The 119,463-nt window shown below is 42.7% G+C and overlaps 1 protein-coding gene and 1 pseudogene across 2 annotated transcripts; both read left to right on the top strand.

Moving 5' to 3' along the window:
- Positions 1 to 10,472: 10,472 nt before the first annotated feature.
- LOC148039874 (uncharacterized) lies at positions 10,473 to 113,439 on the top strand. 2 transcript variants are annotated; one of them, XM_087694901.1, is made up of 13 exons: positions 10,473 to 10,914; positions 11,876 to 12,057; positions 58,734 to 58,886; positions 59,005 to 59,115; positions 59,227 to 59,439; positions 60,611 to 60,672; positions 60,912 to 60,963; positions 62,006 to 62,065; positions 63,000 to 63,074; positions 63,305 to 63,391; positions 88,536 to 88,610; positions 112,145 to 112,348; positions 112,796 to 113,439. In XM_087694901.1, exons 1-13 carry the CDS (start codon positions 10,590 to 10,592, stop codon positions 112,991 to 112,993), a joined length of 1,797 nt encoding a protein of 598 aa, XP_087551027.1. In that variant the 5' UTR covers positions 10,473 to 10,589; the 3' UTR covers positions 112,994 to 113,439. The 2 variants fall into 2 exon arrangements, with proteins under 2 accessions (XP_087551027.1, XP_087551035.1); XM_087694909.1 differs by having other exon boundaries at positions 10,781 to 10,914; positions 11,872 to 12,057.
- Positions 90,279 to 92,981, top strand: LOC148039875 (uncharacterized; annotated as a pseudogene).
- Positions 113,440 to 119,463: the final 6,024 nt, after the last annotated feature.

The following is a 119,463-nucleotide window of genomic DNA, read 5'->3' as shown; positions in this document are numbered from 1 at the left end:
AATGGCACCTCTTCTGGTACCATACATAGATGATATACCTCATCTACTCCCCTTCTATACAAGACACCTACTATTAGAGTAAATAAGATTACTTACTATTTAATTTTTCTATTTTCTAACTTGGATAATTCCCCACTCAGTTGCTTGTAGATAGATAATGCATGATGAAGGTATAGCATGATACGATTGAGGCAAAATCAACCCTCTAGAAATCCTCACAATCACTAAGATCGACCCACTCCTCTTTAGACTTACCACCAACATCCACAAGTCATTTAAGAATGCCTTGGAAGTTCAGGGGCTTTCTACAAATCTCATAGTAGAATCCTTAAAGATAAACCGGCCATTTGGCCAAATGGTCAACGGGTGGAAGCTTATTGAGTAGTAAGCGTAAACCCTCAACCTTTGTAAATAATACCACCTTTTCATATAGGATGTAATGCCTAAACTTTTTGGTGTTGAATATTGTGGCCAAGCAAACCTTTTCTAGGTAACTATAATGGAGCTTAGAAGTCCCCATTTTCCAATTGCAAAGTAATTCGGTGATAAAATGTGCCTCCCAAATTTGAGAGAGGTAATAACTTATGTTGTATTATTGCAATTGTGAAAATATGAAAGACTTGTCCTCTTTTCGGTGCCTTTAGACTAGCCTTTTAGATAGTTACATGGCTACATCCATTCAAATGCATGGTTGTGGGACAAATGTTTTATCAATTGCTCAATTGATGCATTAATGAATCTTTGATAACAACTAATCGACAAAATAAAGTTGTGAACCTCTTTGGGATTAGTGGATGGGCCTTTGTCGAGAATTATTATCCCAAAGATGGGATTAGTGGTCTTTAGATGACCTTGGGGATGCTTAAATTCATACTCCATATTCATAGTATTTTTATGAAAATGTTTTGAACATTTTTGTAAGTACTGTATCACTCTCTAAATCCACAAAAATGTGCCCTTCAAGTGCCATATGGTTTATTATTTGGACATGTTGCAAGTGCAAGGGGGCCTTTGTCAAGCATTCTTATCCCAACGAGTTCTATTGATGCTTAAGGAAGTTCATATCCAACACAATTTGATGGTATTGTTTTATGATCATATCATTGTAGTACTTCATCATATCCTTAACTTTTTCTATAGTTTATGATGTAGAAAACTCATATCCAACTACTTCAACTACTACTAACAACCCCATTTTACGTTCAACAACTTGAAAAGGGACAATCATTTGTGCCAACACTTGACATATAAGGGACTTCTACATTACTCATAGGAGTTGACTATTTTTTATCAAAACTAGACGATACAAGTGTAGGCAAATTGTGGCAACCCTTGATTTAAGGTTGTCTAAACTTCTTCAATGGAGCTATTTAGCATCAAGTGCAAAAGGTAATAGCCCGTGGGTTATAACCCCTCAACACCATGTTTGGCATAAATCCAAGAATGGAGAGTGCCTAACCTCTTGCTACATAGGCTGCTTGAATCCTAGACTCAACTTCTTTTGCAGTAGTGACCGTATTCTCTAAATCAATAAGATTTGCATTACTAAGGTGCAATTGGATTATGAAATTCAATCTACTCAAGGGGAACTGCAAGTTAACTACATTAAGCATTAAAAAACCTCTCTGTGCTTCTTTGAATAAGCTCTCACCCTTCATTAAGGTCTTGTCAAGTTTCATTCAAGACACACAACCAATATTGTCCACCCTTTTTAGGAGAGAACTGCCTGTGAAAAGAAGCATAGAACTCATGCATAGTAGTTAAATCTAAGCAAGTCAGTAATACCGCATAGTTGCATTCCCTTTCAAGGTCATAAAAAGAAGATCGTGCAATGTACTTCTTCAACTTGATAGTTGAACGTAAGTTTTTGAAAGTTCAAGATGTGCATTTCAACATCTTCATAGGAAAGTGTCCATGATTAATCCTCTAAATGTATGTATACATTACAAGGACCAATTGAGAGCCCAATAAAGGGGTAGGGTGCTTATCTTTTGGGGGGAAACCCTGAAATTTGAGGCCATATATAAAATTTTGAAAATTAGATAGAAAATGTTATTCTTGTGTGTGTCAACTTTGAGTCCTCTTCTCCGTGCCTCTACCTTATCCATTAAAGTGCTGAGAGAGAGAGAGAGAGAGAGAGAGAGAGAGAGAGAGAGAGAGAGAGAGAGAGAGAGAGAGAGAGAGAGAGAGAGAGAGAGAGAGAGAGAGAGAGTGTGTGTGTGTGTGTGTGTGTGTGTGGGGGGGGGGGGGGGGGGGTGCGTGTGTGCATGTGTGTGAGTTAATGAGTGAATGAGAGAGAGGGGGGAGGGGAGGGAGAGTAAGGGACCATTAGAGAAGAACTTCCTCTTCTTATTCTTCTCTTCATTCGCAATCGCTTGGAGTATACATGGACCGAGTTAGAGCTATGGAATAGCAAATCAAGAGGCATCCCACTTGAATTGTGGAGCCACTTGCAAGCCATCAAACAACGAGAATAACAATGAGATAGATAAATGGGCAAGCTCTCTACAACTCACATCTAGACTTGCATAAATTTTCTTTCTGGATTGATGAGTATTAGATCTGATAGAGAAGGGGTGTTCACAGTTAGGTGTGAGATAGTGTTCCCAATGTGGTTGACTCTCAAATCAATAAGAATTTTGCTAATATCACATCATTGAGTGAACATCCCAATACTATCCTCATGAACATATGAATGAGTATAATCTCCTTAACCATGGCTAACATATGCTACGAGTTATCCCATAGGCTCATGCATACATGCGATCTAACAATTCATCACATTATGATCATGCAAAGTCAAATCAAAGTTACCAAAAACATTAGTATAATTGTAGCATAGTATTCTTGCAAATTCAAACCACCCTCATCAAACACACAAATAAGCACGGTCTCTTTGGCCATGGCTAACATACATATGTTGTGAGTTCTCCATCAAATTCTAGTCCTAAAAATCCAAACCAAAATTACAAGTGACATGGATATAGTTGTATTCTTAACGATTTAGATTACCCTTGTTGAACACATGAATAAGTGTGCTCTCCTTGACCATGGTAAATATATGCCGCAAGTTTTGCATAGCAACACACATGCATCCTATCTAGCAACCCATCAAATTCTAGTTTTGCTTCATAGCACCTTGACCATAGTACACAAATGCTACAAATACACAAACACAACTGTAGAGTAGTAATCCTATGAATTTAAGCTATGCTTGTCGAGCACATGAATGAGCATCGTTTTCTTGACCATGACTAACATATGCTCCAAGTATTAAATAAGGACACATATACATCTTATCCAACAACCTAGCAAATTCTCACTTGCAATTTCAAACCACAATTGCATGCATAGTAATATATCTAAAAATTGAAACCACCCTTGTTGAACACACAAGTGAGTGTGGTCTCCTTGATCATGGCTAATATATGCTATGAATACTACATCGAATTTTGATCCTACAAGTTTAAACCAAAACGATCAAACACACAAATATAGCTAGAGTGTTAATCTTGCAAATTCAAAACACCCTTGTTGAATGCATGAATTCAAGCGGTCTCCTTGACCATGGCAAGTATATGCTACAAGTATTGCATACCAATGCACATTCATATGAACTAACAACCCATCAAATTCAAGTTTTGCTTTGTATTTCCTTAAGTATGGTAAACAAATGTTGCAAGTATTGCAACCAACACACACATATTTGGTCCAATAATGTATCAATTATAGATTTTGTGACATTGCTCAAGCTAGGGAACCATAAATTTGATGAAAGATTGAAATGTTGCTACATGAGACCTTCAACATCATTTAAAATACTTAAAACCTTTATAATGACTTTCCTCCATGAACATGATCAACTATATGTATACAACATTCCATTCCATGGCACCAATCGCAAGCTAGAAACCCATCAAAGTGCATTTTTCACTTATTTATCTAGAGTGAAACTTGTACTATAATGCTCCCACAATATGTCTAATCAATAATTTGGCTAGTTGTCTTCCATATACCTATTTTCACATAGAAGTATAATATTAAACCCATCAACTTCATGAGGGATTTCACTATCATGCACATCATAAAACCTTTGCAATCCACAAGTGTTGCAATGTAATGTGCTATTGAAAGAGGAGAGGGCAATGTTACTAGCATTATTCTTCTAAGATTACCTCACATGATATGCCAATGTATGCTTCTCTTCTTGCAGAAACTTAAACACCATCAAGGTCAATATCTTTCCTAGATAAAAGAGAGCTCAAAAGTTACTTTCAATTTATCTTATTATTACCAAGTCCATATTGTGGATTTAGTATCCCCTGTTGCTTTCAAGTTGGAAACATCAAATAGCTATTGAAAGAAACACAAATCGTTCATTGAGATACATATATTGCTATGATTATTCACCAAAATGTAGTGCCACTCTAAAGGACTACCGTAGATGCAAGGCTAGCCTTCATAGTTGCATATATTGCTATGATTATTCACCAAAATGTAGTGCCACTCTAAAGGACTACCGTAGATGCAAGGCTAGCCTTCATAGTTGCATATGCAAAACTCTAAACATTAAACACAATCATTCAAAAACCCGATAAATAAACATCTCTACAACTACATTTACACCATTCCATGATAAAACATTGAAAAATTGCAACCTATTAATTTGTTTTATGTGATTGTATAATTTTGAGACAAATTTTCACCATGAAAGAATGGAGAATAGTAAAAATGAATGGTTCAAAACAAGGTCCTATTTAAGTGCATCTCCTGCACATAGCTCTCAATTTTTGGTGTACAAGACTCTAATCAAAAGGAGGAAACAAGTTGCTCTTATTATCTCTAGGACAACATTGATTGAAACAAGTAGTCATTCAATGTTTGCAAAAATAGCATCTTATACTATATAAAAATAGGAATATGTACATCAATTGAATGGTTTTCACAAAAATGAAACCAATATTTCTAAACAAATATCGATTTCCTTAAAATATCTCAACAAGCCACCTAATAGCACTCACTACATCCTTTGTGGACAAAGTTATAGTATCAATAGCTTGTAATGTTGTTTGAACATACTCTCAATATGATAGAGTGGTTCTTTGCTAGCTCCATGTCTTTGGGAAGATCAACATTGGTTGATTTTGGGCCCATGCCAACGTTATATACACTTTTCTTAGTCTTTCTTAGGACATTTTTCAAGGATATCAAAAGAGACTTCCCTTACGCATTTGAATTGAAGGGTGCCAATGGCACCCTCTGACCTTCTTGGGTGCCTATTATGAAAATGAATATTTAATCATTCCAAAACTTTACATATTGCAAAGCCAAAAAACAAAAAGCCATATGCATGTACAAACTCTATTAAAAAAAGTACCAAAGAGTGTTGGGTCAAATGAGTCCATGATGCCAGGAGGCATATTCCATGGTGGATTCCGTGAGGTTTTGCGGTGGATTTCGTAAAATTTTATTACCGAGGCTCATACACAAAGTGGATTCTTTGTGCGAGAAGTCAATGGCGACGCCTATCCTTTTCGGGCGTTTTGTTAATTTAATGTGTAAGTGGGTGATTCCACAAAATACATATTTAAATTAATAAACGTTTATGAGTTTTGAGTGCGCACTCATAATAAATTAAGGTTAGGATTGATTTCTAACCAATTTATTTTTATAGCTGAAGACTGCTAGGTATTCACTTTTGTCGGTTTAATTGTATTATTTTTCTAACAATTGTGAATGCTTCAGTTGATGTGTAGAGCAAGCAGCGGTGGCAGTGGGAAGCATTGGAGGATAGCATGTATTCAAATTATCATCAATTTTTTATGGGCACGTATCTTAGACATGGCGCCTATATTTTGTCGCGCTTATTTATTAAAGCACTTGACATTTATTTATTATTTTTGTATGCGCATGGGCGTACGATTTAAATATTTGTATTGGACATTGTATTTGGGTACCACCTGACTTTTTGGGCGCCCAATAGCTTTAATTCTTTAGTGGCACAAAAGCTAAAGCATGCTATTTTGTAAATTGGGCTATTTCTTGAGCTTGAAGATGAATAATATATAAAATACATGCTCTGTGGAGCGCTCACACAAGGCATGGGGGGAGATTGCACCCAATTGGTCTCTTCTTCATGTCGTGCAAGCTTTCTTCATTGGTTTTTGTGTAAAAAGTAGAGTTCTTTTGTTCTTGGGGACCTTCTGACGCTCACTACGCGCGCATACGACGACCAATCTGTGCACCAGTCCACCAAATGTACTATAAGATTCATGTATCACTTCCTCACAAAATAATAATGCAAAACATCATAGATCTCACATTCGAAAGCAATAGACCTAACATTTTTTTCCTTTTGTTGCAAGGTGGTCATAGAGAAGTAATGCACCACCCCTGATTGTTAATTTGTTGATAACTAGGCCACATTCTTGTCCATTTCAAGCAAGCTTAATTAGTGACTAGAAGGTGTCTAGTTGTACACGTCTTTGCAATATTTTTTTGTTGTCTCCCTTTGGTTTTGACAAACTTCATCTACCCACCATCCAACCTACCTTCAACATATGCTTTTATTCATCCAACCAAGATCTAATGGATCAAAGGTCTGGATGAGCCCTTCTTGAAGCATTCGAGGGAGGATTATTGAAATTATGTGTGATGCCCTCAATAGGTAGATGGTTACTTCCATTTGTGTTTGACGGATGATTCATGCCAAGATGGTTCTTATGATTGGGTGTAGGTCCTCATTAGAAACAAGACTACTTCCATCATTCCTCCTATGCTGTGATGATGGAGTTAGTGGAATAATTATCTCATGCATAGGAGAGGGACCCACAGAGGCCTATTCATGCACATAATAACAACTTGGGAAAGGCCATTGTGTTGTCTTGGTAGCATGGTGAGAGAAGTAGGGATTTGGATGGATCTTCGATAAGGCTAAATGATTGTGGTTGCTTGCAATCATAAAAAGAAGATTTAAAAACTTGTGTTAGATGTAAAGTGCAATATTGCTTTGGAGAAGAGCATTAACAATACAAAGTCGAGTCCAATTAAGAGTGTTTAATTGACAACTACTGATGACATCCACATCATTGACATCTAGTTGGTAGATAGAACAAATCATATCAATAGAGCATAAGTGATGTTCAACGATGATAGGGTAGATGAGATGAAGAAAGACATGATCTACTCAAATAACAATAAGAATGCGAACATATGCATTGTCATAAAAAACAATTGAATGGCCATGTACAAAAAATGAAAACATTCCTCCAATTAATGATGTTAGAGGAAAATGTTTTGAGTAACCATTTATGTAGTAGTGTATCAATATGATGTTTTTTTCACCTAGAGAATGATATTGGAGGACAATGTTTTGAGTAACCATTTATGTAGTAGTTCATTGATGCACTAGTTTTGGAATGAAACAGTAATACATCTTAGCTTGCTTGAGTATTAAGCTCTAAATATTTTATATTTTGAGAGAGAGAGAGAGAGAGAGAGAGAGAGAGAGAGAGAGAGAGAGAGAGAGAGAGAGAGAGAGAGAGAGAGAGAGAGAGAGAGAGAGAGAGAGAGAGAGTGTGTGTGTGTGTGTGTGTGTGTGTGTGCGTGCGTGCTCTTGATTCGATCCTTTACATGTTGTAACCTTTAAATTTCCAATTTATCCATTTTGGACATTAGGCTTACAACACATATGAGCTAAACTCTAGATGAAACTTCCTATATCGAAGTTTGATTGTATTGCTAGTGCCAGTCGAATCATCATTTTCCCATGGCATGCATGCCATTAATGCATAACTAACATAGTCACCACTATGACAAGATCACTTTAGATTAGTAGTTCCACCTTGTAGACATGGTACTGTTGCATGAGAATGATATTCAATATTGGTGCATAATTGGATGACATACATAGCAAAGAATCAAGAAAGCCATTATGGGGTTTAGAAGTCTTACTCTATAAGTCAATCCATAAGATGGTCATTCTATTTCTTCTAAGCCCTCTTTCATACATGTGCCCTACAACTTTTGCATATCTCTAACAAAATCTTATTGTGAGTGCTCTGTATACAATGAATAATTTCCTATGATGCTGTGTATGGAACATGGAGGTGTATCATAGGAGGAAGCTCTAAGGTAGCGCATGGAGCTTAGTAGGTATAGACCCTTTTGTGTTTCTTTCTATGCTAAGCATCATGATGTTCATCCCTTTTTGCTTCTTTTTATGGTTGTATGTGCTCTATCGGTTCATAATGATTGCTTTGCTACCTTGCAACTAGCTAGATGTAGTGGGACAAATGTTTATGTTGCATGTTGTTATTTTGCCTGCAAACATAGGCTCTTGTTGCTCATTGCAACTCCATCTAACATCAAAGATTGTTTTAGCCATGCATCCCACTGTTAGACCATCAAACACTATTATTTGTATGTGCTTGCTACACACAAATGACCTTTGATGTTGCTCCAATCTCTTTGGTACTACTACAAGGCTCCAAATGTAGCTATATCACATATGTTTACTACTCCTCGTACCCATGCAATTGTCCCAACTTGCATCACTATTGTTCCTACTTGCCAAACAACTATTTGCATTAGCAAACACTACATTTGCACTACCTTGGATGCATATTAAGTTAAAAGTCTAATTTTGCATGTAGTTGTAATAACTATTTGAGTGACAAACACTCTACTTTGTTGTTCATGGTCAACTTTACATTTAGCTTTGCACATATTGGAACACCTACTAGAGTGTTTGTGGCCCTTTTGCCCCTCCCTTTCCTCTGAACCTTCACCCTTGTTTTAGCTTCTTCAATAGTTGGCACATGCCCTACTCTTCCATTGTCATTACTTCTATACTAACGGTCACTTGTTATTCGAGGAGTTCATATTCTTTCTACACTTTGTTGCCCTTTTGTCTTTACATAGCATGAGAGGCAAGTGCCCTTAATACTCAAGCTACGATAACTCCTACAAGAGCTTGGTCTTCTCTTAGCCTTCTTCCATCATGGTTTTTGTAATCTTCTTCATTGAAGTGATCTTCATCAATAGAGCTATTGTTACCATTGGATGATATTTCTATCCATCCAAACTAGGAGGGAGTGTTACAGGCAAATGGCATGCATCACATTGATTCATCAAAGAAATATTCTCACCATTATGATTAGATAGCTATAGATCTCTAGTTCCACCTTGTAGACATGTCACGTTTGAATTAGAATCACATTAAACATGTCAAAGCATCAAGAAAGCTAATTTGGGTTTTTGAAGTTATTGCAATAGGAAGCCTCTCCTTCCCAATGATTTTTTTTTGTAACCCCATTGTTGCTTTGGGCTCCTATTTGTTGTCAAGAAACCATTTTTTCCTTTGTGGTTCATAAGAAGTGGATGAACATAAAGTAATTTACCTAAAGTAGCAATAATTGACTAGGTGTTGGACTCAATGATCTAGTGCAAGCTTGAGAAGGAGACCTAGAACAAGTGTTCACAAAACAATACATCATTTGAGAAACTAGTTGTCCAAAAGGAAGAGTGTACACTAAGTCTTCTAAAGGCCAATTATAAATTTAGATAGGAACTAGATATGTACTCCTTCCACTGGGATTAAACTTTGTAAGCAAGAGACATGAGAACGTGGGCAAGCTAGATGTTTTCCATCATTTGGGCCTTTCGAAATGAAGTTGTTTACGGTTAAGTGCACAATGCATGTGGGGTTTTACCTAATCATCGTTTTGCTCTCTTTGTTAATGCTTGTTTGTTGATCAAGTGCTTAGCTAAGAAAGACCTAGCTCTCAAGCCTATTTGGAGGCTTTTGAAAATAAATTAATTGTCCAAGGAAGGCATTTTTACCCAAGCTAGGAGATGCAGATATTTACTCTTTTAATACAATGACCGCACAATTAAAAATCATTTCAAGGCTAACAAGGTTTTTAAACATAGCTTTTGAAAGTTAAGCAGATGGAAGGTCACAAATCATGGGAAATGAAGGGTCATGATAAAGGAAAAGCCACATGTTAGGAAAATAAAGTGTCAAAATCAATAGCTCAAATGTGAGGATAATGAAAGGTCAAGGGTTGTCATAAGTAAAGGTCACAATTACCCCTATAAGCGCGGTTTTAAAGAATCTTGCAAGGGTTAAGATTCATACACATGAGATAAGAAAGAACATTTATATATAAGCATGCCCTCCTTTTTATATAAGTTTAAATGGAAAGGATATCAACACATATGAAACAAAAGATTTTGCAAGTTTCTAAATATTTATCCATAGGAGTTTTATTTGCAGGATTATGAATAAATGTAATGCCACTTCCCTTGAAAGGTTGAGAAGGCAATAGATCATGAAGAGTAGCACGTAAGAGGATGCATTAGATAGAATTAGAAGATGAGAAGGCATTAAGATATATGCATTGGATAATGAAGTAAGTAAGAGAGGATGCGCTAGATAAGATTAGTAGTTAGGCAGAAAAGGCACGAGCATATATAATTTTGTGTGGGTAAGGGGCATGCATGGGAATCCCTTGTTGGTGACCATGTCCTCGTATAGGCTCTCACATATCTAGACGTTCAGAGCTTGTGTCACAGGAAAGAGCAAGATGGCTGCCTTTGTGAAGTTCCACTGTCTCCTATCCACGCCTTTCGTGCACCGCAGGGCCATAGAGAAGGATGCATTGTGCAGCCTCGCAAGCTTCCGACTTCGGGAGAGGCAGCCATGGCTTCAATGCATGGTGCCTCTATTGGCCGGACAAGGTGGAGGAAGAGGAAGAGGAAAGGGAGAAGCTGCGTTAGGCCGCCTTAGCAGCAGCAATGCCCCTGTGATGCAGCTCGAGGAGCAATGGGGACTGGACCAAATTCTGAATCAAATGAGACTTGCCCTGGGGATCGTAGATTGTTCGCCAGACGCACACTACACAGTAACAGGTGATCCCTGTATGCTTTCAAGTTTAGATGACGAGTGTTTCCTTTCCGCATGCACGCACAGACACACATGCGCTTGCGCGCGTGCACACACACACATATTTGGTCAAGTATATCATATCTATGTACAAAGGTAGCTATGATCAGTGTTACTACAGCCAGAGTAAAAAGCCTTGAGAAAAGAGAGAGCACTGTTCCACACACCTGCGTGCATGTGCATAGGCACGCACAGAGGCCATTATACAAGGGACATTCTAGGATGACCTGCATCCACCTCGACTCCTTGCTCTCCATGTTCAAGCATTCGTTAAGGGACATTACAGGATGGCATTCAACTGATAACAGGGACTTTCTAGGATGACCTCCATCCACCTCGACACCTTACTCTTCCTGTTCAAGCATTCGATAAGGGACATTACAGGATGGCATTCATCCGATAGCAGAGCAGCATTCCTCTGGTAGTTGTATCCCTCGATAGCCAAAGGCCTTTACTTCCATTTTCATTCCGTATTACTGGTCATATTGGGGTTTTGAAGATGCTAATGTTGATCTCTCTCTCTCTCTCTCTCTCTCTCTCTCTCTCTCTCTCTCTCTGTATTTGCAAATGAGAAACCTTTATCCATGGCATCCTCTTGGTCAATTCCCCTAAGGCTTAGGCTTTTGATTTGGTCCAGAGTGCATCATAATTTATTATTTGTCAGCATGATTTTCTTGATTGCTGCTGTGGAGGGCATACAGTAAATGACCTCGTTCTGGTCTAAGAGGTCTTCTTATTGATTCATGTTCAATAGACAATGTTTTATGGGGCATGTGTTGAATTATGAGTTGTGTCAAACTCATTTCACTTATCTTTAGATATGTGTTCGTCGTTGCCAAGTACATACATGATGAGACTTTTTGCAGCCATTAATTTCTAGAGCAGGACACTTGTGCAGATTGTTAATGAACTACTTTTTGCAGGCAGGCAGGCAAATCTGTTTTGAATTAGAAGGGGATTGGCAGCTGACATGGTGCCTAGAAGGGCAATTTTACGAGCATTATATCTGCAGTGAAATGGAGCTAGAGCATGGTTATGATGGACAGCACAGTCCTTGGCATGCTGATGTTGCTGGTCGTGTCTCTGAACTGGAGCTTGATCATGAAGAGGTATTGTAGAGGATGTTGAAATTTTGTGAAACTGATAGATCTTTAATACAGCCATGTTGTTGATAATATTGCAACATAATTGATAGGTGTGCAACCTGACCTCCTCCTACCTTTTTGGGTTGGCTGTGAAATAGGTGCATATGTGTGTAATTTCTATTTAGGTGACTATTGAAGGCCAGCCTCTAAGGAGACCACCAAAGTATCCTTGCTGTCCCATGCTTGCGTGTGCATAATTGCCTTGCTGCCCATGTTTCCATGGGTTGGCACTACCAAGTTGGCCATGCATTTGCACTTGCTGCCCCACGGATACCAACTGTTTGTGCTCATCAGGCATTTTGGGCTCTTGTAAAGAAGGCCTAGGTATTTCCTTCGGTTCTTGTGGCTGTTCTGAAGCTATAGAAGGTGTCTTCTTCTCTTTGCCTTTTGCTGTCTTTCTTTGGGGCATTCAAGAATCAAGTAAACTGGGGATCCTTTGCCAATTCAGCAAAAAGATTTGTTGCTGTACGCATTCAATCCTTGAAGCTATTATCAAATTCTTCAGCTCCTTGCTGGTCATCAGCCTCTTTTTGCATTGAAGTGACAACATTTGGGACATTTCCCACATTTTCAGCATACTGTCCATGCTGAGAACCATGCCCAACATTAGTCATTGCATTTTCCCCTTCACCATGTGATTGACCAAGGAGTGATGCATAGTTGCACTCGTACGTAGTATGAACTGGTTTGTACTATATGGTTCATACCGTACTATACCGTACGAATTCATACAAAAAAACAAGCACTTTTTTTGGTTTTTTTGGTTTTTTTTTTTTGTTTGGGCGTGGTTGTTGTTGTTGGCGATGGTTTGGGTTGTTGACTGCTGTTGTTGTGGTGGTGGTGGTGATTTTGTAGCCTTGATCGATCAACCAAGAAAGGGGGTGGAAGCTTGATTAGACTCCTCATACATGTTTTGTTATGATTTATCCTAGAGCCAAAGGCCATACATAAGGTTGTTAGACAGTCATTTCTTGGACAGTTGGCAGACAGCAGGTTTCACGCCAGTAGATTGGTGGACAGCAGGCTCCACGTCAGCAGTACGGCAAGGCATTGGTACAGTTGGCCAGATTTACTGGTACAGTCGGCCAGATTTACTGCAGTCGGCTGCATTTAATGTAGCCGACCTGCTCTAATTATTTCCTATTTTATGGCTATTTATAGCCGGTTTTGTGGCTTACTCCAGTATTCATTATTCAGATTCTAATCTTGAGATCTGTTGGCTGAGACAGACTATGCTTGGGCTGAGGGAGATCGAGGTCATTAAGTCGGAGACATACGCAGATATTTCCTCTGTCCCCTTGTGTATTTCTGCACTCTTATACAGCATACTACACCGCAGATTTTCTGTGTTTACACTGTCTCCTTTTCTCTCTCTCTCTTCTCTCTGTGTTTACTCTCTCTCAGTCTTTGTTCTACGCTTCGGCATTGCTGCACTCTGACACGGTATCAGAGTGGTGAAGATGGACTGGCTGAGGGCTGAACCTATCTGAAGAGGAGATTTTAGTGCGACACAAGGCTGTGTTTCCAGGTTTCGAGGGCGAGCGGGAGGGCTGCGCATCAGATCAGGGTTGAAGCGAGCGTGGGCGTGCGGGAAAGGAGTCTAATCAGTGAATTTGTTGCAGGTTATTGCTGTTTGAAGGGGAGGAAGGCTGCGTTTAAGGCCTTCCATTGCAGATTTTACCTTTTCATCGCCTCCGGCGGGTGAAGAAGGTTTGGGCAGCGGAGGAATCAGTCCTAGAAGGTTGCGTTTTCACATATGGAGGGGGTTGCTTTTGCGTTTGTGTAGGTATTGCAGGTTAACATGTCTTCAGAGACTGATTTGGAGTTCCAGGCGATTATGGACAGGAAGGTGCCTGTCCTACCGGTTCTTCCAACGGATCAAAAGCTTGATGGTGACAATTATCGCATCTGGCGGGTGATGATGTTGGCCATTTTAGAGTCTTATGATTTATCGAAACTGGTGATGGAGAAGATCAACAGGCCCTTGGTGAGGGATGAGTTCAAACTCTCTTCCAATGCTCGTGCAGAGTTGACCAAGACCCAATCTCATTGGGATAAATTGAATGCCAGGATTCTATCTTTTCTGTTTTTGTCTTACGCCATAGCCATGATAGCTCATATCGAGCACTTGACGGTGGCTTGTGAGATATGACTGGAGCTCGACCAGATGTATAACCGGATGACCCTGATGAAGAGGGTTTCTTTGGAGGTGCAGATGTAGACTTTGTCCGTGAATAAGTCTTCTTTGCTTCGGGAACACATCAACAAGCTTTGGTAGCTTTAGATGCAGGTTGAAAATGCGGGGAAGCCTATTTCCTCCGAAGACATGGCGATCACCTTACTATTCTAGTTGCCGCCACCATTCGGTACTACTCAGCAGAGGTACATTCAGGAGCTCTTGGTGACTTTTGAGGAGACTTGTTGGCCCATTACTACTCCTATGGATCCGAATTGGAAGGCCACTTCACACTCAGATTCTCCTGTGATGGATGCTTCATGCTACCGTCAGTTGATTGGATCCTTGATTTGGCTTCTCCTTTGAAGATTGTTGGAGGAGCTTGGCTACCCCCAGACTCATCCTACTCTTCTGTGGTGCGACAATGAGAGTTGCATTGCCTTGGTACAGAATCCAGTATTCCATGCCTGGACGAAGCACATTGAGATCCAGTATCACTTCATTCGGGAGAAGCTTCTGGATGGGACCATTGATGTGGAGTATTGCAAGATGGAGGATAATCTTGCAGATTTGTTTACGAAGGCGCTTCCCCAGGTTCTTCTTCGGCAACATTCCAGATCCCTCAGTCTTTTGATCCGTCCAGGATCTGAGAGGAGGTGTTAGACAGTCATTTCCTGGATAGTTGGCAAATAGCAGGTTCCACATCAGCAGGTTGGTGGACAGCAGGCTCCACATCAATAGTATGGCAGTCCACGTCAACAGTACGGCAGGGCACTGGTACAGTTGGCCATATTAATTCCTATTTTATGGCTATTTATAGCCGGTTTCGTGGCTCACTCCAGTATTCATTATTCAGATTCTGATCTTGAGATCTGTTGGCTGAGATAGACTGTGCTTGGGCTGACGGAGATCAAGGTCATCAAGTCAAAGACATACGCAGATATTTCCTCTGCCCCCTTGTGTATTTTTGCACTCTTATACAGCATACTACACTTCAGATTTTCTGCGTTTACAGTCTCCTCTCTCTCTCTCTCTCTCTCTCTCTCTCTCTTCTCTCTGTGTTCACTCTCTCTCAATCTTTGTCCTACGCTTCTGTATCGCTGCACTTTGACACAGGTATTCAAGCAGTTCCAAACGTTTCTAATTGATGTCCCATCATTTTTCACAATATGTTAGTGTCATCAATAAATAAATTCAGCACCATTTGAGAATCATCAAGTAGCTTAATTCTCTTGATTTTACCTTTGTTCACAGCTCATTTTGCACCATCCAATCCAAAGCATTAGTACACATTGCTAATAAAACTAGGCCAGAGGATAGCTTGGCCTAATATACCTTCTGAGAGTACACGAATTAGTAAATGTACCATCGGTAGCTACTTTAGCCTTAGCAATGCCAAACAAAACCATAACAAAATTCATAAATCTTTTCCCAAAACCTTTGGTGGTTTGTTTGGTAACTGTTGGTCTCACAGGTCATTTTGGCCTCTTGTAGACGTTAATAAAGCATCTCATGTCATTTCATCTCTCTCTCTCTCTCTCTCTCTCTCTCTCTCTCTCTCTCTCTCTCGCCTCTCCCTCTCTCTCAACCTTCTCTCTCTCAAGCATACATGCCTCTTATTTGTATGATAATTCATGTATGATGTATCCACTCCTATGTATGTACTTGTAAGTTGTAGCGCATGTTGCGCATGCGGCAATATGCCATAGAGGTTTTGGCGTGTTACCCTCAAGTATTCATCTTATATACTCCAATAGCATTGCTATTTAGACTTCAAACATTTGTTCTATCATCTATAGTTCAAAATAATGAAGTTAATTTTTTTTCGTACTAATATCGTACCGTACCTTATAAAATCTTAAGGTACCATTTAGTACCGTATTTTATCGTACTGTACCGTATCGTACTTTTCATACCTGACAACTATGGAGTGATGCATCCTCTCCACCTGAACCCGTATCACCATGTGAAGATATGCTTGCTGTAATTCACTGCCGAGAACAATTTCAGCAATAATGCAATAGTCCTAAGTTGCAATCAAGTACCACAGGCCCACCAATTCAAAGGATTTGATGGTATCTCAGCAATGGAACCATGTAACTGTTAGCAGAGTATTTGTCAGCTCATGTGTGAGTCTGAGCTTGATCTGGGTTGGGCATTTTTATTAGGTATTTTAGGTATTTTTCTGGTGTGGCATTTTATGCACCAGTCGGCCAGCATTAATGCTGGCCGACCAGCATTTATTGCTTCCCACTTTTCAGCCTATTTATACTTAGTGGCTCCTCCTCAGTCAGTATTATCATCATCATCATCATCTTCATCATCTGCAGACTCTGTGGAGAGAGGAGCCAGTGCCAGTACCAGTGCCCACACAGCCAGTGACTCACTGTTGTATGCGACTGTCTCGCGTTCAGATATATGGATTCCATTTCCCGTGCGTACATCTGAGTTCTCATCTGTATCGTGTTCTTTCTTTCTTTTCTTTTTGTCTCGTGTTTCAGCAGTTTATTTCAGCACATGTTTATGCTTCCACTACTGCTCCACTTCTGACATGGTATCAGTTTTCAGGATTTGTGTTTCTGTTGTGTTTTATTGCTGATTTCAAGACTGTTTTTCCCTTTTTTGTCAGGTGGCTGTTGCTCAATACAGGCGACCTGTTTGACCTGCGTTTTTTGCAGTTTTACCATCACCTGCTGCCTCCGCACCCTCAGCTGCCTGCGTTTTTCATCTGCAGCTGGTGGCGACAGTTTTCTACCTGTTTTTCTGCAGTTTACAGCCTGCGTTTTTGCTGATTCAGCATCTCTCGTGGCTGGGTGACTGTTAATTCAGGCCGTTTTTGCTGTTTTTGACTGTTTTTTTTTGACTTTCTGCCGCAGATTTTGTCTTCTATTGATCACATTTTGGGTTATATTGCATGTGAACTCTCATTTTCTGCAGTTTGTGCTTGTGTTTTGGCCGTGTTTCCTCTCTAAATTCCATCTCTTCTTTACTTCTCTTCTTATCCTCTCCATATGGCTCCTCCGTGCACTTCCACTGATGATAAGTTACATGGACCTGATTATCTCACATGGAGTGCTGTCATGAAAGCTTGGTTTGTGCAGAAGCGGTTATGGTACATCGTCTGTGGAGCTATTCCTCGACCTCTCCATCCTTTTCCTCTTCCTGAAGACTTTGATGAGGACAACCATGAGGAAGCGGTGCTCACATGGGACTCGGACGATGCCCGTGCTTACTCAGCGTTGCTTCGGTGTATTTCTAAAGCGGTCTTACCGGTGGTTACCTCCTGTAGGACATCTCCTGAAGTATGGCAGAAGTTGCAGCAGATGTATGAGGCACCTTCCATCATGCGCGCCGTCACACTTTATGGCCAGCTCCAGCAGATGAAGTTTGAGCCGAAAGATACTATTCAGTCTTTTCTCCTTCGTGTTACGCAGGTACAGGACCAGCTTCGGTACATGCAATCTGCTCTTCCCGAGGCGCATCTCATCAGGACGGTCCTCTACAAGCTCCCCCCGGAGTTTGATGGAGTGGCCAATGCTTTGCGGGCGCAGACATCATCGACTTTTGTCAGTTTTACACATATGACCTCGATGCTTCTTGAGCATGAGACATCCTTGAGATTACAGGGGCGGCTTCCGGCACATTATGGAGGCGAGGCTTATGTAGCTTTAGAGAGGGGTGACGGGAAGAAGAAGTCGAAGGCCCAGTGTTACCACTGTGGCAAGAAGGGACATTTGCGGAAGGACTGCAAGACGTTAGCGGCTTCCAAGAAGCAGGAGCAGAAGTCGAAGCGGGCTGGTGACTCTACCGATGAGTTCTCTCCTTCATCAGACTCCGACTCAGATCCTCCGACCAAGGTGAAGTCCAAGGCGTGGAAGGGATCCTCTTCTTCGGATCGCGGGAAGGGCTTGGTGGCCCCTTCCTCAGCTGCTTTCTAGTGGTGGTGATGAGGTCATCCCTCACGACTCTCTTGTGCCAGAGGGAGTGTGAGCGGGTGTTCAGATGGGGCAGCTACGCCTCATCTATACTTTTATACAGGTGCACAGGTTCCAGAGAGGGACGTCCCTAACGCATCGACTTCAGTCTGGCGGAATCAAATCCTAGAGCTGGGATTGACATCCAGGTTCAAGATGAGTTGGTTATCTGATAGAGAGCGGGAGGCTTTCGTCTGGAGCTCACATGAGGGGACACTTTGGCGGTTTGGCCAAAGGCGGGGAATCCATGGTCACCTATGTTTAGGGGCATTTTTGACAGGATGGTTTTGTATGCTACTGCGAGACATTGGTGATGGACACAGAGACATGCTATGATCTTCTCTATTTTCAGGTATTTGGTACGATCGACATCAACATCAAGTTCTCTCCGAGGCATCTTGGTGGTGGCTTGATCACCCACTGCTTGGGTATCCATGGTTCTACTTGGTGGTTCTATGTTGTATAGTTTCTGATCCCTTTTCATTGTACTATTGTATTGTATTCGATACCCATGATCTGAGAGAGGGTGTTAGCAGAGTATTTGTCAGCTCATGTGTGAGTTTGAGCTTGATCTGGGCTGGGCATTTTTATTAGGTATTTTAGGTATTTTTCTGGTGTGGCATTTTATGCCAGTGGAGCATTTTATGCACCAGTCAGCCAGCATTAATGCTGACCGACTAGCATTTATTGCTTTCCACTTTTCAGCCTATTTATACTCAGTGGCTCCTCCTTAGTTAGTATTATCATCATCATCATCGTCTTCACCATTTGCAGACTCTGTGGAGAGAGGAGCCAATGCCAATACCAGTGCCCACACAGCCAGTGACTCACTGTTGTATGCGACTGTCTCGTGTTCAGATATATGGATTCCATTTCCCGTGCATATATCTGAGTTCTCATCTGTATCCGTGTTCTTTCTTTCTTTTCTTTTTGTCTCGTGTTTCAGCAGTTTATTTCAGCACATGTTTATGCTTCCATCGCTGCTCCACTTCTGACAGTAACCAGCCTTCCTCCTCGGATAGGGTGGTAAATCCCTGATTACAACTTAACTACAACAGCAAACAATTAATGCAAATTTGAAAATACAAATTTACCTAATGATCTTGGACAATGCACACCCGATTGGTTCCAAACTTGGCGCCCCTTTCGATATTTCTTTAGCTTTATTGAAGAAGAAGTTGATTTACAATGGGATTCTCCTGATCCCCTTTGCAATCCAAACTCCCCTTGTTGTCCAAAGTGACGAGCAAGTCTTCAATCTATTTTGCCCCTTGATTCGAGCACTTAATTGGCCTTCACCCACTTCATAGATGATGGAAATGCCTCGAATTCAATGGTTGGCTAGTCCTCCACCTGAATTTAGCTGAAATTCAGCTTCAGCCCTGAAAAATCCAAATCTTGGAGCTTCCAATTTTTGGCATGCTTCCTAAGGCTATTGCTAAACTCTAATTTCTGTTGTAAATTAGGGTTTACAGTAGAGAAATTTGCAATTTCTCAGCCTCCAAGGGTCCAAATGCTGAGATCTTCGGAGCAAGGCTATGAAATGGTTGAGAGATGAAGAGAAAGATATAGAGAGAGAAAATTTAGAGTTTTGTCGTAAAGAATGACTGAAAATTAGTCAAATGCAAATGCTTGCCGGCCACAATAGCTTGTAGATGCAAAATCTAAAGAAAATCAGTCATTTACTGATGTTGCTCTGTCTCAACAGCGCGTAGATGGTGTCACCTGTTGTTGATTGGTCTTCTCTTGCCCCTGGTTGCCTTAGAAGGTCCTCCAATGGCTGCAAATCAGACCAACAACATCTCCTCCCTCTCTCTTACAGGCTGAATACTAAAAATGCCTCTCCAGTCTCTAAAGACGTTTTTCAATCTTGCATGGGCATTTTTGACAAGTGACAGCCTTTCCAAATGGTTTTTTCAGCATTATCCATAATTGAATATTAATTTTCGATCTTTAAATATTAAAAATTAATCTAATACATATTTCGATGTCCTAAAAAATAATTTGATTAGCCAATAATTAAATTGACTAAGCAACTTTCATTTCCGAGTGTCTCTATGTCAACTTTGACTATCAGATGGGTGTTAGGTACCATTAAACGCCACTTCTCTAGTATCTCCAATTGACACTTATGGCCAAATGAATGACTCAGGTTAATAACTGGCACCAGATACCACCAAGTACCGCTGCAACATAACTTATAGTGATTTTTGCCTTTGACATCTTGTGATTTTCTTGGGTCGTGGGCTCTTAAATTTACTCTAATCCCAGTTACACCTTACATTTACTTAACCATGTGATTAAAAATTAATCCACATGTTAAGTGAGGTTTCAAAAATACATGTCCTCATGACGCCAGTTCTAACATTGAGAGTATGCGACTCTTCTTTGGGAGGAGTTAGTCTTGCTTGTCTTGGAGCATGATGAGTATCTTAAAGAGACAGGAGCCTATGGAACCAACTCTACTAAAGCTTTTACTATAGGCATAAGGGGGGGAAACAAGAAGGAAAATGAGAAGGTAAATAACAACAAGAAATAGGATGATAAGAAGGATGAGAAGACATCCAAACCAAGTGCTCGCATTGTGGAAAGGGTATTTATCTCAGGAAGTGGTGGCAGAAGTATTCCCATTTGAAGCCAAGGGATGGTTCGAAGAACTCAAAGGCTACGTCTGTTACTATGGAGTTTATTTTTGTATATCTATTTGTTAGATTTGCTCAATGCTCCACCCTCGTAAGATGCTACTAATGATCCATGGTTCTCTAAGTTGTAAGACTCCCATTATGAAGAGAAGCCATGTGTGAGCACAGACATTGGTTGGGTCTTGACTTGTATATCAGATGAGGTCTATGTGATCAGATGGTAAAAAAGTGACCATTGCGGATCTAGCCTTTGGGTTAGATAGAGCACTTATGCTTGTAACAACTCTAGGCACAATGTATCGAACAATAGAGAAAATATTCATTCGAATATTCCCTAGACGACTAGGGAAGGTTCATAATATGGTCAAGCATGTCGACTAGACTAGCTTCCTAGGCTTTAAATGGAAGACCCTTTGAAAGCTGTTGTCAATCTATCTTTCACCCAGTTAGAGTTGTTCTAGCTAGCCTTAAGTTATTCACCATCATCTATTTGGATTGCTATCTAAGCTTCATAGTGGAAGCACATGGGTGGACAAAGCCATCTTTGTATTAGTTTGTTTGAAATTAAAGCAGTTTTGTTATGCTTATATTTGCTATGTATTCTCTACTCCTTGCTCAGATTTTGTTCTTGTTGCACCGGGTAATTTCTACATATTATTAAAGCCCAAGGGGCTTTTGGGAATAAAGAGTACGCGAGAGACAAGGGCTTCAACAATGAAGAGGAGAAATGTTATTTGTTGCATTAAGTAGCAGTGTTGGCGCATCAAGTGGTGGTACTATTGTACCGACAATTCAAACAATGAGGATTCGTCCACCAACCTTCAGCAAAGGCAAGTTAGATGGTACAAACTACACTTGGTGGAAGCTTAAAATTATATATCCTTGATTCTTATGAGATTTTGGAGATGGTTTTGGGGACCGACCCAGAATCACAACCCACCTTCGACCCCATCAAATTGAGTGTTATGATTTCTCCAAATGCAAATATTCTATGAGCTTGGAAACAAAGGAACGTGCATTGTGTGCCTTGGTTACAAGCTGTTCTGGCTGTGTTTTGACCTTGATTCAGCATACAACCAAGGCATTAGAGGCTTGGAATGTTTTGAGGAGTTAGTAAAAATTGTGAAATTAAACAAGGATTTAGAACTTGGAGAATCAACTAGTAGCAAAGAAGTTTGCTGAAGGAGAGATAGCTTTTGTCACTCGGATCAAGAATTTGCGTGACCAGATGGTTGGTGTTGAGATACAGAAGACTAGTGAGAAGCTAGCTTGGAGATGTCTTCAGATTTATCCACCAGAGTTTTATGGATTGATAACTGCCCTAAATACTCAAGTGAGACCCCTAGTTTTGACGTTTAAGGAATTTTGTGCACTACTAATGGAGGAGTTGCAGCTTAAAGCTCGAGAAGATAGCAATAGTGGGGATGTTGCATTCTTCGCCAATGCAAAAGGAAAAGGTGGTTTTTCTACTAACTGTGGCAAAAAGAAGAATGATAATAAGAAAAAGTTTTAAGGAGAGTGCTTCTATTGCAAGAAGAAAGGACATGCAATTGTAAATTGTCATATTAAGAAGGCAAATGAAAGGAATGGCACCGCGAAGACTAAAGGAAAGGAGACAACCAATATGGCTGAAGTAGAGCTGGAGTTATTCATGGCGACCATTGAGGAAGTGTGTTCCTCAGCACAAGAAATATCTACCATTGACTCATGGGTATTGGATACTGACCTCCCATCACATGACTAACAAGAAAGGTCTATATAGTTCTATGAAGCCTTCGTAAGAATCCATTGTTGTGATTGTTGGGAATTATGCAAAATGCCTTGCTAAGGGCACAAATACTATTTTCTTTGTTGCTGCAAATGGTGAACTAAGAAAAATTTCAAGTGTGTTATATGTTCCAGAATTAAGAGAAATTTGCTATCAATTGCTTCTATAATTGATCTTGGCCATGAGGTGAGGTTCACTAAGACAAGTGTAGAAATCATTGACAGTGCTAGCAAAGTTGTTGGCAAAGGAGAAAGAAGGAACAACTTGTATGAGCTAAGTGCTCTTACAGTCACTGTTGGTGTGGGTACAAATAAAATTTGGCATGAAAGATTTGGTCACATTGGTTTTGCAGTGTTAAAGGAGATGCATAAGTAAGGTATGATTGCTCGCCTACTTGTACTAATTGAAATGAAGGAACCATGTGAAGTTTGCACAATGGGCAACCAATGGAGAAATGTATTTCCACAAGAAGACAAGAATAGAGTGAAGGCTTCTTTAGAGTTGATGCATGCTGACTTGTGCAGTAAAATGTCTACACAAGCCTTGGGAGGATCTTATTTTATGTTGATCAACGATGTCTCTACACCTCAGTAGAATGGCATCGTTGAACCTCGAAATTGCACCATTGTGGAAGTGGCAAGGTGTATGCTTAAGGACAAGGGATTTTCTAACCAATTTTGGATGGAAGCTATTAATATTGTAGTCTATATTCTCAATTGGAGTTACACAAAGGCTCTTAAGGGTAAAACTCCTTATGAGGCCTATTCTAGTAAGAAACCATTTGTCTCACACTTTAGAACTTTTGGATGTGAATGTTATGCATATGTTTCAAAGGATAAGAGAAACAAGTTAAACCGAAAAAGCACAAAATGCATTTTCTTGGACTATAGTGATGAGCAAAAGGCTTACAAATTATATCACTAAGAAGCAAAGAAGATCATAGCAAGCCGTGACATGGTATTCAAGGAACAACCATATACAGTGGAGGAGAAGAATATAAGTTTCTTGACTTTATCATCTAGTGAAGTAGTAGTCCACTATGAACCTATCCCAAGAGTTGTTTCTACTCTCAAGGAGAAGATAGCATCATCTTCAAATGATGAGGCAAAAATTCACCAACTTGCAATCATGCCACCAGATAAGCCATTGCTGCGATTGGTGAAGCGGCTCTATGGTTGTAGTAATCCTATGCCTACCATAGTTGAGAAAAATGTAGATGGACCAAGGAGGTCTCTAAAAATAGAGAAGCAAAGAAAGGCTTCTACTCACATAGTTAATATGACATCGATAGTTGAGATTATGAGAGAAGTAAAGGAGCCAAGAGACTTGGAAAAAGCACTCACTAATCTAGCATGGAGAGCAGCTACGCAAGTTGAATATGACAGCATAATGAAGAATTATACTTGGGAGCTGGTGGATTGGGCAGAAAAGAGGAAGATTATTGGCACCAAGTGGATATGGAAGGTAAAGTACAAGGCTGATGGTAGCTTAGAAAAGTACAAAGGCATATTAGTTGACATGGATTTTCATAGGTTGAAAGATTTGATTTTCAAGAATCATTTGCTCCAACTTCTAGAATGATCACTATTCACACAGTACTTGTAGTTACTGCCCATAAGAAGTGGCCAATTTACCAATTGGATGTTAAATCAGGGTTCTTGAATGGTGACCTCAAGGAGGAGGTGTACATGGCTCAGCCATCGGGGTTTGAGGTCTCCCATTCTAAGAACAAAGTTTGTAAGCTAAAGAAGGTATGGTATGGGCTTAAACAAGTCCTTAGAGCTGGTACTAGCTAATAGATAAATTCTTTTTAGGTTTGAATTTCAAAAGATGTGCCTCATATGCTAACTTGTATGTTATAGGGATGGCGAAAAGTCTACAGTGATTGTCCTATAGGTGGACGACCGTTTTATTACAAGTGATTACGAAGATGCGATTCATTGGACTCGAAAGGCTTTGAGCTTTGAATTTGAAATGATAGACTTGGGCTTGTTGCACTATTTTTTTGGGATTGAAGTTAAGCAAGTGCTTGGCAAACCTCTCAAAAGAAGTATGCATGGGAGATCTTGAAAGCATTTGGCATGACCGAGTATAAGGAGATAGCTATGCCTATGGAGGTCAATATGAAGTTATCCGTTGAGGATACATCAATACTAGTAGACATTGGGAGGTACAGGAGGTTGATTGGCAAACTCATTACTTGTGTAACACTAGGCAAGATATCAGTATCGCTATTCATGTTTTGAGTAGGTTATTAAATGGTAAAAGCTCTGGTTCAGCCACCACCCCAAAGAACAATTGCACAGAAGGCTTGGAACGGCTTGGGAGGGTAGAATGGATTGCCACTTATTGCGTTGTTAGTTCAGTGGTCTATAATTTCACACATCCAGTCTACTGCTACTTCACGAGTAGCATGGCTTACACTTGAGCATATGTTTGCTGGAAAAAATGATACACACATTTCTTTCTTAAAGAAGGAGCTTGAAAATGTGAAGATGGAAGAAGGTGATGCTATGCAGGATAATCTTAATAAAATTCAGGATTTGCCAAGCAGTTGATGAATGTAGATGAGTATTATTATGATGCTTAGATGATCTCTACCACTTTGAATTCTCTGCGACCTTCTTATTTGGCCTTTCATACGGCATTGAATCTTACAATGCGATTTTTTATGCAGCCACTTACCTTTCTTCAGTTGGTTAGTTTGCTGTTGGAAAAGAGCAAACAAGAAGAATAGTGGGGTGGATGTTGTAGCTTTTGAATAGGCTTTTGTGGCAAGATAGAAGAGCAAGGGCAGTCAACAGTCCAGGAATGCTCCGCAGAGTTTTGGAAGTTCAAGAACTTCACAGAATAACAAGAAGTAGGGGAGCACACAAGCCAAGAAGGGCAAGTGCCATTATTGTAAAAAACTAGGTCATTACATCATAGAATGCAAGAAACGCATTGCAAAGGACAACAAGGAGTCTGGGATGTTAGTTTCAGATGCACCTTCTACTGCTACTACTACAGAGTTCGCGTTGTTCGTTGTTGATCATTACTACTGTCTTTCCACTTGCAGTTATGATTCTTCTTGGGCAGATACAACATTTAGCTCTACAGAGGATGCTAGCACTTGGTTCTTTGACAGTGGTGCTTCTAAGCACATTACTTCTCGCAAGGATCTGTTTACCTTTGTTGTTGCAGCTCCTATTGGCAATTTAGTGCAATGTGCCAACAATGTATCTTATCCTGTTAAAGATGTTGGAGAGATTATCTTGAAAGCCATTAATGACCCTACTCTTTGTTTGCAGGATGCTTTATGTGTGCCAGGGATAAGGAAGAATTTGCTATCCATTTCTTCTTTAGCAAAATGTGGAATGAAAGTCACATTTAATGATGATAAATGCATGGTCAGGAATAAGGAATCTTTGACTTTGGTACTCATTGGGACATTATGTCATGGACTTTATGAGTTAGATGCTCATTTGGTTGATCAATCAATTTATTTGGTATCTACTATTTATCTTGCTATGTCATAGGCAGAGTTATAGCATGCTCGCATGGGCCATGTAAACTATGGCAGTTTGATGCTTATGCAACGTATTTAGATGTTGGAAGGCCTATCTCTCTTGGAGAGGCCTCCTAAGCACATTTGTAAGGAATACATTTTGGGAAAAATGTATCACTTTTCTTTTCCTTGTGATATTACTTTTAAAGCTACGCCTAGGTTGCAGATTGTGCATTGGATGCATGTGGATCCATGCAGACAAAGTCGTTGGTTGGATGCTATTATTTCGTCACCTTTATTGATGACTTTACTCGTTTTTGTTGGGTTTATTCATTGGTGAAAAAGTCAAAAGTGTACGATGCATTTTTGGCTTTTACTGCACTTGTGGAAAATCAGTCAGTTGTCAGATTAAGACTCTCCATTCGGACCGAGGGGGGAAATACATGTCTTCCTTGCTGAATTTTTTTGAAGCAAAAAGGCATTGCCTATCAGTGTAGTACTGCATATACTCCATAGCAGAATGGGGTTGCAGAAAGGAAGAATCGGTCACTCATGGAGATGGCTAGATGTATGCTGAAAGCTAAAAAATTGCCACATGGATTTTGGATGGAAGTAGTAATGTGTGCTTGTCACATTTTGAATAGGTGCCCTACTAAGTCATTGAAAAATATAACACCTTTTGAGGCTTGGAACAATTGAAAACCTTCAGCTAGTCACTCTCGTACTTTTGGGTGTCTTGCATATGCTAATATTCCCAAAGTATTGAGAAAAAAGTTGGACAATAAGATTGTCAAGTGCATGTTTGTGGGGTACATTAGTGAAAGAAAAGGGTACAAAATGTATGATCCTGTTTCCAAGAAAGTTTTCGTCAGTAGAGAGATGATTTTTGATGAAAAATCAGAATTATCTCTTGTTGCTTATGACACATATCAGGCTGCAAATGATGTCTTTGAAGGGCTATTGCCTATTTATTTTGGTGATACAATTGGAGCTTCATTAAATGAACAAAATGTTCAGCTAGTTGCTCCATTAAATAATGCACAAATTCAGCCTAGGGCTGACCTGAATATTCAGCAAAATGCTAAACTTGAGGTTCATCAAGAGCATGTATATAATCGGGAGGCTAGACAAAACCTAGATGGTACTTGCAGACTCTACAAGATAGTCATTTGGATGCTTCTCTTGTTGGTCGTACTCCAAGACAAACACGTTTGCATGATCATGCTAATGCTATGGAGTTTGTTATGGCAACAAACACACTTGATGATAATGAGCCTGATTCTTATCCAATGCAACTTGAATTTGATTATATCATGAAGAATCAAACTTGGGATTTAGTTACATTGCCTGTTGGAAAGAAAGCCATTGGTACTAAATGGGTCTATAAGCTGAAACGAAAAGCAGATAGATCCATTGATAAGTACAAGGCCAGGTTTGTGGCAAAAGGCTATGTGCAAAAGAAAGGTATTGATTATGAGGAGACATTTGCTGCTATATCCCGTATGACTACTATGAAGTGCATGGTTACATTGGCTGTCCAGTATGGTTGGATTCTGCACCAGCTCGATATTAAAACTGCATTTTTACATGGGGAACTTTAGGAAGAAGTGTATGTTCAACAACCCATGGTTTTTGTAGTTGAAGGATCCAAACACTTGATATGCAAGCTGAAAAAGGCTTTGTATGTTTTGAAGCAAGCTCCACGAGCATGGTATGCCAAAATTGATACCTTCTTACTCAGCCAAGGATTCATTAAAAGCCCATTAGAGTCTACTCTTTACGTATGCAAAGAGGGGGAATCCTTGCTGGTCATTTGTCTTTATGTGGGTGACCTTCTGCTCACAGGAACACATGCTGGTCAGATTTCAGTATTTAGGAAAACATTTGCAGCAAACTTTTAAAATGTTAGATTTGGAGCCTTTGCATTACTGTTTGAGCATTCGGTTTATTCGTGATACTAGAGGCATTGGATTGTCACAATCCAGATATATTGGTAAACTCCTTGAGAGATTTGGCTTTTAGGATTGCAAGCCAGTAAGTACATTGATGGAGATTGGACCTAAGCTATCTTTGCATGATGATTGTGACATGTTTGAGATTCATACATATGCTCTAACAGTTGGATGTCTCATTTATTTATGCAACACAAGGCAATATATTCAGTTTGCAGTTTCTGTCTTGAGTAGATATATACATAGCCTATGCATATCACCTTGGCAAGTTGTGAAGCGCGCTTTTTGTTACTTGCAGGGCACTAGGACTCTTTGATTGCTTTATGCCAAGGGGAGGTTATTGCAGTTACATACTTATAGTGATTTCGATTGCTGGAGATTTTGATTCTTATTACTCAAAAAGTGGAAATTGTTTCTTTCTTGGCTCATCTTGCATTGCTTGGCTTAGCAAAAAACAATCCATTGTTGCCACATCGTCTTGTGAAGCTGAATACAAGGCAGCTTTCACTACTACAATTGAATGCGTATGGCTGAGACGTTTGTTGGTTGATCTTGATGTATCTGTCATAGAGCCTACTTCTTTGTTTACTGACACTCAGAGTGCCATTGCAATGGCATGGAACCGAATGTTTCATGCATGTATGAAATACATAAAGATCCACTGTCACTTTGTTACAGAGAGGCTATATGCAAGAGATATCAGTCTTATCTTCTGTCCTACCATTAGCAATGTGGCAGACATCTTCACCAAAGCTTTTTCTCGTGACAAATTTGAAGCATTCCGCAATGTTTTAAATTTGATCTCCTTTGGTGGATGATCCTTGTAAGTGCAGGGAAGAAGATGAGAATTACAATACTTTGAACTTAACCAACTTGATCAATTATCACCATGAAAATTAGGAGAGAGAGAGAGAGAGAGAGAGAGAGAGAGAGAGAGAGAGAGAGAGAGAGAGAGAGAGAGAGAGAGAGAGAGAGAGAGGAGTCAACAGAGGGGAATCAGCCCCTCCCCCTTTATATGATTTTATCGAAACAAAACCATGGGCACCAAGTGCTTGAACCACATACAAAAAGGCTAATTTGCTGCAATTTTAAAAATTAGGGTTTTAAAACCCTAATTTCTGCAAACTCGGGCATGAAGCTGATTTTTTTCTTTAGTGCTTGGATTAGATCAAACTAAGTGAAAAGTGATTCCCTATCACCCATGAAGGATTGTGGTAACCCATAATACTTAAAAGATTTGTTAAATAAATATTATAGCCATATGTTGAGACTTGATAGTCTTCTTGATTGAAATAAAATGAGCTTGTTTGCTAAACTTGTCAATAATAGTTCGTATGCCATCATTGCCGTTTTCTGATTTTGGCAAGCCAAAAATAAAATTCATAGCAATGCTTTCTCAAGGTTGACTCAGAATTGGTAATGATTGCAAATGTTATGCAGGCTTTTGGCAATCAAACTTAATTTTTTGGCACACAAGACATTCTTTGATAAATTGTTCAGTATCTTTTTAAAGACTTGGCCAAAAGAAATACATCTCAAGTGCCTTGGTTGTGGCAAAAATACCATGATGAGCCATGTAAGAAGCTGCATGACATTCTTCCATGACTTTAGGCATGAAATCTTTAGTAACACAACTTATTCTCATTAAAAGAAGTCTATCTTTGATAACATAAGAGTTTACTTTTTTATCAAGTTGTAAACTTTGCCAAATGATTTTAAAATCTTGATTAGAAGCATACATGTCGCTCATACTAGTGAAATCTATACGATGAATCATGGACATTAGATGGATTTGAGGTCTTCTAAACAAGACATTAGCTACCTTGTTTTGCTTCCCAGGAATATACTGTATTTGAAAGCTAAATTGAGCTAAATAATTGGTGCATTGAATATGCTTTTTAGAAATCTTTGGTTAGTTGAGAAAATATCTTAAATTATCATGTTCTGTCTTGATGAGAAATTCTCCATCCAAAATATAGTGTCTCTAATCTTTTAAAGCTTGAATGATGGCTATTCAATGCCAACATTTCACCTTTATCTCTAAGATAACTCCTTTTCATAGATTGTAATATTCCTTATTGCATTTTGCAACCTTTTGCTTGCATAAGCAATTGCATGCCCTTCATGGTTTAAGACTGCACCAATGCAGTCTCTTGAAGCATTACATTCCACAAAGAAAGGTTTTGACAAATTAGGTACAATCAAAATAGGTCCTTTGCTGATATAGAACTTTAGAGATCCAAAAGCTTCCTTCTCTAGTTTGGTCCATTAGAATGTCATTGTCTCCTTGGTTAAATCATGCAATGGTCCAGCAACCACTGCAAATCATGTAATGAATATCTTGTAATTGTTGGGATAAAGGCCTGTTTGACCTCCGTATAAAGTACACATACATTATTTAGCTGTACTTGCGAATGCACCCTTATGTGGCCTAAGTATAAATACATTTTATTCTTTGTGTACCAACACATTTATTGGTACACTAAAATCTAATCATACTTTCACTCTCCCTCTCTAACTCTCTCCAGCCATCACTCTCACTCCTCGAATTGCTGCACATCCATAGTTGAGCTCCAACAATAGGTATCAGAGCACAGAATGCACGCTTCCCGAGATCTGATGGGATCAGTTGATGACCAGCAGACAGTTGCTGTTCTTGGCGACCAGTGTGTCGGGCAATGACAGGTGAACAGATTGGGCGGCAGATCTAGTGTGATGCAGGCCTAGTGAGATGGTAGGGGACCACACGGTGCAACGCACAGCAGTCGGGCGATAGGGCAGTCGCATAATGGGGCAGACGACTGGCAAACGTGACCAGTGCGGGGCTGATGCAGTGCATAACTTATGGGCACAGCAGCTGATGGAAGCCACGAGGTAGAATAGGCGCCACCAGTCTTGACAGGTCAACGGACCAGTCATTCCGTTTTTTTAAAAATATATCAAAAACCATTGTTTTCTTTAAAATCCCTTTGAAATTCCTTCCTCTAACAAGGGTGTTAACCCCAACACGAAGAAAGCAAAAGGAAGTGGAAAAGACGCAGGGCAAAGGCGGAAAAAAGGTAGCTCAACTGAAGAAAGAAAAGGAGAAAAGGCCAAAAGCGCAAGGGCAACCTTAAAAGTCCAAGGCAAAGGCAAAAGGGGAAAGACGCATTTTAAAAATAAAAAGGCGCACCCTGAAATCTTGTAAAAGAGCGTCGGGCTCTCATCCGTGCAATTTGTAAATGTAGACGGGCGGTGGACAGGAAGCTTGGAAGATAGAAGGACAATGGGAAAAAGGGCTTAGGCTATGGCCGGCCATGTAAAAAGGGGAAAAGGGGATGACCACCCAAAAGGGATTTAGGGTTTTGTATATAAAGTTGAAAAGTGAATGAGAAGCTCATTCTTGTGTGTGGCCAAAAGTAGCTCTCCTCTTTTTCTTCTTCTTCTTGTTCTTGCTTGCTTGAGCTCATGCTTGAGAGAGGGAGTGTGAGAGAGTGAGGGAGTGAGTGTGTGAGGGTGAGGGACCGAGGAGGAGAAGCTCTCCATCTTCTCCTCTCTTCTTCTCTTCTCTTCTCTTCTCTTGTCTTGCTCGCGGCAATGGAGCTTGGAGCGTGGAGTTTGAGGATGGAGCTTGCTTGAAGCTTGCACTTGGATCATGGAGCTACCGGAGTGTGCGGGAGAGGAGGTAACTTGAACGGCATCAAGGTAAGCTTACTACATCCATAGATATGGATGGCGCGTCGGCTATGTGAGAGGTAGCCCATTAGTGCTCGGCTTGGAACGCTTGAAACAATAAGCGGTCCGTGGGTCTTGGCGGTTGAGTGAAAGCTCCCACATTTTGGTTCCATTGCCGGGACCAACGGATTCAAGCCTTGAGCGCTTGCGCGCTTCGAATCGAGCATTGGAGTGGGGTTTTCCCCGAACCGGTGCTTCAGGTAGATAGGTAGGAAGCGAGGGGGTTGAAGAGGGTATTCGATCTCCTTGGCAAGTAGGTTTTTTGCTTTCTTGAGATTTATGTTGTGGAATGGAGTAGTATAGGTGTTTATTTTGTGATTTGGATGCATTTAGGATAGGAAAAAAACAAAGAAAAAACAAGCAAACAGTAGGGTTTTCTATTGCTGTATAACAGGCTAAAACAAGGAAACAGGGGACCAGATTCAAGTTTCTGGGTGAGACATGGACAGGGAACCAACTGTAAGGTTCTGCAGTGCTGGGAAAGGACCTTAAGAGGCGTGGGAGGCCAGGACAGACCTCATTTCCTTGGTTGGCCTTGTGTGTGAGAGAGAGAGAGAGAGAGAGAGAGAGAGCTTCTGGTTCACAGGACGAGGAAGTGCTACCCCGATTTCTAGGCGACAGCGATTCGTGCTGCTCCAGGTGAGTCTGGTGCTTCCCAATAAGTGCTCTAATCAGATCTAGGAAGTCTATGGTGATTGTGTGCAGCAGACAGTAAGGAGGGGTTAAACGCGGGGGAATCGCACCCGCCACCGATGCAGTCGGACTGACTCGTAGTGGTCCGATTCCCAGAATCGGACCACCTGAGTTCGGAAGTTAGACCGTCCGACTCCCAGAATCGGACCGTCCGATTGAGAGTGAGTCGGACCAGTCTGGTCCGATTCCTAGAATCGGACTGGCCCGATCGGATGTGCCACGTGGCACTCGGACCACTCTGATTCGGACCAACCCGTCCGACTCGGACACTCGAACCACTCGGATCAACCCGTCCGATTTTGCGAATCGGATGCTCGGACCAACCTGTCCGACTTAGACACTCGGACACTCGGACCAATCCATAATCGGACCACTCAGAATCGGACCAGGCCATCCGAGTCCCAGAATCGGACCAGCTCAGAATCGGACCTGCCAGAATCGGACCACCTTGTCCGATCCGATTCCCAGAATCGGACCACTTTGAAAATCAGACCACTTTTTGATCCGACTCCCAGAATTGGACGTGACCAAAATCGGACCACTAGGCCGATCGAACCAACCCAAAATCGGACGTCCGATTCTGATAATCGGACTCCTGAAAATCGGACATCTGAGAATCGGACAGAAAACTGTCAAAATCGGACAGGTATCTAGAACATAAATTTTGACACATCTAAATCTCGAGATTGACCCCAAAGGCTACGTAGAGCTAAAGGCACATCACAGATCCATCACTGGGCTAAAATTTAGAGCACATAGTTCAAAATTTGGCTATAAACGGTCCTCCAAATTGTGTATGGATTTTACCGTAATGGCCCTGCGGGCCGGGGGGGACTGCCCCCCCCCCCCGACCCCCGCAGAGAGGGCTGCCCCCTCCGCACCTCCCCCGAGTAGGTTGGAGAGAAAACGCGCGCAGTGACAGGTCTTCCAAATTGGGCCCTAGTGAAGTGATGGCTCTACATCAGCATGGAGTCTCACTTGCAATAGAGCAACCAAAAGACCATACCCGAACAGAGAGAAACAGAGACCCTAGAACATCAATGGGCCAATCTAGCCATCAAGGGCAAAAAGGCCACACCACGAGAACACAAAGACATTGTGTTCAAACCGTGTCTAGTCAAAGCAAAATGCAACTTCAGCAAGCTACAAATACGAAGATGACTAGACATGATACTCTTGAGGAGAGATGTACCTTGAATAGCACTGCACTGACGATCCAAGACAGCAGTGGAGAATCCACATCTGGTCGTGCGATCGAGAACTCAAGGGCATTTGTCAGAAGGCTTAAATTTACAAGCCGAGATCCGTAAGATGAAGACATAGTACCACCTGCTTATCTTAGGGTCAAACTCACCGCGAAAAGAGAGCATACTATTGATGCTCTAATTGATGAAGGAGCAGATTTTAATATCTTGACATATGAATCATGGACCCTACTGGGCCAACCAGAGCTCACACCGACTAGTGCAACTCTTAGCCCTTATGGGGGACACCCACAAGCACTCATAGGGAAGTGCAACATCCTTGCGACAATTGAAACGGAAAGCTTGCCTATCCTATTTCATGTTCCTCCAAAAAGTGCTAGCTGCAGGAAAGAAACCCTCCTAGGAAGACCCTTCAAAAGGGCGACCAAATGTGAGACTGACTATGTAGCACAGAGGATACACCTGACACTACCGGGTGTGAGGATAGTCACCACCTTTAGCAAGGGTGACCTCATCGAACCTCAAGGGAAAGGCAAGGAAGGTGATGCCATAACAGTCAAGCCTGCAAACGAGGGCAAGGACTTGTTGGAAGAGTTGATACAAGCACAGGTCGAACAACGAGAACCAATGAGTGAGGCCATGCCGGAAACAAGAAGGTCAAGAGACAAGGCCAAGGACAGGGTTTGAACTCACAAATATCGTACAAGACCATGAAAGAAGCCCAAGCCTTATAGGCGAAGGCATCAATGGAGAGCTAGCACAACGCCGCGGTGGATATCCAAAGCGTTGCTTCGTGCTCAAGGGTATTATGCAGGCAACCAATGGATTTGGGTACCAAAACCTCCTGCTAAACCACCTCTATCAGCTGAAGGCCAGAGTGCATCAAAAGCATGGCACAGGAGGAAATCTAAGAGAAACTCTAGGTCTCAAGGCAAGAAACTAGACATGATTGTTCGAAGGAAAGAGCCTCAGCCTAGCATGCTAAATAGACAGAGGTCATACGTAGCCGTTGAGCAGGCACAAAAATTGTTAGTGCCCAAGGTGCCTTTGATTTCCCAAGGGGAGAACAAGCATCATAGGCATAACATTGCTCAAGGCAAGGCTGATCGCTCAACAAAGCAAATGGCACAATCGTCTAATAGCCTCGAGCAAGTCATTCAGCGAGTGCCAAGTCCACCTAAGAGTCCTAGATCTCCTACATCCTCTTTTTCCAAACGGGCACAGGAAGCACAACAGCGGTTGTCAAGGGAAATTGCTCAATTCCAATCTCTATCTCCGTCTAAGCTTCAAAATGTCCAAGAGGTGGGATATGGCTCCATCTGTGGCCCTCAACCCAAGGATATGGATGAGCAACCTAATGTGACCAGATCAACTCATGCTCGATCTACACAGATGAGTGCTCAAAGGACAACAAAAGACACAACCACTTCTGATCACCCTAGGGACTTGACACCGCAATCCACCAAGGGTAGCCAGCCCACTAAACTAGCTGCTACTACTTCCAATCAGGGACCACAGCAGTCACATCCCTTGGCTGTGACAATGCCCCTTGTGGAACGTGTCCTTAGTAGTTTACCCGTGGAGGAGGTGTCGCAACCAAATCCCTCGACACCTTCAGCACTTTCAAAGTGCCTAAAGCCTAGGATGGAGGAGTTAAACGCAAGGGAGTTGGTTGAAAAGCTAGACCCTTCGAAAAGAGCGGCAGTTGTGCCCTCACAACCGGGCAAGGCTATTCAGCAAACCACGGCTATGTCCCATAAGGACACACTAGAGAAGGGAAATGCTGAGGCCCGACCAAGCACATCAACGGTTGATATAGCCCAGGGTCCTGAGTCATTGAGAGAGGCACCTTCATTGACCAAGAAAAAGAGGAGAAAGCAGAGAAAACAGCAACAGATGCAGGTGGTTGTGGACCCCAAGAACATTGAGACGAAGGGCGCTGGAGAGCAGATGAATAAAGCATCGAGTCCATCCACCAATGAACCCACTGATGCCTCTCCTAATAGCGGTGAAACCTCAGACACATCTGTCTGCTCTGACAAACCAAAGCAACAGTTGCCATCAACAGTTGCTTGCAACACTCTATCCACTGACAATAGAACTCGCATTGATCAATCAAGAGTGGATACAACGCTGTGACAACAGGGTGACAAATCTATACCAGTCACATTCGAGAAGAACCATGACGAAATAGCAGCAAAACCTCAGGAGAAACGTGAGAACTCCAAGAGCATAAGAAATCCTAGCGTTGACCAATCTTGCTCATCTAGGCCTGAGCCCCCAGCCATGCTAAAGCCTAAGAAAACTCTTAGAACTTTGCATGAGATAGCAACCGAGCAAGCCCTCGTTGAACATAAAAGTGTCGTAGAATGCTTAACTGAGTTGGAGGCTAAGCTCAAAGTGGTCGCGTGTGTCTACGTCCTTGCGGACAGGGCACGATCCCCAAGGAGCAACTTGGAGATTACTTGACCTTTTCTCTATCATGGGAAGAACAAGAACATCTTAACGGGCACTACGACAGGCTCCTGCATGAACATATGCGACTCATCCCTGACGAGGAGGCTAACGAACTGCGCTTAACCGTCATGTTCAATGAAGTGCTGTGCCGACCGAATCTCGTAAACATAGAACTACTAAAGTGACTGTCAGCAGGCCAGAGTCAATTTGAGCAGCGTTGGTGCGAAAGCCGCGTTGTAATGTCCGAACTAGGGGCTCAGATCATGACGGTCTCAGAAGAGCGATTGGCCAAATGGCGGTCTCAAAGAGACCCATCCTACGTGGCACCAACTTCCCTTCGAGTGCTCACTGACATTCGGGGTACGGACTTAGCTGGGACTAGGCTACAGGGCCCTTTGATTGATAAGGTTCTCATTGAGGAGGAGTTACATATTGCCAGTAGACTCTGTCAAGGTTCCATGCTACTCGACGTGGCAAAATATCTATCAGTATTAAGTCAGCTGCCACGAATACTAGATGCGTGTGTCACGCTCCGGTACAACCCCGAGTTCTACACTTGGTTCTTATCCTCGTGAAGTGACATGGATTCATGAATATGTATATAAATAAACACTGATTCTTGTGTCACCTTGTATAAACAATATCAACACACGCAAGCAATGATAGTCAAGCGCAGGCAGAAGAGTTGGGTCTGACAGGCTAAGCTCCTCAAGTCCTCTTCTCATCGCACATTTAAAAGCTGTGTGACCATTCCCACCCCCAAGTGAAGGGCATGCAACCCACATTACCGCCATAGGAGGCCTTGACCAACAACACTGATGTTGTAGACAGGGTGCAGTCCCTTTCTATACACCTTCTTCCCGTTTTGGTCTACCCTTCCGAGGATGTGCCCTATCCCACTCCATGACAACCAGTACACGCCACTTAGCATAAACTAATATCCGCTAATGACTGGGGGCAACGCAAACATCAGCATGGGGGCCATTGCTCTACAACAAACACCGCATGCCTCACCCCTTTCCTCCTTGTCATATGCGCTTCATGAACCACACTAAAATCCCTTCCATGCAAACTGTTGTATTCTATATCCAGGTCTAACCCTTGGATTGCGTTTTGCAGGTTTCCTTTTGCGGCGGAACGCATGGAGAATCATAAAGATCTAGCATGCAAAGACGCTCTTTGCAGAAGGCGGGAGCATGTGGCACGCGCCCCTCCACCGGAGCGCTATGTGCCTACCATCAAGAGGTATGCCAAGAAGCGAGGCCCTAAGCGACACTGCCCAGGGCGAAGGCCGAAGAATCCTCGAGTCAAGAAAGTCGAGACTCGAAACGCGCAACAGGTGGCAGCACTAGTGGCACGAACTCCCAGCTTTCGCTTGGGCCCCAGATGCTCAAAGACAGAAAGGGCAGCTCGGGAAAGAGAAGAATTTAATGAATTATTTAAAGACATTCTGGAGACGGTAGCGGGCCGGGATTATAGCATTCATGTCCCGATCGACATGTTCCCTGCTCACCCCCACGGGAGCCCCACACCAGCAGAGCCCCAATCACCCGGCCACCCAGACTCGCCCCGCCTCGTACAAATCGAGTAGCCCATGATGCATAAAGGGCTTATCAAATGATAACTGGTCATAACTTTTTGTTTTTAAATGGTTAAGTGTTCCCGACTTGTTAAGTGTTGACATGTTCCCGACTTGTATGAACTTTTCATGTCTGCGTTTAATATATTCCACGCCTTTAGCAAAAGAAAAAGCTAATCAAGCGCAGGTGATAAAATATCTAAGTCAACACCATAGAATTCCGATAAGTGATGTCTCCTTGCATTGCACTAGTTTATTATAGTTGCGGCATATACAATGCATGTACTTTCATGAAGCGACAAGTGGATGCAGGATAATACAGGTCCTTGTGCGAAAATATTCAATGCCCAATTACCGCAACACCAACAACCCCACAACGAGCCGCGGCAAAGCCACGCTGCCGAAAGCACCCTTGCCAACCGCCCACGTCGCATGGCCCAAAACACATTCCTGGGCCACGCCCCCTTTCTGGGTCAAGCTCTATGGTTGGCTCACGGCAGTCGTTACCTCAATTGTACCCACATCGCATGTGCCACAAGGAGGGTTGCAATATCTCAAGTGTATCTCCCCCTTTCGTCAACTGCTTCTCTAACAACGAGGCTAGGGCACAATCATCATTGTCCTATCCATTTCTGAGCCTTCGAAGCTTGACATTTTCCAACCCATTGAAAGGCTGATAGCCTCAACATATTGTAATGGTTGTACTCGGGCAAATCAAAAAAAAAAAGAGAAAAGAAAAGAAAAGAAAAGCAGAGAAAAGAGGAACAGAAAAGAAAAAGAAATGAATGGAAAGATAAGAAGCACCCACGATCACAGCACGACACCTAGGGGTCCTCAAATTAGGTACGTCTGGTGACCAACCGGCTTCGTCCCTAGTCCCCTAGCCCCTTACAATCACCCACAATTGTTTAGGGCACATCAAGGGTAGGACATACCTGGGGAGCTTGTTTGACCTGTCACCCTGACCCACTTGCACAACTTTCTTTTGCACTCTGCCTTAGTACCATTGCAAGTAGTGGTGATAAGCACCCCACGATTGGCCATGAAAAAGTACACTGTACTCATCACGCAAGTCCAATAGTTTCCAGCTACTGAAAGTGTGGTGTTCTTGTATTCAATTATGCTACATTGTGCAGTCACAATGCAAAGGATGTCTCATATACCTTCACGTGTACTCCTTCTCCACACGGACAACTTTGCTTCATCCACGCATTGTTATGAGAAACTAGCCTACGGTCTCCTAACTATGTAATATCTAAGTATGCACGAGCACTCACATAATATCTGCATCGAAGTATATCCACAGTTTGGGTCCTCAAGTGCAGGACAATACTCTAAGCTTGCTTAGAGTTCGACCTGTCTCCCAAATTAATCAAAATATGTCTTGTGCACGATGAGAAGCCTAGCACTACCCCTTAAGGAGAGACCACATGTGAGGTTTTCCAATTGCAGGTAAAAGGTGTTGTTTGCTTTTCATCAACACTCAACTTTGAATGCTTGTCCCTTACTATCCGACAAGCCCGCAAAGAATCGTCATGTGCAGAATCCCCAACAAACCAACACTTGTGCTGGCTATCAATGCAATCCCCAACACAGCATAGCCCTACCACCAACTCCAACAACCTTCCACCAGCCACCTTGGCCACCAACAGGCCCCCAGGACCTTCTGCCACACCACCACCAACACTTCTCCACGAAAACCACAGGCGTCCTTGTCACCCACGTCTTTCGTGCATGCTACAGCCTGCTACCTACGACGGTGAGTGCCATGGGACTGGTACTCGTCTAGGAGGGGGTAATGTTAACCCCAACACGAAGAAAGCAAAAGGAAGTGGAAAAGACGCAGGGCAAAGGCGGAAAAAAGGTAGCCCGACTGATGAAAGAAAAGGAGAAAAGGCCAAAAGCGCAAGGGCAATCTTAAAAGTCCAAGGCAAAGGCAAAAGGGAAAAGACGCATTTTAAAAATAAAAAGGCGCACCCTGAAATCTTGTAAAAGAGCGCCGGGCTCTCACCCGTGCAATTTGTAAATGTAGACGGGCGGTGGACAGGAAGCTAGGAAGATAGAAGGACAATGGGAAAAATGGCCTAGGCTATGGCCGGCCATGTAAAAAGGGGAAAAGGGGATGACCGCCCAAAAGGGATTTAGGGTTTTGTATATAAAGTTGAAAAGTGAATGAGAAGCTCATTCTTGTGTGTGGCCAAAAGTAGCTCTCCTCTTCTTCTTCTTCTTCTTGTTCTTGCTTGCTTGAGCTCATGCTTGAGAGAGGGAGTGTGAGAGAGTGAGGGAGTGAGTGTGTGAGGGTGAGGGACCGAGGAGGAGAAGCTCTCCATCTTCTCCTCTCTTCTTCTCTTCTCTTCTCTTGTCTTGTCTTGCTCGCGGCAATGGAGCTTGGAGCGTGGAGTTTGAGGATGGAACTTGCTTGAAGCTTGCACTTGGATCGTAGAGCTACCGGAGTGTGCGGGAGAGGAGGTAACTTGAACGGCATCAAGGTAAGCTTACTACACCCATCGATATGGATGGCGCGTCGGCTATGTGAGAGGTAGCCATTAGTGCTCGGCTTGGAACGCTTGAAACAATAAGCGGTCCGTGGGTCTTGGTGGTTGAGTGAAAGCTCCCACAAAGGGTCCACGCACTAGAGGCACAGATCTCAGATTTGTGCAAATTTGAGCTTGGAAATTTGGGGCTTTTCTCGGATTTTATCTCATCCATGCTTGGCAGTGACATTCAGGTCAGAATTTCAAGACATTGCGTGTGGTGATCTCAATTAAATTGGGGATTTTATCAAATTTGTCAAAATTTTGCTCTTTTGAGTAAAATTTCTTGACATTGCATCCCGGAAATTTGGGCCTTTTCATGTATCGGTAAAATTTTGCTCAGCTGGGTTAGATTGGCTGATATTTATGTACTTTTAGACCTGAAATTTTGGGGGTTTGTGCAGAATTTGGTAAATTTCTGCATTTTTGTCCGTGTGGTGGTTGGTTCATGTACAAATAGCAGAGATTTATTGCTGGTCGAGGAAGAACAATAGTGTGTTTGCTGGTTCAGCTTGTGCTTTTGCAGTTTGGGGGCATTTACTCTTGTGTTTGTGATAAAATTGTTGCAACTTCTTCCAGTTTAGACATCGAGAGTTTGATGGAAATCAAACGGTTTGATGGTCATGGCTTTGACCTTTGGAAAGACCGTATGTAGGGCATATTGTTCCTTAAGGATTGTTAGGATGCTTTGCAAGAAGATAAACTCGTACTAATGTCTGATGTAGATTGGACGAGAGTCAACAAAAAGGTTGTGGCGTACATTTAGATGGGTGTCACTGATGACATCTTGACAAACATTAAGGGTTTAGATATAGGTTATGCAATATGGGAGAAGCTGAAAACTACCTATGAGATCACCACACCTGTTAATCAGGTGCATTTAATGCACAAGTTGGTGAATATGTGACTGGATGAGTCAAAGTTTGCAGTTGAGTACTTGAGTGCATTTGCAGGCATTTTAAATCAGCTCAAGGATGCCAATTTGGATTTTGATGGTAAGTTGAGAGCGATCTTTTTGATCATGACATTGCCTGACTCTTGGGAGACCTTGGTACCTTGGTGGTTTCTCTCAGCAATAACCCCAATCTCTCATATGATAGGGTGAGAGGCTCAATCTCGAATGAAGAAATTAGACGTATGTCTAGTGGAGAAGGCAACAACTCAGCTTATAATGTAAGAGTCAAGGCTGAAAAGAAAAATGCAAATGCAGGATAGAGAAACATGAGCAAGAGCAAAGGAAAGGAAAAGAGTGACATTACTTGCTATCACTGTGGTTGGAAGGGCCATTAGAAACCTGATTGCAAGTATTACAAGAAGGAACAAGAGAGAAAGAAGAAAGAGATAAAAAGGAGGAGGATAAGACAGATGCATCTGAGGCAACCAAAGGCAAGGAAAAGGCCAATGTGGCCTCTAGTATAGTCATAGAGGAGCTTTTGGATACAGAGGCTGATGTATTATGTGCAGTTGATTATGATGCCCTTGTATGTCACATGTAGGATATGCAAATTACCAAGGCTGATGTGATTGATGCACTTTTGCCAGTTGATGATGGTGTCACTCAGACTTGGATTGTAGACTCTCTTACCAAGGCTGATGTGATTGATGCACTTTTGCCAGTTGATGATAGTGTCACTCAGACTTGGATTGTAGACTCTAGTACCTCTTTCCATGTAAGTCCTTGCTTGGGGTGTTTTGCTATGTTTAATGCAGGCAGTTATGGAAAGGTGTATCTTGGAAGTAACCATGCTTGCAACATTGATGGGATTGGCAATGTACACTTGTCTTTAGATAATGGGCAAGTGCTTGTGTTGAAAGATGTTAGATATGTGCCTGGCATTAAAAAGAGTTTACTATCTGTTGGTCAGCTTGACTTGCATGGTTACACTACATTGTTTGGTGGTGGATTGTGGAAAGTGAAAAAGGGTTCCATGTTGATTGCAAAAGGAACCAAGAAGGGCACTTTGTAATTGTTTGCACTATAAAGCTTTGAATGGCAAGTTTCTTGCAGTTGCTGAAATTTGCAGTCACTTGGAGTTATGGCATAAGAGATTAGGCCATACGAGCTAGAAAGGACTTGATGTTCTTACCTCTTTGAAGAGGGTTGATGGAAAAGGCTCTAAACTTGACTTTTGTAATGAGTGTCAATCTGGAAAGCAAATTAAAAATTTCCTTTTACTTTGGTGTCTCTTGTAAGTCCAATGTCTTGGACTTAGTGCATTCTGATGTACGTAGTATGTCCGTGAAATCGTTGGGTGGTGCTGCATATTTTATCTCCTTTATTGATGACTGTTCCAAAAAGATTTGGGTATACTTATTGAGAAAGAAAAGTGAAGTGTTTACTGTTTTTAAAACTTTTCATGCATTTGTGACCACTTAGACAAGTAGAAAGCTAAAGTGCTTGAGAACTGATAATGGGGGCAAGTTCACATCTACTGAATTCAAGTCTTTTTGTGACTTGCATGGTATTAAGAGGGAGCTTACAGCTCCTTAGAGTCCTTCTTTGAATGGGGTGGCTGGAAGATATAATAAGGCTTTATGTTAAAGAGTGCGGTGCATGTTGTCCACTGCTGATCTCTCTCGTGAATTTTGGGGAGAGGCACTCAAAACTGCGGTTCACATTTGCAACCGTTCTCCAAACTAGTCCTTAAATAATGGCATCGCTGAGGAGGTTTGGTCTGGCAAATCGGCCTCAAAGGACCATTTATGCATATTTGGTTGTGATGCTTTTGTGTATGTTAGAGATGAGCTGAGGAACAAACTTGACCTAAAATCTACCAAAGGCATTTTCATGGGCTATGGTGATAAGGGTGAATTTGGCTACAGAGTATGGTTACCTCAGCCCAAGAAAATTATTCGCAGATGTAATGTTGTGTTTAATGAGGCGTACTTTAGCCTCTAATGAAGATATGAATAAGGTCAAATTTCAGAGTTTGCAGCCACCTGTTACTTTAGAAAATTAGCCTCATGGTGCTGTACCACAGGCTGAAATTGATGATTAGCTGGTTATTTTTGAGCCAGATGATGATGGACAGCAAATAGGAGCACAAGGAGGTCATGGACAGCAAGATAGACTTGCTGATTATGGAAATGTAGGTGCTGGTAATGAAAATGAAGGTGTTGTACAGCATGAACAGCATGCTAAAATTAGCTTACAGCAGCCAATAAATGCTGAAAATAATTTACCTCCAGATGTAGACCCAATTCTTGAAAATGTTGATCATTGGGTATGCAGGTCTACACGCGTAAGAAGGCAACCACATAGGTTTGACCCCTCCTTGCATTATGTGATGCTTACAGATGAGGGTGAGCCTCTTACATACAAAGAGGCCAAGTCGTGCGAAGTCGGCAGTAAGCGGGAGCTAGCTACGCAAGAAGAGATTAAATCTCTATATGCAAATGATACTTGGAATCTTGTGTCGTTGCCCAAAGGAAGGAAGCCTCTTCCAAACAAATGGGTGTACAAAGTAAATACAGTTGATGGGAAACCCAAGTACAAGGCAAGATTGGTCACCAAAGGGTATGCACAAAAGGAAGGAATTGAATTCCAAGAGGTCTTTTCACATGTTGTGAAGAGGACCACTCTACTTGTGTTTTTTGCTCTCACTGCTGTATTGGACTTAGAGCTGTACCAAATGGATGTAAAAACAACTTTCTTGCATGGTGACATTGATGAGGAAATCTACATGAAACAACCCGAGGGTTTTATAGTTCCTAGAAAAGAGCAGATGGTGTGTAAACTAAAAGGTAGCCTGTATGGGTTGAAGCAAGCACCACGGTAGTGGTACAAAAAGTTTGACACTTTTATGCTATCTCACGGGTTTACACGCAGCCATGCAGATCATTGTTTGTATATGAAAAAGGATATAGATGGCTGTCCCATCATACTTGTTTTGTATGTGGATGATATGTTGCCAACTGGGAAAATAAAGACCAGCTTGGATGCTCTAAAAAATCAGCTGAAATCATCTTTTTCCATGAAAGATTTGGGAAATGCAGAGCATATTTTGGGCATGAGGATTCGCAGAGATAGAATACAGAAGTTGCTGTTTTTATCTCAAGAAAAGTACATTGAAAAGGTATGAAAAGGTGTTGGACAGATTTAACATGGCTGAAGCTAAGCCTTTTGGGATACCCTTATCTCCCTATCTTAAGCTTAGTAAAGCTAACAGCCCAAAAGATAACGTGGAAGCAAATGCTATGAAGGGAGTTTCCTATGCATTAGCTTGTGGCTCTCTTACGTATGCTATGGTTGGTACTCGTCCAAACATTGCTCATGCACACAAGAGAGTGTATTTGCTATGGGTAGGGTGCACTTAGTTTGTAGGGTTATTGTGATGCAGACATGGCAGGTGAGTTGGACACTCGGAGGTTCACCAGCAGGTATATCTTTACAATTGCTAGTGGGGCTGTTTCTTGGTGTTCCAGGTTGTAGAACATCGTTGCACTGAGTACCACTTAAGTTGAATATATATTAGCTACTGAAGCTTCTAAGGAAGCTATATGGTTGAGCAGACTTGCAGAGGAACTCGGCATGTCTATGGGTACTGTAGTTTTGAGATGCGATAGCCAGAGTGCTGTGTATCTTGCTAAAAATGCCATGTATTATTCACGCACAAAGCATATAGATGTGCGATATCACTTCATTAGACAGATTCTGGAAGATGCTCAAATCACATTGACCAAGGTCAAAACACAAGACAACCCTACAGATGTTCTCACTAAAATTCTAAGCATAGCTTAGCACGAGCATTGCATACGACTAGTGGGAGTTGATTAGAGGTTCACTTCGAACCTTTAAGTGGGAGGTTGTTAGGATAAAAGCCCGTTGAACCTTCCGTGTATAGTACATGTACATTATTTAGCTGTACATGTGAATGCACCCTTACGTGCCCTAAGTATAAATACATTTTATTCTTTGTGTACCAACATATCATTGGCACACTGATATTGGATAGTACTTTTACTCTACTCTCTCTCTCTCACCAGCTGTCACACTCTTACGCTCACTCCTCCTTGAACTTCTGCACATCTACAATTGAGCTCCAACATCATAATGACCAAGATCAAAACATAGGACAATCCTGCAGATGTTCTCACTAAAAGTCTAATCAAAGCTCAGCATGAACATTGCATACGACTAGTGGGAGTTGGTTAGAGGTTCACTTTGGACCTTTAAGTGGGAGGTTGTTGGGATAAAGGCCTGTTTGACCTCCGTGTAAAGTACTTACATATTATTTAGCTGTATATGTGAATACACCCTTATGTGCCCTAAGTATAAATACATTTTATTCTTTGTGTACCAATGCATTTATTGGTACACTAAAATCTAATCATACTTTAACTCTCCCTCTCCGACTCTCTTCAGCTGTCACTCTCACTCCTCAAACTGCTGTACATCCATCGTTGAGCTCCAACAGTAATAAGAGCATAATCCCAAGAAACTTCGAGCTTTATGAACACTATTCAATTCTCGCCATTCTAGAATAGCCTTGACTTTTTTTGGATCCATCCGAATCTCATCTTTGGATACAATATGATCCAAGTAATGAATCTCTTCTAGAAAAAAATCACTCTTTTTGCCATTCACATAAAGTTTGTGTTTGCGGAGTTTTTGAAATACTATTTTCAAGTATTGCTTATGCTTTTCTTCATCCTTTGAATGAACCAAAATATCATCAAAGAAAGTACTTGTAAACTTTCGACGTGCTCTAAAGATTCTTTCCATCATTCTATTAAGTTGTAGGAGCAATGGTGAGACCAAATGGTAGCACAAGAAGCTCATACAAACCAAAAAGTTGTCTTGAATGCTGTTTTATGAATATCTTGAGGAGCAATTATTATCTGATGATAGCCACTCTTCTTGTCAATCCGGCTTAATATTTCGGATCCATCTAGTCTATCCAAGATATCATCAAATCTTGAAATGGGAGATCTATTCTGAATCGTAATTTTGTTGAGGACCTTTTAGTCCTTATGTATGTACCAAGATCAATCTTTCTTCTACACTAAAGAGGACCGGAGAGCAAAAAGGTGAGGAATTGGGTCTTATTACACCCTTCTCCAAGAGCTCATTCACTTGCTTCGTAATCTCCTTTTATTTTGTTGGTCTCACATGATAGGGTGGCCTATTTGGAGGTGAGTTTCCAAGAATGAGATCAATATGATGATCTTTTAGTCTCTCTAGTGGTAACTTGTCAAGTAAAGTATTTGCAAAATAATCTTCATACTTCTTTAAGAAACTCATTGAGTTCTCATTCATATTTGAGATGGACTCTTAAATTCTAGGCTCTTTGTTAGAATCTTTGACAAAAATCAAGTTTGAGGAAATAGACTTTTTCATTGCTTTACAAATTTGTACATGGAATAAGATGGGAATAGAGTTTTCCTTCACTTTCATGTCAAAAGATACATTTTAACTCTTACAAGTGAATCTAAACTTATTTTGATTTCAATCAATGGTTGAATCTATTTTTCTTTACCAAGGTATTTCTAATGTAACATCACACTGACCAAGATCTCCCATGACAAAACTCTCATGATCTGCATAATCTCCTATCTCAATTTGTAGTTTCCCAAGAATGGGAGTAACTTCAGACTCCATTCCTTGAAAAGCAGCACTTGACATTTTGGGTGTTTCAAGCCTCTCCTTTGGTAGATGTAAAGCTTCAACAATTTGAGGATGGATATAATGATATGTAGCCCTTGTATCAAAATGAGTGAGAACAACTTGATTAGCAATCTTACCCTAAGCCATAAAAAGCTTTATTTTCTCTGACAGAGTTTCATCTTGTTGCAAGGATTCCTTAGGTAGAACATTTGCTTGAGGTGTCTTTTGAGGCTGGTTTTTCTTCTTTGTCTTATTAGGACATTGACCAGCCATGTGTTCTTTTTCTCCACAAGAGAAATATAGTTTTTTTCTTGTATATTATGCTAAGTATCGATACGTTAGTTTCTTTTTGGATGGCAAAGGTAATCTACCTCCATTCTTATGCTTTGGTTCTTGTTTATCTAACTTCTTTTGGTCAAACATCTTAGTCTCCTTCCTCTGTGGTTTTTCTTTTGAGGCTTTACTAAGCATCCATGGCATATATAGTCCTTTAGCTTTTATGCCGCATCTTGGGTTTCTTCCAAAGTATCGGGCTTTGCTATCTTGATAGCTCACCGTACTGTCGGATATAATCCATGGATAAACTTTCTCATCTCCATATTGGAAGGAACTTCATTAAGAGATGTAAATTTAAGAGAAACAATTGCAAACGTGATGATATATGTTTCAATATTGTCTTTATGGCTTTGCTCTAGTTGATCCCATTCTTATTGCATATCGGCTTCAAAGGATGAAGGAAGAAACTTCTTGTCGAATATCTCCTTAAACTCATTTTCAAGACTTAGATTTCTTTCCCTCTTGAACAACTTTAAGCCACCAATTTAAAGCAACATTGTTTAAATGCAATTTGATCATGCTAATTTTTGATTTTTTTGGTATATTTTCACCACAAAAGCAACATCAAATTGTCTAGTAAAAGACACAGTTGTTTGAGAAACTGTCTTACCATAGAAAACATCAAACTTGACACTCTTCTCTCCAAGCTTGAAGTCTTCTTTAGCATTGTTTTTCTTTGCTAAAAACATCTTTGGATATTCAGCTACCATGGAAGTAGCTGGTTCTTTGACATTCTCTCCTTGGCCTTCTCCATGGAGAGATTCTTGGGACAAGAGGAGGCATCTTGTGTATAATGAGACTTTGAAGTCATTGCTTGGATAAATCCTCGAATGATAGGTGATATGTTACATTTCATAGACTTAGTTGCATCAATAACTTTGATACCTTTCAAGCTAAGATAGGCCTTCGTAGTCGCAATACCATTTGTCTTAAGAGCCTTCTCGGTAAGGACTTCAGCGCGTGCTTTAGCCCTTCTTTTCATCAAAGCTTAAATTTCTAGATCGACTTTCAACTCCTTGTATCTTTGTATCTTTTCATAATCAAAGAAGTATACACATACAACGTTTCGGGAGCCTTGTGGTTGTTCATCAAAATTCTTCTCTTTGCCTCTTGACATGGTAAGAAAGTTAGGTCCAAAGATCTTGTCACCTAGAAAAGTTCTTGCAAAGAAGAAGTCCTTGCTTTGATATCCATGTAAGCACGGGAAAGAACGTGAATGATAATACTTTGAACTTAATCAACTTGAACAATTATCACCATGAAAATTGAGAGAGAGAGAGAGAGAGAGAGAGAGAGAGAGAGAGAGAGAGAGAGAGAGTCAACACTACGTTGAGAGAACCGGCCCCTCCCTCTTTACAGGAATTTATTGAAATAAAACCACATACACTAAGTGCATGAGTCATATATAAACTGTTGATTTGCTGCAATTCTGAAAATTAGGGTTTTGAAATCTTAATTTTTGGAAACTCAGGTAGCAAGTCAATTTTCTTTTTTAGTGTTTGGATTAGATTAAACTAAGTAAAAAGTGCTTCTTGGATGAGATATATATAGGAGAATACAAAGTATGTGGTTGAAATTTTAGCATGAGAGCTTATTCCAAATGAAGAGAAACATCTCTAATATATAGGTGTGGGCTTGAGTGCTCAAAAGTGAAAAGTAGAGGCTACAAGAACACTTGTCTCTTCAAAATGGCACATGTCCTATTTTAGATGCCACATGTCACTTTTCTAAAGAAAGAAACTTTCAAACCTTCTACTTAAAAATCTCTACAATGGTTAAGAATTTGAGATAGCTATTCAAGATAAAATTGTTCTTTGTGAAATTCCAGAGCCTTTGATATGAATAAAATTTCCATTTCAACAACTCCAAAAAATAGTAATCTCGTAAATTTTAAGAGTCGCCAAATTTAGCTTATAGAGAGCTTCATTATATAGATTCACTAGTTTATAGTTTGTTTCTTTGATCATAGGCATTTGGTTTCGCCTTGTGAAACCACTGATTATATGGGCTTCCAATCAATGCGACTATTTGAGTGTAAAAGTCTTAGTCGTTTGAGCTTTTTGGTTAGTCTTACTACTCAACTAAATTTTTAATTTCTCTTGGGCAGCTCATCAATGACAACCCAAGTATAATTATAGGGTGTTTTAGCTATTGACCATCCTTAAATAGAAAGATATATATTTAATTATATTTTAAAACACTTAAATAATACAGATCGTCTTTCAAAGTACATGAGCATCAAATTAGTTTGAAATCATTGAGCCAATATGTCTTGGTAACAATTGATATACAAAAGGTTAGTTATAATCCTTGTATGTTGATCACTTTTCACTCCAGGGGGGTTTTTAGGGATTGACTCGCCTACGCTCACAGAGGAGTATCGGCGATCCACAATAGGACATTGGGGCTCTTTCTACTCTTCCTACGAGAGGTTTTTATCTGAAGTCACATTATTCTCTATATTGTGTGTTTATGTTATATAGTTCGGTCCCTTACCATACTTTATACCTTTCGAGTGTGAACGCGCTTTAACAACCCTAATGTCTAAGGGTTGTACTTTGTACTTTCACTTACACACTCGGGTATTGCATCATGTGTAGAGCTATGTCTTCACTCTCACTCTCTCTATTGTCTATTGTGTACTTTCATTTTAGAGCTGTCATCTCCCTTCTCAACAGACAGATGTGTTTAGCAGTGTGAGCTAAGGGATGGTAGGCGGTAGTCTAGACGGGCAAAATTGGAGACATTTTTTTTTCTTCTTTCTCTTCTCTCTCTCCTTTTTACCTAGCATGGAGCAAGGAACCAAAGTCAACGGTGATGACACTGTGCAGGTAGATAGGGATAGATTGACTAGCCAACAAACGAGACAAGTAGATGGAAACTATAGGTTGTGTCAAGGTGGAGCAGACTACTACGTTGGTGCACTTCTTCAACTTCTCTTTCTTCTTGATCTTCAACTATTTTTTCTTTTCCTTGTTGGCTTGGGGTGGAGGTGTGGGCTTCAATGAGGCGACTCTTCCATTTCAAGGGAGTTGTGGCAATGACTGATTGAGGTGTAGTCGAATTCAGCTCTGATATCACCATTGGATATGGAGCTTATGTGTGACCAATAGGTTTTGGCTTATAGAACTTTGAGAGAGAGAGAGAGAGAGAGAGAGAGAGAGAGAGAGAGAGAGAGAGAGAGAGAGTCTTGCAAGTACAGAAACTGAATAGATAGATTGATAATATTAAGTGAGAAATGTGGCTTGAAAGTACAAGTGATAGAATGTAAATATGTAGAGAAAGGTGGTTTAGCAAGTGAGAGATGTGGCTTGAAAGTATAAATGATAGGTTTTGAATTTATTGGGAAAGCTGTTAGGTAACCTTTTGACCTTTATTTAATCCTAAGTGGTGCAAAAGGTATTCCAATCTAAACACATACTTTTACACACAATAAATGTGTGTTTACACATGAGGATAAATAAAGCTAATAGTTCTCTTTGCAATGTTCCTCTATTGTTGTGTTGTCTCTCCTCGCTTGTGTTGTGCAGTCTATTACAATAGTCTTGTACACTTCCATCGATGCACCCACTTCTGACAATGTGTGTAGGATATTGGTATAGAGGTCTTGTCATAGAGACTGCCATAGGAGTTGTCGTGAATAGGGTGGATCCATAATTGATGAGCTAATTAATTTGCTAACACTCTCTCTTAGATCATGGGTGATGTGATACAATATAATGATACCATTGCGACCGATACATGATGCATCATATAAGCCCAGAATGAATAGTTCGTTCTATCCAGCTTATCTTCACAACATCTAACATATGGAATACATCATTGTTTCCAACCATGGCCATTGGCTGTTCTTGATGCAGAAGTTACCTGTATAGAGGAAAACATGCACAAAACCAAGCTGTGCTATGTAATAGAGTATAAATGAAGATTGTAAGGACTCTTATTTGCACTATTGTCACTATTGTGTAGTTATGTAGTAGTGCAAATAGAGGCTAAAACGAACATGAATTAAAAATTTGATGATGCCAAGCCTTTGCGGGTTTGCCCCTCAGTTTATATCCACCTTTGAATGCTCGTAAAATCTCATCACAATTAGACAAAGTCAAGTGGAGGGTGTTGACAACTTTGCCCAAGAGGTTGAAGCTTGCTTTGATACCAATTGTTGGATTTAGGATTGGAGGGATGAAAGTACATAACTTGGAGAATAAAAAGCTTGAGAGAGCACAACTCAAAGTGTATTGAGAGTTATCAATGAAGAAGATTTACAAGACTAAGTGTGCTCTAAAAGTGAATATGTATATATACAAGGCCCTAGGGGAGGGGGTGGGGGGGATTCTAAAGAGGGAATAAATTTCTCTAGCAGTCCTAATTGTATTCACATGTCACTACCAAAATATAATAGCACTCTTGGGGCCATTTCCCAACCATTGGAGACCATTTTGGTGAAGGCAACTACATATTCTTGACCTTGGGAAGTTGATGATTGCTGTTGATGTACTTTCTCTTTGAAGATTATAGCCTCTGATGCTCCAGTCACTATTGGTGAATCCATTTGGGCTCAAATTCACAGCTTCCTTCAAGAACCTAATTTACAATAGAAACTAGGTGTTACATTAATAAATGTAGCTTATGAGAGAGAGGCGCGAGGGATGACCGTCCGGGGGCCTTGGACACCCGAATGGGGTCAAGGGGAGCCTAGAGAGTAAGTGAGTCTAAGAATAGTAGGACTCACCTGAAGCGGACGACTGACAGTCGAATTAGGAGGAGGAGCCAGCAATCTTCTAGGCGAGGTTGGATGGTGAGAGGAAAGGATCTCTCGAGCCATTTTCCTGTTACGAAATGAGGGTTGTCGGCAGAGTTGTCGTCAGAAGATAGTCTACCAAATACGTGACATTGGTATCAGAGCCGCATCAACTATCACTTGGCCATCTCTCGCCCAGCTACGCAACGCACGGAGAGTTTGGGTTCACGATTTAAAGTTGGACCCGTAATCTATTTGGGCCGTTGCCTGTGGGCCGTTGCTCGTTATCAAGATGACTTTGATAAGGCAAAAAAAGAAAGGCCGTGTTTCAATTGTCTATCCCCTAACCATGCTGCCTGGAATTGCCCTCAAAGGAAAAAGGGGGAAGATAAAGGAAAGGATAAGGACAAGGGCAAGAGAAAAGAAAAACAAATCCATGTAGTGCAGACCCCAGAATTAAAGGGGCATGGAAAGTATAAATCTTTAGAGGCCTTGCACAAGGATATACAACACAGGTGTTGTATGTTAACTTGTATGTGGTAGCCTACTTTTGGGCCACATGATTTAGTTAGAGTGCATGGATTAATAGCTGGAAAGAGGGTTAGAGTCATGATTGATGACTTTGCCATCCACAATTTCATAAATTATGCACTTGTCAAAAAATTGAAACTTCCCCAACAAAAGAGTGGGCATCAATATGTTGTTCGTATGATGCAAGGTCAGGATAATAAAATATGGGATACAATGGTATCCAATTTGGAAATTGAGATCCAAGGATATAAAGATAAACTTGATTTCCAAATTATGAATATGGAAAGAGCCGATATTGCTTTAGGGAGGGAGTGGCTATGGTGATTGGAACCATCCTTAAAACGTAGTTATCATCATAATACATTGGAATTTGAAAGGGATGGTACGACTTTTGTGATTCAAGGTGAACATGAAGTATCTGATAACCCTTTGTTGTGTTTCATTGAAGTTCAGAAGCTGATAAAGAAGGAAGCTTGTGAGGTATATATGTTATGGTCCCTTCCTGTACAGAACCCTTTTACTTTCTGTAATATAAAGGAACAATTTTCTTATGTTTATGAGCTGAATGTAAGTAATAAATTAAGTGGTTTGTTAGATGAATTTAAAGATGTGTTTCCTTCTGATTTACCAAGTGGCCTTCCACCAGATAGGGGTGATGTAAATCACCCAATTGACATAGATAGGGATACACACCCTATTTCTAAACCACCTTATAAGCTAAGTGAAATATAGCACCAAGAAGTTGAAAGACAAATTAAACATTATCTTGATAAAGGGTTTATACAACCCAGTAATTCACCTTGGGCTTCGCCAATTTTATTGGTAAAGCAAAAAGATAGTTCTATGCGATTTTGTGTTGATTATAGAGCACTTAATAAGATAACAGTGAAGAATAAATTTTCTATGCCCAGAATGGAAGATCTTTTTGATCAATTACAAGGGGCAAAATTCTTCACAAAGATAGACTTAAGATCAAGCTATCACCAAGTAAGAAGTAAGGCACAATATGTTCCTAAGATAGCATTTCGTACTAGATATGGGCATTATGATTTTTTGGTGATGCCTTTTGGCCTCACTAATGCACCAGCTACTTTTATGAAGCTGATGAATAGTGTGTTACGGCCCTATCTAGGATACTTTGTAGTAGTCTTCTTGGATGATATCTTGATCTTTAGTAAATCAAGAGAAGAACATTTGGAATACTTAATAGTTAATAACCCATTTACTTTATGCGAAGAAAACTAAATGTGAATCCTTTTCACAAGAGGCCAAATATTTGGGGCATATGATCTCGAAAGAGGGAATCAAGATGGATCCAGTAAAAGTAAGGGCAATTATTGAATGGCCATCTTCAAGGAACCTGGAAGAGCTGCAGGTCTTCCTAGGTTTATCTGGATTTTATTGTAGATTCATTCAAGATTATGCCAAAATAGCTGTTCCAATGACAGATCAACTGAAAGGGAAAGGGAAAAGCTTTAATTGGATAATAGACCAAAATGAAAGTTTTCAAAAACTTAAGGTAGCTATTGCTATAGCTCCAGTACATTTAATTGTGGATCCTAATAAACCATTTGTGGTTGAAGCCGATGCCAGTGATAAGGCGATAGGCGCGGTCTTATTACAAGAAGGTTGACCAGTTGCTTTTGAAAGCAAGAAATTAGATCGTGCAAAACGGAATTATTCTGTTTATGAGAGGGAGCTGTATGCAATAGTACATGCAATGAAGAAATGGAGGCACTATCTGTACAGTGCCAAACTTTTGATCTTGTCGGATCATGAAAGCATTAAGTGGCTTAATGACCAACCGGATCTACAAGGGCGTAAAGCCAGATGGGCCGAATTCCTTCAAGAGTTTGACTACGAAATAAGGTATAGAAAGGGGAAGTACAATATAGTGGCTGATGCACTCAACAGAATGCCCATCATAAATGAATTGAGTTTTACTCAGTTCACTTCCGATTTACTTGAATCTTTGAAAGGAAAATGCGAGGTTGATACGACATATTCCAACATATGGGAAGCAATAGAAAATGGGGATCCAAATGGAAGGGCCTCCACTGAGGAAGGAATATATGAGGATGTTCAATAAGGAAATGGAGCATTAGGGGTTGCTCAAATGAGATTCAAATGGAAGAATTTTATCATTGATAATGGTTGTTTACTCTACAAGGGTAGGGTATGTGTCCCGAAAGATGATGAAATAAGGCGCCAGATACTCTTTGAGTGTCATTATACCCCTAGTGCGGGACATCCAGAAGTTAATAAGACTTATAGTCTTATTAAAAGGCAGTTCTATTGGCCTGGAATGAATAAAGACGTCCTTGACTATGTGGTTAAATGTAATAAATGCCAGGTTAATAAAGCTGAAAGATTGAAAATGGGAGGACTTTTCCACCCATTAGAGATTCCTTCGGGAAAATGGGAGAGTATCTCCATGGACTTTATTGTTGCGTTACCTAGAACACAGAGGGGGCACGACTCTGTGTGGATGATTGTGGATAGGTTAACCAAAATGGCTAGGTTTATTCCAACTTCAATTGATGTTAAAACACTAGAATTGGCTAGATTGTTCGTAGAGAACATATACCAATTGTATGGCCTTCCGGCAAATATAGTTTTTGATCGAGATAGAAAATTTGATAGTCAATTTTAGTGTGCTGTATTTAGGAAGTTGGATACTAAACTTAGCATGAGTATGGTGGACCACCCGCAAACTGATGGGCAAACTGAAAGGGTTAACCAAATCCTTGAAGATATGCTCAGGGCATATGTAAGTAAAAGGCAAACTAATTGGGAAGAGTATCTACCGATAGCAGAGTTTGCATATAATAGTGCCAAGCACTCTTCCACTGAATATAGTCCATTTATACTAATGTATGGGGTTCTGCCCAGAGCTCCTCATGCAGTGGGACTGCATAAGGAAAAGATTCAGGCAACCAAGGACTTTTTGGAGGATATGAATAGTATGTTAAAATGTGCTCAAGAAAATATTAAAAAAGCTCAAAATCGAGCTAGAGCTTATGCAAATTCTCATCAAAGAGACATCTTTGAAGAAGGAGAATTGGCCTATCTTAAGGTGCCTGAACAAACTAAAACCATGAAAACGGGACGATGTCCAAAGCTTTCACCCAGGTATTGTGGTCCTTTCACAATACTTAAAAGGGTGGGAGAACAGGCTTACAAGCTTCAACTACTCTGCTGGTAGTAAAACACATCCAGTTTTTCATGTAAGTAAGCTAAGGAAGAAGCTGGGTGATTTGGACAATCTAATATTAAATGATAACATTCAGGAGCTATTAGATGACCAATCTAATCCACATGAACCAGAAAGAATATTAAATGTTCGTAACAGACGAACAAGGAATACTATTTATCAAGAATATTTGGTCAAATGGAAAGATTGTTCAGAAGAAAGCTCAACATGGGAGCAAGTAAGTACTTTAAGGAAAAGGTTTTCCAATTTACAATTGGACCTTCCAAGTATCCTTTTCGAGAACGAAACCGATTCTTAAGGGGAAGGAAATGTTACATTAATAAATTTAACTTATGGGAGACAGGCGTGAGGGATGACCGTCCGGGGGCCTTGGGCACCCGAATGGGGTCAAGGGGAGCCTAGAGAGTAAGTGAGTCTAAGAATAGTAGGACTCACCTGAAGTGGACAGCTGGCAGTCGAATTTGGAGGAGGAGCTAGCAATCTTCTAGGCGAGGTTGGGTGGTGAGAGGAAAGGATCTCTCGAGCCATTTTCCTGTTACGAAATGAGGGCTGTCGGCAGAGATTTCGTCAAAAGATTTTCTACCAGATACGTAACACTAGGATTTGACAGCCACCTTGGGAAGCGTGCTCAGAAATTGAGGCTTGGGACTTGGAATTCAGTTGCTGAATTTGAAAAATTCCAAAGGATTCCAAGAGGCCTGCTTTCCATAATTGAATTTCAAGTTGGAGGCCAATCCTTGTAGAATCAAGGGGCAAATTGAATTTAGGACTTGCTTTCCATCTTGAGCAGCAAGGGGAATTGGAAATTGAAGGAGATTCTTGGTGTACTTCAAATTAATTTCAATTCAAGCGAAAGAAATACTGCAAGGTGTGCCAATTTTTGGGGCCAATCAGGTGTCCATTGTCCAAGATTGATTGGTAACAATTTCATTTCATAACAATTTCATTTCAGTATATATGAAGTTCATGCTTGCTGTGATTAGTGTTTTATCATGTCATTACCACCCTTTCATGGAAAGGAAGGCTGGTTTCACTTGACCACAGGATTATGATCCCGCGACATTGTTTATCTCAATTAGTTCCTAGAGATTTGAGGATATTGCTGAGATTTTGCTGAGGTTCTCAACCATATGACTGAGTGATCCCATCGGACTTTTTATCTTGAATAGTTCCCAGAAACTAGAAGTTATTGCTAAGGCTTAGTGAGTGAAGAACGATGTTCTTTTGGAGCTGTTTGCGAGGATGTTGATTTGTGTTGCTTGCTTTGAGGGTAAATTGGTCAAGGTATTTGTGAGTGGCCAATCCAATATTTGGTAATCGCCTCAGCCATTTGCACTTGCTGATCTGTGGCAACAGCTCGTGAGCTTATTTTATCTACCTCCTTTGTTTACTGGTTGGATGGAAGAAACTTGTAAGTCGCATTCAGATGTTTTCCAGTGAATAGATGGATGTTATGCCTAGTTGAGTAATTCTATGCATGAAAATAATAGAGATCATGATGCTGGTGTGGTAGGAGAACAATGGTGTGACTTGTCACCAAATGGACCCCCCCTTGTCATGCTGATTTTGACATAGTTAAAGGGGTTTAAATGGGAAGGGCCCCTACGATACTGGATCAATGTCCCCCACTTGAAACTATTTAGATGGACTTGTCCCAGATTGGATGACCCTCCTCACCATCATTTGTTTGGTAAAATGAGTTGGATGTATTGCATTAATGTAAAGTGGGTGTTATGTTTTGTGAGAATACAACAAAAGAACGAAGTAAAAAGCTAATATATATGGTGGTCCAACTCAAGAAGAGAGACTCTGAGAGAGGCAATCAAACAAAGGTTGCTGAAGTGATCCTTGGAAGAAGCTGCAAGAGTAAAAAGGTGGGATGAGACACACTTGTGCACACACATTCATATTTAAATCTCTTTGCCCCAACCAACAAACATCCCCAGCCCCCAAAAACACACACTCACACACACGTACATACACATAGGGCCCTCCTTTTTGCAACTACATATGAAGGTATGCATATTCTAATGGCTTTTTAGTAACAGATAAATATGCCATCTCATGCCCATCCCATCCTTGTTTCCCTGTTCCCATTCCCTGTCCTGTCTTTCAGTGTCTTTGGCCAATCTTAGTGGATTGCAATGTGGCAAGTAGATTATATATTTACAAGCAAGGCCTTTGGCTCTGAGGGTTAAAATGAGCTCCTACCAAGATGAAGACATGTGGAAAACATAGGGAAATGATAATTTTCTAGCTTGACAACTATGAAACTTCCATTTTCAAAGAGTTTCTCTTGCCATATCAAGTTATGTCTATGTGTTTCTCAAAGTTTCCCTTCACTGTTTGTTTTGTGAAGAAGTTTACATTTTGATATTGGCTAACTATTTCTTAGCAGTGTCTGCTTTAAGTTCTAAGCCATTGCTGTTGCAACAGGATTGCCAATTGCCCTTGCCTTTTGTCCATTGCAATTGTCTTTCTGTTGCATGTGTCATGTTACAAGCACCTCTATTTTGCTGCATCTGTTGTGAGTTCCTTCCCCTTGGTGTTTGATTTCGTCCCTTATGGGCGAAGCCAGAGTGCTGCTTCTAGCTTTATCATCAATCTTTTTGCTTCTTGTTGTTAAGTCAATAACGGGGTTTACAAGAAGAAATGGCTATCATTATACATGTTCTACTGCTGTATATTGGTCTGTTCAACAACATGCTCTCTTTTTCATCACCATCTAAGTGTCTTTCTTGCCGTCGACGAGATTAAAGAATATTCCCGACTGCAAGTAGATGCTGATTATTTTATTGAAGTGTGTACATAGTAAGGCTATAAGTTCTCATTATTCATGTCTTTGATCTTCATCCCATTCATGCCCATGCTTCATTGCATCTTCATTTTTCTTTAATACTCATGCCGAAGTTTGTCTTGGCCTGTTTGTAAAATAATAGTTGGGTTTGTAGCTTTGAGTGCCTAAGATCTTCCTCTGTTAATCAAGAAAGATAATTAGAAGGATCTGCTTATCTTGCTATTTCCCTTCAGATTTGCCTTCTTTCTGTCTGGATAAGAACGGGCTACTGGCTCACAGATGAGGGGATTCAAAAACTGATAATCGAAAGAGAAGATAGTCTACAGTATGAGAATTCTTCTGCTAACAAAGAGCTCATGCTGTCGGTCTGTATAAAGGGTAAGAAGGTAAAAATGGAAGATCTAATCACACCCATATCCTGCATTCACAACAGACTTCATGTAATTTCTGTTCATCATTTGAGACTGACACATGTTCTGAGTACCTTTTCCATGTTGAGTCCAGATGCTAGGCCATGTCTTGGTTGATGAAACCACTTGGCTTCCTGTAAGGATTGAAATCAAGGCTTTTGGAGGTATTGAAAGATGGGAATTTACAGACTGGCAATGTCTTAAGGTTTGTTCATATATCATTGTATTCAAAATCTCATTAATTTTTATTTTCTTCAACTTTCATGTTATGCATGGATATGTGAAGTTTTACCAAGGGAGTGTAAATTGTTGACAGCCTGGAAGCTTCATGTTTGCCAAGTCAACAGCATACTGGCCTGCATCTGGTGGAAGACATCTGTATTCTGTGTCTGGGAACAGCATCACATGCAGCATGCATGATCTATCTCAAGACTGCTTGTATTCCCAGCCAAGTACATCAGTATTACCACGGCATACAGCAAACTATCCTCGTGTGCGATTTAATAACTCTTGCCCCCCTTCTGTGAAGGTATATCTTGGCTAATAACAGCTCTATGTGAATCTTGTGTTGGTCAAAATTGTATTGTATCTCTAATAGACAATAACCTGTAGAAACATTAGTAAAGGACAAAGATTGGGGAAACCTTTGGGTTAGAATGTCGAATCTCGATGCATTTGTTGGTACTGGTGATATTGTAAGACATTATGGGTTGATCACAAAAATGCTTGGCCTGGCTCGGAGCTGTCTGTTTTGGCTATTGCAATCCCTTCAGTGCACCGAGCTGTAGTGATTTATTCAAGTGTATGCAGGATGTTGGGTCCAATGATATACCCTGCAATGTTTATTCAAGCTGTATGATTTGTCAAGTGTATGCAGAACATAGGCTTCAACAAGAGATCCTGCATTGTTTGTCGATAGTGTGCAAAGAAATGAATATGATATATAAAATACTTACTAGATAGGCTAGAGCTTTTAAACCTAAGCCTGTGTTCTTAACTGTTTTGGTAAATGCTGTTTAGCAAACGTCTGGGAAAATTTGAAATGATCAATTTTTATTCTGATGTGCAAAATATTTGCAATTGTGATATTTGCTATTGTGAAGTTTTGATTTTCAAATCCTCAAGATTCCCATATTTGCTATTATGAATTGGAAATCCTCATCTCTCTTTACTATTTTTTAGTACTTTTCACCCACCTTATACAGATGCTGTAAAAACCTCTGCACTTTATGTGCCACTCACATATGGGTTGGATGTGCTATTCACATCAAACCCTCTATGTTCTGTGAATTTTGTCTTGCAACTTTTTTACAAAGGCTAATTTATCTTAACTCCCATATTTTGGGCAGACTTCTTTTATCAGCTGAATGCAAGCATGATCAATCGATCTTAAGGACTTCATAGAAATTGTGCTCTGAACGTGCTATTTATATATGGGTTCAATGTGCTGAACCTGTATATTGTAGGTCTGTGCAGTGAATTTTGTGTCTTGCAAACTTTTTACAAAGGCTTATTTATGTTGACTCCTGTATATTGGGTGAACTCATTTCATCTTACCAGTCTTTTCAATCAAATGCAAGCATCATCAAAGAATATGCAGGGAATTAGGTACTTACCAAAAAGTTAATCACATGAATTTAATATTTCGAGCAGGAAAATAAAGCTCTTTCACCCTTGGCTGCCATGTTTCTTGGTATTAGATGGTGCGTGCAAGGAGCGGTCAGCATCTTGTTTGCCCTATGGTTGATGGACGTGACATTGGGTAATCAAAAACTAGTATCTATTTCATATTGTTGGAGGTCAAAATTGCTTGAATTTCTTTTAGTTTGGTATTGTGAATATATTTTTTCAATACTTGCTTCACATTTTTTGTGCTTAAATGCTATTTTCTTATATATGGAGTATAAGAGAACCATAAATCTCTTAATGAGAAATGGTTCTTGGAATGGTAAATTTCTTGTCACAGAAGGACATGACCTGTTTGCTATGTTGATTCTTTAGGTATTTCATAATTGATACAGGAGCAAGTGGTTTGGTTATCTCTAGGAAAAAGGTAAGGAATCTCTACCATCCTTTGGGCTACAATTTGAATCTTTAAAATTCTCTCTCTTGATTCTGTACAGTGATTCTTAATATTGCTACTGCTGTGCAGGGCACTAGGTTTTTTTCTCAGCAAATAGTTTAGATAACAGTGGAGCTAATGGTCTGGGGATTTGTTTCTTTGCGCTTAGTTTAGACCAATGGAGCTAGATTCATTTCTCAAAGATTTGTCAGATACCAACGAAGCTAATGGTCTCAAGACTAAAGGACTTGCATATCCCTTAGAAACATTCTGTTTACGTTTGCATAGAAGTACGATCTTTATTCTTGGAAGGAGACATTAAAAATAGAGTGTGCGTGTTGCATAAGGTTCATTTATAGTGCAGCTAAAATTGACAGAATAAGATTCATGTCTAGATTATACTACATTCTCTGTAAGTGTGAAGATTTACATTTAATGAGCATGCAATGGAAGCTGTTAGTTTCATTCAAATGCACTAACCAGAGCTTGGTATGTACTCTATATTAATCTGACCACATTACCTTTGATGTGATCAAATGCTGAAATATGGAGAAAGAAACCTCTATAAAAAGAGGCTTTCTTTGTTTTTGTGGTCTACAACAGATGCAGTGGGCCAGCAATAAATGTGAACTTCAACTTTCCATGCGTAGGAATCAGCCTTACTATATATTGGTGCAGTTCAAGTAGTGAAGTATGACTTATCTTTTACAAAGGTTGGGATCATGCCCAGATCTGTATGTGGATATCGTAGTGGCAGGAGCACAAGCCTGTGTGACTCCACTGTATCACTTAATTTCTTATCGTAAAGGTTTTGGGGTAAACCTTCTTTTTTATAAAGCAGACACTAGATGAATTAATGGGATGCTTCTTCTCTCCATTGTTTAAGACATTCATTAGTTATTTAACATGATACTCATTCCAGTTGTAGGAATAAACACTGTTTTGTGCAGCAAATCAGAGATTGACATGTACATTCAGTTTGCATGTAACATATGTACTTTTATCAACCCAAGGAAGTTTCGTTTTGATCCAGGCAAATGAGGCCAATATGGTTGCTTTTGGTGAAGCTTTTGGGATAGGGGTTGAGGGTAAGGTGAGAAAATTTTGTTATATTGCTTATGTTTGGGTTTTTGTGATCCAACTGTACCTAAAGCTGAATAGAAAACTTCAAGTTTATAAGCCCCACTTATTAATTTTTGCAAGGTTCAGAAAAATGCTTCTTTGCTTGCTTTGTCTCAATTATGGCGTAGCGGTTTTTGGTTATAATAAAATATAGCAGAAGTCACAAAACACGTGTTATGACATTAGTTTTAATGTGCTTTTCTTGGTTGGCCCGCTTATGAAAACCAACTAAGATTTGGCAGTTTCTATGCACTGTTTCTACTCTAATATGGCATGTATTGCAGACAGCTAATGCTGGCAAGTTCTGTAAGAGTTTATGCGTCAGCCTTGTAGTAAAATAAAACTGAACTGTTGGCACATGTTTGATTATGTTTTGTTTATAGCAGACTCTACAATTACCTCTTCCAACTGCTCAGTGCATAGATGGAACAATGCTCCAAGATTTGGGAAGCCTTGCACAGCACCCTCTCCCTTGCCTGGATCCTTTCTCTTCTTATTACAAAAGGTCTTTAAATGCTAGCATCTGTCTTGAGCCCGAGTTAAATTAACTTGTATAGTCTTGCCATTGCAGTTTGTAGGGGACAAATTCAGTTTCATCCTTGACCTCCTTGACACAATGTTGAAAAAGCCCATAAATTCGCAATAGAGTGTTATCATGTGCAATAGATCTACTTTATGAAACTTCAATGTTTGCTGGTGGCACTGTGCACTTTGAAGCTTGCTTGCACCGATGCATTTCATAGTGTGGAACTCTTCTTCTGACATTCTGTTTTGGTTTTTCTTTTCTGAGGTCTTATGTTTATGTTTTTTTTTCCTTTTCTTTTGGGTGGGGCCTGGGGGAAGGTGGTGGTGGGAAGAGAGGATTAATTAATTGTAGAATGGTGTCTGGCATGTTGCATGTTCAGTTCAGGACTAGGTTTCGGAGAGGAATATGTTTTCAGCTGGGTCCATTGCAGATCGACTTTCCACTTTATATGGAGGTAAGCTTCTAAGGACTATTAAGGACTGTATTTGACATCTGCAGACTTGGTCGTGTAGTGGCTATTTGAGTTTTTCTGACCTTATGTATAAAAAATTGCATAGAATAAATAAACCATAATCCATATCTAAATTCTCTGTGTCACAGTTAGAGCATTTCCTTTTAATGCCAATCTCTATGCAGATTTTCCATTCCTTTTTGGGGTGATGCAGAAGGACCTTGCTTTTGCAGGCTCCTTCAGATGAGGTAGTCAAACAAGTGACAGAAGGTGTGTCAGGAGTGTGTGGCTACGATATATTTTACAACTGTGTTGTTGAGGTATGATTTAAACTAATAGCCTTGCATCTCATGAATTCATAGAGATAGACGTTTCATGTTTGCAAGGCAACTGTCTCAAAATTTTGAGATTCTATATTCAAAGAATGGCCTTCTGCAAAAGGTGTTGCTTTATAGAGCTAGATTTTTCTTTCCTCTTTCTCTAGAATATAAGTAAAGCTTTAGAATATAAGTTGCTTGCAAATGAGTATCAGCTGTACTTTAACAACAATTCCTTTTAAAAATCAGAGCATGTATGGAATTAACGAGAAGAAAAAGAAAGAAAGTTGTATTAACATCAGCAAAAGGCCAAATGACCTATGAGATGAAAATGAAAAATCACTGATCTCTTTATGAGAGAGAGAGAGAGAGAGAGAGAGAGAGAGAGAGAGAGAGAGAGGGGATGGTGACCTGTCGCGACTGTCCTGCATCGACCTGCTCAAACCCTTGCCTGTACCATTGCGCACAGTCTGCTGCCTAAGGTCAGTGGGTGCCTGTCGCTGTGTGCCCAACTCAGAGAGAGAGAGAGCTTGTTTGTGCCGAGTGTTTTCTACCTGCCCTGCATAACGCTGCGCCCCTGTGGGACTGCGACCTGTGAGCCACCAGCTTGCATCTCAGGTGCCTGCCGCCTGTTCCTGCAGTATGCAGAGTCGGCTGTTTGGCACACAGAGAGAGAGAGAGGGAGAGAGAGAGAGAGAGAGAGAGAGAGAGAGAGAGGCAGAGAGAGAGAGAGAGAGAGAGAGAGAGAGAGAGAGAGAGAGAGAGAGAGGTGTGGAACGCGATGGACGGATGGAGGATGCGTCGAGCGATGGCGGAACTGGCTGGGGCCTGACCTGGTGACGCGCGTCCTGACCTGTGCGCTGCGGGAGATCTCCCCTCAGACCAGCGTGGGGTTCGCCCTGACGACAATATCTCGCCCTGCCAACCTGTAAGTACCCTGCCGTCCTTCAGAGCCTACTGCCGTGCGACCTGCTGTTCTGGGTCGCCCTCCTCGGAGAGAGAGAGAGAGAGGAATCGCCGCCTCTGGTTGACGGTCGCGCCTGCTCACGGAGCCGTCCCGCCGCCCTGTTTCTGCCGCCCTAGCCACGGCAGCCTGCCCCTGCAGCCGTGAGTCAGCGGATCCGCCCCTGCCTGTCTCGCTGAATCATCTGAAGCCGCCCTGTCAACTTCACCTCTGCTGCGGCTCGAGGCGCCGCCTGCGTGTGCTCCTCCTTTCGTGCAGAGGCGCCCAGTTCTTGTGAAAACCCTGAACCTGACCTTCGTCAGAGAGGAGAGAGTTCGTCCTCTGTGTGAAGACAGCAGTATGGCTGGCCTGGATTTGGATTTTCTTGACCGGACAGTGGCAGCCCTTGGCCCTGATTCCGATGCAGAGGAGCCGGAAGATATGGTGCCATGCACGGAGGAGTTGCCGCCGAGTTCTGAACAGCCGCCTGCCGGCAAACGCTCCAAGCCTACGCCTGATGAGCCAATGAGTCCTCCGGAACGCTCCTATGCGCAAGTGGCCTCTGATCCGGTGGATTCGCAGGAAATCGACTGGGAGCATTTGCTGGACTTCGCCAATACTCTGCTTGGCGATTATGTCCAGCATAATACCGAATCTTTTTCTGTTGCGGGAACGGATGATGTGCTGGAAGCCACGGTGGACCCCAAATCAGTTTTGCGATCTTTCTCCGTGTTCTATGACCGTGCAGTTATTCTTTTCTTCACTGGCAGGATCCCAATGCTTTCGCATATTCGCCAGTGGCTGCACCATCTATTGCAAGGGGAGTCGGTTGAGGAGATTTTCCTTGGACCTCGCGGGTTTTATGAGGTCCTGCTGAAATCGGAAACGCATCGCGCTGAGCTCCTGTCCAAGTTGCCGCTATTCTTTGATCGCCGCCTGGTTCATGTTGTGCCATGGCGCCCCATGGCCGACTTCCAGCGTCTGCTTCAACGCGAATGCCCGGTGTGGGTAGAGGTGGAAAACTGTCCGGCGGTCTATTGGCCCTTGTTGAAGGATGCGATGGCAGTTGTGGGAACAGTGTTGGTTCCCCCAAGCCTCAGGGCGATGAACCGCAACCGTTTATGCATGCTATGGGACACGGCCAGGAAAAGGCCCGCGTGGCTTCGCCTCAATTGTTCGGGCATGCATCCTTTGTATTTTCTCTTAAAATGGGGCAACTTTGCGGGCCACTGCTTTTCATGTGGTAAATTGGGGCATTTCATGGCCGAATGCCCTGAAAAGCAATCGTCTTCGGATGATGCGCAAGTTGTGCTGCCCAAGGACGACATGGTGCTTGATGCCACGCCCCAGGAAGCCCTTCAGTCTCCTCATGTCATGGACAAAGGCAAACAACAGGTCCGAAGTGTGGATTCCCGTCGTACTGACTGGATTGAGGCACGTCCTCAAAAAGGTAAAAACTTGGATACAGGCTTGGCGGATCCTGGGCCGCCCGCTTCCCAGGATTCCGTGCGCACGTATACGCGCCGGAAAGAAATGGTCACTTCACAGCAGGCTCCGCGTCCTAGGGCCCCGTCGGGCCCCCGCAATCGGTCTCCAAGGAGAGCCTATACCGACGGCCCCAGAGGCCCACCTGCCAAGCTGGCGTTCGATGCCAAAGGAAATGTTATTACACCCTGGGATCGGCGTTATCCCCGCCCCTCTCCCAAGGCAGTGGATTGCCCTTCTACCTCCAACGCAGGTCGTCAGAATTCTTTTGCAGTATTGGCTGATTTTCTGGATGAGGGTGTCCTGGATGCTCTTGCGGAAAAGGTGAAATCGAGGCAGCAGGTGCCTCGTTCCTGACTTCCTTCTTTGAGGATACATAAAGATAGCCACGTGGAATGTGCGAGGCATTTGCTCTCGCCATAAGCAACATGCCATGTGGACCGTCTTGCACGAGAACCAGTGGGATGTATTGTGTGCAGTTGAGCACAAAAGTCACGGTGAAGCAGGAAAAGTGATGGATTGTCATGGATTCCGCCTGTTTTATGCAGGGACCCATGCTACGCACTATTCGGGCGTGCTGATGATTGTCCATGAGAAATATCAGCCTGTCCTTGTTAAAAATGATGTGCAGGGCCGCTTTCTGGTGATCGAAGTCTTATTTGAAGGCGAGATTTTATGGCTGTTGGGCCTCTATGCTCCGAATGATCCCGCATCCCGGCGGGATCTTTGGTCCACTTTGCAGGGCTCCATGTCACTCGGCCGAAGGGGATTCTTGATGGGAGATTTCAATATGTGTGTCGACTCTTCTCAGTCCACTTCAGGGCATTCGGTAATGGATACGCCGGAAAGCCGGGTGTGGAGTTCTTTTGCTTTGCACGTGCTCAAGCAAGATCTTTGGTCGTGGCTTCACCCTTCTTTTTCAGGGTTTACTTTTCATTCCGCACAATATGCAACTACCTGGTCGCGGCTGGACAGAATGTATATCATGCAGGGCGATGACTTTCTTCCCGACATGCTGGAAATGAAGGTCTTGCGGCAATATGCGTTGTCGGACCATTTCCCCCTCCAGCTTGAGATGCGGGCACACTCTATTGCACCTTTTGTGCAATTCCTGGATAGGCTCCCTTTACGTTTCAACTCCTCTTATCTGAAGCATTCAGTTTTCCAGGGCTATATGCAGCAGTTGATTGAGAGGTTCTTATTGGACTTCGCCTCTGAGGGCTGGCCTTCATTTGCACGGTTGCTCTCTAATGTGCAGCGGGTTGCTCGCCAGTATGGGATCCATCATGCCTCGCTTTGCCGCCGACGTCGACATGCAGCAGAAGACTTACTGGCCTTGGTCCGTTCCTTGCTCCTGGATTCCCCTGATGATGATTTTCTGCTGTCTCTGGAGAGGCGGTTGGCCCATCTTATTCAAGTGTTTCAGTTGAAATCTTATCAACAGGCCAAGCTGCACAACTTGATGGACACAATGCAAGATAGCACCTGCCAGTCTCATAAGTTCTTTCGCGCCTTGCATGCATCTCCGTCCCGCGAAAATATGACCAGACTCCAGGATTCGGAAGGTTGCATGGTCACGGATCCGCAAACCATTGTCACTATGTGCAGAAACTATTTTATGGATCTTCTTGGTTCCTCTTCCTCGCCTTCTAGCCAGGTTACGCATGCCCGTGCGGTCTTCTATCATCTGGTCCGCCAGCAGGTTCCAGTTGATATGCAAGCCGCTTTGGAGACGGATATTTGTGAGGACGAGGTTATGGACGTTTTGTTGCACCTGCCGAATGATAAAAGCCCTGGCTGGGATGGTCTCACTAATGAATTCTTTCAGACCACGGCCACGCAGTTGGCGAAGCCATTGGTGGCCATGTTTCAGCAGGTGTGGGAAACGGGGGTCATGCCCTCCTCATGGAAAGAAGGCCTTATCAAACTAATTCCAAAGGTCCCTTCGCCGTCAAAGTTGCAACACTGGCGACCAATCTCTTTGATGGGCTCCATGTATAAAATCTACTCCAAAGTGCTGGCGAATCGGCTCCACAAGCACCTTCCAGCTATTGTGCATCCTCTCCAATATGGTTTCATTAAGGGCCGCAACATTCTGCATAATATCTTAAATGTGCAAATGGCCATTGACTATGCGCGGCACTCCGGTCAGGAAGTGGTATTGATCCAATTGGACTTGGAAAAGGCATTTGATTATGTGGACTGGTCTTTCATTGCAGACCTCATGTCGGCTATGGGCTTTGGTACCCGAATGTCCCGATTGATCTACACCATCAGTGCTGAGGCTTCCTCCAGAGTTATGCTTAATGGTGGAGTTACAGAGCCATTTGTCCTTGCACGCTCGGTCCGACAGGGTTGTCCTTTGAGCCCTCTCTTCTTTGCCCTGGCGACTCACCCGGTCCTTTCAATGTTATCCTCCATGGCAGCCTCTGCCCAGCTGGCCGGTCTGTCTCTTCCGTTGGGTCAGCACTTCGTTAGCCAATCTTTGGCGGATAACACCTTTATGATTTTGCAGGCGGACAGGGACAACATTCGAAGGGCATTAGATGTTTGGACACTCTTTGGTCAGGCCTCTGGGCTTCGCATCAATGCCCTTAAGTCAGCCCTTCTCAGTTGTACGGAGCCTGATTTGCAGTCCTTAGGCTGGCAAGGCCAGGTGGTTTCCCGTGGCTCCATTGTCAGGCATCTTGGATACCCATTGGGGGTGGATGTACGGCCAAAAGCCCTGCTGGAGTGGATTTCACAAAAATTGGCAGCAAAGTTTATGTATTGGAAGTCGCAAGCGTGGCCATTTCATGTCCGCCTCAAAGTGGCCCAGACAATCATGCTTCCAATGCTAACGTATTTCCTGCCATTGTTGCCATGGACTCCTACTACTTTGAAGGCCCTCACTCATCCCATCCGTTTCATGCTATGGAAGAAGGACTCACTGCAGGCCGGCATTTCCTGGATTTCTTGGTCACACGCATGTACCCCTAAGCGCATGGGTGGCGGAGCGATTTTGGATGCACACACTCATATGTTAGCTCTCCGTTGGTCCCTTTTTCGTGCCATGTGTGTGGATCACCACCCTTGGTCCATCATAGCCCGTTATTTTCTTGAGGACAGCGGGCTCCGCCATGGCAACACACGGCTTCGGGCCTCCTGGTGGCATGTCCTTAATGCTGACTCTCGTGTTTCCAGTCCCTCTTCCTCTTTGTTACTGCACTTGGTCGGCTCTTGGAAAGTGGTGCTCCAAAAGGCCCGCTGGCACCCAGTGGGGGACCGCTTGCAGACTAACTCCTTTCAGCTGGAATTGTTGGCAGTATCGAGACTCCTTTCATGGGAAGATAAACATCAACTCAGACCAAGATTTAATCGCATGGCCCGTTTAGGTGTGATGTCGGTTGCGGATGCTACCCTTGCTACTCGCAATGTCCTCGTCTCATTTCGGACTGCTCGGCGACTCTTTAAGATCCCGCGTGGATACCGTGATTTGTGGGAGCAGCTTTCGTCGAAGCTTCAGGGTCGGCAACCCTTTCCTGCCTTGACGGTGGATCGCCCTTGGCAGGACTGGGATCTTGCAGGCCGCCTGAGTCTGGAAAAGGCCTCCACTAATCAGGTGTATCATCTTCTTGTTCAAGATCACCAATGGCTGGGAGAGAAAGCTAACACTGTTTGGGGACTGCGGAAATCGCTGTCATGGTGGCACAAAACGCTGATGGAGGGCTGGCAAAATAAGACACCTTTCAAATGCAAGGTTTTTCTTTGGCAGGTAATGATTGGTGGTCTTCCTCTGGCCTCGGCCCTTGCCAAGCGTCGCATCTCGAATGGCAATTGTTTCTTCTGTACCACACCGGCGGAATCGGCCCGACATCGTTTTCTCTCTTGCCCGCTCGCCAAGAATATCTGGTCACTCTTGTCGCACATTTGGCGCGCGGTGGTGGGATCCTCGCTAACTCCTTTCGATTGGGTTTTTGTGCGCCCCAAGTATTCCGCACCGCCACAGTTGCATGAGAAGATCTTATTTCACTTTTTCAGATATTGGGGATGCTGGCACATTTGGACCACGCGCAATGCTTTTCTCTTTGATTCGGCCTCTAATGTACCCCGACATATTGCCAGGCTTAAAGGGCTCTTGCATTGGCAGCTGGATATCATCCGACACTCCGACCTGCTCCCTCGAGAGGATTTGCATCCGTGGCATATGGCAATTGCCTCTGGGTCGTTGCCATGATTGGTGTAACTTTTTCAGTGCATTACTACGAGGCTTCCCCACACGTTGGCCAAGGGCCCTCGTGTATCTTGTAATCAGAAAAAAGAGAGAGAGAGAGAAAGAGAAAACCTCTTCATATGATGGCTTTGTGTCATCATGTATCTTGTAATCCAGTAATCTTGTATTTTTTTCGTAATTAATATAATTACCTTTTACGAAAAAAAAAAGAGAGAGAGAGAGAGTTTTTTTTTAGGAAATAAAAAAGAGAGAGAGGTTTTAGGGTTTCATTTTCATCTGTGCTGCTGTTTTAGGGTTTTGAATTCCTGTACAGACCTGTTTTTAGGGTTTCGAAATCAGCTGCAGAACTGTTCTAGGTTTTCGTTTTCATCTCTGCGTGACAGCAGCTGTGCTGTCTCTGTTGAGAGAGAGAGAGAGAGAGAGAGAGGGCCCTGCAAATAGCTTCAGATCTCTTGTTAAAGTGGTGATACAACATGGCTGGTTTGGACATGGCCTTTATTGACCAAACGGTGACAGCCCTAGGTCCGGATTCTGAAATAGAGGAACCAGAGGATCCTTGCACAGAGGAGATGCCACCTGGTCCTGACTTCCAGCCTGCGGGCAAACGCACCAAGCATACTTCGGAAGATACAATGGATCATCAGGAACGTTCTTATGCTCAGGTTGCTTCTGATTCTGTGGATTCTCAGGATGTTGACTGGGAGCATTTGTTGGAGTTTGCCAACACTCTGCTTGGTGATTATGTCCAACATAATCATGAAGCGTTTTCTGACTCTGAAACTGAAGATGTTCTGGAAGCCACTGTGGATCCTAAAAATGTTTTGCGCTCATTCTCAGTGTTTTATGAACGTGCTGTTATACTCTTCTTCATTGGTAGGATCCCAGTGCTTTCCTATATTCGCCAGTGGCTGCAAAGTCTACTACAAGGGGAGTGTGTTGAAGAGATTTTTGTTGGGCCCCGAGGTTTTTATGAGGTGCTGTTGAAATCCGAGAAGCATCGTGCTGATTTGCTGACTAAACTGCCATTGTTCTTCGATTGCCGTTTGGTCCATGTTATGCCATGGCGCCCGATGGTAGATTTTCAGCGCTCGCTTCAACACGAATGCGCGGTGTGGTTTGAAGTGGAAAACTGCCTGGCTGTCTATTGGCCATTGTTAAAGGATGTCATGGCCGTTGTGGGCACTGTTTTGGTTCCCCCGAGCCTAAGGGCCACGAATCGTAACCGTTTGTGTATGTTATGGGACACTGCTCGGAAAAGGCCTGCTTGGTTACGTCTTAATTGCTCTGGCATGCATCCTTTGCACTTTTGTTTGAAATGGGGTAACTTTGCAGGGCATTGTTTTTCGTGTGGAAAATTGGGGCATTTTATGGCCGAATGTCCAGCGAAGCAACCGACTTCAGATGCTGAGCATGTTTTGCCTCCCATGGAAGATATGGTGCTTAATGCTTCGTCGCCGGTTGCGACCCATCCACCTAAAGTTTTGGATAAAGGTAAACAACATGTTTCCGGTTTGGATTCCCATGACAATGACTGGGTAGATGTATGTGCCAAAAAAGGTAAAAGGTTTGATGTTGGCATGGCGGATACTGCGCCTAATGCTTCACAAGATTCCTTTTGTACTTATATGCGCAGGAAAGACATGTTGTCTTCAGAGCACACTACTCATGCTATGGTTTCTTCTGCTCGCAATCAACCCACTAGGAAAGTATATATGGATGGTCCGAAGGGCCCACCTGCTAAGTTGGCTTTTGATGCTAGAGGTAACGTGATTACCCCATGGGATCGTCGTTATCTCTGTTCCATCCCCAAGACAGTGGATACACCGTCTACCTCTAAATCTGGCCGTCAGAACTCTTTTGCCGTGCTAGCTGATTTTTTGGATGAGGGAGTCCTTGACATTCTAGCAGAAAAGATTAAATCGAGGCAAGCTTTGCCTCGTTCCTGATTTTCTTTTTTAAATACACATGAAAATAGCCACGTGGAATGTGCGAGGCATTTGTTCTCGCAATAAGCAACATGCTATGTGGAGTTTATTGCATGAGAATCAGTGGGATGTCTTGTGTGCTGTTGAGCACAAGAGTCACGGTAAAGCAGGAAAAATTGTGGATTACCATGGGTTTCGCTTGTTTTATGCAGGGACACATGCCATGCATTATTCTGGTGTGCTTATGATTGTACATGAGAAATATCAGCCTGTTCTTATTAGAAATGATGTACATGGTCGTTTTGTGGTGATTGAAGTTTTATTTGAAGGAGAGATCTTATGGTTACTTGGGCTCTATGCTCCAAATGACCCTTTATCCCGCCAGAATCTTTGGAATACTTTGCAGATCTCCTTGTCAGTTGGCAGATGGGGTTTTTTGATGAGGGATTTTAATATGCGTGTTGATCTTGCATAGTCCACATCAGAGCATTCAGTGATGGACGCTCTGGAAAGCCATGTGTGGAATGCATTTGCCCTCGCTGTACTTAAGCAAGATCTTTGGTCATAGCTACACCTTTCTTCTACAGGGTTTACTTTTTATTCTGTGCAGTATACAACTAAATGGTCGTGGTTGGACCGCATGTATATCATGCAGGATGATGCTTTTTTTCCTGAGATGCTGGAAATGAAAGTGTTGCAGCAATATGCCTTATCGGACCATTTTCCTCTACAGCTTGAGATGCTTGTTCAACCCATTGCACCTTTTAAGCAATTTCTGGATAGACTCCCTTTGTGTTTCAACTCGTCTTATTTGAAGCATTCAATCTTTTAGGGTTATATGCAGCAATTGATTGATAGATTTTTATTGGACTTCTCCTCTGAGGGCAATGCTTCTTTTGAACGATTACTCTCTAATGTGCAGCGGGTTGTTCGGTAGTATGGGATTCATCATGCCTCTCTTTGTCGGCGGCGTCGACAAGCAGCGGAGGAATTACTGGCTTTGGTTCGTTCTCTACTGGTGGAGACTCTAGATGATGTATTTCTGCTGCCATTGGCTATGCGTTTGGCTGATCTTATTAAAGAGTTTCAGTTGAAATCTTATCAGCAGGCCAAATTGCAAAATTTGACTGAGAATTTGCAAGATGGGGCTTGTCAGACTCATAAGTTCTTTCGAGCTCTACATGCATCTCCTGCTCGAGAAAATATGACTAGACTCTAGGATCCAGAAGGTCAAATGGTCATTGATCCTCAAATTATTGTGAATATGTGCAGGAATTATTTTCTAGACCTTCTTGGTTCTGCTCCTTCACCTTCTGACCAAGTTACTCATGCACTTTCAGTTTTCTATGATTTGGTCCGCAATCAGGTTCCACATGACATGCAAACTACTTTGGAGACAGATATTTGTGAGGCGGAGGTTATGGATGTTTTGTTACACTTGCCTAAGGATAAAAGTCCCGGTTGGGATGGTCTCACCAATTAATTCTTTGAGGTTTTTGCTACCTAACTAGTGAAATCATTGACGGCTATGTTTCAACAGTTTTGGGAAACAGGGTTCATGCCTTCCTCATGGAAAGGTCTTATCAAACTGCTTCCAAAAGTTCATTCGCTGTTCATGTTGAAACATTGGCGACCAATTTCTTTGATGGGTTTGATGTATAAAATCTTTTCCAGAGTGATGGCGAATCGACTCCATAAGCATCTTCCTGCCATTGTGCATCCTCTTCAATATGGTTTCATTAAGGGCTGAAATATTCTGCATAATATCTTAAATGTACAAATGGCTATTGACTATGCAAGGCACTCTAATCACGAGGTGGTATTGATTCAATTGGACCTGGAAAAGGCTTTTGATTATTTAGACTGGTCTTTCATTGCAGAACTTATGTCTACTATGGGCTTTGGTAATCGGATGTCTCGTTTGATCTACACCATAAGTGATGCGGCTTCTTCATGAGTTATGCTAAATGATAGTGTTACCGAGCCATTTGTCCTTGCACGGTCTGTGAGATTGGGTTGCCCTTTGAGTCCTCTCTTCTTTGCCCTTGCGACTCATCCGGTTCTTTCGATGTTATCTCATATGGCAGCTTCTACTCAGTTGGCTGGATTGTCTCTTCCTTTTGGACAGCACTTCATTAGTCAATCCTTGGCTGATGACAGCTTGTGTGCGGACAAGGATAATCTTCGCAAAGCATTAGATGTTTGGACTCTCTTTGGTCATGCTTCTGGTCTTCATATCAATGCTTTGAAATCAGCCATTCTCAACTGCACGGAGTCAGATTTACAGTCATTGGACTGGCAGGGAATGGTTGTTTCTCGTGGTTCCATTGTCAGGCATCTTGGGTACCCTTTGGGTGTTGATGTTCGGCCAAAGCAACTACTAGAGTGGATTTCACAGAAACTGGCAGCTAAGTTTCTGTATTGGAAATCACAGGCTTGGCCCTTCCATGTTCGCCTCAAAGTGATTCAGACAATCATGTTGCCAATGCTTACATATTTCTTGCCATTGCTGCCTTGGACTACTACTACATTGAATGCTCTTACTCAGTACATTCGTTTCATGTTATGAAAGGACTCCTTACATGTAGGCCTTTTATGGATTTCTTGGTTGCATGCATGTACCCCCAAATGTATGGGTGGTGGGGCAATTTTGGATGTTGAAACTCATATGTTGGCACTCTGTTGGTCTCTTTTTCGTGCCATGTGCTTGGATCATCACCCGTGGGTCTTTATAGCCCGTTATTTTCTTGAGGATCACGGGCTTGTAAAAAATGCATGGTAATTCCCAAATTCGGAGCTCCTGGTGACATGTTCTTAATACAGACTCTCGGTTTTCTAGTCCTTTTTCATCCCTACTTGCTCATTTGGTATGCTCCTGAAAATTGACTCCAGAAGGCTCGGTGGCATCTAGCGGAGGATCGCTTAGATACTAACTCTTTTCAACTGGAATTGTTGGTAGCCTCGCAATTACTTTCTTGGGAAGGCAAACATGAGCTCAGACCAAAATTGAACCACATGGCACGTTTGGGCTTGACTTTAGTTGCAGATGCCACCCTTGCTAGTCGCAATGTGTTGATATCGTTTCGTACAGCCAAGAGGCTTTTCAGGATTCCTCATGGATACTGTGATTTATGGGGACAGCTTTTGATGGTGCTCCAGAGCAGACAACCCTTTCCTGCCCTTGCTTCGGATCATCCCTGGCAGGATCGGGACCTTGCGGGCCGGTTGAATTTGGAAAAGGCCTCTACTAACCAAGTGTATCATCTTCTGTTTAAAGATCATCAATTGCTGGTTACTAAAGTTAATACTGTATGGGGATTGCGTAAATCTCAGTCATGGTGGAAGAAAACTGTGATGGGGGGCTTGTTGAAGAAGACACCTTTCAAATGCAAGGTCTTTCTTTGGAGTGATGATTGGTGGTCTTCCTCTTGCTTCAGCCCTTTCCAAGCGTCCAATCTCCAACGGCAATTGTTTCTTTTGCACCACTAGTGTGGAATCGGCCCGTCATCGATTTATTTCTTGCCCTCTGGCTAAGAAAATCAAGTTACTCTTTTCAGCGGTTTGGCGAGCGGTGGTTGGTTTCTCGCTAAGTTCTTTTGATTGGGTTTTTGTACGGCCCAAATACCCCATACCGGCACAGTCGCATATGAAGATCTTGTTTCACTTTCTTAGATATTGGGGCTGCTGGCACAATTGGACCATTCGAAATGCTTTTCTTTTTGATTCAGCCTCTAATGTTCGGGGACATATTGCGAGGCTTAAAGGCCTCTTGCATTGGCAGATAGATCTCATTCGGCACTCGGACTTACTCCCTCGGGAGGACTTACTTCCCTGGCATATGGCAATTTCCTCTGCGTCTTTGCCATGACTTTTGTAACTCTTTTGTTGTTTAGTACTTTATAAATATAACATCCATTACGGAGAGAGAGAGAGAGAGAGAGAGAGAGAGAGAGAGAGAGAGAGAGAGAGAGAAAACCCCCGCGCCCCCCCCCTGCCAGGCAAGGTCCTACGCTAGCTCCCCTCACCCGCCCTACTTCTCCCCTGAGCTACCCTTGCTTCCTCTGCCCTGTGGCCCCGTCTGGCAAACCCACCACCTGCGTTGTGCCCGTCGTGAGCCGGCTATCCGTGGTGTCTAGCACCTCCCCCCACCGCTAGAAAATAGCATCTCCCCCTTTTGGCCATCGACTCTCTCCCTCCGGTAGCACAACAATGTGATTGGTAGGTTCTCAGTATAGGGACGTGCAATGGAAACCTCTGGTCAGATGCGGATGCATTCTGTGAGTGCCCCCCAGTGAAACACCTTGCGTATCGTTCTCACTGAGGAATAGCTCTTAGCCGTTCGTGCCACAGAGTTGGAGCTAAAAGAAACAAGGATCTTTGGTTAGGTTGTAGGACACTCCCCATCTGGGGCCAAGCTTTGGGATTGGCTTCAATGCACAGCGCTTTATCGCGGAGGGAGTTCTCATGGGTCAAGGTGTTGGGTGTAAAGCCCCTTCGAGTGTAAACTCCCGTGTGTATAAACCTACGGGTGTGGACACACCCTTTACTTGTACCCTAACATATAAATACATTTTTATTCTTTGCGTACCGGGCAACACACTGGTACACTCTAACACGATTCTCTAAGCTCTCTACTCGATCTCTGTTCTATCTCTACTCACTCCGAGCTCACATTTTGGTCAGCACTCAAGTGCAACAAATTGGTATTAGAGCACAGGTTGTGCATGCTTATCGAGATCAGATTGCCGGCTGAGAGTAGGCAGAAGACGTGACGAGTTGGGAACCAGCAGGTCGACAAGAGGACAATTGTGCCCCCAATCCAGGTGACACGCAGAAGATAGGTCGCGACCAACAATTGACCAGTCGTTCGTGTGTAGGCGACGGTTGCAACATGACGGATCAAGCGGGGGGGACTAGCGTGGCGATGGGCAGGCGACGACCAAGCGGGGAACCAGCGACAGGCATCACTTCAGTCACGTGACCAAGCGGGGAATCAACAACTGGCATCACGTCAGTCACGTGAGGTCAACGGACCTTCCCTTCTTGTCATTACGTAAGGAGTAAAACAAAATTCCTTCAATTTCAAAATTACCCCTTCTTCTTACCAGGGATTCACGCCTGAAATCACAATTGTAAATTCTGTGCAAAATCGAGCCCGAAATTCGGGGCTTTTCCGAGATTAGACCTTGTTTATGCCCGTCAGTGATTTTTAAGTTAGAAATTGTAGACATTGCGTGCGGTGGTGACTTCAATTAATTTGGGGATTTTGCCAAATTAGATAGAATTTTACTCCTTTGAGGAAAATCTCTCAACATTGGACCTATAAAATTTGGGGCTTTTGCTGTATTGGTGAAATTTTGTTCAGCAGAGTCAAATTGGCTGACATTTTGCACACTTGGACCTGGAAATTTTGTGGCTTTTGCAAGTTTTTGTAAAATTTTACTAAATTTTCCGGTTTAATGCTCTCGGGAACATGCATTAATGTAATTGGGGCAGATGTGATATTGAAATTTTGGGGCTTTTGCTGAAATCTATGGATTTTGGCAAAGTTGATGCGTGAAATGCACTTTGGGAATATTGTTGAAGCAATCTTGTTGCCATAAGCAGAGTGAGTTGAGCATTTTTTATCTCCCGCCTGTGCGGTTTTGGAGAAATTGCAGAGATTTCTTGGTGTTTTGTGTATCAGAAGTTGATATGAGCACATATGTATGCAGTACACATGTTGGGCAGCTCCCATTGAGTTGATGTATTGCTGAGTATTCATGTTGCAGCAGTCTTAGTGATCATTTGCAGATTTGGGATTGTTGCAGATGTATTTTTGGTGATATTACTGAAGTGGGAGTTACCTGGCAGCGATGTATGCATTTAATGTATGCTGAAATTGCAGTCATATTGTTGAAAGTCATTCGTTCTACTGCTGTACATATACTTGGACTGAATCTTGCTATTATTTGCTGAAAATTTGGGCTGAAATCAGCTGAATATTCAGCTCATTTTTGTTGTCATAAATTGCAGCATTGAATTTCTAGTGTATTGCTGAAAAATGGCTGCAAATGCTTCTAGCAGCAGTGACACTAAATCTCTCTTTGAAATCAAGAGGTTTGATGGCACTGGCTTGACTTGTGGAAAGATAGGATGCAAGGCATTTTGTTTCTCAAGGATTGTGAAGATACTCTCTTGGAGACTAAGCCTGTAGCTATGACAGATGTGGATTGGGCTAGACTTAACAAGAAGGCCATTGCATACATTAAGATGGTAGTGTCTGATGATGTACTTGCAGACATCAAGCGTCTTGATACAGGTGATGATGTACTTGCAGACATCAAGCGTCTTGATACAGGTTATGCTGTATGGAAACAACTTAAGGACACTTATGAAAATACAACTCCTGTGAATCAAGTGCATCTTATGCTTAAACTTGTGAACATGGAGTTGGATGAGTCTAAGCCAACATCCAAGCATTTGAGTGCTTTCACAGGGGTTTGAGTTAGTTGCAAGACTCTGGTTTGGCGGCTTTCGATGATAAATTGAAAGCTATTTTCTTATTGATGACTTTGCTTGATAGCGGGGAATTTGTGGTTGTGTCACTTAGCAACAATCCTGCTTTGACTTCTGATGGTGTTAGAGGTTCAATCCTTAATGAAGAAATCAGAAGAAAATCTAGTGTTGAAAGTAATCACCAAAAGGAATGTAATCGATGCTTTACTTTCAGCTCATGATGGGGTGTCACAATCATGGATAGTGGACAGTGGTGCCTCTTTTCATGTTATCCCCTCTTTGGAGTCATTTTTTGAATACACTGCAGGTTGCCTAGGCAAGGTTTACTTGGGTAATAATTATGCATGTGAGATACAGGGTGTTGGCACCATTCACTTGGCCCTTGAAAATGGCCAAGGGCTGATTTTGTAGGATGTCAGATTTGTACCTGGCATAAAGAAAAGTCTACCATCAGTTGGGCAGCTTGATGCTAGAGGGTATTTTACTACCTTTAGTGGTGGATCTTGGAAGGTCCATAAGGGCTCTATGCTGATTGTTAAAGGCAGCAAAAGGGGAACTTTATATTAATTGCATTGTAAAGTTCTTGGCTGTGGTTAAAGTCCATACACAGATGGAGCTTTGGCACAAAAGACTTGGTCATATGAGCTAGAAAGGCCTTCAGGTTCTCTCCTCTTTAGGGAGATTTGATGTAAAAGGCTCTGGTCTCGAATTTTGTAATGATTGCTCATATGGAAAACATGTGAAGTTTCCTTATTACTCTGGTGTCATTAAGAAGTCTAATGCTCTTGACTTAGTACACTCTAATGTGTGCACTAAGCCTATTAATTCGTATGGGGGTGCACAGTACTTTGTTACTTTCATTGATGATTTTGGTAGAAAGTCATGGGTGTACGTACTTAAGAGCAAAAAGGAAGTGTTGGATGCTTTTAAAAAGTTTCATGCTTTTGTTACCACACAGAAAGGGCTTAAGTTGAAAGCCATAAGAACAGATAATGGGGGTGAGTATGTCTCAAATGAATTTAACAAGTTTTGTGAGATGCATGGCATTAAGAGGGAGTTGACAGCCTCTTATAATCTTGCATCAAATGGCGTGGCTGAAAGATATAATCACACACTTTGTGAGAGAATTAGATGCATGCTGTCCACAACTAATCTCTCTCAGCAGTTTGGGGAGAGGCTCTTAAAATTGCAGTTCATGTATGAAATCGCTCTCCCAATCGTGCATTGGAAAATGGCATTCCTGAAGAGGTTTGGTCTGGCAAACCTGCTTCATATGACCATTTACATGTCTTTGGTTGTGATGCCTTTGTGCATGTACCTGTAGAACAAAGGACCAAACTAGACATAATCTATCAAGGGCATCTTCAAGGGATATGGAGATCAAGGAGAGGTGGGTTATAGAGTTTGGCTTATTTAGGGTAGGAAGATATTATGCAGCTGAGACGTAGTATTTAATGAGGCAAAGATGCTGAAAAATGCTACACAGGGTGATCTTGACAAAAAGGAGGTCAAATTTCAGCATGAACAGCCAATCATTCAGCAGCCATTAGTTGAAAGTTTTGTCCCTTTTGATGCTGAAAATGAGCAGCAACCTATTGTGCTACAGCTAGAAGATCAAGGACAGCACGTAGATGCATAGGATGAAATAGGACAGCAAGAAGAACATGCTGAAAACAGATTACAGCAGCAAGAAAATGCTGAAAATCAGCCACTTGGTGATGGTGTGCACATTCCTCAAGATGTAGGCCCACTGCCTGATAATACAGATCATTGGGTAAGGTCTACAGGTGCCAGAAGGCAGCCACAAAGGTTTCAGCCATCTTTTGATTGCATTTTGTTGATTGATGAGGGTGAGCCTCTGACATTTAAAGAGGCACAATCATGTGAAAACAAGAGAAAGTGGGAGCTTGCTATGCAGGAAGAGATGAAGTTTCTATATGCAAATAACACATGGGAGCTTGTACCTTTGCCCAAGGATAGGAAAGCTATTCTTAATAAATGGGTTTACAAAGTGAAATGTATTAATGGGGAGCCCAATTACAAGGTATGGCTGGTTGCTAAGGGCTATATATAGAAGGAAGGCATAGACTTCCAGGAGGTCTTTTCACCAGTGGTGAAGATGACTATGCTCTGTGTTTTGTTTGCTCTCACTGCATCCTTGGATTTAGTGAGGATTAGATGGATGTGAAGACTGCCTTTCTTCATGGTGACTTGGATGAAGAGCTGTACATGAAGCAGGCAGAAGGATTTGCTATTCCAATAAAAGAGCATTTGGTTTGTAAGCTGAAATGTAGCTTATATAGGCTGAAACAAGCGCCTAGACAATGCTACAAAAAATTTGATACCTTTATGCTTAGCCATGGATTTAAACGCAGTCATGCAGATCACTGCTTATACACTAAAAAGACTGATGATGAAAGCCTTATTGTACTGGTTTTATATGTGGATGACATGTTGATTGCAGGACAACATAAGAGTACTTTGAATGCTCTTAAAAGTCAGCTGAGTACAGTCTTCTCCATAAAAGATTTTGGGGCAGTTGAACACATTTTGAGCATATGCATTAAAAGAGACAGAGGGTAGCGTTTGTTGTTTCTCTCACAAGATAAGTACATCAGCAAAGTACTTGACATGTTTAATATGGTTGATGCTAAGCCTCTTGGTGTGCCTTTACCGCCACATACAAAGCTTATCAAAGCTGATTTCCCTAAGGATGATCCAGCTGCTAGTGCCTTGAAGGGTATACCTTATGCATTAGCTTGTGGATCTTTGGTGTATGCCATGGTTGCAACTCGCCCTAACATTGCTCATGCAGTGGGAGTTGTTAGTAGATTCATGTCTAACCTTGGCAAGCCACATTGGGAAGTAGTGAAATGTATCTTTAGATACTGAAAGGTACACAAGAAAAGTGTATATGCTATGGAAAGGGTAGACTCGAGTTCCAGGGATTTTGTGATTCGGACATGGCAAGAGATCTCGACACTAGGAAGTCTACCGGTGGGTATGTTTTTACTTTGGCTGGTGGGGTTATCTCTTGGTGTTCAGGATTGCAGAAAATTGTAGCACTAAGTACTATTGAAGTTGAATATATTTCAGCCATAGAAGCTTCTAAGGAAGCTATTTGTCTTGGCCGTTTGGTCAAGGATTTTGGTTTTTTTTCACGTAATCCAGTGCTTGGTTGTGATAGCCAGAGTGCAGTATGTCTGGCTAAGAATGCCATGTTTCATGCACGTACCAAACACATAGATGTCTGGTACCACTTCATTCGACAGGTCTTGGATGATGGTCTTGTCACACTGACTAAGGTCAAAACCCAAGATAACCCTGCAGATGTTCTCACTAAAAGTCTTGCAAAGGCTGAGCATGAGCATTGCATTCGACTAGTGGGAGTTGGATAGTTTACTGGAACCTTTTTGGGCTTTTAAGTGGGAGGTTGTTGATTGTAAAAACCCTTCGGGTATAAACTCCTGCATGTATAAACTTATAGGTGTGAACACACCCTTTACTTGTATCTTAACATATAAATATATTTTTATTCTTTGTGTACCGGGCAACACAATGGTACACTCTAACACGATTCTCCAAGCTCTCTGCTCTATCTCTACTCACTTCGAGCTCGCATCTAGTCAACACTCAAGTGCAACACAAGGGATCTTCATGGTTCGACTCACCTTTGCAGACGTAGCTCATGAGCTAGTGGATAGCTCACCTTATGGCAATACGAAGGGGGTCATTTACATGGTTCCCTGGCTTCACAGTGGAGGCATTTGCGCTGCATAACACTTTTCTTAGAAATCCAGTCACCTTACTTTTCCCTGGATTGGTGGTAGAGTATCTCCAGTTAGTGGAGGACTTTGGACGGGCTCTTCGGCACAGTTCTTCCTGCCTCCTTCGCAGATGCAGTGACAGCCCCGTAGGAGTCCCAAAGATATAGGTGGATGTGAAGGATACAAAGAATATACCAAAGTGTTTGGAGATTGAGGCAGGCGGACACTCTTTTAGGCAGCAGGTTATTATGACTGGGCAGCCAGGGCAGTGGCTACGATGCCATGACTTTGGGCATCAAGCAACAGATTGCACGTGCTTTGGAGCCAAGGTGACTCTGCTGATAGTCCCACAGGTGGATGTTGATGGTTTTACATGGGTCCTGAGACGACAGAGAGGGAGACGGCAGGGGGGCTGCAATCAACCCCCTCAGACACAGCCATGGCAACAAGGAGCACGAGGGCAAGCGATGGACCCTCGGCAGAGCACCCCATAGCCCAGCGCCCCCCGATGGACCAAACTATTTTTTCTTTCTTCAGTTCTCTCACTCAGGAGACTGGACGATGACACAGATGGAGGAGGTGAAGAGCTAGATGGCCGGTCACATCTACTAGTGGATGGGAGAAGGAGGACTAGCACTCTTTTTCCAGCAGTGGCCAAGTTACATGATGGACATTAACTGGTGGGCTAGTGCCAAGGTCCCACATTTGAGCATTATCTTTTGAGCCCCTCCACAGTGGAGAGCACCGATGGATGTAATCGAGTAGCCCTTGGCACAGGCTGCCCATTTCTACTAGTGTACACAGTCATGTCTCTTAGCTCGGTTGATTGATGCCTTGGTTGTACCACCTGGAGCATCTATCACCCCCATGGTCCACCCAAGGGTCAGGATGGGGGAATGGAGTTTACCATCTAGGCCTGTGGCAAAGCATATTCGCATGCCCCATAGCTCTTCTTCTTCATCAGCAGCTTCCACACCGAATAGATGCGTGCTCGGTTAGTCATAGGTTTCCCTATGAGTCTACATCTTGCATCCTGGAATGTTAATAGCCTCCACTACAATGGGACACGTGGTTCCAGGAAGTTGATTGTTCGGTAGGAGTTACAGCTTGCCCTTGCCAGACGGATCAACATCTTACTTCTACAGGAGCACAAGCTTACTCGTGCCCAGGCCCATCGGGTAGGTAAGGTACTCCTAGGCAGTTCACACACCTATTGGGAGTACGTCATCGGTGTCCACGGCAAGAGTGGAGGCATATGCACCTCTATTGGCCTGAGCCCCACCGCCTGTGTACATGACCAGACGATTGTGAAGGGAGGGTTCTATGGATCGGATTGGATATTGGGGACTCGTGCCTTGGAGTTCTCAATGTTTATGCCCCCATTGAGGTTAGGGCACGTAGTAGGTTCTAGGTGGAGATCGTAGCAGGACTCCGAGAGGTGGACTCTTGGATTGTTGGAGGAGACTTCAACAACCTAGAGACCTTAGAGGACCAGCAAGGCAGAGGTAGAAATTACCAGGGTATAGCAGAGGAGGAGTAGGAGGCACAGGAGGTTTTTCTCCGCGTAGTAGGAGCATGCAATGCTTGGAGAGATGCAACTTTCCACAGGAGGGAGAGGTCGTTGGATTTCTCTTGAGGATACAGGCGGTTGGGCGGAGTTTTACTAGAGCGGATGGATAGGTTCTACGTGGGAGAGTGGGGGTGCTCTCGCAGAGGCCAGGAAGGGCAGTTGGCCGGTACCACTTTGTTTGATCACTGTGCGGTTCTCCTGACACTTGATGCTCCAGTTTCAGCCCTGGACACATGATCCTGTCGGATTCGTGACTTGATCTACAGGAGGCAGGAGGTAGACTGAGCAACTCTGGACTAGGGAGTGGTGCAGGAGAGACTGGATCGCAGAGGAGGTTGCAGAGGTCCTAGCTGAGTCGAGCAGCATCTGCCAAGAGGTAGCCCTACAGGCCAGGGAGCAAAGCAGGGAAGAGGAGGAGCACTCCGGCGAGACCTAGCAGCTACGCACAGACTACTCCAGGAGACACTAGAAAATCCTACTCTCCACACACAGGAGGTGCGCTCACTGGCAGCCCTTGCTGGCCTTGAGGACAGGCGCTCGGAGTCTTCCTTCCGTACCTCAATAGCCTTTTGGGCGTGGAAGGGAGACATGATGTGAATGTGCAGGGAGTTTTTCACCGTACATGCTCAAGTGTAAAGACAAAGCCATGCTGAAACTGTAGCTGCACACTGCCAATACCTGAAATGTCACATGCATAGTTGTCTTGAAGATGGACAACACGAGGTTGACCCCCTGTATAGGCGGAGAATCACTCACGATGAGGGGTGACATGAAAGGAAGCACCTGAATCGAGAATCCAGGTATGCATGTGATCATTTGTATTTGCAAGTAAAGCATGTGCACCAAAGTGTGAAGAGACAAAGAGTACGTCACTCTGGAACTAGCCTTCCTTCTCAAATAGCGTGGTTTAACCTGATTAAGCACTTAATTACAATAATGAACAAATGAACATAAACTGAAATGCTCACTTTACCTTCATATACTTGGATAATGGACACCCTGTTGGCCCCAAAACTGGCGCCCCTTTCGGTATTTCTTTAATTTCAATTGCTAATGGATAAATTACAAGCCGAGATTTCACGATCTCCTTGGCTGATTCAAAAGCCTCTTGCTATTCCAATAATCAGCAAAGCATTCGGGCAAATTGCCCCTTGATTTTCACCCAGGACTGCTTTAACGGAACCCAACTAGTCAAATGCTGCCCCAAATTCACAATAGATGGGCTGGCATATGAAATTTTCACAATTCCATGAATTTCCGGTGCTGATTTCAGTGTACAATGCCTTTGATTGATTTACTGCTGTAATTTAGGGTTTACAGCAGTAAACTCTCTGTTGTCCAGCAAATTTGGCTGTACTCTGCTACCAATGGCTGATAATTACTGAGAATGCTTGAGCATAGATTGGAGGAGATGAGAGAATGTTGTAGAGAGAGAGAAAATCAGCTGAAATGTATCTTTTGATTCGTAGCTCTGATAACAAATCTGATGGCACCAACAGCTTCAAAAGGGGGGTAAAACTGTAGCTCGGCAGGCTCGGTTGGCGAGCCCTCCTCTTTTACCGCCGCCTCTCTTGAGGCGGAAGAGAAAACCTACTGCCCCTTGTCCTGTCGCGGCGTGCGATCAGTCGTCGTCGCCTCTCAGAGCCAAATCTGATCACCTCCTCTCCCTCCACCAATCTCAGAATGGCTGCAATTCAGCTTCCACCACCCTTCAACAGCCTTCTCTCTAGTTGCATGGGAAAGTTTTGCCAAGTGGCAGCCTTTCTAATGCATTTTCAGCTATTGAATTAATTTTCAGAAATAATCTATTCTGAAAATTAATTTCAGCCCTTTTGACCGTGCCCAAAATTAAACATGCCCATCTATAATGAAATTGGCTAGGCCATTTGCAACTTGGAGTGGTTCCCAACCTTTGTTGACCCTTAGACTAGCATTAATTAATTAATTAATGCTAGTCCCTAGTGTCACCATTGACACTTAATGGCCAAACAATTGTCCTAGGGTCCAACCTGGCACCAACTGACCACCAAAACCCAGTTGGCATAACTTAACACAACTTTAACCTTTAATACCCACTGCATCCTCGGGGTCCTTGGCCTGTTTCCATGAAATAACTGCCATGTGTATCACATGTGCTAAATAACCTTGCACATTTGATTAATAACTTAATCAAATGTTACTAGCAAGGTTAAAGCATCTCAAAATTTCACGTCCCTGTGACACACTCTCACTATCACTGTCATGAGTGACTACATTCACCTCTTCAATTTTTACACTACTCTTCTTAGGCTGATTATCCTTCTTCTCTTCCTTGCTATGATCTGTCTTCTTGCCTTTTCCTTTCTCTTTCTTCCATTTGTAACAATCATGTTTAAAGTGTCCCTTCTTGCCACAGTGATGACATTCAACATCTTTGCCATGTGATCTACTACGTCCCTTGCTATCATATTTGCCCTTTTGCTGTGATCTGCCCCTAGTATGCAAAAGCACTGGAAGACTTACTAGATGCATTGTTTTGCCGATTCATCTCTTCCATAAGTAGAGCACTCTCTACATTAGCATACAAAAGGATTACATTAGAATTGCTCATAGCAGTCCTGAATGTATCCCAACTCTTTGGTAGAGTGCAAAGTAAGAAAGTAGCCTTAAATTCCTCATCAATCATGAACTTCAAGGCAACCATCTGGCTGAAAATGGAGTTAAACTCACTAAAGTGAGTAGACATTGTTGTACCCTCTTTTATATGCAAATCCATAAGCTTTTTCAGCCAATACACTTTGCTTGCAGCACTCTTTTGTACATATAGTTCTTCGAGTCTAGTTCATATAGCATATGCAGAATCCAAACCTTTAATGTCGAATAGCAAGGCATCAGAAATTGAAAGCTCTATGGTTGAGCATGCAAGCTCATTTAACTCATTCCAATCGTCCTTCTCCATGTCCGGGGGCTTTGCCCCTTTGGTTTTGATTAGCTTTGCCTGCTTCTTTTGCAAGAGGATATTGTAGCACTGCTTTCGCCAAATTGCAAAGTTATGTGCGGCTTCAAGCTTCTTTATGTGCATCAGATTACTGCTGTCATTGCTGCCAGCCATGATTTTCAGCCCAAATGTGACGAAAAACCAGGAAATGCAGGCCCAAACTATCACTCAAGTGACCAAGGTACAAACAAGTACCAATCAGCAATAAATGACCATGCAAAAGCACAAATTTCAGATCTGTAATTAAATTTTCAGAAGCACCAAACCATGTGCTACAGCATTATCTAATTGATTACAGCTGTTCCAAGGGCATATGCATCACATTACATGAGAAATCCCAAAATTTCAGCTGCAATTTCTGTTGAACATGTACCCACGGGCGTAAAATTGTACTCGAACGGTCAAAAGCCTTGAAATTTTGTGCTCAAAGCATCAAACACACATATGCATTTTCTCTATTATGCATAGGACAGACCAATTTTGCCAAAATAGAGCAATTTCAGCAAAATCCCAAAATTTTACCAAGTGTTGATGTCCAAATTGCGTGGAATTCAACTTGCATGTACATAATTTGACCAAATGCTGCATAGATTTTGCCCAAACTGCAAAAGCCCCAAATTGCACAGGGCCCAATATGCATCAATGTTGAGAAATTGGGTAAGTTTCATCCCAATTTGTGCATGTACATGAAAAGCCCCAAATGTCGGGGACAAAATGTCACAAAATTTTCACAATTTTGAGACAAATGACCTTGCTTTGCATCACAATCCCCAATTCCGAGAAAAGCCACAAATTTTCTGGACCACAGTTGCACAAATCTGGTCTTTTGTGCTTGGCGCGTGAAACCCCGTCAAGAAAGGGGGTAGAAGTTGAATTTTTTCTGTTTTTCTTTAAAAAAAATATGATTTTGAAAAAAGCCGTGTGACAGGATGGGCAGAAATGCCCGGTCTTTCTAATGCTTTCTTCACTACGTATTGGGAGGTGGTGAAGGACCCCCTACTACTGGCCTTTCAAGAGATTTTCAGCTCAGGACGGATGCGTGGGAGTCTAATGGCAGGTCTTATTAGTCTCCTCCCCAAAGGGGGAGACCAGTTGGAGCTATCCTAGTGGAGACTGATCACCTTGTTTTCAGTGGCCTATAAGGCAGTGGCCAAGATGATTGGTAGGGCGGCTCCGCCCTGTGCTTCCAGACATCATTCATGACACACATACATGTTTTGTTCAGGATAGGAGCATCCTTTTGAAATCTTGTAGACAACTTGGGAATAGGGGGCCCAATGTTGGGGATGGGTTTCATACCTTCAATGTGGAGCTTGTAACTGGTCCAGATCCTTTCACTCTTTGTACCTGTGGGATTCCAAATGATATCTGAATCTAGAGACATGAAGTTTGTTTGGTAATATGCAGAACTAAGGAATGAGGTCAGAGGATAAAAATATGCCCAGCTTCTGTGGAGTACCTGTGCTGATGTATAGGCTCCTAATAAATTGGCCTTACTCAGCTTTACATTTTCTCATTTCAAAAATGCAGGTGAGAACGGGTTCTCACTTGAAACATTACAGTCTCTTGAATGTGAGTAGAGTCTATAGCAAATTTGGAAAATAAAACTGAAAACTGTCTTGTGTGAGAAGTCTTTTTTTCTTTACATTTCTTTGCAGGATCAGGTACTTCTGCTGTCTTTGCAGCTCTTGTGCATTAAGTAATGTTTTTTACATCTTTTGGTTTATCTCAATTGTAAGTTTAACTGAGTCTTTCTTTTGAACTTGCAGATGTGTTCCATTGAAAGCAGGTTGTCGCTATATGATCCTTTACTCTATGGACCTAAGATGCAACTTACCTGGGAGGTGAGACTACCTACGAGCATCTTAACGTCCTTATTTTCTTAACTGGAAGTTTCATAATGTATTTCATTTCATTTGTTTGGTTCATAGAAAGGAAAGAAGAAGAATCATAACAATGTCTTACATGGATCTGTAGGGCTGATAGACTATCAAATTGGTTTCATCTTTGGCCTTGGTATCTTTACATATTCTTCACAGTATGTAAAAGCAATATTCATGTAAGGTCAACGGAAGCCTTTAAATGTGAGGGTAAAAAACCTTCAGGCTTCAAATTCATAGATCATCTATGATTTCAGTTTTAAAAATTTGCTTAAAACTACATTTAATATGAATATAGGCATGCAAGCTGACAAGGCTTTTGTAATGGCTCTGAGAAAGGCTTTTCGGATGCCAATATTCACTAATTGGAAGTGTGTTCTGTGTATGCGTGTGTGAAGGTGACAATCATTAGAAAAAAGAAGTACAAGTCATTTTGGATTAAAATCTGGCAAAAGGACCCTGCACAAATATTTAATAAGGAATGGAAAGGTCTTAGTACATGTGTGCCCATGGCTAGTGTCTAATTCCGATTTAAAATTTTCAAATGGGATTAAAATCCCCCCTTTATGTTGATGTTAAGCACATTGCAATCAGTGTGGATTGCTTGCGTTGTCATTGCCAAGCACTGGATGTTTGGCGGTGTCATGCATTTTTTGGCAAGGCTATATCTACCCAAATAAGCCAGAAAACTCTTCTTAGTTGGGATGAGATAACATGTGTAGCCTTCAAAATCCACTGAATAAGACCCTGATGGCGTTGAACGAAGAGCAACATCCAAACACTTAAGTGGAGGTTCTGGCTGTAGCATACTCTTGAGTTTTTTCAGATCAATGGGTGCAAGGTTGTCCACGTCCGATGGATGGGTCAACCCGTCCTGTCCCGTCCGCTGCGTCTGGTGCCGTCTGGTCCGCTCGCTGTGATCCCGTCTGGAACTGCGCCCCACCATGACCATTACGCCGCACGCGGGTCAGACTCTTGTACGCTTGGGTCTTGCGGCCAATAAAGTTTTAAATGGTCCCTTCTTTGACCGTTTTTAGGCCCGTTTTTTTTTTCTTTCTTACGTTTCTTTTCTTTCTTTTCTTTCTTACCTTTCTTTTTCTTGAATCTTCTCTATTATTTTTTTCTTTCTCTCTATTCTTTTCTTTCTCTTTATCTTTTCTTTCTTTCTCACGAAGACTCAAGAGAAAAGATTAAAGATTAAAGTTTTGAACCAACCTGTCCCATGGATGATGGGCCACCATTCAAATTTCAGAATTTGAAATCTCTCTCTCTCTCTCTCTCTCTCTCCCCCCCCCCCCCCGCCCCGCGCAAGGGCCAACCCTAAACCCCAAAGGCTAAAGCACTCTCCCTTTCTATAAAATCTCCCCTTCCCTACCATCTCATTCATCCTTTCAAGTTCTCCACCCCTCCTCCTACTCCTTTAAAGCTCTCCATTCTTCCTACTCTCTTAAGCTTTCTCATGGAGTCCTTCCTTAACCTCTAAACCCTTCCAACCTCCTCCTCCATTAAGCTATAGCCTCTCTCTACTCCCTCAAGCTATCTACTTCTTCAAGCTCTCTACTCTTTCCACTCCTTTCTTCAATCATCTCACCCTCCACCCGTGACCCTCCAGGCTTTCTCTATACATGATCAATGGCACCCCCTCTCCATGAGGCTTTTCCCTTGCATTGTGTCTCCTTCGAACGAGTGAAGGAGAAATCCAACACTTGCAAGTGGCAATGCAAGTATTGCCCAAAGCTCCAAATCTCATCTCTCACTCGCCTTCTCATCCACCTTTGCAAATTAGGAGGGGAAGCCATACCATGCCTTGGTATTCTCGACGATATCTATGAAGATTGTCGTCGGAAATACTTGCCATTGAAGCGGCACAAAGGCCTTTCAAGGGCAAGTGAGGAGGTGATCTCTCTTGATCATGAGGTCTCGGATGCGGAAAATGATCCCTCTTCAAGTGTCTCAGTTTTCTCTGTTGGAGGGGTCTCTTTTATCCCATCTAGAAAAAGCCAATCGAGTGGTACACCTATGCCCAAGAGACAAGCCACTCGTGCCCAAGCAACTGGGCAATTTTCTGATCCTCTCTCCTTTCTTAAAGGCAAGCGGAAATAGAGATTGCATGCGCTATAATTGAGTGCAATCTCTCTTTCCATATTCTCAAAGTGGATCGATGGAAGCGGATGGTGAAAGCCATTGCCGCCGTTGGTCCATGCGAGGGATGGTACGATGTCACGTACAATGATATGTGTACCAAGAAACTCGATGAGGAGAGAGAGAGGATTAATAAGTCCCTTGAGCCTGTACGTACTGGTTGGGCGAAGTATAGATGCTCTATCCTATCCGATGGATGGAGTGATCGAAAAAAAAGGGGATCATCAACATCCTCGTCTCTTGCTCACTTGGCACATACTTCCTACGAGCGGTGGATGCGGGCACAAGGGGAAGAAGAATCACGGGCTTGTTCATATATCGACATGTACGGCAAGCCATCATTGAGGTAATACTTCTAAATCCATTAGTTTGTAATATTTTCTTTTAACCTCTCAAATTTATTTTAATTTCATCGTATATAATCTTGTTGGTTGGGCCGTAAAATGTGGTGCAAGTTGTCACGGACAATGCCTTGAATTGTGCATCTATGAGGTGGAAACTTGAGGTCGAGTTTTCGTCCATAGTATGGACACCATGCGCTATACATTGTCTAGATTTTTTATGAAAGATATAGACAAGTTGGAGTGGTTGGCGAGGATTGTCAACGATGCTTGCACAACGGTTGAGTTTGTCAACTCCAAGGTCCGAGTTCTTGCGATATATTGCTCATACTCGGACTTGGAGTTGAAGAAGCCCTCAAAGACTCGATTTGCGGCCTCGTGGCTTCTCCTGAAGCGTGTCTATGACGTTCGCGAGAAGCTACAAAAAAGGGTTGTGTCAGATGAGTTTAAGGAATGGCTTGAAGGGGAGTCCACATCAAGCCAAGTGGAAGCAAAGGCCGTTGAAAGGCTTTGCTTAAAGGAGGAATTTTGGATGGATGTGAGAGACATTATCATTGCCGTCACTCCCATCTACAAGGTGCTTCGCATGACGAACATGGAGGGGGCTACTATTGACCTTATCTATCATCTTATGGTGGATGCGATGGAGGAGATACAATCATCGACCATCTTGGATGGAGAGGCCTCTTCTTTATGGTATTGTTTTTATTTTTATTCTTTTTAATGATTCATGCTTCTTTTTAGTTTGAGAATCTATATTTTATATTGTCTCATACTTTCTTTTCAAATTTCACCTCTAAATCTCCCTCTAAATCTCTATGATCTTACACCTACTGTAGTGATATCTTGGATACCACCCCTAAAAGAGATGACATTTTCTTTTTGACAGAAAAAATAGGAGTGGATAAAGCAATCCATACATGGTTTTGTGGCACTCTTGCATTTTGCCTTCAAAAAACCCTCTCTCTTCATGGATGCCAATGTCCTTGCCCATCGTGATGCCTTTCTTCCAAAGGCTTTGGCGGAAGAGCACCACGGTGCCTTTTTCCAAGAGCTCATTAAATATAGTGATGAAAGGGGCATCGCTTTCGTATCCACCATTTGTTGGAAGCGGGAATCGTTGGTGAAGCCTCTTTTTTGGTGGGAGTCATTTGGCTATCAATTGGCTCACCTGCAAAGAGTGACCTTATGCATTCTTGCACATGTTCAAAAATTTCTTGTCTTTTTTCATTTAATTCTAGTTAAACTTACTTTAAACATACTTTTTCTTCACATGGTTTAGGATTGTTCGTCGGGTGCATTTGAGAGGAATTGGTTCGTCTATTTCCTCATGCACACCAAAATTCGTAACAAGCATAGCACACGACAATTGGAGCGGCTAATTTATTGTTGCTTCAATTTACGCATGCTATGCAATATGCATGAGATGTCTATGGTAAGACAGGTATCATATACCTAATTTTTATACTTTTTAGTTTATAACTTTATTGATAGATTATGAAATATATTTAAAGAATCATTTGTTTAATCTAAGTTCTTCATTTTTAAATGTATAGATAAATGTGGATTCACTCAAGTTCTCCGCTAGTATGCTTAAAAGTGTGGCTCGCGAGAGAGACTTACAGGAGGAGCAAATCTTTAGGGAGCTTTACTTGGAGCTCGAGGAGATAGATCGGTGGGTCTCTCGCACTTGTGCACGGCATGCCCGTGTTGTTATTCGCCCTCTCGTTGGTAGCAATGGAACTTCCACTTCGGCATCCACATCGGTTGCCCGTGATGAGGCGTGGGAGTGGCTCGAGAAGTACTCCTAGTTCAGCCAAGGAGGACATACCTATCACTGTTCTCACCTAGAGCTTAGAGAGCCCGAGTATGATGACGAGGGAAATATCATTAGTGAGGGTGATTTTGTTGAGGAGGGTGATGGCTCCTCAAGTGGTGATGAGGATGCTTCCACCTTTGATGCTAAGAGTGATATGAGCACCTAGAGTAATGATGTATCTTGATTCGGATTGAGCCATGGATGATGGATTTTATCTCAATCCATTTTTGTACACTTTTTGTATGAGATTGCACATCTAGCTCATAACAAAGTTGTTGGTTTCATTATTTATGCTACATAGTACACTCTCGAGTCTTGTTTCAACTCTCTTTTGCACTTTTGACTTGAATCTCTAAGTTTATGTTTTAACTTGTAAGTCCAAACATTAAGCATAGACTTAAAATTATATGTAATTTTTTTTCATTAGACGTAACATCGGATGTAGGTCCAAGAATTATTAGTTCGATTAGTACCATACTAGCTTCGGACTGTACTAATTGGACATCATCGGATGTGAAAACCTTGAATGGGTGTGTTAACACACATGAGGCCTGTAACTATTTTTGGTAAAAGTAAAAAATTTTGTTTGAAAATACCAAAAAACAACTTTATAGTTATCAGGTTTACGAAAAAGACACAAAAATGTCATGCAAGAAAAGCTGAAGTAAGAAAATATGGGAGTTATTGTTTGGCAGCCAGCACAGCAGTCTTTGAGAACAATTGATACTGACAATGGATGCATGGGGGGTTCTTCTCACCCTCAAAGCAGGGTGAAGGAGAGGGAGCTGACTGAAGGGCCTGTGGTGGAGGTCTTAAATTGGAAAAAGAAGCTGCAGTCATTGTTGAGGCAGGGACGAGAAGGGAGGTCGAGGCTGAGTCCTCATCTCACATTGTTCTTGTCGGGAATTGGGTCCTCCTTCAGGTGACCTGCTTTGAAAGCACTGGCTGTAGCAGAATGACGAAGTCATGGAAGAGTCATGAAGAAGCTAAAAGATTGATTGTTTACCTTCGAGGGCTGGTTGAGCATTGTGAGGAGAATTGCAACTGCAGATGTGTCTGTGGGATGCCATGAAGTTTACTTGCTGTTGTTCGGAGAGGGGTCTGGTGACTAGCTTATCCTGCACAGCAAGATGATAGCTATCATTGTTGGCAAGGGACTTCGAGAGTCACCATGTGTGCCTTCGTAATCATTGGCTGACAGTAGTTTTATAATGTTGAGTGCAGTATTTGAGGTGGTGTGAAATGTCGGAGTAGTAGTGGGGTGGTTGAGTTTGGAGGAATGCTAGTCATAATCAGATAAAGAATCAGGAGGCTGGACCAACTCGGGGTTTTCAGCAAGGGTTGTGATGATAGAGAAAGTAGGCTGGACCAACATGGGCTTTTCATCAAGGGTTGTGATGATAGAGAAAGTAGGCTACCTGCCCCAATTATATTGTCTGAAACACTTATGGAAAGCCAATACATGACTTTATGAGCACCTTGTTTTCATTCCTTCAATGCCTTGGCCTACTTAGGTGTGGCATTTTGCTTTGGTAACTCTAGAGCCTTAGCATAGCTCCTTCAGTGTAGTCCCACAATAACCTTTACCCATAAGGAAATTGGTCAATTTGAACTTCCAAGCATGGAAGTTTTGCATGTCAAGCTTGTCGTCGCTGATGACAATTTGATTAAATCCCTCAAACTTATGCAACACTTTGGCGCCATAGGGACACCTTGTCAAACAAATAATTTGTGGAATAATTCTTGAGGAACTTTACTCCACTAAGTATATCGCAGACGTCAAGAAAAGACAAGGAGAAGTTGAAAACTCAGTAGTTATAATCATAGCAGCCAAAAACATTGGAAACGTTTAGAAATGAAACGTCAGAAATGTGTTTCGTGAGTTTCTTTCAAGGGGGGGTAAAATAAGAAACACGGGTTTTTTTATATAGGGATTTTTAATAGTTTTGACTAGGAAAAGAGGTTCTAAACTGCTATGGAACTCTCTTGTAAACAAAGAATTGCCAATTGAGCTTGAGTGATAATAGTCAATTGAGAATAATATGTTACATATCCATGATCCATTATTGACTTGTCACTTATGTCAAAGTTAGTCTTGGACAAGCTATACTATGGTTTAGAACTCAAACATTATGATTCATACATATCATATGAAGAAAATTGATATTAACATGTAAATAGCCTATCTACAATGTGGACTAAGTCAAGCTGCAACATCATGATTCTCATTTCAAAACAAACTGATAAAAAGTCAAAATCGAGAATGAATCATAATATATCATAAATAACTCATAAATGAGACTAAAGTCGTATAATATTCAACTCTCAAGACAAGAATAGATACTAGATTGACAAAGTCCAATAACTAAACAAAATCACAAAAAAATCAGTCTCTCGTCCAAAATTTTGAGCCCTCACGAGTCATTACATATCATCATCATTATGTTTAACATTGCCTGATAGTTTTTGTCAAAAAAACCATTTTTTGGGTTCCATTTCATTTAAAAAAAAAACACCCACGTTTTTTACTCTTAGAAATATTTTGTACTTTAAGAAACGTTTTGTAAGTTTTAAATTCAAAGAAATGTGTTTTTTAGCTGCTATGGTTATAATTGATGTATCATCAAGCTTCTCTCTTGTTAATGTGGATTCGGATGGCTCCACATTGAGCTTGGATATGAAGGGAGGAGCCTGAGTGGGAGCACAAGCAAGTGGAAGCAAGGGAGGTGCAAGCTATGGCGGATGGAGCAAGAGAGAGAGAGAGAGAGAGAGAGAGAGAGAGAGAGAGAGAGAGAGAGAGAGAGAGAGTCAAGATGTGGGAACTCCAATACTTACAATGTGTGACGGATCTTCCCTTATTCATTAGTCGTCGAAAGAATAAAAAATGAAGTGATAGTGATGGGTACCTGCAACTTGCGGTGTACAGGGGTGTGTGTGTGTTGTAAGGGTAGTGAAGTATAGTGAATACACAGGCAATGCAGGTATATGCGCCTTTATTCCCAATAATCTCTAGTGAGGAGAGAACAAGAAAAACGTGACAAAGTACAAATGTACATAGAGTACAACAGAGTGAGGAATAGATATCATTTTATCCAATGCCCATTATCCTACATAATTAGAGGCAAAGTATTCACGACTCTTGTATCTTGGCTACCATAACATATGCATATATCTGTAATGTTTCTAAGGTACCTAGTGATACCGTTCAGAACATCCCAATGCTACCTGCCAACTGTAGCCATATAGCATGCCATAACTCCCATTGCAAATGCTATGTTAGGACAAGTAGTTATCATGGCATCTATCAAACTGCCCATTGTGGATGCATGAGAGATCTCGGCCTTCTACTAATCAGGCTGCAGATAATTGGCTTGACTAATCTTCACATGAGAAGGTAAAGGATAGCTAATAGGCTTAACATTCTGCATATGAAACTGCTCAAGTACCTTTTGAATGTACTCCTTCTATAACAAGCAAGGGAGCCCCTTAGAGCGATTGTAGGTGATGCGTATCCCAAGAATATGCAAGCATGTCCCATGTCCTTCATCTCAAAGCTCTTCTTGAGTTAACTTTTCAAGATATCCAGCTTATCATTAGTGCTTCCAATAATCAACATATCATCCACATAGAGTACCAAAATCATAAGGCTGCCATCATGGGTCTTCTTTGTGTATAAACACAAATCCATATCATTGTGGATATATCCTTGTGGGTATATGAAAGTATCAAACTTGTGATACTATTTCCTAGGTGCTTGCTTAAGACCTCAAGTCTCTTTTTCAACTTGCAGACTAGGTGGTCCTTGTTTTTTTTCTCAAAGCCCTTACACTGCTGTATATAAATCTCATCGTGCAAGTCTCCATGTAAGAAAGCCATATTTACATCCATTTGATAAAGATCCAACTCTAACTAAGCAACCAAACCTAGTATCAAGCATAGGAGAAGGCTTTATCAAAGTCAATACTAATCTTTTGCTTAAAATTGTTAGCAACCTATCTATCCTTATGTTGGTTGGGGGCGTCCAGGGGTACTCTTTAACTTGTACACCCACTTGCATGGCAAAGTACGCTTTTCATTAGGTAAAGGAACCAAATCCCATGTATGATTTTTCTACAATGAGTCAATACTTTGTTTGCATTGTCCTCTCCCAAGAGTGACCATCATGTCTATGCATAGCCTCATCATAAGTAAAAGGCTTACTAGCATTTGTTACTATAGTATAGTCCATGGAGAGTGTAAACCGCTCAGGAGGATATCTATCTCTAGTAGAACGTTTCATTGTAGGTTATGGAGCATGTACATCTTGATATCATGGTCATGGGTCATTGGAGCATTAGCTATGGACACTATCTCGTTGGCTCTATGGAAGCAGGAGGCTCCTCTTCAAATATTACATTGCATATCTCAACTACTTACTCAGGTTGCTTATGTATTTTCTCTTCATGGAAAACACCTTCATGGCAGCGGATGACCTTTTAAGCTTGTGGATCCCATAGGTAATAACCCATCTCATTTGCATTCCCATAACTAAGAAAGATATATTTCAGTGACTTAGGATCTAGCTTATTGCACTTGTCCTTGGGAACAGGGCAGAAAGCCTTACAACCAAAGACACGCAAATGAGTATATGATGGAGGTTTTTCGGATCATATCTCCTTTGTAACCCGATAGTCAATAACAATGCATGGGGATTTCCTAATCAAATGTACGGTAGCAGTAACTGTCTCAACCCAAAAGTGCTGCGGTAAGCTTGCCTAGTTAAGCATACTATGGACTCTCTCCTGAATCGTCCTGTTCATGCGCTTAGCCATACCATCCTAGGGTAGGGTGTATGGGACGGTCAATTGATGCTTAATACCCTTCTCATCACAAAACTACTCAAAGGATTTAGACACATACTTATCCCGATTGTTAGATTGCAGGTGTTTCAGTCTATACCCAGATTGGTTCTCAACAAGAGTAACCCAATGCTGAAACATAGCTAGTACTTTTGATTTTGCTTTATGGGATATGCCTAGACCTTATGTGAGTAATCATCAATGAAAGTAACGAAATACTTTGTGCCATCTAAGGACTGATAAGACATAGGTCCACAAATATTAGAATGAACAAGAGCCAAAGGCTCACCCAAGCGTGTAATGTCAGACTTCTTAGGCGAACTATGCGTATGCTTGTCATAAAGATAATGATCACAAGAATCAAACCATCTATAGTCAAGGGGCGGAAGATATTGCAAACACGTCAGTATTTTCATTTTCTTTAATGATATGTGTCCTAGGTGATGATGCCATAATGATGCAAGTGGTATTGTAGCCACTATCAAAACATGGTCCATAGATCTAGATAGAAGTAAGGGATAAAGAGTGCCAGACTTGGCACCTCGTGCAAGGATAAGATTTCCATGGGTAATCTTCCATGAGGAATTACTAAAAGATACAAAATAATCTGCATCATCCAATTGTCAAGTACAAAGTAGGCTTTTGGTCAAAGCCGGAACATGACATACATCATGCAAAGTAAAGATGCTACTTGAAGAAAACTGTAGTCATACATCTTCAATACCAATGATATCTAATGCCAAGTCATTACCCAATCTGATAGATCCTGTAATGCTGCGATAAGAGTGGAACTGCTCTCAATGGGAGGTAACATGAAATAAAGCCCTTGAATTAATTAGCCAACATTGAGTATAAGTTGATGAGGCATCAGTCAACTGTGAAATATCAAGAGATTGTAGGTATGTAATGATCATCCGAATCCGTTTGCACTACATTAATCTCTTCAATCTTGATGGTGGACTTACTGGGGACAATGCTGTGATCATGATTCTTTTCCTACACTTTGCTCTTTTTCTTTTCCTTGTGCTTTTCATCACTAATTTTATGGCACTGTGGCCATGGGACTTATTGCGAGATTGTCCAAACTACTTAGAATTATTATTATCGCTCTTAGAATTACTACCTCTGACTGTCAAAGCATGAGAGCTATGAGGAGCATCAGCATTCTTTTTATTAACTTCTTCATTCCATAATGCACTCTCTATATCTTGCAATTTCAGCCTATCAACAGGCATATTTGTACACATAGTAGCATAGAATGTGTTGCATGATTTAGGCAATGTAACCGGCAAGAACAATGGTGGAAGATTCTCCTTAAAGTCATTGCCTTGCGAAGGTAAGTGGTTGAAAATAGAATGAAACTCATTTAAGTGGGCAGACATGGAAGTCCCCTCCTTCGAAGGTCCATGAATTGCTTTAGCCAATACATATGGTAGGAAGGGCTTTGCTTATCATAGACATCACGGATTTTCTCCCATAAGTGCCATGTAGTCTACCCTTCAGAGACAACATTGTAGAAGACCTGCTTGAGAGTGACAAAATGATTGTAGGTGTGCATGACTCATCCAATTCAGTCCAATTCTATGCATCAAAGCGTTCGGGCACACCCTCGTGTCTTAATGGCTTAATCTACAATTTCTATACTAAAACTTGCCATATTTGTGTCTTCTAGTAGCTGTAATTAGTGCCATTCAATTTGTCAATGTTAAATATAGCACTATCATTTGATCCAAAGCCAATATATGTGTCTTCTATACTAAAACTTGCCATATATGTGTCTTCTTTGCATAAACTGAGCTATGGGAGGTCAAATCAAGCCAAGAGCATCTCAAGACTTTTGCCAAATATCCCAACATCCATGCATATGCATATGGGCATCAATAGAGACAAGAGTGAGCTCCAATCACTAAAGAGACCTTGTTTGACTTGTGTTACAGCAGGTCTGCTGTATATTACAGCAAGCAATAGATGTTTAGAGGCTCAAATTAGTGCCCAATGATGAATGCCAATGCTGGGAAGGTGTCCAAGAGGTTGCCCAAGTGCCAAGGAGTGTCAGATGCTGTAGGTGAGGCAAGAGATGCACCCAAACTATCAAAGATAGGTTACTTGACAGCAGGCGTAGTCCATGCAGATCAGGCTGAGCGAATGTTGGTGTTGACCATTGTGGAGGACTATATAGTGCCCAACCAAGCCTTTCCAATCCCTGGAACAAGCTTATGGAAGCCATGAAGAACCGAGAAGCAATGGTTACCTCAAATGAGCTGAAGCAATGGCAACCATTAAACCTTGAGCTGTAGGTGTTGAATTGGGCTGAAGCAATCACTAATGAAGCTCTCAAACCAACACTCTATTACCGGTTGAAGGGAGAAGCCTTAATGAGAGCATGAGCAAGCAGAAGCAAGGGAGGTGCAAGCTGTGAGAGAGAGAGAGAGAGAGAGAGAGAGAGAGAGAGAGAGAGAGATGTGGGAACTTCAACAGCCACAATGTGTGACCGGCCTTCCCTTATTCATTAGTCATCGAAAGAATAAAAAATGAACTGACAGTGATGGGTGCCCGCCACCTATTGTGTATAAATGTGTGGGTATGTAAGTGTAGTGAAAACACTGGCTACATAGGCATACGTGTACTTCCAACAAGATGAAGAATTTGGGATTCTAGCAATTAAGATGATGTGAGGAAGGCATAAGAGGATAATAAGACACCTAGTAGTAATCCTAGTATACACAGGTCAACAATGAATAATGAAGTGAATGAATATTGAATACACAATGCCCATGCAACAAACACTATTTAGTGAATACTGAACCTTGAACTCTTGGATCTCTTGGATCAATGCAAAGGTGATGAGTTGGAGAGTGTGTCGTACTTTGGAGAAAGCTTTGACAGTGATGTTCTTTACAAATGGGGTGTGGGTAATAGGGATATGGCTCTTGAAACCTGCAAAAACGAGATTAAGGGAGAGTGGTGGGGTACATGTCTATTTGTAGAAAGTTTAGGACATCCAAATTAGGGTTGTGCATTTGGGACACATTAACTCTCTAGAATCACATTTCCTTTTAAAATAACAAGGTTTCTTCATTATTAAGCGCATTTTGGGGCTATTTAAGTCAGGTTAATGCGTTTTTAGCTCAACAGGTAGCTCATCACTGAGTTTAGGAATGTGAGAAAGCTTATGATGCTGTATGTCTTTCAAGACTATATGTGGTATTTGTTTGGGTCAAAGTCCCTTAGCTTGAATGCTTAAATAATCTCTTGGTTCTCTTGAATTTTGTGGTCATCAAAGTTACAGGGATCATCCTCACGTGTCAGTGCACGTATAAGATGGAGGGGGGGGGGGGGGGGGATCGGTCCTCAAAGGAGTATGCTTGCTTTGCAAACAATGCTTATGCCTTTGAATTCGTTAATGCTGCTCTTTAATGCGAAGAGGACCGAGAAAGAGGATTTGTTGAAAGAGGTGGTGGTATCTTGGGAGGGAAAGTGAGGGACCAGGAGGATAAAATAACAAGGAGAATGATCATAGGGGGAGTAGTGGAAGTAGTTGTCCAAGTTTTGGCCTTCTTGTTATGTTTGGACTTGTGTTCACGAGGACATTGGGCGGATACTTGAACTTTTGGTTTTAGAAGAAGAGGGGGTGGATACGGATGGTGGTAGGAACGAGAGACATTGAATAAGGTAAGTTAAAAATCGAGTAGAAGAAAAAGTATTTTGGGAGTTACTTTTCTTATTTCGTCTAGCCCATTTAAGCATGTCTTTGAGTGACATGCGAGGAAAGTTTCCCAAGGATAGGTTTTGGATGTTGAAAGATGATAGAAGGCTTCTTGAAGCTTGGGCAGCTCTAAAGGGTGTGGGAGGAGGAGGTGTAGAATGAAGATAAAGATAGTAGTGAAAGAAGTGGTAGAGCTTAGGAGTGAAAGAAATGGTATTCTAAAGTAGATTTTTTACATGGTTATGAATGGTTGAATTGGCGATATTCATTTTGCAAAGATGATTAATGGCTAATGGTTCCTTGTGAAGAGTGAGATGGTGATGGTGTCAAAATCAAGCTTTTGACCTTATGGGAGTTCAAGATGTTTACGTATGTAGTTTTTGCAAAGATTTTTATCGGGGGTATCAGGGAATGACTACTGTGGAAGCAAAACCAAAGAGATAGGAAGAAAGAGAGTCACTTTAAACGTGATTGCTACAAATGGAAGAAAGAGGAAGAAAAGTGCAAGAAGACAGATGATAGCAAGGAAGAGAAGAAAGACAGTTAGCCTAAGATGAGCAATGTCAAAATTGAAGAGATGAATGTAGTCACTCATAACAGTGATAGTGGGAGTGACGTACTCTTTGTCTCTTTACACTTTGATGCACATGCTTTACTTGCAGATACAGATGATGACATGCATACATGGATTCTCAATTTAGGTGCTTCCTTTCATATCACTCCTCATCATGAGTGGTTCTCTACCTCTATACAGGAGGTCGACATGATGTCCATCTTGGGGACAACTATGCATGTGACATTGCAGGTACTGGCAGTGTGCATTTGCAATCTCAGCTCAAGAAGAGCTTGATTAGAACAGGGCAGCTAGATGATGATGGTTTTCATACCACCTTTGGTGATGGAAAATGGAAGATCTGTAACGGATCTAGGGTTATTACCAGAGGTTGCAAGAGTGATACTTTGTATCCACTTTATGTATCTAGTGTGCGTGACCATGTTGTTGCCATGACTGAGCAGCCAAGTGTTTCTTTGTAGCATGGCCGGTTGGGACACATGAGTTAAAGAGAAATGAAAGTGCTTTCTCGTTTGGGTTACTTGCCTTGTCTTTGTTATGCTGATTTTGAGCATTGTGATCATTGTATTTATGGCAAACATGCACAGACATCTCATAAAAAGTCTCTTTCGCTGAAATCTTCTCCTCTAGAATTAGTCATTCAGATGTATGTCAGATGCCAGGGTTATCTTTAGGAGGAAAGAAATATTTTGTCACCTTTGTTGATGATGCTACATAGAAGGTATGGGTTTACCGTATTCGTAGCAAGGATGAAGTGCTTGACAAGTTTAAAAAATTCTTGGTATTGGCCTAAAGTCAGACAGATAAGACACTTAAGTGTCTTCGCTCTGACAATGGTAGGGAATATGTATTCAAGGCCTTTCAGGCATTTTGTGACAGCAAAGGGATAAAGAGGGAGCTCACTGCCCCTCATAATCCATCCCAAAATGGAGTTGCAGAGCGTATGAATCGGACCATACAAGATAAAATCCGTACTATGCTATCTCATGTTGGATTATCCCCTGGCTTTTGGGCAGAGGCTATTATGACAACTGTTCACTCGATTAATCGATCACCGAATAGGTCTTTTTGGGAGGAGGGGGGGAGGGAGTTCTCCAAGAAGCATGGTCGGGCAAGCCACCTTTATATACTCACCTGAAAGTGTTTGGCTGCGAGGCTTTTGTGCACATTCGTAAAGAAAAATGCAGCAAACTTGAGCAAAGTCCTATAAATGCATTTTCCTAGGATATGGTGATGAGGATGAAATGGGGTATAGACTGTGGGATCCCGAGAAATGGAAAGTAGTACGCAGCAATGATGTTATCTTCCGGGAAGATCGCATGCATAAACAACTTGAAAAGATTGAGGAGGTTCGTAGGGTTGTAATCCGGGAAAAAATACCTTTTGGACAGCAAAATGTGCCTGCTGTACCGCAGCAAATACCTGTTGTAAATGAATCTGTAAATGCAGAAAATGATGCTGGAAATGATCAGCCAGCTATTGCCCATGATAATGAGCCACTACATGTGCAGGAACAGCCAGGACAGCATGATGTTAATGCTGATTTGCAGGCTGAAATGCCAGGACAGCATGCTTAAAGTGGAAATTTGGAGGAACAACCAGGAAATAATGATCATTGGGTTATGAGATCATCTAGGGCTACTAGACAACCTGATAGATTTGTTCCTGGTGCAAACAATGTGGTTGATTATATCATGTTGACCGACTGTGGTGAACCGTCTTGCTTCAAGGAAGCAATGGACAGACATGATAGCAAGAAATGGTATAAAGCCATGTTGTCAGAGATGGAATCTCTTGCAGTTGCCTAAAGGGCAGAAAACACTTCCACGCAAATGGGTTTACAATATGAATGTCACTTCTGGTTTCTCACGTACAAAGCAAGATTGGTTGCAAAGGGGTACACGCAGGAGCAAGGAATTGGACTTTGATGAGATTTTCTCTCTTGTAGTCAAGATGACCACATTGAGAACCATTTTATACTTGATTGCAGTTGAAGATATGGAACTCATAAAGATGGATGTAAAGACTACATTTTTACATGGTGATCTGCATGAAGACATATATATGCAGCAGCCTGAAGGGTTTGTGAAAAAAGGGAAAGAAAATATGGTATGTAAACTCAAAAGGAGTTTGTGTGGGCTGAAACAAGCACCCAGAGAATGGTATCATAAGTTTGATACATCTATGCAGCCTCAAGGTTTCCATAGAATTCAAGTGGATCATTGCTTATACACCAAGAAGGAAGCAGATGGCAGCCTGCTTATCTTGGTTTTGTATGTAGATGACATGGTGATTGCTGGCAGGGATACTCATGCCTTGAACTCACTAAAGTAAAGTCTTCATGGCAGCTTTGACATGAAGGATCTTGGCGATGCAAATAACATTCTTGGCATGCAAATAATCAGAGATAGGTCGACATGATTACTCTATCTATCTCAGCAGGAGTATATCTCCAAGGTTTTGTAACGTTTCAATATGGAGGGGGGTAAAACAATTGGGGGTCCATTGCCTCCATATGTGAAACTCGGTGTAGAGGATAGCCCTACATCTGATGATGAGAAGGCTGAAATGGCGAAGATACCATATGCTTCAGCTGCTAGCAGTTTGATGTATGCTATGGTTGCTACACGTCTTGACATTGCCTTTGTAGTGGGAGTGGTTAGCAAATACACGGCAAACCTTGGAAAAAAGCATTGGGAAGCAGTGAAAGGTATTACGAGATACCTCAAAGGCACAAAGGAGTTGTGCATCTGCTTTGGAAAGCAGAAGGCATTTGTGGTTGGCTTTATGGATGCAGACTATGCTGGTCATGTGGATGGCAGAAAGTCTACTTATGGGTATGTATTTACTTTCACAGGAGGAGCGGTCTCTTGGATAACTAGGCTACAAAAGTGTGTTGCATTGTCTACCACAGAGGTAGAGTATGTGGCTGCCTCTGAGGCATGCAAGGAGGCTTTATGGCTTTTACGTCTGGTGGGAGAGCTTGGCATCACAAAGTTACCTGTTCTCCATTGTGATAGTCAGAGTGCTATCATGGTAGCATGGAATCTCGTATTTCATGCAAAGACAAAGCACATACAGGTGAAGTACCACGTCATTAGAGATGTACTTGACAGAAAGAGCATTGAGCTTGTCAAAGTGCATATAGATGATAATCCTGCAGACCTTCTCACGAAGGGTCTTCTAGCAGAGCGGTTTGCTCATTGCCGACAGATGATGGGAGTTGGATAGATATATGTATTTCATCTTTGTACATACCTAGACTTAGCTGATTCTTTTCTCCTATTAAGGCACATTGCCTTTAGGTGAGAGGCTGTTGGGAATAAAGGCCCTCGTGTCTTTAAATGTGCTCGGGTGTGAAGACTCCCTTAGCACTCTTACTTACACATATATATCTATCTAAAAACCTAAAGTGGTACACTTGTCATTGTACCCACAAAACGTGCACACTCTCTGCTTTGATCTCTCTCACTCTCTCTATCTCTTTGTGCCTAAGGAACTCCTACTGTCTCGATTTTCATGCATGACCCGTCACTACAGAATGAAAGTTTGAGATATCTCTCGGCTTGGTATTTGCATATTGGGGGTATAGCTTTAGTAATATGATGCTTGGATAAATCATAATGGTGATGGCTCATGAACCTTAGAGGTTTTGTCATGTTATTCTTGGTACTTCATGAACATACAAAGCTCATGGCACTTCGTGAGTTTGTTTACAAGTGAACGTGTTACCTTGATGGATTATTATGCTTCATGCTTAGTATTGATACTCATGATACATGGATAGTGAACTATTTTACTTTGGTGTTGATGCTTGGTGTCAAGATCTACGAAGGGTACAGTGGGTTGTTTTTGGATATATAAGGATTTATATAACTGCTGTGGTGGCAAGGATCTTGCAAGATCCATCACATTTTCCTCTCAACACTTGAACGAATCCATTGTGCTATTGACTTTCTATCTCCATGAGATAGCTTCCTTTGTTTTGTTGTCATCAGTGGTTCTGCATGGGCAGTAGTTCATTACTTTTGTGCTGGTCTTACTGGATTAACTTGTCTTCTTGTACTACCAAGATTGCTCAAAGGATCATGATTGCTAGAAGCCACAACTATTGAGTTTAGTACCAAGCCACAATACCATCCATCACTGGCACTCTGTCTCTTGTTGTTGGGTTGTGGGTAGCTACTGTGTTGTCTACCTCTCATACGTTAGTGGGTCATTTGATACTCAATGTCAAAGGTGAGGCACCCAGGTGGTGGTTAATGGGTCTGTTAGCGATTGTCATCCCCTGGACAGCACGGAGCAGGCTGCCACGTGGCAGTTTGGTACAGTCAGACTGTACCAGTCGGCTGCAGACCTGTCATATTTGATCACATTATTTTTGGCTATTTATAGCCGACATTCTGCACATTGTTCCACACTTGTGTTTTGCAGATTTCAGGCTGGAGATTCGTGCAGACTGCAGCGTACTTCGAGGTGAACAGCAGGTTGCATCGTCGAGGTGGAGACACGCAATCCCGCGCACTGGGCCCGTATATATATCTGCATATCTTTGTATACAGCACACCTTATACAGCAGATCTTCATCTTCCACTGTCTCTTTCTCTCTCTCTCTTCTCTCTATGTTCACTCTCTCTCTCAGTCTTGGTCCCACGCTTCCGCATCGCTGTACTCTGACATGGTATCAGAGCAGTGAAGAAGGGCTGACTGAGTGAAGAACCTGCCTGAAGAGGAGATTCCATCGCGACACAAGGCTGCGTTTCCAGTGTTCGAGGGCGACCAGGAGGGCTGCGCATCAGAACAAGGCTGAAGCGAGCGTGGGCGCGCGGGAAAGGAGTCCAGTTGGTGGATTTGTTGCTATTTGCTGCTGTTTGAAGAGGAGGAAGGCTGTGTTTTCAGCTTTCAAGTGCAGGTTTTACTTTTTCATCGCCTCCGGTAGTTGAAGAAGGTTCGGGACGCGGAAGAAAGAGCCCTAGCAGGCTGCAGTTTCCCAGTCAAAGGGAGCTGCTTTTGCGTTTGTGCAGGCATTACAGGTGAAGATGTCTACAGAGATTGACTTGGAGTTCCAGACGATCATGGATCGGAAGGTGCTTGTCTTACCAGCTCTTCCCTCAGATCAAAAGCTCGATGGCGACTATTACCGCATCTGGCGCGTGATGATGTTGGCCATCCTTGAGTCTTACGATTTGGCAGAGCTTGTACAGGAGGAGATCGACCGGCCCTTGGTGAGAGATGAGTCCAAACTCTCTTCCGATGCTCGTGCCGAGTTGGCCAAGGCCAAGTCTCACTGGGACAAACTGAATGCCCAGATTCGTTCTTTTCTTTTTCTGTCTTGTACTATAGCCGTGATAGCCCACATCGAGCACTTGACGGTGGCTCGGGAGATATGGTTGGAGCTTGACCAGATGTATAACCGGATGACCCTTATGAAGAGGGTTTCTTTGGAGGTGCAAATGCGGACCTTGTCCGTGAACAAGTCTTCTTCATTGCGGGAGCACATCAACAAGCTTAGACAGCTTCAGATGCAGGTTCAGAATGCGGGGAAGCCGATTTCCTCCGAAGACATGGCGATCACACTCTTGTCCCAGTTGCCGCCATGATTCGGTGCTTTCTACTCCGCTCTTATTGCTTCGGGACGTGAGTCTACTCTTCGGTGGGAAGAGTTGGTTTCTATGGTCTTGGACCAAGAGGAACAACTGAAGGGACAACATGCTTCCAAGTCGGAAGCATTGACAGGTCAAGCCTCTCAGAAGAAGGGGAAGGACCAAAAGAAGGAGGAGGACAACAAGTCAAAGAAGGACAAGGACAAAGAATCCACATGCCATATTTGTGGTAAGACCGGCCATTGGAAGAAGGATTGTCCCGACAAAGACAAGAAGGACACCAACAAGACGGACTCGAAGGATTCTGGAGCGGTGGCTGCACCCTTGTTAGCTGCGTTTCTTCATCTAGCAATCATTGAGGACTCTACACTGAAGGCTTCTGATGCTGCGATGGCAGTCCCGCCAGGCTCGAGAGTGGATCGTCGATAATGGTGCCTCCCGGCACATGACTCCTTCATCAGTTGGTGTTGCCCAGCTGCGACCTTCGCATGGGCAGATTCTCATTGGAGATAGCTCTTCGGTGTCTATTGCAGGACGAGGTGAGATGCTGCTTATTCCAGATAGACGTGGTGGTACCCATACCTCAGAGGTGTTGCATGTGCCAGGTTTAGGGTATCATCTACTTTCGGTTTATAAGATTTGTTCCCTTGGACTTTTGGTGGAGTTTGACAGTGATTCAGTACGAGTCCTTGATCGTGGATCACGGAAGGTTCTCTCATCAGGATATGAGGAGAACGTCATTTACAAATTGACGTCTTCTACCGCTCTCCCTACTCTTCTTCTTACCTCTCAGACACAGTCAGAGCTATGGCATGCTCTGTTTGGTCACCTCAACTATGATTATCTTCGGACGGTGTCTGAGAGGTCACAGTTCGAGGACTCACCACTATGTCCGGCAACCCTAGAACCGAAGTGTGATCGAGATGGCGCGCACCATGATGGAGCCCTGACAGACACCTCAGTTTCTGTGGGCCGAGGCTGTGGCTACTGCAGTCCACATCCTTAACCAATCCCCCACTTCGGCCATTGATGGGATGACGCCTTTTGAGGCTTACTTTGGGACTAAGCCCGATGTTTCTTATTTTAGGGTTTTTGGGTGTGATGCCTATGTTCACATTCCCAAGACTCATCGTGATAAATTTGAAGCGGCTTCCCGAAGATAGGTGTTCGTTGGCTACAGCTCTCAGTCCCAAGGCTATCGTTTGTATGATCCCGTAAAGTGGGATGTGTACACTAGTCGAGATGTGCGGTTTGTGGAGGTTCCGGCCATAGCAGCAGGTGAGGAGCATCCTATCCTTGGAGATCCAGGGGAGAGTTGGGCTCCCGAGACAGTTCCTTTGGAGCCAGCGCCTTCTGATTCCGATTCTGTTTCCGATACAGAGTCTACTGTTCCACCGGTCACCCTTGAGGAGTTACCAGTCTTCAGCTGATGGAGAGCGACGAGGAGAGGTCCGGCCTTCTCCTCGTTGGGCCCGTGACACACTCCAAGATTCAGGGATTGAGGGGGTCCCTGAGGAGTGGGGACCGCAAGATGGTCTGCGGCGGTCACGGAGGCACCATGCACATTTTACGGAGCTTGTTTGCTCTAACTATTGTTTGATGACCCGTGTTATGCAGGATCAAGAGCCCACCTCCGTGAAGGAGGCTTTACAGTCCAATCCGCACCATGGAAGAAAGCTATGGAAGCCGAGTTGGAGGCTATTGAGAGGAATGGCACTTGGTACCTCATGCCTCGTCCCTCTCATAAGAAGGTGATTGGCGTCAAATGGGTCTTCAAGACCAAGTACCTTCGCGATGGTTCTTTGGACAAGCACAAGGCTCGTCTTGTTGCTAAAGGTTTTGCACAGTGCCCCGGGATTGATTGTCATGATACCTTTGCCCCCACTGCTCGTATGGCGACTATTCGAGCTGTTCTTGCCTTGGCTGGCCATAGGAGATGACCTGTCTACTAGTTGGATGTGAAGTCGGCCTTCTTCAATGGTGATTTGAAGGAGGAGATCTATGTAGAGCAGCCTCCTGGTTTTGGATCTTGAGATGGGCAAGTCTAAAGGTTAAAGAAGGCCTTGTATGGCCTCAAGTAGGCTCCACGTGCATGGAACGAGAAGATTGACTCATTCCTTCAGTCACAGTTGGGATATTAGCATTCCAAGGCCGATCCGCAGCTTTATGTACACACTTCCGAGGCTGGTTGTGTGCTTTTTGTGTTGTATGTGGATGATTTGATTCTCACAGGTGATCATGTACAAAAGGTCAAAGAGACCAAGGCAGCTTTACATCAGATGTTCGAGATGACAGACTTGGGTCTACTCCACTTCTTCTTGGGCCATGAGATTTATCAGTCTTAGAGGGGGATTTTCATCTCTCAGCAGAGATATGTACAGGAGCTCTTGGTTTCTTTTGCGATGGAGGATTGTCGGACCATTTCTACTCCTATGGATCCGAACTGGAAGGCCACTTCACATTCAGATTCTCCCTTGGCGGATGCTTCCCGCTACCGTCAGTTGATTGGATCATTGATTTGGCTCCTCAACACTCGTGTTGATCTTTGTTTTGTTGTTGGTCTCTTGGCGGGGTTCATGAGTGAACCTCAGATGGTGCATTGGCAAGTTGCTCAGAGGATACTTCGGTATTTGAGGGGGGCCTCTGACTTTGGGATTCATTATCTAGCAGGCACAGGTGGTTCAGATCTTGTACTTGCAGGTTGGAGCGACTCGGATTGGGCTGGCGATGTGGACCACAGGAGGTGTAGCTACTATAGGCTACTGTTTTACCTTGGGTGCAGGTGTTATCTCATGGAGTAGCAAGAAGCAGCCCACGGTAGCCCTTTCGTCTACTGAGGCGGAGTATCAGGCCGCGTCTTCCACCACATGTGAGGCTGTGTGGCTTCAGAGATTGTTGGAGGAGCTTGGCTGCCCCCAGACTCGTCCTACTTTTCTGCGATGCGACAAGGAGAGTTGCATTGCCTTGGCACGGAATCCTGTTTTCCATACCCGGACGAAGCACATAGAGATCCAGTACCACGTCATCAGGGAGAAGCTTCTGGATGAGACCATAGCTGTGGAGTACTGCAAGACGGAGGACAATCTTGCAGATTTGTTTATGAAGGCGCTTCCCCAGGCTCTACTTTGGAGACATGCCAGATCCCTCAGGCTTTTGCCCCGTCTAGGCTCTGAGAGGGGGTGTTAGCGATTGTCATCCCTTGGACAGTACGGAACAGGCAGCCACGTCGCGGAGTAGGCAGCTGGACAGTACGGAGCAGGCTACCACGTGGCAGTTTGGTACAGTCGGACTGTACCAGTCGGCTGCATTTAATGCAGCCGACCTGTCATATGGGATCGCATTATTTTTGGCTATTTATAGCCGACATTCTGCACATTGTTCCACACTTGTGTTTTGCAGATTTCAGGCTGGAGATTCGTGCAGACTGCAGCGTACTTCGAGGTGAACAGCAGGTTGCATCGTCGAGGTGGAGACACGCAGTCCCTTGCACTGCGCCCGTGTATATATCTGCATATCTTTGTATACAGCACACCTTATACAGCAGATCTTCATCTTCCACTGTCTCTTTCTCTCTCTCTCTCTTCTCTCTGTGTTCACTCTCTCTCTCAGCCTTGGTCCCACGTTTCCGCATCGCTGTACTCTGACAGGGTCACCCAAGGCCTTAATTTGAGAGCTAGGGATTCCAATGCAAAAAGCATAAAATCTTGTTGAAAAAATTTGGAGAAATTAGTCTCAGACTGGAAAAGGCCCAAATACAAGCCCAATTGCAACCCTGGTTGCATGTTAATATTTCCATACATGCCAAGTTGTATTCCTGTTTTTAATGCCCTTATCATCTTCCCCCCCTTATCATCACCTCTCTTGATTTCCTTCTTCTTGCACTGCAGTCTTTCAGAACCAGCGGACCTGTTAATTGAATTCCCGCACCTTTTTAAAGCATTTATACTTCTCTTCAGGATTATGAAGGAGGCTATCCCAGTATCTTCCCTCTGATTTGTAAAGAGCGAGTTGGTTTGTAGTATCACAACTATATGCACGTGAGCATGTTTGCTCTTGCATCTTCGTGCAATTTGTGTGAATGAGTAATACTTCTTTGCAGCGTTGCCCATCCTTGACCCTTAGTTGCCTCTTTGTTGCTTGAGCCTATGGCTGTTATAAATGTTGAATCTATCGTCTTCAGCCTCAAGTGTTTGTTCTTTTAATTTTCCCTGAAATAAGTTTTGAAAGAACAATATCTTAATTGTCGAGCCTAATACCTCAAACATCATGTTTATAAGAAAAATTGAGCATGCTTGGATTTCATTTAGTTTCTAAATCAATATCACCTTAACACATTCTGGTCCCTGCATCCAATATCATTTGCCAGTATTTATCCTATCCCAGTTAGCTTCTTAGTTCTATTGTTTAATTTTAGTCGCATTTGATTTTCTGCTGTATGAAAGTTAACTAAAAGGTTTTTTGCTCCTTTTTTGCAGCCTTTCTTTATGCTGGATAATGTTCCCCATACACGCGCGACACTGAACGGGCAAAGCACACTTCTCATGCTTGACACCGGTGCAGGAGGAGTAGACATTATATTTCACCATCGAGCAGTCCAAGAGCTTAATTTGCTTAAAAGTTTTGATTGGAAGGGTTCAGCTGAAGTTGGTGGGTTGGGTCCAGGTGATCAGGGTATCAAGGTATTGTTTTAATCATGTACAGAAGTTACTAGATTACATTTAAGCATCTGAACAACTCTATTTTCTTTAGTTCTTCAAAGGAGGGCAGTCAGTTTGTTTATACAATGGCCGAGGTTTCTATAGAGAAGTCCAATAGATAAGCTTCAAGATTAACTTGGTTGCTGCTGCAAGCAAAGTTGGGCATGCTGTGTATTTGCACATTTTTTCTTTCTGATGTTGTGCATGCCTGTCTGTAAGCCTGCATTGTTCATCAAGCATAAGTCAAGGTTATTGGCAACTTGAGGGAAGCCGTGTAGGGTAGCAAATGTGATATTCTGAAGCTGGCAGATTCTTAATTCTGGAAAACTAGCCCCAAAAATTAACACAAATTTGGTTTTGAATGTAGGGTGCATCGAACTTCAATGTTTTCTGCTGACATTATGTATTTTGATGTGGTCTTATCGACAGGCACAATTCGGCATTTTGTCTGAAGTGCAGTTTGCTGGTAAAAAATTTTCTGCAGTCAAAGCACTGTACTTCAATGGTGATGAACAAACACTGGATGTTTCTATTTACACTGCTGGCGTTTTATGTGGAGACTTGATTCTCAAACAGCTTGCTATCTTTGACTATGCAAACCATAGATATGCATTGGTCGAGCTATGAGGGATGTGAGCACTTCATTTGTAATAATTATTTAGTGTCTGCAAAAACCACCTACAGGCAGTGATTGCATTGCTATAAATCACTACATTTGAAACAAGGAACCTCAAATTCTTTCAATATCTGCAAAATGAGACAACATGCAGATTCTATTTTCCTCCAATAGAATGGAGGATCTTACATTGCTTACTGCTCCATATTTGTAAGGAACAATTTCCAGTTTTGCAAATCTATGGTGTCTGGAAAAACCAGACAGAGTGTAGTCATTCCATTTACATAAACAATCATCATAATGACTCTCTTATTGGAAGGCAGTTGTATAGATTCATGTTTGTGATGAGCCTTTTTGGTGAATCAGTAAGCAACTCCTATAACAGTGAGGCATGACCCAAACTGCAAGATCATACAAGTGCAACCAATAATTTTGAATATACTGACCGAGATGTAATACCCATGGCTCTCCAGGTCTTTGGGATGAAACACTTCACTATGGTGTTCCACGTATACACCTCTTTTTCCATTCTTAGAACTGAGATGAAGATAGTTGTAAGCAGTATGATGTGGACTCATGCAGTGAAATAGCATGATATTTTCAGAGTTGGCATTGCTTCTCTTGGAAATTCCTGTAATCCAGTCTAAGTTACAAGATAGCTAGCAAAGAAACTGATTTGATCAGAAATTGTTTGTCATGGCAAACAAGGCACACCCAGCTACATAATATGAATATAGCTCCAAACCAGTATCCACTTACATTATGTTAAAGAGGCCTTACGAAGTGTTACACATGTACATTTATGTACTATATCATAAGAATGGACAATTAATAGCCAACAAACTGATATCTGCACAATTGAGATCAACATGCATTTTTTTTTCTTTTCAAGTAAAATGTGGCTGATTATATTACTCAAAAAAACTGATTACAAACTGATATCTGCACAATTGAGATCAACATGCATTTTTTTTTCAAGTAAAATGTGGCTGATTATATTACTCAAAAAAACTGATTACAACGGAGTGCTCATGCTCAATAGGCTAGCTGGAGTTGATGAAAGTCACAAATACATCATGTATACCTCAGAGCGGTTTGTTGTGGGCTCTAGTACCTAGGGGATGGGTAGGGTCTCCAAACCGACCATTGCGCACGACCTTGCCTCGATAATGAATATCGTGCCTTGCATCTCGGCCTCATATAGAAGGTGACGGCCCTGACTGAGTGCCTGCCAACAGAAAGCCCCTCATGAGATATATCCAAGGTTGAATGCTATACGGCGAAGGATGCGGCATACTCCTCTCCAAACGAGCTGCGTCGTCTCACACAACTAAAGGTAGTGCTTTGGGGTTTTCAGAGGTGGTTGTGTGCAGCGCATACAACCTCCCTCCTTTTACATCTGGGCAAGCCAACTTTCCACTACCAAGCCTCCATGTGCCACCAGCCATAAGAAATACGATATCTTTCTCAGCCTCCTTTTACAGGCAGTACCAGGTCTGTTGGAAATGCTCTGTGATGTGTTTCTCCCAGTGCTTGCTACGTGAGGGCGTCCAATCCATATCCTCTTGCATCAATACACATCTGTCAATCTTGGCAGTGTACTCCTAGAACCTCGGTGGCTTCTTGGCGACCATAGTGACCAACCATAGCCACTCTCTCGGGTTCCACTCTAGCTCATCAAGTGGCTTGCTCTCCGAGATCCAGAGGTGCAACTCCTTGAGCTTCTGCTAGAAGACAAAAGGGTCTACCAACTGTTATGTCTTCCCTTGAAGGCCAATCACTTGGATCCTCTTCCATGAAAGGACAACTATTCCCTCATCCTGCTGTCCTCTGTTAAGAGTCAAATGCCTCTCCTCCTGTATGGCGAAGGTCCCAGGTGGAGCATCGTACTCCAGCTCATTAAGTGGCCCGCTCTCCGAGATCCAGAGGTGCTACTCCCTGAGCTCTTGCTAGAAGACAAAAGGGTCCACCAACTGCCATGTCTTCCCTTGAAGGCCAATCACTCGGATCCTTTTCCATGAAAGAACAACTATCCCCTCATTCTGCTATCCTCTATCAAGAGCCAAACGCCTCCCCTCCTGTATGGCAAAGGTCCCAAGTGGAGCATCGCCCACTCTACCTACCATCTGTAGGGGGATGCCTCCTGATGAAAACCTAGCAGCCCATACCTTCTTGAGCTCTATTGGCTCTCGTATCGGGGGAGCAAGCCACTCTTGAGCTATTGCTGCATCTCTCCCTTCTCAACTCCGCTCCTCTGCTAGCCTAATACTCGTTGTAGCACCTTGTCCACCATCCTGTACACCTCCCGCCATGTCTTGATGGTATGAGCCAGGCTAGCCTCCCAACTAGTCCACTATATGTGGGGGTGCTTGCCAATCTGTGCCCCTTCTCGATCCCTGACATAGAGATTCCAGATCATCGGCTGTCGGTCTATCTCCTCCTAGCAACTTGAGGGGCTCTGAATTAGGGCCTCACAGAGGCCCTGCGACATGTAAAGCAAGCTGCGTAGGAAAGGTGATTTGAGGGGTGATCTAGTGGGCTAACGTAAAGATCCGTCTCAGAAACGACCTCCACTCATCGCGAAGCCTTGATCTACAATCTTGGAGATCCTCTTGTAATAGGTAGAACCTTCCAAGTCTACCCTCTTGGTGTGAGGCCGTGGACAATCAGCTTGCCCAAGAAGGCCATACTCTGATACTCTAGGTCTATAATTCCAAGCCCTTCCTCTGACCGATGTCGTATGATGGTGGCCCATGCCAGCTTGGCCGCCCTTGAATCTTTGGAGCCTTCTCACCCGGACCAAAGGAACTTCCGCACTAGGCGGCGAAGTTGCCCTATGCAAGATAAGCACCAACACGAGGTAATGTACCAAGCTGTCGCTAGGAGGATCTGGTTAACCACCAAGGCTCGGCCGACTAGTGACTGTTGGGTTGGAGTGATGTCGAGTCCCACCTAGAACCCTAGGTACCGAACGGTCTGCCCTTTGCTCACCCATCTAAATCCCAGGTGGATGCCCCACTCTGTGCTAGAGTCCGGGTTTGTGAGGAAACCAACCGACTTTAGCTAGTTCATTTTCACTCCTGTTGCAGAACAGAACACCTCAAGAGCCAGCTTCACTCTCTCCAGCATCACCTCATCGTCCTCTATGTAGAGTGTCGTATCATCTACATACTCCGAGTCTACTTGAGTTTTTTCTCACTGGAAGTCGGAGTCCGTGTAATTCACTCACACGTGACCTCAGAAAGTGAGACCACCTCTGCAAAGAGTAGAAATATGTACGAGCCCAGGGGGCAGCTCTATCGGACTGATCTCTCAAGTTCGAACTCTCCTCACCTACCACTTATGAGAACCCTGCTGATGGCCGATCTGTAAAGTGCGGAGACCTTACGAATCCAAGCCTGGGGGAAATCCAACCTCACCATACTGTCCTTTAGGAACTCCCAGTCCACCCTGTCATAAGCTTTCTCGAAATCCAAGAGTAGTACGGCTAGTTTCTGCCCACTGTGCTGAGCCCACTCTATCACTTCAAAGAAGGCGAATACACTGTCGAGGATGCTCCTATCCTGGAGAAAGCATGTCTGTGTTATAGATGATATTTGGAAGCACATGGTGTAGTCGCCTACCAATCATCTTTGCCAGTGCCTTATAGGTCACTGATAAAAAGGTGATCGGTCTCCACTGAGAAAGCTCTAACCGGTCTTCCCCTTTGGGGAGAAGATTGATAAGGCCTATCGAAAGGCTCCCTGGCATCTGTCCTGAAGTGAAAATTTCCTGCAAGGCCATCAGTAGGGGGTCCTTCACCACTTCCCAGTAGGTAGTGAAGAAGGCCTTAGAGAGGCCATCCTCTCTCGGGCATTTCTACCCATCATGTGTAGGAAAAGCCTCCTCTAGTTCCTTCTCTGTGAAGGGGGCTAGGAGGGAGTGTTCCATCTCCTCTGTGGTGAGGGACGGGATGTGATCCCAGACCTGCTGCCTACATGGCTGCCCTCTAGTTGAGGCTGTCCTGCTGGAAAATGCATCTGTAGTAGTCAATGGCAATCTCCATCACCTCGTCTAAGCTAGAACGAGTCCTCCCATACTGATATTTGAGGCTACGTATCTGCTCTCATGAGGTGCGAGGCTAGTGCACCTGGAAAAACTCCCTGCACATCGTGCCCCCCTTCCGCGTCAAGAAAGCTACTGAGGTGCGGAAAGAGAACTCTGAGCACCTGTCTTGTAGACCAGCAATGGTTGCTCGCGCATGCATCTCCTGTGCATGGAGGGTGGGATCCCCTGGTAGCTCCTGTAATAATCTGTGGGGCTGCAAGGTCCCGCCGAAGTGCTCTCTCCTCCTCCCAGCTCTACTGCCTGGCGTGTATGGCTGTCTCTTTGCAAATTTGCTTGACTCGGCAAGGACCTCAGCAACCTCCTCTGCAATCCGGTCCCTCCTATCCCACTCCGTGGTCCAAATATGCTCTATCTGTCTCATCATCTCCTCCCTCCTATAGATCAAATCAAGGATCCAACAGGATTGTGTGTCTAGGGTAGATGCTGGGGGATCTAGTGTCAAGAGAACCGGGCAATGATCAGACAACGTGGTGCCAGCCAACTGCCCAGCCCAATCTGGCCTCAACGAGAGCTTCCCCACTCTTCGATATAAAACCTATCTAACCACTCCAGCAGGACTCAACCTAGCCACCTATATCCCCAAGAGAAGTCCAACGATAACTCCCTCTTGTGGTGGACAAGGTCTCTCCAGGCATCGTGTGCTCCTACTGCCAGTAGAAAGACCTCCCATGCCTCCTGCTGCTCCTTGGACATGCCTTGGTAGTTTCTGCCTCTGCCCTGTTGGTCCTCCAAAGCCTCCAGGTTGTTGAAGTCTCCTCCAACAATCTAGGACTCCACCTTTGGGAGTCCATCCGTGATCTTCACCCAGAACTTGTTGCATGCCCTAACCTCCGTAGGGGCATAGACATTGAGGACTCCAAGGCACAAGTTCCCAATATCCAATCTGATCCATAGAACCCTCTCTGCCACTATCGTCCCGTGGTCTCGTACACAGGCGGTGAGACTCGGGCCAATAGAGGTGCATACGTCTCTACCCTTGTCGTGGGCAGCTATGGCGTGCTCCCGGTAAGTATGGGAGATGCTCGGGAGTACCTTCCCTACCCATTGGGCATGGGTGTGGAAGTGAGCTTGTGCTCTTGTAGCAGTAAGATATCGATTCGTTCGGCAAGGTTAGGGTGGAGCTCCTGCCAAACAATCAACTTCTTAAAACCACATGCCCCACTATAGTGGAGACTGTTCACATTCCAGGATGCAAGGTGTAAGCTCATGGGAAAACCTGTGACTAACCGAACATGTATCCGTTTGGTATGGAGGCTGCTGATAAGGAGGAAAAACTATGGGGCATGCAGGTATGCTTTGCCATAGGTCTGGATGGCGAACTCCAATCCCCCATGGTGGCCCTCGGCCAAACCATAGGGATGATAGATGATCCAGGTGGTACTATCAATGCATCATCGGTCATGCGGAGAGTTGTGACTCTATACAGTGGTAGAAACGAGCTGCCTGTGCTAGAGGCCACTCGATCACATCCCTCGGAGCACTCCACTGTGGAGGGGCTCAAAAGATAATGCTTAAGTGTGGGACCTCAGCACTAGCCCACTAGTTAGTGTCCATCATGCAATTAGACCATTGTTGTGCAAACAGTGTTAGTTCTTCTCCCATCCACTAGGAGATGTGGTCTATCACCTAACTCTTCAACTCCTCTATTAGAGTCACTGTCCAATCCCCTGAGTGAGAGAATTGGAGGAAAAAAGCATAGTTTGGTCCATCATTCGGTGGTGCTAGTAGATGGACCTTGCCCCTCCTTGACTTGCGAACCACAAAGATCCCCACCTCTAGAGGTAGTGGGAACTCTCCGCGCTTCGCAAATCTCAGGTAAGACCATGGGCCACTGCGGAAAAACTCGTGGCAACAACTGTACCTGTCTCAGGAAGGTGTGACGGGCGGCAGAGCCAGATGAGCTAGTGGTTGTGTGGTAGGGGAAAATTTGATGGTGTGAGGAGGATGTAGGCATGTGTGGCTCATCACCTCCTGTGGGAAGAGGGGGGTGGGTCTGGGGGGGGATCACCTAAATCGGGTGGGGATCAGGGGGGTGCTCGACAAGGGAGGTGGTGGGGGGGAAGAGGATCGAGGGATGGTGGGATAGTTGGAGGTACATGTCAGGTGTAGGGGGGGGGGTGTCGGTGGCCCTGAAAGGAGGGTTTATGGGTTAGGGTTAGTGGGGGGAGCCTGGGAGGTGGGGGTGGGTGTGGAGGCTATGTGGCGCGGGTGGTGGCTGTGGGGGGTTGCGGAGTGCTCTGCCAAGGGGGCGTCGCTCGCCCTCCTACCCCTTGTTGTCGAGGCTGGTCTGAGGAGTTAGCTGCAACCCCCCCTGCCATCTTCCTCTGTCGTCTCTGTACCTGTGTGAAGTTGTCAGCATCCACCTTTGCGAACT

The sequence above is a fragment of the Lygodium microphyllum genome, chromosome 2 (assembly GCF_053477565.2).
Source record: "Lygodium microphyllum isolate KBCC chromosome 2, Lygodium_microphyllum_v1.1.10, whole genome shotgun sequence".
Classification (NCBI taxonomy): Eukaryota; Viridiplantae; Streptophyta; class Polypodiopsida; order Schizaeales; family Lygodiaceae; genus Lygodium; species Lygodium microphyllum.
This window is presented reverse-complemented; position numbering and strand designations above follow the sequence as displayed.

Bases quoted from the DNA above. Each gene is read 5' to 3' on its own strand.
- LOC148039874 (XM_087694901.1), top strand. From the start codon at position 10,590: ATGGCTGCCTTTGTGAAGTTCCACTGTCTCCTATCCACGCCTTTCGTG. The intron at 59,116-59,226 runs GTTTGTTCATAT...AATTGTTGACAG, and splicing joins CAGACTGGCAATGTCTTAAG to CCTGGAAGCTTCATGTTTGC. The intron at 59,440-60,610 runs GTATATCTTGGC...TCTTGGTATTAG, and splicing joins CTTGCCCCCCTTCTGTGAAG to ATGGTGCGTGCAAGGAGCGG.